The 144,179-nt window shown below is 37.1% G+C and overlaps 2 protein-coding genes across 10 annotated transcripts; both read right to left on the bottom strand.

The window, feature by feature from the left end:
- Positions 1–32,513: 32,513 nt before the first annotated feature.
- Positions 32,514–41,407, bottom strand: sdad1 (SDA1 domain containing 1). 2 transcript variants are annotated; one of them, XM_073871477.1, is made up of 22 exons: positions 41,178–41,407; positions 40,709–40,813; positions 40,515–40,613; positions 40,171–40,281; positions 40,010–40,081; positions 39,379–39,479; positions 39,223–39,280; positions 38,649–38,723; positions 38,457–38,558; positions 38,063–38,132; positions 37,837–37,940; positions 37,631–37,688; positions 36,336–36,394; positions 35,882–35,958; positions 35,675–35,772; positions 34,070–34,145; positions 33,845–33,972; positions 33,576–33,664; positions 33,293–33,480; positions 33,086–33,170; positions 32,785–32,946; positions 32,514–32,670 (listed from the first exon to the last, which is right to left on the bottom strand). In XM_073871477.1, the coding sequence occupies exons 1-22, from the start codon at positions 41,265–41,267 to the stop codon at positions 32,626–32,628; spliced, it is 2,052 nt and encodes a 683-aa protein (XP_073727578.1). In that variant the 5' UTR covers positions 41,268–41,407; the 3' UTR covers positions 32,514–32,625. The 2 variants fall into 2 exon arrangements, with proteins under 2 accessions (XP_073727578.1, XP_073727577.1); XM_073871476.1 differs by having other exon boundaries at positions 33,576–33,667; positions 41,178–41,406.
- A 1,367-nt stretch (positions 41,408–42,774) lies between these two features.
- ptpn13 (protein tyrosine phosphatase non-receptor type 13) lies at positions 42,775–143,880 on the bottom strand. 8 transcript variants are annotated; one of them, XM_055179715.2, is made up of 49 exons: positions 143,523–143,880; positions 128,005–128,124; positions 116,107–116,272; positions 112,740–112,806; positions 112,465–112,650; positions 108,627–108,717; positions 103,717–104,265; positions 89,229–89,321; positions 89,048–89,138; positions 84,496–84,649; positions 84,317–84,391; positions 84,050–84,224; positions 83,698–83,848; positions 82,784–82,922; positions 82,545–82,697; positions 81,978–82,160; positions 81,704–81,866; positions 79,642–80,005; positions 76,164–76,264; positions 74,338–74,397; positions 71,555–71,644; positions 70,634–70,741; positions 68,114–68,245; positions 67,443–67,843; positions 64,265–64,408; positions 62,892–62,985; positions 62,417–62,502; positions 62,151–62,319; positions 61,295–61,509; positions 59,251–59,349; positions 58,752–59,059; positions 55,616–55,766; positions 55,032–55,187; positions 53,693–53,864; positions 53,143–53,353; positions 50,126–50,211; positions 48,550–48,611; positions 48,054–48,209; positions 47,795–47,960; positions 47,614–47,703; positions 47,420–47,520; positions 46,900–46,955; positions 44,994–45,091; positions 44,763–44,911; positions 44,514–44,604; positions 44,017–44,354; positions 43,711–43,926; positions 43,550–43,612; positions 42,775–43,438 (listed from the first exon to the last, which is right to left on the bottom strand). In XM_055179715.2, the coding sequence occupies exons 2-49, from the start codon at positions 128,117–128,119 to the stop codon at positions 43,361–43,363; spliced, it is 7,362 nt and encodes a 2,453-aa protein (XP_055035690.2). In that variant the 5' UTR covers positions 128,120–128,124; positions 143,523–143,880; the 3' UTR covers positions 42,775–43,360. The 8 variants fall into 8 exon arrangements, with proteins under 8 accessions (XP_055035690.2, XP_073727571.1, XP_073727570.1 ...); XM_073871470.1 differs by having other exon boundaries at positions 47,644–47,703; XM_073871469.1 differs by having other exon boundaries at positions 64,280–64,408.
- Between the last annotated feature and the right edge of the window lie 299 nt (positions 143,881–144,179).

The following is a 144,179-nucleotide window of genomic DNA, read 5'->3' as shown; positions in this document are numbered from 1 at the left end:
CATCTTTGACGTTTATAACAAACCAAACCGTTTGAAAATCGGTAAAAAATTAAGCAAGTTATGGTCATTTAAAAGTACCTGCATCATTAAAACTCAATGCTACGAGTGAGCGAGCGCCCTGTCGTAAGATGGCCGCCAAAATGCGGACGTTGCACTCAATTGGCCAGCAGCGCGGACGAGCCATCTAGCCTTTATATACATATCTATGCCGCCGACCGCTATGCCATTTAATTGTGGGCATGTTAAGCTAAAACTAGGTAAAATTGAAGAAGAACGGAAGAAATCGAGAAGTTGAAAGAAAAAGAGAAGGGACCCTATCGGGAGAAACTAAATGCTACTGCCAAAAAACTTTATTTGGATAAATAAACAACATAGATCCATATGATTTAGCAGCCCAAGACTGGAATACGGACCTCCGCTTACATATCTGGTCAATTACCTTGTTTTTGCAGGACTTTATTTACACTTTGCAGGAGTTTAAGAGCTATAAATCCCTTCAAGCTTATAGTAAGGTGACACTTCTTTTGGAGTCTTGTGGTTGGCAAACCAGCTATTTACTGACAATGTGTTAATACCTATACGTATCTTAATGATTCTATAAAATAATTTATCCGTTGTATTCTGTGCGATGAATCAACACATGTTCAAAAGATGGCACTTCTGTTTTGGCCAAGTTATTAAAACAAACAAAATGCTAAATATTTAGCTAACGTTGTTATTTAAAGAGTCACAAGCAGTGGGTTTGAGCAGTTGCATTTAATAAAAAATATGTGTTACAATCGTCAAAATTGTCTAAATATTTATTTTTATAACTCATGTGTTTAGGGTGATCAGAAATGAATGAATGAATCAATCAATCAATAAATAACTTACATTTGCAAGTTAGTTTGACAGTGTTAGTATAAAAACAAGACAATTTAAGTGGTTCTGCTTTTATTAATCACAAATTACTGAATGACTGAAAATGCAGCGAACACACTCTCGCTGATGCAGGGATTTTTTTTTGAAAAATAAACGTTTTTCTCCTGATTGCAGCAGGCAAACCACGCGATCCGGCGTCTTTTCGTCAGCTCCTGCACCGGCTTCTTTTGTTTTTTCCACGAATAAAAGCTGGAAAAACGTATTCCGTTGTTCAGTTTCCTCCCTGAACGATCGCGTGACCTGCTTGATCGAGCAGTACTGACCAAACATATCGAAGTTTATTAAAATCTCGACAGAAAATACAAAAACAACCTCCAACACATGAACTCAAATACAGCGGGATAGGACGCGTGCCTGCAAATATGGCGGATTACACATAATGCAACACCGCGTGACGTCAACTCCACATTCCCTATACAAAAGTAATCTCCGTGACTCCTGGTGACATTTTTTGCTGCTTGTGAAGCAAATCGGTCGGTTTTTGCAGGATATTGAACGTTATTTACAACATTATTAGTGTCCATACAGAAATGTGGCAACATATAAAGTGCGCTTTTTACACTCCCGCTCTTTAGGTGGCGCTAAGAGCCCTGCGGATGGTAAACCATACTCTCTGCGCCACCTACAGAGCTGGAGCGTAAGCGCACTTCCTATTTGGCTGCGTGCGTTAATGGTTTAAATAAAGTTCGATTTCTTGCGAAAACGAATCGATTTGCTTCATAAGTCATTATGATTACTTTTATATTGTATATATCTGCTTTGGTAAAACGTGCAGTTGCTGAAACTGATGTTATGTTCATTCATTTTGGAAATTAAAACTTTAATAAGGAACCACCCTTGTTTATTTTTCTCTGCACAATGGTAAGCGTTACACCAGCCAGCTGTTTTTGTTAATTACATAAATAAAGTTTGCCCATCACATAAATAATACTTTTTTTAATATACTCGTCCGTCACTATGGTTACAGGCGCCGCGTGTAACTAGCATACGGGTTTGAGGTCGGTTGCTCGTTCATACAGGCAGTGTTCTATTTGTGTCCTTCATTTGCTGTGTGAACAGGACACTTCCAGACTCACACCTGTAAGTAAATACGGTTGTCACTCCCGAAATTTTGTCGTGTGAACGCACCCTAAGAGGAATAATTGACTCCGGTCCTTTGAATTATTTGGAAAAAAAATGCACACCTGCGGTGTAAATGCACGACGTGAACCTTGGGTGTGCATTATTTTCGAACAATTCAATGCCCGTCATCAATTATTCCTTACTTGGTTGTTATTTTTATCAACGAATGAACCCCCTGCAATTCCTCCGCAAACCACCAGGGCTTCACAAACCCCATTTTGGAACCCTGTTTTATGAGATCCTGAAGCACTTTTATTTTTAACAGTGTAAGAAATGTTTGTGACTGCGTGAATTTCAAGTAGGACTATATTAGCATTTATACCACTGGTCTGTTGAATGCTGCATTCTCATTGGTTGAGAAATGTTCTATGGGTGTTGATTATTTTTCTGTAAACCACACACCTATCTTTTCAAATGTCTTAAAAATAGGCACCAGAGCAATGTCTGTGGTAACCGTGGTATAAGCGGAATAATTGACTCCGGTCCCCTGAATTATCTGAAAACAATGCACACCTGCTTCGCGTTGTGCCGCATTACCACCTTGGTGTGCATTATTTTCTTATAATTCAATGGCCCGTCGTCAATTATTCCTTACTTAATATTAGAGTAAAGTTTGGAAAATGACCAATGAATATTCAGTCTTTGGAAACTGAGCTTTCACAGGTGCCACACAAAAATTCACAGTTTCAGAGATTGAAGTATACATTTAAAAATTGTGTGAACGCAAATACTTCACATCTGTGTAATGATGAAATGTCAAGTTGATGGAAACAATCTCTGTGGACACAGTGGACAAATAGGTGATGCTGGGTCATTGATGAAGCGCTTTATTGAAAAACAAACAATAGCATAGCATTCCATAATAAAAAATGTCATAATAATAGGATTCAGTAATGGAAGCATGTATGCAAAATATGGTTCAGTAACTTCTTCATTTACTAAAACATCACAATACATGTGTTACAGAGGACAAAATAAGGCGAGTTTACCAGCACGGTGCAGATAAAGAACAGGCTGAACAAAACCAGCAAGAACATAACAAATCAAACCAATAATCCAAAAATCATAAATAATCCCTGTTGTCAATATAATAAATATTCCCACAATAATATAAGGGAAATATGTGATAAATGTGGTTACAGTAATAATGAGAATGAGATGAAACGCTTTTCTCTTCATGTGGTTTTCTTCCTCTCTCTCTCTTCCTCTCTCTCCTGGTCCTGACTGCTTCAGAGCTCTTAGAACAGCCAAACAACAAAACAACTGAATGGAGAGAAAGATAAAAAACTGAAGCGAAATAAAAAGTGTATAAATCTCAATGGGAAATAAAACCATGAGGATTAAACAGCACGAACATGACCCGAGACAAATGATCCAGGCAACAGCAGAGCACATCAGTCTGTATCTGAGAGGTTTGTACTTTAGAAAGGTTACAGGATGAACCACAGCCAGGTAACGTTCGACACAGATCAGACACTGAAACAGAGGACGACCGGTGACGATTAATCCTTGGAAAAACAGTGCTAATTTAAAGAGCCAAGAAAAAGAAATTGACAGCACAAAGAAAAAAACATCCAGACTGATTGCAATCTCACAAACAGAGAGGTTGAAGATGAAGAACTCGGATGCAATTCTGCTTTTTGTTCCTGTCATGATAAGATAGATCACATAGGAGTGTGTAGGAAGACCAAACAGGAAACCAAAGCTATACACACAAATCTCCAAACTGCTTATTTTTCCAAGAGAAAGAGTTGTGGAGTTACTAGATGCTCCAAAGTTCACTAAAGAGTTATCCATCTCCTCCTGATTTATCTTCTCTGCTCAGAAGCTAAGAAACAGAAATAGGCATCTACAGTATACAATATAAAAAAAACATGTTAACATATCAAAGTCAAAGCAAGCAAATAAAAAATGTGACCCCGTATGTGAAATTCAGACTAAAGTCTCATAATGATGAGATTAGGAACATCAAAATTAGATTTCTCTCACTGATTTCAATCTTTTAGATGAACTTACTTAGTCATTATTAAAGGTGTTAAGGTTAAATTTTCACAGAATGATATTTACATTATGTAGGATGATTGTATAAGGACTTTATACACTCCCAACTGATGGGTTTTAATTTATCCTATATTGGGTTGTTTTAAGCCATTGCTGGTCAAATATAAACATGTTCTGGGTTATTTAACCCAACGCTTATGAAAATGACCCAATATTTTTTAGAGTGTATGCAACATGTAACATGAATGTGTAAATATTGAAGGTAAAAAATACTTAAAGGTTCAAAAGGTCTGAAAGTACCAAGCCCCTAAGGTGCCATTGGAGTAAAAAGAATCTAAAGTTTAGTTTTATGTGCTCCTGCGAAACCTTCATGTGCAGACATTTTTTTAAAGTTTAGTTTCGCATGCTCACGTGAAACTTTCGAGTGCGCACGTGAAACTATCGATAGTTTCACGTGCGCACACGAAACTAAACTTTATTTAATTTTTGCTCCATGTCCCCTTAGGTGCTCTGTATAAAGGAACATGTAGTTGAAATATAATTTACCTAAATATGGATTTTTTTATTTGAAACCCAGCAGACAGTTTACATTTAAAAGAAGTCTGGTAGTCGTCCAATCACACCCCTAAAAAGGGGGGAAATATGGGCTATCATTGAAATTTAAGTGACCTGTGTCCATAAATGAAAAATAAATTAAACCAAATACTGTGTAATCACTGTTGACTTTGCTTACATGATGGATTATTAAAATTAAAATAAAATAATTTTGCCAAAATTAAAGTTTATTTAGGAACAAAGTGGGTTACTCGTTGCCAGACTATATCAAATCAACATGTCAAATACTTAGCAAATTAAATTAAATAATTTCAGGTTGAGTATTGAATTCATGCTGCTATTCTACAGATAAGACAGTGAAAGGATGCCTTTTGCTTGCTGGGAATTTGGTTCATGTTTAATAGTATCGAAACAGATTAATAGTAACCATTCACAGATTAAATCACATTTAATAAGAAGTGTTCTTAAAGCAACAATTCTATTTAAACTGGCTGATTTCTTTTACAGATTTAAATTTGACACAATTATTGAATGACACTTACCTTTAAATATAGAAACTAAAATGGCAGGATAAATCTTAAATTGTAATTGTTAATTTTAAATGAAGTTCTTTGAAGGTTTAAGAGTAAAATGCTCATCTTCTATATCTTGGCATAATCTTCTCCTTCTTCAATCCTATGCTGGGTAAAAAAAGTGCTCGAGTTGAATCTCTCCCTCGAGTCTCTGTTTAGATAAATTAATTTACAATTTACCCACTTAGATTATATAGGGCGGGCAAACTAATAAAAGTGGTTATAAATGATCTTTCAAATCTCTTACATATGGATTTGTCACCTAAACAACATCCAGCACCTGGGATGTACATTAAACAGCTAAAATGCAAATGTTTAGACCTGGCATTAAAAATAATCAAAAATATGATAGATATATAGCAAGATGGCAAGTTTGTTATTTTAAAATCACATATTATCCTATAACCTTTTCATGACACCATTAAATACTTTATTGACATGCAAAGTTAAAGTAGTAGACCATATAGATCAACAAAATGTAAAACAGAAATAGCATACAAAGAAGTTCTGTGCCGAATTAAAATATCACAATGCTGTTTTATGGAGAACAAAAGCACTTGAGTTTTCCAGCTCGGTTCAGATAAAGCACAGGTTGAACAAAACCACACAGAACAAAACAAATCAAACCAATAAGCCAAATTGCCTCAGCAAGATCAACATTTGACAAAACAACAAAAAATCCAAAGCTAACTAACGGGAGGTATGTGATAAGTATGCTGACATTAGTTATGAGAATGAGACGAAATGCTCTTCTCTTCATGTTGTTTTCATCCTCTCTCTCTCTCCCTCTCTCTCCTGGTCCTGACTGCTTCAGAGCTCTGAGAACAGCCACACAACAAAACAACTGGATGGAGAGAAAGATAAAAAACTGTGTGGAGAAAACCCCTCTATATGCTATCCAGTCATATGAGTTTAACAGCAAACAGCACAAACAGGATCCAAGACAAATCATCCAGGCAGCCGTGCAGCAGATTACTTTATATCTGAGAGGTTTGTACTTCAGAAAGGTTACAGGATGAACCACAGCCAGGTAACGCTCGACACAGATCAAACAATGAAACACAGGGCGACCGGTAAAGAACAGTCCAAATAAAGCCATTGATAATGTATCGAGACTTGAAAACCAAATTGTCAGTATAGAAAACATACAATTGACACATTGACCGATCTCACAGATGGTGAGATTAAGAATAAAGAACTCTGATGCAAGCGCATTTGTTGTGATGATGAGCCATATAACATAAGCGTGTGCTGGAAGACCAAACAGGACATTGATGATGTAGCAACAAATTTCCGAACCGAGCAGGAACCCAGTGGAAGTTGTGGTTTCTTCAGGTGTGGTGATGTTCACTGTTGAGATATTCATGTTCTCCTGGTTTATCAGTTCAGAAATATAATGATATTGTTACGATCTAGAAGATTTCAAGTAATGTCAGATTATTTATATCGTATGAAACCAGGTCAACATTGGCCATTATACATTTTTTAATCATTAAACAACAGCTAAATTTACAATAAATTCCTGGTCGTGGTCGTTTCAGATTTCAATTTTAAATCAAGGCAATGCATGTACAAGTAAAAATACAGGTCAATTTGATACAAAACATTTTATGGCATTATTAAATAAAAAAAGGTGTCTTTTGAATATCTTAAGACTTTTAAAAGGGTTTAGGTTAAAGCCGATCAATCTGCATCATATTTCCTTTAAATAGGTTTCAAGTAAACACTTTATTCTGCTCCATAGATCAACAAATAACTCTTATTTTACAGATTTACTAACACATGTGAAATAAATGTGATATTAATATTTATAATTTAGCAGAAACAAACGTAAATGAAAGTTAAAATAATAGTTGTCACCTGAAAAGAAGCTCAGCCTTTCTGGATTGATAAAAACCTCTGGTGTGTTTTGGACACTTCAAAATATAAGTGTCAGTATGTGAAATGCTACAAGTCATATGAACCATCAAATATGTAAATATGTTTTTAAATAAAACTGATAGCCTGAATGAACTTTTGAACAGCATGTTTAATCACTTTTTTATAGCTTTATTTTCTTTTAGATCGCATGAAAAGAACATATACACATAACATCATAATCTTCATTTTTTTTTTCTTATACAAAAAATAAATAAATAAATAAAAATAATAATATTACATTTTATTTGCAGTAAGTGAAGGTAAATGTTCCAAAAAAGAGTTCCAGATTTTTTTATGATGAGATGACCCTATTAAATCAACATTTCCTAATATCCAAATTCTAGGATCTTTACTAATTTGGATATTGAAGTATTACCAATTATATATTCCCAAAAGTCATTCAGTATGTTTAACTGCTTAACTTACATTTAAATGGTACATTTATAACCATTGTACAATATTTATGTTGATAAGTGTCTTATGTGACATGATCAATTTATTATACAAAGATTAATTGAAGCAAATTGTTTGCACACAATGAAAAAATTAGACATAATAACAGAATACACTGTTCTTCTTAAAGGCCAAGCAGTTGAAACTGTGGTAAGTTTTAAGTATTTATGTACAGTTCTTGGTAACCAGTTGAGTTTTAAAGACAACACAGGCTATATTTTTAAGAAATGTTCAGAGCGACTTAGTCTTCTTAGAAGACTGAACTGTCTGGGAGTTAGTGCACAGATTATTGAATTAGTGTATATTACACACATTGAAAGTATTTTAACTCGCCATCTCTCTGCCTGGTTTGGTCATTTAACCTGCGAACTGAAGTATAAGCTTAATAGGATAGTGTAATGGTTAGTAAAAAAGTAGGAAAACGAACGACACAAATATACATTGAAAGAATGAGGAGGAAGGCCAGGGCCGGGTTTCCCAAAAGCATTGTAAGGCTAAGTTGATCGTTAAAACTATCGTACAAATCATCTTAAAATTACGGTCCGTTTCCCAAAAGCTTCGTAACTTAAGTAGCACTTGAAAATCATCGTAGATCTACGAGTGCTCTGGAGTAATCGTTCATACATAAGTGCATCGTAACACAACAGAGTTACAAGGTCACCTGCAGGACACCCAGCAAATTGCATTCCTGCAATGACGATAGTGTAATGTTTTAAATGTAATGCATATTTATTTATTTATTGGGTTCTCCCTTGTTTATTTGTTTAAATTACTAATATAATATATTTAAAATTAAAATGAGAAATCAAATTTAAATTACAATTAAATTATAATTTTGGTAATAGTTGGTACTATTAATTTGATAAATGGTTCCTACCAATTGCTTCTATAATTAATCTACAGTAAAAAAAATAATTGTTTTGTAGTGAAATGGCATCTGATTAAGGAAATCAAATAAATATGTACGGTACAATGCAATAATCCCTAATCATAAATAAACATAGATAATAAAAAAACTAATAATAATAATCTAAACTATTACATAAAATGCAGAAGGCATTCCGCAGTGGGACGAGTCCTAACTAAATATGGAAAATAATATTTCATTATGCACAAATTATTAAAAACATTAAAATAATTTTAAACAAATAATTGTTTAATGACTACATTTTATAATATTTAGTCATTAAACAATAATGACAAATATTATTTAAAAAAATTAGTGCACATCAGCTGAAGATCATTAGCCTAAAGCTTCTGCTACAAATTCGAGTCATTCTATTGGTGACATTTCAGCACTTGACAAAGGGATAGCGACTCGTAAGTAGCACTTAAAACCCAGCTGCGAGCGATCGTTTAACGTGCATCTTTGGGAAACGCACATAAATGAACAACGAATGTTCGTTAAGTAGCTCATAGAAAGTGCTCTTACAGTAAGAGCTAAGTTCAATCGTTATCGGAAAACCCAGCCCAGGAAAATTACTGCAGATAGTACTCATCCTTTTTCTGGCCAATTCGAGCCTCTAAAGTCTGGGAGATGCTTCAGAGTACTTATGGCTAAAAGTACTTTAAAAAAATCTTTTATCTCAAATGCCATAAGCATTCTTAATCAAATTAAGTAATAATAACAAATGAGTTGTAAGGTATTTGAGTATATTTTTCATCATGATATGTTGCATTGTATTTGTATTATTACTCATGTTTTACTTTAAATTTCTTATTTTTTTTACATTGGAAATGTTGTCTTTATTGTCTTGTATGTTTGGTGAGCCAAAGAAAAATGTCCACCCTGTTCTACCTTTATATATATATATATATATATATGAAAAACAACATTTAAAATGTATGATAAACAACTTTAAAGTTAAGTTAATTAAAGTAAATTAAATTGCGTAGTTAGTTTAAATTCGTTGATTTTAATTATCGATATAAATAAGTTTTAATTGTTTATTGGCAAGACAAACAAAGACACTATAAATAGTGATATTATCTTCATCACTTCAACAACAGTGCATTACAACCTATCTGTACTCGTGTTCCCTGGGTTCAATCCCACTAAGGAAACCCTGTTTTATGGGATAGTGGAACCCCTCTATATATTGTTAAAATAAAATGTATCTTTCTTGTTAGTTTTTATTTAGATTTTTTTATTATTCATTTACATTTCATCATTTAGTTTTAATTGATTGTTTTTTTCTTCAACTCACGAATCCCCTGCAACTCCTCTGCGAACCCCATTTTGGCAAATCCTGTTCTATGGAATCTTGGAGCACCTTTATATATCATTAAAATAATTTTTTTTTGTTGTTGTTAGTTTTTAGTTTGGATTTGGATTTATTTATTTACCTACTTGGCATGATTTATTTGTAATTGATTGTTATTTTTATCAACTCAGGAACCCCTGCAATTCTGCAATTCCTCCGCAAACCACACGGTTCACAAACCCCATTTTGGAATCCTGTTTTATGAGATTGTGAAGCACTTTTATTTTTAACAGTGTAAGAAATGTTTGTGACTGTGTGAATTTCAAGTAGGCCTATATTAGCATTTAATATTAGAGTAAAGTTTGGAAAATGACTAATGAATATTCAGTCTTTCATAAATCTGAAACTGATCTTTCACAGGTGCCACAGAGAAATTCACATTTTCAGAGATTAAAGTATACATTTAAAAATTGTGTGAACGCAAATACTTCACATCTGTGTAATGATCGGATGTCAAGTTTAAGGAAACTAATTTTGTGGACACGAACAGTGGACAAACAGGTGATGCTGGGTCATTGATGAAGCGCTTTATTGAAAAACAAACAATAGCATAGCATTCCATAATAAAAAATGTCATAGGATTCAATAATGGAAGCAATCAATACACAAAATAAGGTTCAGTAACTTCATTTACTAAAACATCACAATGCATATGTTATAGAGGACAAAGTAAGGTCAGTTTACCAGCACGGTGCAGATAAAGAACAGGCTGAACAAAACCAGCAAGAACATAACAAATCAGACCAATAAACCAAAATCCATAAGTAAACCCTGTTTTCAATATCATTAATAGTCCTGATATAATATAAGGCATATATGTGATAAATGTGGTAACAGTAATAATGAGAATGATATGAAACGCTTTTCTCTTCATGTGGTTTTCCTCGTCTCTCTCTCTTCCTCTCTCTCCTGGTCCTGACTGCTTCAGAGCTCTGAGAACAGCCAAACAACAAAACATCTGAATGGAGAGAAGGACCAAAAACTGAAGAGAAAGAAAAAGTGTATTTATTTTAGTGGGAAAAAAGAGCACAAGGATTAAACAGCACAAGCATGAGCCGAGACAAATGAACCAGGCAACAGCAGAACACATCAGTCTGTATCTGAGAGGTTTGTACTTCAGAAAGGTTACAGGATGAACAACAGCCAGGTAACGCTCGACACAGATCAGACACTGAAACAGAGGACGACCTGTGACGATTAATCCTTGGAAAAACATTGATAATTTATAGAGCCAAGAAAAAGAAATTGACAATATGATTAAAAATCCATCCAGACTGATTCCAATCTCACAAACCGAGAGGTTGAAGATGAAGAACTCGGATGCAATTGCCTTTTTTGTTCCTGTCATGATGAGATAGATCACATACGAGTGTGTAGAAAGAACAAACAGGACACAAAAACTGTACACACAAATCTCCAAACTGCTTATTTTTTCAAAAGAAAGAGTTGTGGAGTTACTAGATGCTCCAAAGTTCACTGAAGAGTTATCCATCTCCTCCTGATTTATCTTCTCCGCTCAGAAGCTAAGAAAGAGAAATAGTTATCTACAGTATACAATATAAAAAACATATGACAAAGTCAAAGATAAAAAATGTGACCCCGTATGTGAAATTCAGGTTAAAGTCTCATAATGATGAGATTAGGAACATCAAAATTTGATTTCAATCTTTGACATGATCATTGACTCAATATTAAAGGTGTTAAGATTATATTTTTTCACAGAATGATCTTTACATTATGTAGGATGAATTTATTTAGAGTAGTCAAAGTAGTCACAATAAATTATCCAAAGGACTTTATACGATGGGTTTTAATTTATCCTATACTGGCTTGTTTTAAGCTATTGCTGAGTCAAATATAAACATTTTCTGTGTTTTTTACAGTGTTTTCAACTCGTAACATAAAACTTTGGATGAGTAAATATTGAAGACAAAAAATTTAAAAAGGTTCAAGGTCTGAAAGAACATGTATATAAATGTACCTAAATATGATTTTTTTTATGAAACCAAGCAGACAGTTTGCATTTAAAAGACGTCTGGTAGGTGTCCAATCACACCCAAGGCTAAAAAAGGGGGAAATTTGGGCTGTCAGTGAAAATTTAAGAGATGTCTGTCCATAACTTAAAAATAATAAAACCAAACACTGTGTAATCACTGTTAACTTTGCTTACATGATGGATAATTAAACATAAACATTAAACAAGTTATTTTGGAAAAAGATTACGAATTCAAATTCATTTGAGTTACTCAAAGTAATTCATAAAGTGAGTTACTCATAGCCGGACTATATCGCGTCTATCCTGTAAAAAATTATATCAAATCAACATATATTTTTATGTTCCTTTAACTTAACAAATTAAGTTAAACAATTTCAAGTTGACTAGGTTAAATTGACTTGCAAAATCAAGTTGTTTTAAATTCATGCTGTTTTTCTACATTTAAGACGGTGAAATTATGTATTTTGCTTGCAGTAAAGCTTTTGGTTCTTGTTTAATAGTATCAAAACAATTTCTGAATTTAAAAAAAACATTTTGGTGATTCACAAGTCAAAATGAAGACGTTTTGTCTTAAGTAAAATTTCTATTTAAACTGGCTGATTTTTTTACAGATTTAAATTTGACACATTAAATTTTGACACATGACCCTTACCTTTAAATACAATGACTGAAACAGCAAAATCTTAAATTTAAATTTTATATTAAGTTTTTTAAAGGTTTAAGAGGAATAAGCTCATCTTCTTTTGATTCTCCTTCATCAATCCTATGCTGGGCAAAAAGGTCTTGATTTGAATCTCTGCCTCGAGTCTCTGTTTAGATAAATGAATTTACAATTTGCCCATTTAGATTATATAGGGCAGGCAAACGTATAAAAGTGTTTATAAATGGTCTGTCAATGCTCTTACAGAAGGATTTGTCACCTAAACAAAATCCAACACCTGCGAACCACCTAAAATGCAAATGTTTAGACCTGACATTTAAAAATAATCAAAAATATGATAGATTTGTTATAACAAGATGGCAAGTTTGTTATTTTAAAATCACAAATCAGTCTATAGCCTTTTCATGACTCCATTAAATACTTTATTGAAATGCAAAGTTAAAGAAGTGGACCTCTATAGATCACCCAAATGTAAAACAGAAATAGTCAAAAATAAAAATATCACAATGTACTTTTCATGGAGAACAGAAGTTGAGTTTTCCAGCTCGGTTCAGATAAAGCACAGGCTGAACAAAACCAACCAGAACAAAACAAATCAAACCAATGAGCCAAACTGCCTTAAAAAGAGTTGACAAAACAACAACCAATCCTAAGATAACAAATGGGGGGTATGTGATAAGTATGCTGACAGTAGTTATGAGAATGAGATAAAACGCTTTTCTCTTCATGTTGTTTTCCTCCTCTCTCTCTCTCCCTCTCTCTCCTGGTCCTGACTGCTTCAAAGCTCTGAGAACAGCCACACAACAAAACAACTGGATGGAGAGAAAGATGAAAACCTGTGTGGAGAAAACCCCTCTATATGCTACCTCATCATATGAGTTTAACAGCATGCAGCACAAACAGGATCCAAGATCGATGATCCAGGCAGCCGTGCAGCAGATGACTTTATATCTGAGAGGTTTGAACTTCAGAAAAGTTACAGGATGAACCACAGCGAGGTAACGCTCAACACAGATCAAAGCCTGAAACACAGGACGGCCGGTAAAGAACAGTCCAAATAAAGCCATTGATAAAATCCTGAGACGTGGAAACCAAATCGTCAGTACAGAAAACATACAATTGACACATTGACCGATCTCACAGATGGTGAGATTAAGAATAAAGAACTCTGATGCAAGCGCATTTGTCTTGATGATGAGCCATATAACATAAGCGTGTGCTGGAAGACCAAAAAGGACGTTGATGATGTAACAACAAATTTCCAAACCGAGCAGGAACCCAGTGGAAGTTGTGGTTTCTTCAGGTGTGGTGATGTTCACTGTTGAGATATTCATGTTCTCCTGGTTTATCATGTGATGATATTGTAACTATAACAAGATATCAGGTTATATCAGATCATGTATATTGTATATATTGCCCATTATACATACATCTTCAATCATTAAACAACAGGTACATTTACAAAAAAATCCTGGTTGTGGTCCTTTCAGGTTTCAAATACAGATGCTATCAATTTTATGGTATACTAGTCAACATTTGAAGTGTATCAAAACCTTTCCTAAAAGTTGTGTTAAAACCAATACCCATTACCCGGGTGATTCTCACGAAACCATTGAAACACCACGGCACTAATGATTTTAGCTTTAAAATGTGTAATATAGTAACATTAAAAAGCATCAGAATTAACACAATACTGTGTTCTACCTTGCACAATGTGTGATTTCAACATAAGAATTTATAATTGTAAATTTTATCTCATTTTCTGCTGAAATTCTCATTACCGCAATGTGTCCGGCTGTGTTTGAACATGCGTTATGTTGTAATTTAATCAAATTAACACAAAAATATTAAGAAAAAAAATAAATGGATGTTTTGCTAGACTACTTTAGATGACAGAAAAAATATTTACGGAATATTCATGTATAATAATAATGAAGAAAAATTAGGAAAATGATGTGTCCATGCCTGATGTTCTCATCCTCCGCAACACTTTTTGAGAATTAAATTTGAAATATTGTCTTGTCAGAATGCTTACACGACATTTTGATTATCATTACCGCAACAGATGCTTATTAAATGTTAATTTAATTAATAGAAGCATAATACTTTGATTTTAAATGCATGTGCAGAATCTCCAAATTATGTTCTTTCAGGTTTGTCATGTCATTTTGAAAATATGTCAGTGTTGATGTTTTCTGACTGTTGCGGTAATGAGATTTTTAGAACTAATTTTTTAAATTATGTTACAAAAAGTGTTAAATGATAAGTAAAAGTTTTTAAATTAATGTTCCCATTTACTCCAGACTTTGTTTTTCAATGTCTGGTGGGAAAAAAGTAAATTTAAGCAGTTTTTACATTTTCATGCTTGACATTTTTAAAACCAAGTTTTCGTGAGAATCACCCAACCGTTCTTGTCTTAGGACAACTTTGATGAATATTTTTGATCCACTTCAAATGTTGACTAGTGTAGTATTAAAGTCCAACCTGTATAAAAAAATAATGACCTCAGAATATTATGACTCAATACAATTATTAAAAGTATTTAGATTTTAAAGATTCATTTATAAAAAGCCGATCAATCGGGATCATGTTTCCTTTAAATGGTTAAGTAAAAACTTTATTCTGTTCAGTAGATCAACAAATAACTCTAATTTTACAGATTTACTAACGCATCTAAAATACATTTGAACAAAATGTGATACTGCTATTTATCAGAAACAAAAATAAATAAAAGTTAAAATAATAGTTGTCACCTCCAGAGATGCTCAGTCCTTCTGGATTAATAAAAACCTCTGGTGTGTTTTGGACACTTCAGAATATAAGTGTCAATATACGTGTGAAACATTAAATGCTACATATATGAAATATCAAACATGTAAATATGTTTAAAAAATGATGTTAAATGAAATTGATAACTTGGATGAACTTTTGAATAGTTTGTTCATTTAACCTGAATGTTGATAAGTGTCTTATGGGATATGTCCAATTCATAACACAAAGATAAATTGAACAAATGTACAGTTCACGCTTTTATTTAGTAACAACCAACTTTTAATATTTCTGATATACAACTTTAAAGGTTGGCACTGTCATATGTTTGGATAGTCTATTTTTAAGAAAATGTAACTAAAATTGTGTTAATAAAATCATAAATTTAATTTATGAATATAAATTGGATTTGATTGTTTATTGGCAAGACAATAATCATCACTTAAAAAGTGAATGTCTGCCCTCTCTGGATGCATGTAAATGTCTGACGCATGTAACAACACACCTGAGATGCAAATAGCCTATATGTAAGTGACAAACATGGTATTTTAATAGTTGACCGAGTAAACATCACTGCAATGATCTGTGGAAGTACTTTACAAAAACAACATGACCTTGTGTCAAAGAGATTGTTTTTATTTAAAATAAACCACTGATAGTACAAGAACAAGATTTGCATATTTAAATATTTTTTCAAAACAAAGATGAACTCTATATTCATTTTGCACCCCTCTCTCTCGCAAACTAAATTGGGTGACAAACAAACCTAAGACCTGTTGCTTCTTATAGCCTTTTTATTCTTAATCTGACATATATTACATATTTTATGGTGATTTAGAAACAAAAAGCTAATCAAATCTTATTTCCCTTATTAAGACAAAGTCTAAGACAGCATTGAAAACCTTTTCAACTAAAAGATCTTAAGAGTAAATATTTAAGATATCTCACTATTTATAGGTCATGAATTAAATTTCATAAGATTATTAGGTTACAGCCTCCACTAACATGAATGTTTCAAAATCAAAATCAAAGTAGCAATGGTTAAAAAATAAAGCAACCATATGTAGAAGAACAAATATACGGTTCAGTCCACAAACTACATGAAGATATTTTTTCCTCCTTCGTATGATGCTTTGAGCTTTAAACTCTGCCTGTAATTCAGCACAGGTGTTTGTAATTAAAGATCAATAAGTGTTGCAATATAACTTGGCTTGATTTATAAATTTGATTTTATATGGCCTGTATATTTAAATTATTTTTCAAATAGGGTGTAAGAATGTCAGGTTTTAATGCGATAGAAAATAATTATAATTACTAGTTTATTTAATCAGCAAATAATGCTATATGAATTGCAATGCATGTTTTTTTTAACACAAATATTTTTTTCCAAAATTGCAATGTAGCCTTCACTGATATCGAAAAGAGCAGTGGTCCAAGCACGGAGCCATGAGGCACCCCGGTATCGAGACACATGAAAATCTCCAGTTGCACATGATTGAATTAAGTTTTCTTAAAATGATTTTTCTTAAAAAAAAGTTGAATCTACGTAATTTAATTATGGTACACCAGTTCAGCATGATTGAATCAAGTTTTCTTGAGATTAAATTTATTTTAATTAGAATTTCATTTTAAGAACACATAATTTAATCATGTGCAACCGATGTCACGGAAAGTTTTATTATAGTCACAAAAATGTTGATTAATTTATTAAATAAATTCTGCTTTTTTTCGTGCCTTGAGTATGAATGTTTTTTTCCGTGTCACTCAGCACAAATTTATCTAAATAGTTTTTTGTGTCCATGGTATAACTTTTTTTTCGTGTCATTTTATCTATTGTTTTCTCTTTTTTCTATTTTTAAATCATTGTCGCTTGCGGTTGGGGTTAGATTTGGGGTTTGGGTTAGGATGTCTAAAAATGTAATTCTAACCCCAAGCGACAATGGTACGAAAAAAATTAAAAACAATGAGAAAACAATACAAAAATTGACACGAAAAAGAAAGAAATTTATAGAAATTCGTGCTGACACAAAAAGACATTGGTGTTCAAGGCACGAGAAAAAGCTGAATTTCGTGTCATGGACACAAATAAATTAATAAATTTTTTGTGACTATAACACAACTTGTGACTGGTGACATTTTTCTTTTATTGGGACTACACACTGTCAAAAATAATAGTCCCTCAGCTTTTAAAAACGTATAGCTTTGCACCTAAAGGGTTATAAATATCTCAAAGGTACAAGTTGGTACCAAATATATACATATCTGTGCCTGATGGTACATACCAGGACCATTTTCAAGGGCACCGCCCCAGGCACATATTTGACAATTTTTTCTGACAATGCCGTGTTTAGAAAACTACTTGTTGGTTATAATATTTCTGTTGATACTTTAATACACTACTTTAGCAAATGTAGTTTTGATAAATGTCACTCTTGTATTTTAAAGCTGCAGTTCGTGCAGAAGATGGGCAGTTTTCGATTTCGATAGAGATATACACCAGGCTGCACAAAACCTGCCAGAATTAAACATGAAAAACTAACAGACTTAAAATTTGAAACATCCTGTCCTAATAAAACACTGAGGCATCCTAAAACAATAGAAGGGACGAATAGGATAAGCACGGCTATTGTAACTATTATAATGCTTTTAAATGCCTTCGCCTTCATGGTGTTTTCCTTCTCTCTCTCTTTCCCTCTCTCTCCCGGTCCTGACTGTTTCAGAGCTCTGAGAACAGCCACACAACAGAACATGTTTATGAAAAGATAAAGCAAAAACTGAACCAGTAAACAATATACATAACTCTCCTCGTGTGCAGTTACAGTAAACAGGCTAAACAAACAGGAGGTGAGACAAATGCTCCAGACGGCAGCGCAACAGGCCACTTTATATCTGAGAGGTTTGTACTTCAGAAAGGTTACAGGATGAACCACAGCCATGTAAAGCTCGACACAGATCAGACACTGAAACAGAGGACGGCCGGTGGTCAACAATCCTATTGAGAATTTCCCCCATGCAAAGAGCTGTGAAAACTTCATCTCCAGTAAATTTATGAAAGATGATATAGAAATAATGACCTCACATACAGAGAGATTGAGGTGTGTAAACTCCAATTCAGTTCTTTTTCCTTTTAGAATAAGCCACAGAACACAGCCGTGTATCAAAGGCCCAAACATGAAATTGAAGCTCAGCGTGAAAATCTTGAGAAAGTCCAATTGAGATGTTGAGACTGATGTAACGTTTGCATGAGAAATGCTGGAATTCTCAAATCCGGTCATGTTTCTCTTCTAACCGCTAAAGAAAATAGAAAAACATTTTTTAATAATAAAACATGAAAGTATATGACACGCCAGATGAAAAAATACTGTAAGGAATGATAATGTGAAAGTTCTTCACCTGTTTTAATAATTGCTCGAATCATCCACATGTACGAAGAAATCTCTGGAGGTGTTTTGCAAACTGACATGACTCGCATTACAATATATACATACATCACACTGGACGTGACACATGCAAATATCATACACAGATCAATTACCATAGCTTAAAATACAAGGGAAAGTCTCTACTACTCTGTATAGTCTATATTGTATATCAATAGATATTATACACTGTCCGAAATAATGGTCAAACATGCTCCCTAGCTCTCACTTTCAAAAACCTTTCTACCACAAAAAGAGTGCACACTGGTACCTCAAAGATCCATATTCGTACCAAATGAGTACCTTTTAAGGGGTGGGGTTTTTTTTTTTTTTAATTTACATATTTATACAAGGTCGAGCAATATATGCTTTTGGTCTTTTTCTCTTACTGTTTTAAGATGATCTGTTGTGAATTTGTGAAAGTTTTGATGTGTTTTGGTTAAGATGTTAAACATAGAGTGTTTTAGAGGCATAAATAAATTTTAACTTATGTTTTTTCGATTTCTGAGTTGTGTGTGTAAGTCACCAAATTCAACCTTATATTATTTAAATCATTGTCTTGTAACCTAAAACATAACATCATTGTGATAAATGTCAGCAACTCCTAGTAACGGATAGCTGGGATTGAAATCATTTTACACAGTGGGGTTAGGTGTAACACAACTAAGTCTCAGGTATACAATGATAATGAAATGAAAACAATGTAAATACTATTAATCAAAATGATAATTATTAATAAAATATCAGGTAGGTCATTCAGGGTATCCTGCAGAGGTGATGTCTCCGAACCCCAACGTCTTGATACCGGGGTGCCTCAAGGCTCCGTGCTTGGACCACTGCTCTTTTCGATATACATGAACTCCCTGGGTTCTGTCATTCGAAAACATGGCTTTTCCTACTACTGCTATGTGGATGACACTCAAGTTAACTTGTCATTCATTTGATTTCATTTGATTTCATTTCATTTATTCATTTATAGAGCACATTTCCAACAATGGGCAGTTGAACCAAAGTGCTTTACAGCCATACAACAATAAATAAATAAAAACGTACAGAAGCGCATCATATAAAAACATTGCACCCTGGTGACCCCATGGCTTCTGCCCACATCTCAGCAGGCCTGAGGGACATCTCACTCTGGATGAAGGATCACCACCTCCACCTTGCAAAGACAAAACTGCTTGTCATATCATCTGAACCAAAGATTCATCACAACCTTTGCATTCTGCTAGGTTCCCCGACCATCACGCCATCCAGGAAATCCAGAAACCTGGGAGGGGTCATTGATAATCAGCTTAGTTTCACGGCCCATGTTGCCAGCACCACCCGCCCCAGTGACAGCTATAGGGACTATTTTATCTGATAGTGAACTCACACAAAATAATCACACAGGACATTTTTGCTTCTGAATATAACACATCTGTCTATATCTATATTGGTGCTCTAGAATGCAACATTCTGATAGCTGATATTCCCAGATAAAAATGCCAGAAGTCTTTCATTATGTCTGTCTGTCTATACAAAGAGAGAAGATAAACCACTTATGCTCGATATAAATTTTTCTTTATTTGTTGCAATATTGTTTTTATGCAGAAGATTACATACAGTATATTAAAGACAGTTTAAGGATACATATATGATTTTTTTTAACTACCAATTCTCTTCAAATTCTTAATATTTATTTATTTAAGTGTTTGCAGTCTTCTTTACCCTTCTATTTAAATTATCTGCCAAACAATATTTAAAAATAAATCTCACATTTCAGTCTAATAGAAAGTAATTATATACCTCAGTAAATCATTAAAGAATGTTGGTTTTAAAGTAATGGCAGTGTTACTGCTAATAGCAATGTGACGCACCTAAAAACTACACTGCAAAAAATGCAGCATTTTTGTGAAATCAATATATATATATTTCTGCTGCATTTTTTTTTACAGTTTTATGATTACAAATGTAATGCTAATTTTGTATTTTGAAGCTGCAGTTCTAACAGAAGGGACGTTTCACATGTCGATAGATATGCAAACCAGGTGGCACCAAGCCTGCCACAATTAAACATGAAAAACTAACAGACAAATATTATAAAACATCCTGTTTGGAAAAAAGAAAGAGGCATCGATGATAAGAATAGGGAGAAATAGGAAAAACACAGCTAAGGTAATTGCTAAAATGTGTTTAAATGCCTTTGCCTTCACACTGTAAAAAAAACCTCATTATATACCTTATTATCATATCTGTACATTCTTACATACATTCTAAAAAATACTAACCAACCCTTGGCTATGTATACTGTGTTAGACTTGATGAGACTATTTCTAGTACACTTATATATTGCTGTTCTTGTGTTGCTATAATTACTTCATTTGTAAGTCGCTTTGGAAAAAAGCGTCTGCTAAAGCAGTGGTTCTCAAATGGGGGTACGCGTACCCCTAGGGGTACTGCAGGGGGTACGTGAGAGAAAGTGGAAACTGAAATTTAGGAATAAATCAATAAAATCAGTAAATCATGATGATAGTATTTTTATATGACATTAGGACTACACAAAGATGCATTAAAAAATCCTTAATTTAAAGCACATTGTAAAAAATGCATGTGCGAGTTCACCTGTTGATCTTGTCTGGCGCATGCGCTAAGGTTTCAGTTCAGCAGCTTTAGCAACGGAGATACACGGAGTCGGCAGATATATAATTTCATACTTAAAGTTTACTTTCTTTTGTGGTGTTGCTGTGCGTATATATATATATATAGCAGGATCTGCGCGAAATAATTTAAGTTAGGAGACGTGGCTTCTTAAAAGAGGATGCTAAAAAGGAAAAACAAACCAGAGCCTCAAAAATACCACCAGTTTCGTGATGAATACTAATAACCAATAAACCTGCTCTGGGGCATCAGATATAATAACTGTCTCACTCTCATTTCACTGTATTTTAAAGCTAAATGATGTTGTCTGGTTAAGGGGTACTCGGCTTAAAAAAATAATAAAAAGGGGTACTTCAGCCAAAAAAGTTTGAGAATCACTGTGCTAAATGATTAAATATAAATGTAAACGTCTGTTATTCCCAGATAAGAGCGCCTGAAATTTGTGTCTGTATACAGAAAGAGAAGATAAACCGATGCTCAACAGATTTATTTTTATTTATTTATTGCAATGTTATTTTTTCATACAGTATATTAAGTTATGTGCATTTGAGCACTGTAAAAAGAGTTGGTTCAACTTAAAAAGTAAGTTACCTGATTGCCTTAAAATTTTGAGTTAAGTCGAATTTAAAAATATGAATTGAAACAAAAATTGTAATAAACTTTCTGAATTAACTAATATTTTTTAGTTTAATTAACTTGGAATTACTTGGTTGTAAATTATTGAATTAACTTGCATTCACTTAAGAACCAAGAAATCTTTTTTACAGTGAGTGGACATACAGTGAGGTCAGTACTCAAACCTTTATTACAAAATGCTGAAACTCTTGAGTTCAATCTAACACAACTACCTTAAATAATCAATAGAAATGTTGTCAAAAAAGAGGAGTGAAGAAATAAATTTCACATTTTAGAAAGTAATTATGTACTTCATTAAATTACATAAAGTACATGCAATGCCAGCACTATCACTAATTATGTCTAGAAACTAATGATTACAATTTTAATGTTACTTTTGTATTTTGAAGCTGCAGTTTGAACAGAAGGACAGTTTTCCATGTCGATAGAGATACAAACCAGGTGGCACAAAACCTGCCAGAATTAAACATAAAAAACTAAAAGATGAAAAATATGAAACATCCTGTTTAGAAAAACCATAGAGACATTGTGTGATAATAATAGGGATATATAGGAAAAGCACAAATATGGTAATTATTGAAATGTGTTTAAATGCTTTTTCCTTCCTGTGGTTTTCCTCCTTTCTCTCTTTCCCTCTCTCTCCTGGTCCTGACTTATTCAGAGCTCTGAGGACAGCCACACAACAAAACAGGTTTATAAAAAAATAAAGGATAAACTGAAACAGCAAAAAATATATATAGAGTTTTTCATGCGCAATCATGGTAAACACACAGGATCCGAGACAAATGATCCAGGTGACTGTGGAGCAGATGACTTTATATCTGAGAGGTTTGTACTTCAGAAAGGTTACAGGATGAACCACAGCCAGGTAACGCTCAAAACAGATCAGACTCTGAAACAGAGGACGAGCGGTGGTCAGCAATCCTGCTGAAAATCTCCACTCCGCGTAGAGCTGTGGAAACTTCATCTCCAATAAATACAAAAGATAAGTCATAGAAATAATGACCTCACATACAGAGAGATTGAGGAGTAGAAACTCGGATGCAATTCTTTTTTCTTTTACAATAAGCCACAGAACACAGCCGTGTATCAAAGGCCCAAATATCAAATTAAAGCTCGTCGCGAAAATTTCTAGAAGGCCTCCTTGAAATGTTGACTCTGATGTAACGTTTCTTTGGAGATCCACCGGAGATACGCTGGAGTTCTCAAATCCTGCCATCTTTCTCTTCTGACCGCTAAAGGAAATTAAAACAAACAATATTTCACAATGAAATGAACGGCTGTAAGCAAATAATGCAGCGAAAGTAAAAGAATTAAAGCGTAAAAGCTGCACCAGTATGAGCGATTTCTCAAACTCTGGAGATGTTTTGTCGACTAACACAACTCTCAATAGAATACAGTACAGTATATACATACATCACACTGGACGTGACACATGCAAATATACACAGATCATATACCAAAGTTAAAAATATGAGGGGGGAATATTTACTCCACTTTATTTGTATAGCCCAATCAATATATTACACCTACACAAAATCATTTATTGAAAGACATGTTTGATGCTTCTGAATATCACGTTAAAGAGTTCATTTATTCATTAGGAAAAAAAACATTTAGAAGTTGCACCATGATGTCTCTTAAAAGATAGAAATGCAGTACTGGCAATGATAGACAGACAGACAAGCAAACAGGGGGAGAGATAAATACTGACAGACAGACGGACAGGGTGAAAGGCAAATATACAGACAGACGGACATGGATACAGATAGATAGCCAGACAGGGAGACAGACATGGAGGCAGATAGATAGCCAGACAAGGTGAAAGGCAGATATACAGTGAGACAGAGGGATGGACAGACAGGGGGACAGATGGATAGATGCAGACCGACAGGGAGACAGACAGATAGCCAGACATGGTGAAAGACAGATATACTGACAAACAGAGGGACAGGGGAATGGATAGACAGACAGAAGGACAGATTAAATGATACAGACAGAGTGGGAGACAAATGGACAGACAGACGGATGGACGGATAGATACAGACGGATAGCCAGACATGGTGAGGGACAGATGGACAGGCGGACAGTTAGATAGATCCAGACAGACAGATATACAAAGAGATGGAGGGGCAGACAGATAGCCAAATAGGGTGAAAGACAGATATACAGACAGATAGAGGGACAGGTGGATGGATGGATGGATGGATAGATAGACAGAAATACAGGGGACAGATGGACAGATACAAACAAAGAGCCAGACATGGTGAAAGACAGATATATAGACAGACAAAGGGACAGATTGACAAGTGGACGGATAGACAGACAGATAGCCAAACAGGGGGAAAGATGGATAGATGCAGACAGACCGAGAGACAAATGGATAGATACAGACAGACAGGGAGACAGACAGATAGCCAGACATGGTGAAAGACAGATATACAGACAGATAGAGGGACAGATGGACAGGGAAATTGATAGACAGACAGATAGCCAAACAGGTGGATGGATGGCTGGATGGATAGACAGAAAGACAGGGGACAGATGGATAGATACAGACAAATAGCCAGACATGGTGAAAGACAGATATATAGACAGACAAAGGGACAGATTGACAAGTGGACGGATAGACAGACAGATAGCCAAACAGGGGGAAAGATGGATAGATGCAGACAGACCGGGAGACAAATTGATAGATACAGACAGACAGGGAGACAGACAGATAGCCAGACATGGTGAAAGACAGATATACAGACAGATAGACGTACAGATGGAAAGGCAAATTGATATACAGACAAATAGCCAGATAGGGTGAAAGACAGATATATAGACAGACAGAGGGACAGACAGACAGGGAGACAGATAGCCAGACACTGTGAAAGACAGATATACAGACAGACATAGGGACAGGCAGATGGATAGACAGACAGACAGACGGATAGATACAGATAGCCAGACATGGTGAAAGGCAGACAGATGGACAGGCAGATGGATAGACAGACAGGCAAACAGGGAGAGAGATAGATACTGTTGCCAGACAGGGTAACAGACAGATATACAGACATAAAGACAGATAGAAGGGAAGACACATAGAAAGGGAGACAGACAGACATGGAGAGAGAGAGATATACAGACAGACAGACAGAGGGGCGGATAAACGGGGACAGATGGATAGCTGCAGACAGACAGGGAGACAGACAGATAGCCAGACATGGTGAAAGACAGATATACTGACAGATAGAGGGACAGATGGACAGGGAAATTGATAGACAGACAGAAAGCCAAACAGGTGGATGGATGGCTGGATGGATAGATAGACAAAAAGACCAGGGACAGATGGATAGATACAGACAAATAGCCAGACATGGTGAAAGACAGATATATAGACAGACAAAGGGACAGATTGACAAGTGGACGGATAGACAGACAGATAGCCAAGCAGTGGGAAAGGTGGAAAGATGCAGACAGACCGGGAGTCAAATTGATAGATACAGACAGACAGGGAGACAGACGGATAGCCAGACATGGTGAAAGACAGATATACAGACAGATAGATGTACAGATGGACAGGGAAATGGATAGACAGACAAATAGCCAGATAGGGTGAAAGACAGATATATAGACAGACAGAGGAACAGGCAGGGGGAAAGATGGAAAGATGCAGACAGACGGATAGCCAGACATGGTGAAAGACAGATATACAGACAGATAGAGGGACAGATGGATAGGCAAATGGATATACAGACAAATAGCCAGATAGGGTGAAAGACAGATATACAGACAGACAGAGGGACAGACAGATAGCCAGACATGGTGAAATACAGATATACAGACAGATAGATAGATAGACAGATGGACAGGCAAATGGATAGACAAACAGATAACCAAACAATGTGAAAGACAGATATAAAGACAGAGGGACAGACAGACGGATAGATACAGATAGCCAGACATGGTGAAAGGCAGATATATAGATAGACAGATGGACAGGCAAATGGATAGACAGACAGGCAAACAGGGAGAGAGATAGATACTGTTGCCAGACAGGGTAATAGACAGATATACAGACAGACAGACAGACAGACAGACAGACAGACATGGAGACAGATAGAAGACAAATAGAAAGGGAGACAGACAGACATGGAGAGAGATATACATAGACAGACAGAGGGACGGATAAACAGGGACAGATGGATAGATGCAGACAGACAGGGAGACAGACAGATAGCCAGACATGGTGAAAGACAGATATACAGACAGATAGAGGGACAGATGGATAGGCAAATGGCTAGACAGATAGATAGCCAAACAGGGTGAAAGACAGATATAAAGACAGACAGAGGGACAGATGGACAGGCAGATGGATAGACATCCAGACGGATAGATACAGACACATAGCCAGACATGGTGAAAGACAGATCTGTAGACAGGCAGAGGGACAGATAGACAGAGAGAAAGGAAGACAGACAAAGAGGGAGACAGAAGAATAGATAGATAGAGTGACAGATGGACAGATAGATAGACAGACAAACAAAGGGACAGTCAGAGGGACAGATACAGACAGACAAAAAGGAAGACAGACAGATAGATAACCAGAAAGGGTAAAAGACAGATATACACACAGGCAGAGAGAGAGAGAGAGAGAGAGAGAGAGAGAGAGAGAGAGATAGATAGACAGGGAGACAGAAAGAAAGGAAGACATACAGATAGATAGATAGACAGTAAGACATACAGACAGGAAGACAGACAGACAGAGAGAAAGAGACAAACAGGGAGACAAAGAGACATACAGACAGACAGGTTACAGGATAAACCACCAATGCTCTACAGAGTTTATTTTTTATTGTCATTATTATGCAGAATGTCACATACAGTATATAAAGATGGTTTAAGAATATATGATTTATTAACTAATAGCACTTCAAAGGTTTTTTAAAGCTATCTGAAAACCCTTTTAACAACCTTTTAACAAGTTCCCTTTTCCTCCTCAACCGGAAATAAATAAATAAAAACGAGTTCAATTCAACACAATCAACTCAAGAATTCAATCCACCTACTGCAATAAACAAAATAAATATTGTCAAAAAAGAGGCGTGTCTATATAACTTGTGTCTTTATAAGTTTGCTTTGCCCTTAAATTATCTCAAAAACAAGATATAAAAATAAAACTCACATTTCAGTCTAATATTAATTTTATACATCATTAAATCGGCTTTACTATTCATTTACCAGTTTAACAGTATTTACAGTAATGACAACACTATCAATAATAATAATGTAGTAATGCACTAATATTAATGGTTACCATTTTAATGTTACTTGGCAATGCTATTACTGCAGTTTGAACAAAAAAGCAATTTTCCAGTTCTATGAAGATACAAAACAGGCTGCACAAAACCAGACAGAATTAAACACATAAAGCCAACAAGTGAGGAAACATTAAGTTTAAAAAACATATAGAGACCTCCTGTAATAATTGTTGGGAGAAACAGGATAACCGTGCTGATAGTAGTTATGAGAATGAGATAAAACGCTCTTCTCTTCATGTGGTTTTCCTCCTCTTTCTCTTTCCCTCTCTCTCCTGGTCCTGACTGCTTCAGAGCTTTGAGAACAGCCACACAACAAAACATGTTTATCATCAGGAAAATTAAAAACGGAAGCATTAAACAATACATATAAATATTATCGTGTGACACCACAGTAAACATGGTAAAGACACAGAAACCAAGACTGATGATCCAGGCAGCCGTGCAGCAGATGACTTTATATCTGAGAGGTTTGTACTTCAGAAAGGTTACAGGATGAACCACAGCCAGGTAACGCTCGACACAGATTAGACACTGAAACAAAGCTCGGCCGGTGGTCAGCAATCCTACTGAGAATTTCGACCATGCGGAGAGTTCCTGAAATGTCATCTCCAATAAAGTCAAGAGAGAAGAGAGAGAGATAATGATCTCACAGACAGAGACATTCAGGTTTAGAAACTCTGATTCGATTCTTTTTCCAGTCACGAGAAGCCACAGAACGTAGCCATGTAGCGGAGGTCCAAATATGAAATTGAAGCTCAAAACAAAAGTCCTGCCCAAGGGATAGTTTGCCTGTAATGAAATATTTGGTTGCATATGCGGCTGGAAAACTGTGAAGTTCTCAAATTTCTCCATGTCTCGCTGCCAACAACAATAAATAAGATGAACCCACTGGATGAAAGACGCAGTTTGAAATATCTGGAGATGTTTTGCAGACTGACACAACTCTTATAATAATGTACTGGTCATGACACATGCAAATATCATACACAGATCATTTATCAAAGTTGTTTAAGTGAGGGATGAATCTCTGTTTATCTATCGCAATAACACGAAAAAGACATTTCTGATGTTTCTGAAAGGTTATTTTGTTTTCTAAAAGGTTATTATAAAGATGATCTTACAAGACATTCGTATTTAAACACTGTTTTCAGGAAATGACAAAGTGAGATAAGCACCAGCAGACTGGTGTTTGAATAGCACCTAAGACTCAAACTCTTCCCAAGTTATGGAAATTTTGTTGTTTTTGAAAATTAAAAATAAGAATGTCGCTATTAAAGAGATAATTCACCTAAAAATGAAAATTCTGTCATCATTTACTCACGCTCCTGTTGTTTTAAACCTGAATATTTATTTTTGATGAACACAAAAGAAGATATTTTGATACATGATGTTAAGGACACAACTGATTGTAACCACTAACTTCCATAGTAGGAAAACAGATATTATGGAAATATTGTGATAAATGATGAAGAAGATATTTTGATAAATGATGGTAAGCACACAGTTGACAGTACCCGTTGAATCCCATAACATTTGTTTATCTACTATGGAGTCAATGGTTACAATCAGCTGTGCTTACCATCATTTATTAAAATATCTTCTTATCTTCTTTTTTCTCGTTAGAAAAAAAAAGAAATTTCTACAGGTTTGGAACAACATTAATTTTGGGTGAATTATCCCTTTAAGATTATTAGAAATTGTAAGAAAGACTTATATATATAGATATTTTTTATATTTCTTTTACATATTTATTTATCATATATACGATATTATTTATATTATTGGCCAGATTTAAAAACAACTAGTTTCCCTTTCAGACACAAAACGTATGATTTTTTTTATGTGTAATCTTTTTTGTTGTTGTTGACCTCACCTCCCATCTATACATTAATGCTGTGTTTTGAGAGATATGAAGTACTTTGGTACCCGTTCACCACTCAATTCCTCAAGTACACCATTAGCTTGCCTGTAAAATATATTTTTTGTGTAAATTAGCATAAATTATGATCTAAATTTGATTTAAATTGTTTTTAGATATTGATCTAGATCTTATGTGTTGAATTCGGCCATCAGGTGTTTAGAAAAAAACATAAAAGAATTACAGTTTAGGAAATCAATAATTTCGACCAGCAGATGCCCATAGAGACCCATTCATTTTACTGGATGTGGCAGACTGCTCAAATCACTACTTTATTGATACATTTTGTGAATTTATTTATATATAAACATTAGAAAGGACATTAAAACTAAATATTATTAAAATAGTAAAATTTTTTGTAGTTTTTGATGCACAGAAATTTGACTGGATGTAAGTGTGTGTGTGCACGTTTGTTTGTGTCTTTATGTACGTGAAAGTTTTACTGTGACTTTGTGTGAGCCTGTGTGTGTGTGTGTGTGTGTGTGTGTGTACGCACCTGTGTGAGCATTAGAGCCCACCAATTTACATGTTTGTTTTGCATCTGTGGCTGTTTTTTGCCAATTTCTGTAAAAAATGCTCTCTGTGTCAGTCATACCTTTGTGTGACATAGGGAAAATATGCAAACTCCACACGGAAAGGCCTTCTGACCAACCGGAGCTCGAAACGGGACCTTCTTGCTGTGATGCCCTGTGCCATTATTTCAAGCTTAATGTTGTGTCCTAAATTGCGTGGTTTGTTATGGAAATTTGATTTTCCACCCATGTTTCTTACTGCTCGCCTTGTCAGTAAATCACCAGCGAAAATTTTCACTCCAGTCTGTGTTTTCTATTTACCCATTATTCTCATTTCTATACAGGTTTTCCTCATTTATTGGTTACTGATGCACTTTCAATAGTCCTGCCTTTCTTATTGATCGTTCAATTCAAATTATTTTTTAAAATGCTACATTTTATCGAAAATGCGTATGTGTGATTCATAAACAGAACGTACGGGCTTTCTTTCAGATGTGAAATCTATAAATTGCAATTGATCTTGAACTTGTGCGCAGCTAAGCTGTGTCAGAACTCCGCCTTTAAACAATGTCTTATTAATGTCATTGACCCATAAAAAAGTGTCTGTCAAAGTTGAAATCCATTTTGAGCAGCAAGAATGGCTTATATGTCCAAAAAACTGCAGCAATCGGACAAGCAAAAGTGCCACGTCAAAGAAAGTTCCCATGGATTTTTGCGTACGCACACTTTACAATCAAATCTGTGCGTACGCACGATTTATAAATGAGGCCCCTGGGGCCTCCTGTATTAAACTGCGCGTAGGATTCTTACTAAAAGTCTACATACGCACAAAAGCCAAAAATGGCATACACCAAAAATTATGAAGACTTATAATGCAAAGTAATGTTCCCTTTATAAATCACAGATCACCTGCAAGTGTGCGTACATGAATCATCCTAATATCCCACCTTGCAAGCCCATTCTCCTGTCAAGTTTGTTTTTTTATAAATCACAACCTTTGCGTGGGAACTGGCGTACACACGTTTCCAGCCCTGTTTTGTGCGTAGGCATGCTTTATACACGAGGCCCCTGGTCTTACACCAAACGCGAAGTGTGCAATCGCATCGCTTGCTCTAGATTACTCGCTGGATCACCGCCAGCATTTTTCATGATTTTCACAAAAGTTTAATGCCTTCCAGAAAATGCTCCTTTTTAAATATATAAACATACAATATATGAATTAAAAGAACAGACCCTCTGCTTTCAAACAGAAAAAATCTGTTTCATCCTACCTATATGTGTTCTGTTTTTATCACCTCTCAAATATGGGTAGGTTTCATTAAAAACACCAAATTTTGAGCAAAAAGCTGAGATAATTCAATTTTTGTGAAGGACTTTTAATATAGATCAGATGCAGGGCAATCTTTAAAAACATACACGGACATACAGCTGTTTGCCCTAGGGCAATACTTCCGGGTTTTATAAGTTGCGGAAGTGCGCCACCTAGTGGATAATAGCGGTATTGCGGAAAGACGGAAATACTCGTCATTGGCGGGGAAGCGTTTTCTCTTGATCCACCTGGTGGATAATAGCGGTATTGCAGATTGACGAGATAACTCGTCAATGGCGGGGAAAGAGTTAACTACGTGTCATGCAACTTTTTTGCTCGAGTTGAATATTTTCACCTTTAGCGAAGATGCGCTTGAGGCGAATAGCGCGGGTTTTCACAGCAAATGCTCCACCCATATCGCGTCATTCGCATCGCCCCACGCGAGGACGCGTCTGATCGCGTCTTTGCATTGACTTATGTAATCTACTCGCGCAAATCATTGAATCGCATCTGGTGTAAACCCACAGTTAGTCATGCATTATACTATAGTCATGCCAGATATTATTAAATCAGCATTTCAAGATATTTTTATGTAGGCCTACTCAAACCTTTATGTAGAATGTTAAATCACATAACATTAACTATATTGTTCAAACTATTTATTTAAATATGCAATTTAGTGTACAAATAAAAAAAACAATTTGGTTGTATTTGCAAACAAAAACAATAACTAAACTAGAAGTGCTAATGTTTGATCTTTTTTATACTTAAGCCAATATGTCAAGTGATGGTGCAACATGAAACAAAATGCAAGTCAACGCCAATGAGTTGCATTTATTTGTGCGTTAAATTACAGATTGCACGGTTGCATGGTTGTATGCTTTCACTTATTCTGTGACACTCTGGAGCATCGGGATGACTTGTTTAATTCAATGCCGGTTTTAGAAATTTTTAAAAGGGCCATGGCATGAAAATCTGACCTTTTCCATGTTTAAGTGCTATGATTTGGTCCCCACTGCTTCTATCAAAAAATATCAACCCAGTAACTTAGTTTTGGTAAACCATTCTCTACAAGCACATGAAAAAATAGGTAATTGAAATTTGGCTCTGCTTATAAGGAGCTCTTATTATAATAATATACCACCCCTTAATCTGCACTATCCAACCACAGCACTGCCATTTAGTGCAGAGAAAAGCACAATTAAGTTTTAATTGCAACAAACCACCATCATTGTGATCAGTGTTTGAAATTCATCAGTTCATTTGCATTTTAAAGGACACACCCAAAATGGCACATTTTTGCACACACCTACAAAGTGTCAATTTTAACATGATATATTAAATTATTTATATGGTGTTTTGAGCAAAAACTTCCCATTATGTGCTCTGGGGACACCAAAGATTTATTTGACATCTTAAAAAAAGTATTGTGCCATGGCCCCTGTTATGTGTGGTGAGGTATGGACTTCAACCTGTATATTTTTTATATTTTAAAACATGACTACATTATACAGAAAAAAAAAAATGCAAGAAATATTCAATTATTTAAAATTTATTTACGACAACATGACAGTGAGCACAGCCAAAGACATCTTATATCACAAGCATCTTCTGTACACATAAAGGTCCTCACATGGTCCAGATTGTGTTACTTGTATTTTCTTTTCTTCAGTAGAGCGTCTCTCAATGCGATCTAAAAGGAAAAGTAAAGAAATTTTAAAAACGCTATTGTATCGAAATGTACACACAACAACATCTAGTAGTACTACATCTACAACCTGAAATGCTGAGGAGTTTTGGAGCTCACCTGTTTGTCTCTGAAGGAGCGCTTGCCTTTGGTCCTCACGTCCTGACTGTATCTCATCATCATGAAGTTCTTCTTTCGTTTCTTCTCCTTGTTACTGGTGCTGGCGTATGGGTTCAGTTTACTTCTCTTCTTTATATACTCTTTTCTGTCTGTTCTCCCAGCCTGTAAAAATTGTTTAGTAAAAGGAAAACATACAGTATGTGATTATTGTGCATCATTTGTTTTTTACTTCTTTATAAATATTTTGAGCCTTCATGTTAAAATGTCTGTGGAAATATCTAGTATATCACGATTAACTCACCAATGCTGTTGCCAGTCGAGTTTCTTTATCAGATTTTGGTTTCTTGTGAAGACGTTCAATGTCTCTCAGACTGAGTATCTCCCCTCTGATAAATTTAAAATGTATATTTTCAGTTTAATAATTACAGTTCATATAATAAAAAGTTATTAACCCTTTTCCCGCCATTGACAAATTATCTCGTCAATTAAGAGAAATCTTAAAATCTACCTCTCGTTCTCTTCATCATCGTCCTCGTTCTTCCTCTTCTGACCCTTGCCGGGTGCGGAATTGACCTCTTTGGCCATCTGGGCGATGCGGATCTTTTTGAAATCGTCCTGCGTGAGGAGTCGGCTGGTGCTGACCATGGCGGCCTTGGCCTTGCGCTCGTCCTCCGGGATGCTTTGTAATTTCTCAGCCTGGGACATAAAACAGGCAGCACGGCTCAATCTGCATCATTCAGTTATTTACAATCAAAACAAAGTATCAGATCATAGAATGAGAAGACCGTTACCACTTCTGTTTGATCTTCATCGGATGAGTGATGCACATTCACCCATTCTCCATCTTCATCATCCTCACTCATGCTGGCGCTCTCCCAGCCTTCTGTGACGGTACGAGGAATCGTTAATGGATCAAAGAAGAGAAGGAGCAGGAATTATTATGAATGAAACAAAAAAGTAGTGCAAAACGAAATAATTATAACCTAAAGCTTTTCTTACATAATGTTAAAATGTAAAAAAAAACGACATGGCATGACAAAGCTAGCGCCTACTCTCATACCTTCATCATCCTCTTCCTCAGCCGTCTTCTCCACCTCCAGCACCTCAGCTCCAGGGATGTAGTCCCTAGCCTCCAGTTGGCCATAATTCTGGATCTTGGCATCCTTAGAGGCTTCTGTGGGCCTCCCCTGATAACACAATTGTGCAAACGTTAGCCAGATATGATTGTTATTATTTGATTGGTATTATTTTGTGTGCCTGACAGAGGATTTAACTCAGGCTCCCCCTGTCTCTTTTGTGTAGCATTTGTGGATTCAAATCTCTGAAGAGTTGGATAAGACCTCTGGCAGACATCACAACATCTGGAAGACAAATTCAATTTGATGAATAGTGTTAATTCTGTAAGGTAATTATTTTAAAGGCTGAATGATCCAATGTATTATACAATATATGCTTTAATTTTTTTAACTTCTTCCACCCTGAAGCTATTTTGGGGATTTTCGCCTGGATTTGGCCTACCCAATTTCAAAAGCTTCCCATACCCACATGCAGAGGTTTACATACAAATGTTTGGTATCATTTTACAGGAAACCCTTTGAAATTACATAAAACACTGTTGAAAGTGCTAAACATGGTTGTATGTGATGTCAGTCCTCTAATAAACACAAAAATAAATAGGCGCTTTTTGATGTTTTTTTTCTAAAGTTTTTATTTAAAAGTGTATAACTCTGGCCCTGAGTGCCTCAGCTCCCTGCAGACAGTTTTGTTTGATTCCAGCAATTGCCAGCTTACAGAGGAAAAAAGATTTTTTTCTCTATCATAATCTATGCAAAAGTTATTTTACTCCAACTGATGGGAGGAATAATACGCTTATGGAGTTAAATTTCTGCCAAAAAACATTTGAAGTGCTCCCATAACCACATATAGTGGAATAAATGCAATTGCTTTATATCATTTTAAAGAAAACCCTTTGAAGTTACATAAAAAGCTGCTGTTTGTGACAAATAGTGTTATTTATGTTGTTTTTCATATGAGGAAACACCTAATTTTCTTTTTATATGTTGTAAATACTGCCTCTGATAGTGTATAACTCTGGTTCTGGGTGCTCTAGCAGACTGCAGACAGTTCTGGTTGTTACCAGCAGCAGACAGTAAACACCCAAAAAAAGAATGATCTCTTTAGCATGTCGCATTCAAAAGTTATTTTCATTTTACTGAAGTGTCCGAAAATACATTTTTCATATAAATATTAATTTTTTGTATTGGACATATAATAAATAACAAGGGATTATTCATGCACACAACCTAAGAAAATGCTGTGAATGGACTCATTTTTTAGAGTAGGACCTAAGAGAAAAGATGGTGTATCATTTGTGGCTATATGTGCTATCTGAGGCAGTCCACACTCGATTTTCCCATATGTTTACAAAAGACGATTTTTTACCTTATTATTCATTCAACTATTGTTGCATATGTGTTGATAATAGAACAAAAATAACGCTGTAGCCTTATTCCTGAGAATGAGAGCTTTCAGTTGATATAAGACTTGCTAATGTTTGTCATACTTGAAAAATATGAAATATGTGAATATTAAATCATATAAAAAATTATGGGGGGGGTGATAGTGTAAATTAAGTGTAAATAACTTTCTTACAGTAAAAGATTTCTCAAAGTGATGCATATCTGGAGAAAGTAGAGAGTCTAAGCTTTCAAACAGTATCTCATATGTGTTACTGGGGTCCATGATGGACCATTAAAGATTAAAAGAATATTTTATTTGAGTCAAAATACGAAATTTTGTACCCGGGACTGGGTCCTCAGGGTTTAAGAGGTTAAATAATAATAGTTTGAATTGGATCAATGCACATATAGTTATCAAAGAAGTGACATACTTTTATCTTTGTGAGATTTATACTGTGCGAGATCTTGCAGAAGGTCTTCCGACATGGATAGAGGACAGCGGGCGACCATTTCTTTGATAGCGTTGATTCTGCGAGCGTTTGAGATTGATTTCAGATCAGCATTTTTTAAACATCATAAATTTGTAACATACTGTATTAAAAAATAACATTTCACTAGGATTTAAGATAAGCGCCTACCCAACTGTCATGACCTCTCCAGAATTTCTGTCCGTTACAAAGTTATTGGCAATGGTCATGATTACAGGCTCAATGATCTGTAATTGTAACAAGACGAAATCAGATTTAAACATCATCTTTTTTGTCTTATTTTACTGTCATCACAACAAAGACCTGAGGATTAAAGGAACAGTATGTAAGAAATTTTTATCAATTAATCATAAAATGGCCCTGATATGTCACTAGATATTAAGAAATCATTTTCATTTCAAATACTTATATCATTGACAACAGTGGTCTGGCCAGGATATTGTCATTTAAAAAGTGGAGTTGCAGCCCTCAACTGATGTTTATGTTGTCATTTTGTGTATTGGCCACCAGTTGTGTGATTGCAGTACCAGTTTTAGCCACAAGTTTTGTGATTGCACTACAAGTTTTGGCCACAATCCTACATACTGTTCCTTTAAGTTCATACCTCTGGAGGAACCAACTGATGAGACGACTGGGCAGCACACAACAAAATCTTCGTCACCTCTAAAAGAAAGAGAAGCATAACTTCAGCAGGCTGAAGATCTTAAAGGCCACCTACAGTATTATGCCCGTTTTTACAAGAAGTAATATAAGCCCGAGGTTTGCCCAGAATATGTCTGAGGTTTTAGCTCAAAGTATCCCACAGATAATATATTATAGCATGTCCAAAATGCCCCTATTTGGGTGGGAGCAATAACGCGCTGTACCTTTAAATGCAAATGAGCAACTGTTTCTCACTTCCTTACCAAATGAGATTAATTAAAATAGATCTGATTCCTGTCGAAACGGTCCGAGACAATATTTAGAAATGGTGGACAGCGTACATCTGGCTGAGGGTGGAAACTATGGTAACGCAGGATAGTCATTCAGTGGATGTGGGCGGGGCTTTATCAGTGTGACCTCATATTAACAAGAGAATCAAAAGTCTAATTAGACTGCTTTGGTTTAATGGGAATTAAAAAAGGTTTTTTTTTATTGTAGGGTGGTACAAACACATTTATATCCTAACCTTAAAGGGACACTCCAGTTTTTTGAAAATATGCGAATTTTCCAGCTCCTCTAAGTTAAACATTTGATCTTTACCGTCTTGAAATCCATTCAGCCGATCTTTGCGTCTGGCGGTACCACTTTTAGCATAGCTTAGCACAATCCATTGAATCTGATTAGACCATTAGCATTGTGCTCAAAAATAACCAAAGAGTTTTGATATTTTTCTTATTTAAAACTTGACTCTTCTGTAGTTACATCATGTACTAAGACCAACGGAAAATTAAAAGTTATGATTTCCTATGCCGATATGGCTAGGAACTATACTCTCAAACTGGCGTAATAATCAAAGACTTTGCTGATGTAACATGGCTGCAGGAGGCGCAATGATATTACGCACTGCCCGAAAACAGTCCCCTTAGTATCTTTCAATAGCAGGGGACTATTTTCGGGCACTATGTAATATCATTGCTAATGGTCTAATCAGATTCAATGGATTATGCTTAGCTATGCTAAAAGTGGTAGTGCCAGACCCGGAGATCAGCTGAATGGATTCCAAAACGGTAAGAATCAAATGTTTAACTCTAGGGGAACTTGGAAATGAGCTTTTTTTTTAAAACAGTGGAATGTCCATTAACACCTTTTAAAATTGGGTTTTGCATAATATGGGCCCTTTAAATGACTTTCAATTTCTTGATTAATTTGCTTAAGAGACAGAAGGCCATAATCATCTATCATGACCTATATATTTACCTCTTTGGTGCGGCTGAAGAAACCGCTGGACGAATGGGTAGAAGTTAAATAAGAAAAGCTGTAAATAAAAAAAGGAAAAAAAAAAGAAATTCAATTATAGTTATAGTAATAATTTTAGCTAAACTAAAACTTGCTTTTCAAAAAAATACATACCCAATCTCAATGTATAGGGGCACAATTTGGTACATAGAAAGAGGTGAGATTACCTCATGAATTCCCACAAGTCTAGAGATGAGCTCCATCAACATGATCTTCACCTCAAAACGCTCATTTGAACTCTCCAACTGCTTCAACAACTTCTCTGCAAAATCTAAAAAACACAAACGGATCACTCATCTGATGTTTAGTGTAATGTTACACATCAATAAGAGCTTGTAGATAAGACCTGCAAGGGTGTATTGTGCTTTCATATATGATGAAGATTGGTCTTACCCTGTGGATCATGGATCAAGTGTATAGCAGAGAAATTAAAGACCTCGACTTTTTTCTTCTTTTTATGTTTCTGGGAAAAGAAAAAGACAATTTTCAGCTCTGAAACTGGTTTCGTGCTTGTACTTGTCGATTTTCAGTCACAAGTCGCAGGGGTACATTGGTAGCAATAGCCAACAATACATTGTATGGGTCACAATTATCTTTTTTTTGTGCCAAAAATCATTGGGATGTTAAGTAAAGATTATGTTTCATAAAGATATTTTGTAAATATTCTACTGTAAATATATTAATATCTGATATTTTGATTTTTTTGCACCCTCGGATAGTTCACAAATGACAATTTGGTTTCGTGGTTACATTTATTAGTAAAAAAAAAACACTAGAGCTTGAATACCTTCAGAACTTTCATGGCTTTTTCCATTTTCTTCTTATTTTTGGACGTCTTCTTACCCGTGGAATATCTGACCATAAGATCTCTGACTGTTGGTCCTTCATCCTCAGAGATACAAAAACCAAACCAGACCCGATTCAGAAAACAAAGAATGAAATGAAAAGTAAAATGTCCAAGTGATAAAGTCTGACATACCTCAGATTCTGAATCACTGTTTTTTGCTTCATCTTCATCTTTTCCCAGGAAAAACTTCAATCCAGCTACAAGGAGCTGAGAGGAATCAAGAAAGCCATCACATGTCTGATTAGAGATGCACCAATATAAACATTTTCCAACCAACTCCGATAGCAGATTATTCAGACTGACATTTGCCGATATCGATAGTTTGGTGGTGGTTAAATTAACTTGCAATAACTAAATTCTGAAAATTACATTTTCTCAATGGTATTTATTTATATAATGAGCATTAATATTGTACAAAATAAACTAGCGTTGTTTCTTTGTATTTTCTATACACAGAACAAGAAAAAGCAATGAATTTGAGCTCTCTTTTGATTCACAGGATATATCGGACATGACTATCAGTCGTTTTAAACTATCGTCCAATAGTCGGCAGTGTGAAAATTGCTTTTATCTTCCAATACCATTTACTGGCCGATATATCTCCAGTTTAAATTTAATCACATATGGTCAAAACCAATGTACTACATTTCTATTTGGCTGCCAAACTTATATGTTAGACATAAAAATAAAATGCAAAAAATCTAACCTTTGTGATTTTGGAGAAACATGCTGTTGTGATGACGTTCACAGTTTTAGCGTCATTCCTGATTGGACGATGTGAAAATGGAAGACAGTGATTACTGCAGGTCACGTTACGGGGTATCACATTACATTACGAGTTTGGTTTAAGGCATATACTTACCAGATGTTTCTTCTGTACAACTCGACCATCACGTCAAGAGAGATCTTGGCAGCGATGGGGTTCGAATCCCTCAGCATGGTGTACATGAAATTCTGTAAGGTCTAGAAGAGCACAAGTATTAAATATTGTATATTTAAAAACTTGAGCTTTTTTAGTGGGGGGGTGCATTTTTTTTGTCTAGAACCCTAATGTTGGTCTTGTTTTAAAGATGACCCTTTATTTTTATTTTTACAATAAATGTAAACTGCTATAACATTTTATATATATATATATATATATATTCACCTCCAGACACTACAATTAAAAACTTAAAAGCAATAAAGAATATATTTTATACATAATATTATAACAATAAATGAGGTGCGTTACACTTTTAGTGGTTTTACCAACAATGGCCACTAGGTGTCAATAGTTTGCTGCATACTCTTGTCACAAATTAGTACTTTACTTTCACTGCATTATTATTTCTGCTAAACTACATTCTCAGACCTTTTCACGATATTTAGTTTGTCGCAATGGATTAAATTTTACATGCAAAATATTTACGTAAACTCAGGTGTCCTGCTCACGGGACAGTGCCAGAAATAGGGGGTAAGGAGGTGATATTGACCAAACTTTATAAATCACTTACCGTATTCAATTTGTTGTTTTTGTGCTTGGCATTGATATTTTTGATATCACTCACAATATGCGTGTATAATGTCTAAAGACACAAAGGAAAAATTATTTGGAGGAAATTTTACAATAAATGACACTCTTAAAACATGGAAATCATATGATCATAAAACAAACCTTTCGCAAAAGTTTGTCGTGACAGCGCAGGAGCTCGAAGAAGAGTTCGAGAAGACTGGTGGGACTGATCAGATCTTTGTTTCTTAGGAGAATGAGGGCTTTACAAAACGTCTGAAGAAAGCAAGTTTGCATTTTTTTAAAAGGTTCATCACAACAGTGCCTACCCTAAAACATCATCAATATGATTTCTACCTTGGTCAAGGTGCTGATAAAAGTGTGTGCTACCGTACTGTCATTCAGAAGTTATGTAGAATAGCAAATAAAGCTGTAATTGATGACTAAAAAACACTTTATTTTAGTTTAAAGCTAGTTATGTTAAATAATGATATCAAAGTTATTCATACCATTCTAAGGTCTGACTCCAGGACTGTATGGTGGTTTAGGAGGAGGTTTGTTAGCTCCTGTGGGAACGTTGACAGCTCTTCCAGGTAACAGTGTCCAACCTGGAAAAAACAACTTATGTTATAACATATTTTTCTGTTCGATTTATGCATCTGTGTCTTTGAATAAACTATGACAAGAGACAGTTCCTTCATACCTGAGCAAGGAACATGACCAGATCACCCAGATCTTTGTTGGGTTTATCCGGCTGATGTTTGAAGATCTCGACATTTGACTGGTAGTGACGATACTGCTGCAAAAACTGAAATGACAACGAATTATGAAAATGAACACAATCTATAAACCAGCTGCGAACATTACACTGCCCACATAAAAAATACTGTTTAGTATACCACATAGTCTAACCATAGTAAATAAATACTACAGTAACTTATTTACATACTCACCATAGTTAATATAACGTTACACCAGATGTTACAGTAGGCTATACAGTAATAAAATGTAGCAATTGACATAATGTACGACAGCATACCACAATTTACTATAGTAAATACTAAAGTATAGTAAAGGATTTGTTCGTTCGCTCGTCAAAGTAAATAGTTAAGGACATTTTAATGAATTTTCATTTTTAAAGCTGTAATCATTAGAGTAAACAAAATCTTTACCTCCTCCGTATAAGACTTCGGATCCCTCTTGATGAGATTTTGTAACTGCGGGAGGTTCGTCGGTAACTTGTTATTGTGTCGACCCGACATATTTGACTGATTTCTTAAACTTCTAAGCGTCAGATAAGTGAGGTTATTTTGCTTAACTCGATTAATCCAGCACCAGCGTGGCTCACGAGTAGGTCGCCATGTTGTCTGAGAATCACTACGGAAAGCCGCAGGGACATTCTGCCGTTTTCAACCATAGATATGTATAGCTATGTTTTCAACTGTCGCCCTCTAGTGGACACTGGGGGCACCATAGACGAGGAGCACTGCATGGGCAGACTTCGTGTTGTTTGTTTGTTTGTTTGTTTTTTTGCAACTCAAACGTTTAAACTTTAAACATTTAAAATATATATATTTATAAAAGTTTAGACATACTTAAATATTCATATAAAATAACTTTAATTAAAATAAATACCGTCAGTTATATTTTAGATATTCACATTTTAAATATAAGATCGAACTATAATAATCTTCAAGTTTAATCACAATTATTTTTTAATAAAATCTGTAATATTGGTTGTAAATGTAGAGGCCTAAAGTTGCTAGATCTTCATACTGATCAATTTCTTGCAACTAGATATTGAACCGTTTCCTATGGGAGAGAAGTTGTCTTCCACAAGGTGGCGCTTCAAGTAATCTTGTTTAGGGAACATTTTACATTATCTTTAAAAAAATATATCAAGTGTAATACATACATTTCAAAGGTTGGTTTCTGAGAAACAAATGGAGTAAGGCTTCACAGCAATAGCATTAAAATGTTTTATACAGACTTAAACAGAGTGGACCAATCACAGTCGTTTGTGGTTACTGAACAGCCGTTTCTCAATCCACAGGCTGCAGCCTTCGGAGGTCGCATATCTTATTCAGAATATTTACAATTATAAAATTGACTGTTATTCTTATTTAATCGTAAATTGTTGTAATATGCATATGACTGGCAAATATAATGCTCTGTTAACTCATATAAACCAGGCTTGATGACGTATGCAGCCTGCATATGTGACCTCCAGAGGCTGGAGCCTTCCGATTGAGAAACGGCCTTAAAAAAGTAACAAGTACCACCTGACAACCATCCGTGCGTTGCTTCTGGCTAAAGGGAATACAGCTGCGGTCAAAACTCGCGAGATGTTGGGTTTAGGGTTAGGATGAAAACCAGCGGTCAGGCTAGATAAAATACAGCTACGACCTAAATCCCTTGACATGTTGGGTTTAGGGTTAGGTTTTGGGGTAGGCTCAGGAGGATAAAACTATCCGGCGAGATTTCAAGAGATTTGGCAGTAGCTGTATACCTTCTACCACAAGCCTGCTTCTGCGCACGTTCAGGCAATTATTTATACATTACAACAAGCAGTAAAATATTTTAATAATTGCGTTTAATTATTTTATATACTTATACCAAAAATAAAAACGAAATATATAAAAATATAAACAAACATTAATTATCATTCTCTAAAGACTATTTAAAGTCATTCTTTAAATCAAAATGTGTTTTCATTTTATTTTCCACATATTCAGGTATGGCAAAAAATACATCAATTAAAACAGAAACTTAAAAGGAGTGATTTTCTTTTATTTACAAATTGCAAATTGTCCAGTATGTAACAGCTTAAAAACATCTCAACAGATTTCATAAGATAAATATATCTCACTAAATATAACACTTTTCATTTCTTCGCTTACCACTGGCACTCAGTGATTTCTAAAAGATTTACAAAGCAAATACTGTCATGTATTCTGTCAAGGCAACACCCATTCCAGCATCATTCGTTTAAAATATACACAAGAAAAAATTTGTGCCACAAGAAAAATATGATTTCCTTTCTTTTATATTTGATCCATAATCTTCAAAGAATCTATAAAAACTTTTACCAAAAAAAACGATAAATTATAAAATAAATGGTTTCATAGTAGCAGCCGATGGTCAAGAATGTAAGCGATAAAAATACACAAAATTCTGCAAGAATCATATACGTCACTGACGTCTAAAACATTAAGACAAATTTGTTCGAAAGGTCAAAAAGCCCTGATACAAAGAAGAAACTGCATCCGAAACGTCGGATGATTGAAGCGCGTTGTTATTTTAAGTTCATCTTGTGACCCTGTTTAAAGAGCAGAAAGGCAGTCGGTGTCCACGTTTAACCTGAGAGTTTCTCCTCTTCCTGTAGACATCTGAGCACATATAAGATGACCTGGTAGCAGAAAATATATTGTTCCTAAAAAAAAACAGGAAATGTTAAACAAAAGCATACACATTGCAAAAGAAACCCTATTTAGCACCTTTATTTTAATACTGCAGTTTATTGTAAAGCTCTTATAAAGGTTACCTCTGTTTGCACCATGCCACGCCTCTGGAGTCTCATGGTACGTACCACATCTGATATGTCAAACTAAGGAAGTGAGGAACACATACAATGAATTATTAAAAATGCTTTATAACACTATTATAATAACCAAACGTGAGATCATCAAACCCGGTGACACTTACATCTACATCTTTGCTGATGAGACCAAGAACCACGTCTAGGCAAATAAGGGTTCCTGATCGGCCAATCCCTGCACTGCAGTGTGTGACGATGGGTCCTGATTGGTGGATATGTCTCATGTAAGAAATAAATGTCAGGAGTTGTTCAGGTTGGGTAGGAGTGCCATGATCAGGCCAGCCAGTGTAGTTCAGATGCGTTACTCTCTGGACACCATTGGTCTACAAGACAAGGTCACATATTATGCATATGCATGTGCTTTTTGCGAAGATGAGCATGTAAGTCAGTACAAGTGGTGAAAAATATCTAACCTGGATATCTTTGACCTCTATAAGACGAATGACAAAGTGGTCCAAGTGCTGATCTTTAACCAGAGTGACCTGTAGTCGATCGCTCACCATCTCGGGTGAGTGGGGCGTGTCGGGCCAGTACCTCTGACATTTCACTTTGCCTCCCTCCACTTCCTGTGTCATCATGGCGATCACGTTGGACTTCTGCTCCCAAACCATCTGCCAGAAGTCGCCCAGCGTCGTGGGCAGCGGCCCCTGACATGCGATGTACATGAAGTTGTCATTCTTCACGGGCATCTTGATGAAGTTGGCATTTATGTAGCCGCCATCCTTTCCCAACTTGACCCTTGTTGTGTCGACTGATCCATTATAAAAAAAATTAGTCAATAAAAATAAAAAAAATTCTGATAGACACAGATAAGAATCAACTTGGGTCTATCATGAGCATAAGGCCACAAGTTCCTTTAAAATTAATAGGAATTTAAATGTAATCATGATTCAATTTTCCTCACACTTACATGGGACAATGTTTTTGTATCGGTTTTTCCTCCTGTTTTCTTCGGTCTGCCCAACCAAACAGTCATCTAAGGGCTGCAAATTCTGCAGGTTCTTTAGAAGAAACACATATAAACATAAAAAAAATGTAAACAGTCTTAATAAGTATATGATTCCTAAGTCAACAATATTTCTACAAACTGTTGGACAGGTTTTATTTGCAAATCAGGACTCGGATTTCTATAACCTGTGATATAGTCTGTTTATCCTACCTCAAACTCCTGCAGAGGAACCTTATGCTCCAGCAGACCTTTCATCATGCGCACCACACTGTTGAGTTTACTGGACGTGTATTGACCATCAGGAACAACCCGAACCAGCGGCAGAGAGGTCAACTCATCTTCTGTGACTATTGGTCCATCTAAAAGAGTGTCTAAACTTTAAAATCCACAGTAATACGAAATAAATGTTATTTTTGCCTGAGAAATAAATGAGTGACCAACCTTCAGTAAATTTAGAGTTGATGTTTTCTATCGGCAGCTCATCGCTGCCCCATGTGATGTCATCATCATCATCCAGCTGACCTGACGACTGCATTGAACTACAACAAAAGCAGAAAAAAGAACAAACTCATGAGATCAAGTGCATTTTAAAGAAAATCTTTTCACTAATGAGAGGTCTGTATGTGATTTAACCTCATGTTAGAATTTATGCCAAAACCCAAAGTCAACGTTTTGGTCACCCCTGCTCTTCAACTTTACCGTGAAACAACTAGAGGTAAATGGTCAGCAGACCTAAGTGCTCTTGGCGGGGCATAAACATTAATGTGATTAGAGAGATTCCTTGGTGCTAGGCCATTAACGGATTTAAAAACAAGTACCAAAATTTAAAATTGTATCCTGTAATGGACAGACAACCAGTGAAGAGATGCAAGAACGGGGGTGATGTGTTCCCGCTTTTGTGTACCCTTCAACAGGCGAGCTGCCGCATTCTGGACCATCTGCAGTCTAAAAACGGTGTAGAGGCCATTGGTGTTATCGAGGCGACTTGAAATAAAAATATGAACAACTCTTTGAAAATCTTTAAGAGACAGGAAAGGTTTCACCTTGGTTTCACAATTACCCCGCGGACTAAACAACATAAATTCAGTTTTCTTTTAATCAAAATTAAGGAAATTTTGTGCCATTTACATCCTCAAAACATTGCAATCGAGGCGCTAAAGAGCAATCTTTTAGTTTCAAAGGCAGATAAATTTTTACATCATCTGCATAGCAATAAAAAGAAATACATTTTCTAAAAAATATCTCCACATATCTCAAGGGGACCATATAAAAAACAGAATAGGCCCCAAAACGGAGCCTTGGGGGACCCCACATTTGAGAGCAGCAGTTGACATGTGACTTGAAATCAGGTTCAAATGTTCCATATCATTATATTTAAAATCTCCATATACTTCTTTTTACATGGTTCAAATGCAAATTAATTATTTAAAGTGTCAAAAAGTGCTTGTGACAAACTTTTTTAGATCCTTACACCCCCAAAATGATTTAACTAAACCCCACATCTACAGTATCATGAATGAAGTGGCGGACACATTTTTAAATGTCTCTGTTATAAACGTGGTCTTGTATTCATAAAAATAATGTTTTATGCATTTGTGTAGCACAACGTCTTTTACAACATGATATTTCTACCAAGTGAGTGCCCACAAAGCTACAATAAACTTTATAACCTGTAAATTAATGAAAACGTAATGCGATGAACTTACTGCATAAGATGTGATCGTTTTAATGTCAGACAAGAAAATCGCATTTAAAGGTCAAAGTCCAATGAAGACTGTATACAGCAGCACATATTAATGAAAATGTTTGTTTTAGTGCACTGCTCTCTACTGGCTTACCACTGTAATGACCTTATTGACAAAATGGGGGAAGTTGTAAGCGTTTACATAAACCATGAACGTGAATAGGAAATATCCTAGGAATGTGTAGCAAAGCACCAATTTTGATCGCGGTTTTGCTGAATCCACTCACTAATTTCACAGTTTTAATATTTTTAAAAGTAGGAAATTTACAAAATATCTTTATGGAACATGATCTTGATATTTGGAACAAAAAATCTATAATTTTAAAGTATGTTTCAGGGTCACATATAAAGCTACAATATCATCTACAATATCATCTGTCATCCGACAATGCAGTGTTTAATTTTAAAAAAAAGTTTTTCTAAATAGCAGCAGTTTTGAACATAATACAAGGTTATTCCCGACTGCGATAAAATAATAAAATTTAGCTAAAAAAAGAATACAATTTATTCTTGTTTAACTAATAAAATAATAATATACATATAAAAACATCTTGACTCCTAAACAATATATATGATTTAAATATGGGTTTTGGTCTTTCTCACCTGTCATTCAGCGGAGTATCAACACTTTCCTCTATCCACGCAGCTCTCCGAGACGTCTGGGGAAATTAAAACATTTCAATAAAATGTTTTATGATTTTTAGCCAATATTGAACAATTTGATATCAAAGTTTGTTTGTAGGTAAAAACAAAGTTCATTTAGGGAAAAATTTGTGCCTCTAAACGGCAATGTTTGCAACGCCTCTGGGGCAGTAATTTCAGTCATGCAAGACTAAAGTCTTACTTGAATGGGAAAAGACAGATATCTCTAAAATCACAATAAAACAACATACTTCCGATCAACTGTATTATAAATTTTGTTTCTTAAACTCAAATTACATTAAAAAACACAAGGTAATTTCAGCCAATGCGCATTTATCAACAGATGATTGGTTCTTTTAATTGGAAGGCGGGACTTCCATCGCCAGAGCAAATACATTAAGCGTTGCATTGTCCCCTATTCATAGTAAAAGCAGTGCCACATTGTTATATCCAATATATTTGGTAAAGGGTAACCAGTTACCTCTGGTGAGTCTTCAGGCAGAGAAGAGCCATCACAGTCAGTATCTTCTGATAAATCTGCACTTCTTTCCGTCACCTTCAGTTTCTCCAGAGAGTCATAGTCTATAACACACAAACATTGATCAAACATTTACATACAGAAACTCTTCTGACACATTGTGTTGTTTTTTTATGCTCAGCCACTTGTGATCCCACCTATCGGAGGAAGTGGAGGTGGGTTCTTACTCCTGCTTTGCTCTGATGGTGTCTGAAGCTTCGTCTTCACCCCACTGTCTTCGCTCACATCTAAGGCATTACAGAAACACTTTTCAGTTTCAGATCACCAAATATTCTGTTGTAAAGGTAAATACGAGACTTTTGCAGGTGTTGCATGTACCGTTGTTGCCATGGACACCGTTGGATTTGACAGGCAGGAGGCTCAGGTACGTGTTGGGCATTTGGTCAGGTGGACGAGAGACGATGAGGTGCACCAAACCTTTAGCTTTACGGATAGTGGTGACGGCTTTCGAATGAGAAACGCCGACCATCAGATCCTCATTCACCTGTATATGGCAAACACACAGAGTTAGATGAACAAACGCAGTCAGATTTATGATCCACGTTTTTCTAAAAAAAAAAAAAGCAAGGTGATGTACCTTTAGTAGTCGATCGCCTACTTGAAGCGTGCCCTCAGTGTCTGCTGTACCCCCAGGGGTGACTGATTTCACGAAAATGCCCCTCTCGCCACCAATCACAGAAAAGCCCAGGCCCCCTGCTGGTGGCTTATCTAACTGTAGCTTGACAATCTGCTCCTGAAAACCAGACAGAAAACAAAGTTTTTAATTTTAACAACATAAAATTCACTGATGGAAATGATCAATACTCACCGAATCGTATCAAGATAAACAAGTTGCGTTCCTCTCACCCGTGTCTCTTTCAACTAACAGACTAAAGAAATCGGATCTGTCTGTTCGACCTTGCTCGGTTTAGGTTTCAGGGTACGTTTCCAGTATCACACAAAATAGCAGCCAAACCGTAAAGTCTTCTTGACAAGGCTAACAAGTTTCTGATCTTTGTCTATTTAGAGATTAAATCATGAACGCTGCCCCGATCAATATTAGGTAATCGTTTACCACGAATACAAGTCCTTACCTCAGGCGGACAGATTTCGGATAGGGCCTCTAGGTCAATACGGTTGTTGCTATGGAGATAACCTATGACACAAAAAGTGAACGAAAGAGAAACGAGGTCATGGTGTGGAAGTGACTCATGAAAAGTTAAAACTCCTCAAAATGGCAAGATTACTGTAATTTAAAAATAACAATAAAGAACAATAATTACATATGCAAAAATTGACAGGTGTAGTTACACTGAAAAAAGTATTCATTCAATTTACTAAATTTTTTTAAGGTAAGTAAGTGGTCGCAATCAATCCATTTAAGCTATATTTAAACAAAAGTTTATTTTATTTTATTTTTTCTTTCTCATTTTTTGTCTAAATAAAGCTTAATCACATTGATTGCAACCACCCACCTTAAAAATTTAGTAAATTGAATGAATCATTTTTTAGATGAATAATACATTTAATTCATGCTGAATTAAATGTGAACAAAATTATTAGGAAGTGTCAGATAACAACAATTAAAAAAAAAAGTGAAACCAAACTATAAGATATGAGATTTGGAGCATCAAAGTTTGATTTCAATCTTTGACATTACCTTACTTACTCAAGTCAATATTAAAGACATCAAGGTTATATTTTTACAGAATGCTCTTTAAATGATGCACTGTAGAAATTGTTTTAGGTAAATCACAAAAAATGACTTTAGCTGGATTTTCACATTTATTTGAAAAAGAGATTTACTTAAAGATTCAAAAATTGTAATAGAAATGTGTTATTAAATAAGTTTCAATGCATTAAATTCTTTAAATCAATTGCAAACTATTTAACAATATGCATTAATACTATATTATTGCCATTATATGGGTCAGTGACAAAAAGAGTTTGGCAAGATGAAAAAAAATTTTTACTCGTTTTCTTTATGTTAATTTCATGCAGAAAATTTGAAATTTGAAATTATGAAAGTTAAAATGGACCTGAAAATGTCAAATGGTGTAACCGCCAATTGTGCCAAAGAATGAGAAATATTTAATATTTTATCTACCTTGATGGAATGTAAGCGTAACCATCAAAAAATATATTGTAAAAATATATTTATAATATTAAAAAACATTTTTAACATTTTATAACATAAAAACATACAAAATTGTAATAATATTTGTTCTGACATATGCTGAAAACAGCTCTGTTTTCTAAATAATTTTTGACAAATTATGTAAAAAGGTATGTAAAAATCAAATTACACTAAACTAGATGATTATATTTAATTCCAAATTTTTTATGAATATATTTATATTTTAATAAAAAAATACTAGTTACACCACATTGACATTTTTTTGCAATTATCCCCCAAATATTCTTTCAAAATGAAATAAAACCAGAAATTTTAGACTTGGTTTTTAAAAAAGAGAATGTATGCAAGTAATCAGCAATTTATTTTGAAATTTTAACCCTTTTACATTTAATTTATCCATACAGACACAAAATAATTTACATCACGTCACTGACCCATATGCCAACTAACCTGCAGCTAACTAACCTACTAACTACTCTTACTCAACTAAAAATGAATAATTGGAGCAAAAAACTTTGTGACACTACGCTCACCGTTCACGTTCTGGGACACTTTAGGGCTAAGGTTATTGTTTAGTAATGAGATCTCCTCCTCGCCCGGAAAAACAGGCTTTCCATCCCTGTACAGATACACAGGAGTTAGATGCTGGAGGCCATCCAAAAACACATTTCAATTAATCCAAGAGTATCAGTAAACAAACAAATCCATTAAAAGTGCCTTTTCGAGGACATTTACACCCAGTATTAAGATGCGTTTTGGTAGATCGGATCACAGGTGTACGAGAGAGACGCATGTCAGTTCACACCTGGTGTTTAAGGGGCCAATCACACCAAACGGCTTTTAAACGCTTGGAATTGCAGGCGCGCCACACTGCTCTTTTTTAAAGTGACCAAAAAAGGCAGTGTGGCGTGGCTTTTTATATTGCTAGACAACCACCGAGGCAGCTGTCCTGTCAATCAAATATTGAAGAGTGAGCGCTCTTTTGCTGTTAATAGTCATATTACCCGAAACTTTAAAAAGAGGACACTCAAGAGGTGCACAAACACACGAGACAGTGAGTGACTGCAGTCGGGTTGTTCCAACTAACTGTAAACTTCCATCACAACGTGGTGTCCCCTCATTTGATTGGACAATAGAAAAACGCGAATGACGTAGGACAGGGGTGTAACGGATCACAAAACTCACAATTCGGATCACATTACGGTTTTAAAGGCACTTATCTGATTATTTTTCGGATCAGCAAAAAAAGTGGTAGGACAAATCTAATGACAAATAAAGAAATTACAAACATTTATAAAAAAGAACAAAGTTGCACATTACGTAAAGTCTAAAATTAGCAATAGGTACAGAAATCGAATCAAATGAATTTAATAAATTAATAACACTGTCTTTATTGTATGAATTAAATATTATTATTATTATTTTTTTAGAGTTACAGAAATGATTTTTTCTTTGTCTTGGGTTTTTTGATTAACATGAATTACCCAGACTTAAGTTAATTGAGGTTACTGTCTCTTTAAGACCAAATAAGCACAGACTGGTTTCTGAAATTCTGACTGTAATCTATACATACACTTAAGACATAAACAAATGTTTTTATTAGAAAAAGAATACTGTCGCGATCATTTTGTTTGTATGTGCCCTAGGGGTGGGCGATATGACCAAAATCTTCTATCACGATAGGATTAATTTTATATCATGATAACGATATGTATCACGGTAGAGTTTTTTTTTATGTTTTAATAAGGTTTAAATCTTTAATACCATAGAAATGTTCATAATTCTCACAAAAAAACATATACAAGCATAGAAAGAAGATAAATACAAACAAAGCTCAAGCTCTCTGAAGATAAACAGTCAATGATATGAGAATGATAATAAAAAATTATTCATGTATGTATAGGCCTATATATATTTTTATTTAAGGTAGAAAAGTGATTTAATCAGGAGCAGTGAGAGATTTTCTCTCAATGCTGTTTGATTAACACGAGTGACAGACAGGAGCAAAATTAGGTAACTTCCCCTTTAAGACCAAAGTCCCTCTCCAAAACACTGTTACACATGCGCTTTCTCTTTTAGCTGTTTACTTTCTCTTAAGACCTAACTGGTCATGTTTATGAGGATGCTTGCAAAGACGGGAATTTTGACGCATATGTGTATTTAAGGCCAATAAAGCGGAAAATGCTCACGAGCTTAATGAGCAGCGGTCGCGCGACTTGCGCGCTCCTCACAGACAGAAAAAGCTGCGGTTGCGCGACTTTTCCGCTCCTGAGTCCTGACACACATAAAGAACGCACGCATACAGATCTGCTGTCTGTGTTTCAATAGCTTAAAATAACTTGTTTTAAAACTGCAGTGCTTAAATACGTGTACAAACGTTACGTTTTCGCGAGCACGCGCACAGGAGCGTGACGTGAGCGCGTAACCTCGATAGAAACGATAGTCCAAAATCTCTACTGGTTGACAAATTTCTACCGGTTAATTATGTCTACCGGTTTATCGCCCACCCCTAATGTGCCCTGTCAAGAACAGAATGATTTTATGTTAGCTAGCTTTTTGAAACGCGTCCCTCCGTGTGTGCACTTTTGAGTGCACTTAAACTCGCGTGTACACACAGATGGAGGGCGAATTCAAAACGGCGCAGCATTAACCGTCGCCCCACATAAAAACGTTGTTGTTTTTTATTGCTCTTTTCACCAAATGTATGTTAATGGACTATAGTATAAGACACAGTAGCGCAACTCTCTAAAGTTTACACATCAAGAGTTCTGATCTTTGAAAGGAATAAGGATTATCATGCCTGACTGGAGCTGGACGGACACATTCAACCGCATGTGTGTCTGTGCGTACAGAAAGCTGTGTACTTTAGTGCCTTTTTGCGGTTAAATTGTTTAAAATCACTTGAACGTTTACATTTGCAAGCCTTTAAAACACGTGCAAATGATAAACTTTCCCTATTTAAATTTGCGTGTTAATCCGCGAATCGCATGCAAACCTAACCGAATCAACTGTGATCCGTCACAGCACTAGCGTCGGGCGCTTTTCCACTCAAAGCTCTCCTTCAAACACGCGTGGTGCTGTAGGCGGCAAAAACCGCAAGGCACGTGGAGCGCATAAACAGCGCGCATAATGCTTACTTGATGAAATAAGCTTGCGCAACTTTTACACACTGGCAAAGAAAAACAAAAATTAAAGAGGAGGAAAGCAGCCGCAATCGTTTTACGCTGCAATGACGACCTAAAGACGCTACGAACACTAGAAGTGTCAGGACTGGTGGAAAAACATTGCTCGGTACATCACACATTAAATCAATAGGCGAAGTGTAGGTGGCCCTTCGACCACATGAGTGTCCACACCAAAAAAGCAATCTGGTCAAATGTGTTTTCAACTACCTCTGAATGTGTTCGAAAGTGGACGAGCTCAAAATGTTTCACACCCCATTTACACCTGTATTTAGCGTCGTCCGCTTATTATCCGATCAACCAAAATGCATTTTATTATCAGGTGTAATGCCTTAGTCTCAGCTAATAATGCAGGACACGTAACTTACCTGGTAGCTTTAAGCGTTAGATTTTTCTGTGAAAGTTGCAGGAGTCTGCAGCTTTCGCTCAATGTCAGGTCCTGCGTTGGAGCTCCGTTGATGTAATGTATGATATCCAGGTTTCTTAAACTGCCTTCCGCAGAAGCCACAGACCCGGGTACGATGTCCTTCACGTACAGAAAGCCCAACCCACTGTCACTTCCTCCGTCAAGAACCAGACCTACAACAAACGCCCATAGAATAAACACTCGATGTATCTTGATGAGCAGTACCCGTCTCTAACACCACACTAGAGAACAACAACCCGGCTTATTTTTCCCTCTTTCAGTAAGCTGAAATCCGACACTCCTAAGCTGAGCTCTTTTTCCAGTAAAACCCAGGTGGGCTTTGTTTATACTGATGGATATCTGTGTTTTTGCGTCATCCAGTAAGGTCCCGTTGACCTCTGACGGTGAGATAATACATGTACTCGCCCAACTGGATTCTGGGTCTTCCACAAATGTGGAACATTAGTGCAGGACTGAGTGGAAGCGGTCTGATATTTGGATGTTTTCATTACCTAAAGACTCGTCGTAGCATTGAAACATGATGTCGGGCAGAAGGTGAGCCTCTATTGGTGGTTTAGGCTGTTCTAGAACACGGCCCACCACGAGGTCTACGACTTTGGGGGCTGCACGCACCAAGTTGACCACCTCTGTATGATTCATGCCGGACACGTCAATGTTATTCACCTATAAACAGAGAAAGATTAACAGAAATTAAAAACAATGTTTGCAACATTAAATTAATGCATTAAATCACAATTCCTACATTTAAATTGTGTGACGTTTCTAATTTGGAGCATCAAAATATCAAAATATCAATCTTTCAATCGGTAACATGGCCTTACTTAATCAGTATTAAAGGTTTTATTTTTACAGGATGTTCTTAACATTATGTAGGATGATTTTATGTAGAAAGCATGATGACTTAAGCTGGGTTTTCTCAGGCAGGATCACATAGGGTCACGTTAACCTTTTGTTTTAAAATAGAAATATGTAAACATACATTTCATGGGACATTTAGCTCCTTTGACAAATGTGACCCTGGACCAAAAAACTAGTCATAAGTGTCCTTTTTTAATAGAAAATTTATATTTTATTGGAAAGCTGAAAAAATAAGCTTTCCGTTGATGGATGGTTTGTTAGGATATGGCAAGTTTGGCTGAGATAAAACAATTTGAAAAATTGGAATGTGATGGTTAAAATATTTAGAAAATTGCCTTTAAATTTGTCCAAATGACGTCCTTAGCAACACATATTACTCATGATAAATACATTTTGATATATTTATGGTAGGAAATTTACAAAATATCTTTGTAAAATATCGTAGTGATTTATATTATATTATATTATATTAATAAATAAAAATATATATATAAACAAATAATATTTATTTATTTGTTCATTCATTCTCATATATATATATATATATATATGTGTGTTTGTTTATTTATTCACAGTGGACATCACAATTTTTTTTGTTGTTTGCACCATAATACTTAAACGTGTTGTACACAAACATGGACAATTCCACTGCTTCATGTTCAAAGAAAAATATTTGGTTATTATATTTATTGGTTCTTTCTAACCCCAAAATAGCTGGAAGAAATCTAAAAAACAAACTAAAGCTCGGGTCTTAGGAGGTTAAATAAAGGTTATAAATTTATATATTATTATATTTATATTTTGCCCCATACAATGTTTTGGTGGCTATTGGTACAACTATTCGTACTGTGTGACTTGACTGGTTTTGTGGTCCAGGGTCACAAATGTCTTTAACCAGCTGTACCGAACCAAATTTTCAAAACCCATTAAATGTCAAACAAGACTGTAGTAGATTTATGTGCAGTCCTATACCATTATCATGCGATCTCCAGGCCTCAGTCGTCCGTCTTCTTTAGCGGGGTCCTGGATGATGTCATGGATGTAGCAGTTGCTGTCAGGTCCCTTGGTAAGCGTGAACCCTAAACTACCTTTATCGGACTTAACCAGAGAGACCTTCAGCTCCACCTCCTGAAATGACACATACATAAATGTACAGTTGTTTAGAGTAAAACCCACAATTTTAACCCCCCCAAAAAAGTCAAATAAATCTTTGGTGTCCCCAGAGTACATATGTAAAGTTCTAGCTTAAAATACCTTATAGATAATTTATTAATATTATAGCATGTTAAAATTGCCATTGCGTGTGAGCAAAAATGTGCCGTGGTTGGATAGTGCAGATTAAGGGGCGATATTAACCCCTTCTGACATCACAGGGGGAGCCAAATTCCAATTACTTATTTTTTCACATGCTTGCAGAGACTGGTTTACCATAACTAAGTTACTGGTTGTTCTTTATCACATTTTTTAGGTTGATAGAAGCACTGGGGACCCAATAATAGCACTTAAACATGGAAAAAGGTTTTCATGATATGTCCCTGTTTATCCAAAGGTCTTACAGGAATAAGCTCCTCCTCGTTGGCATGGTCTGGAAGACTGAGGTTGATGGGGTTTGGCAGTGGTGGAGGAAGAGGGTCTGGACTTGGGCTCAGGACTCCTCCCTCAGGCAGGGCTGGAGATGACATGTGGAGTACAGGACTATCCACATCGCTGGAAGATAGAGATATGGCATGCCAATATTAAGTGACATTTTATTTAAATTTTTTATTTGTTTACATTTATATTAATAGAATGAATAAATATCAACAAGACATGTTTTATGTCAACAAGACATAAACCTGTAACTGAATTTGTTTAAATGCCTAGTATGGACTCTCCCTCTTAATCTTTCTTTCATGATCCACTGGTAGTATGTGGTGGCCGATGTCTTATTTTGATTGTTTTCTGGGAAAAAAACTTTGGTCAATGGGTGCGTAGCCCCTATCAAAAAAAATAAAAGGTTGGTAAATGATGTAATGCAGCTATGAAAATGACTAACGCAGCACAAAAAAACAAAAACAATAACAAATATACAGAGGTAAAATGTCAGGTTGATAAATCTAACTGTAAAGGCAGAGTGAATGTAGGTTTGGCTTTCACCCATTGGTTTCACCCTATATGCTGTAGGATACGCATTATACTTTTGCATCATCCACGTCAACATGCAGACCACTAGTGGGCAAAAACATCAGCAGTGATAGCGGCAAATAGACAGCAACTTTTGTTACCGCCCGATTTGTTTAATATCGCTCTTCAGCTTGGTCCAGCTTTCCTTTTACCGTAAGAAGTGTATGAGGAAATGAAACGTTACATATCGCAGATTTTTTGACCTGAGGGAGAGGTACTAACCAATCTCAGCTCCTGCGGTCTGCGTATAATTGACACGTTGTTACATTTTGGAGAGGTGCATGCAAGAGTACGACGTAGGCGCTCGACGCAAAAGTAAAATTGGGCTTAAATGGATTTACGATTGTACATTTCCTTCGGTGTGTAAGTGTGTATTAGTACATGTTAAAGCAACACTATGTAGTTTCTATGTAAAAATGACTTACAGCTCCCCCATGTGGTTGAAAAGCGCAACAGTGCCTGGTATCAGACACTCTTCTGCAGGCAGGGGGAGGGGCGGGGCTGTGTGCTCTACCCTCCACCGCCACTTTCAGAGTGTGCTTGTAGCAGCTAGGAGGCTGCTCAGATTGCAGCAACAGTACAATTTGTCCAGTTAAAAGTTGTTCTATCACTGAAATAATTTTAGAGACATTATTTAAAGGTAAAAAACTACATAGTGTTGCTTTAACAATATGCAAAAGGTACAAACCCCAAAGTAAACTATGCCGCGAGTTATCGTCTTCAACGTAAATCTAATTTTCTTGGACTATAACAAACACACGGATTGTAGGCAACAGTTTACTTCCTGGGGATTGGTGATGTAGACAAAACCAATATTATTATTATTATTCCTCCTGCTTCGGACTCACAGCCTGTAAGTTAAAGAGGGGGTTTAATGGTATTTCAAGCATTCTGACTTATTAACACAGTTATAGAGTTGTTTCCTCATGCTAAACGTAGGCAAAGTGTCAAAACAGCAGTTGGACGTGTTACAGAGTATTTCTGTGCCGAACGCACTTCGCCAGGGTTCGTACAAGTTTCAGCAAGTTTTTTCGATTACAGTTCTAACTGACGTTTCAGGGGTTTTCGATACGCATCACTTCTTTATATGGGCTCCCACCGGAAAACTTCCCCTGGAAAATCCCGCCCACCCGTCAATCAGCGGGAGACGCTAGAGCTGCTAACAGCTTATCACGCCACTCAGCTTTGTTTAATTTCAAAAGTCAACAATGGCACGAAAGAAGAAGTGTGTTTTTGGATGTAAGGAGAAGACATCCAGCCTTATGGAAACAATGGATATAGTTTATTATCCGGGGTAGCAGCGGAGTTTTGCGTGTGTGTTTGATGCTGTTGATGTTGATAACTCCTCCTTCTTCATTTTTTCGTACGTTATCGGAAAGATTCTGTAAAGCTAATCTTTCTTTTATAAATCTGATTAAACTAAAGACTTTTCAGAGATATAAAGGATGTCATACTACTCTATAGGTACTCCAGATTAACATCAGAAATGCAGAAACAGCGTGTGTTACGTGAGCTTTAACTCCTGTTATTCAGGCCAATCAAAACGTACAGATTAGCTGGCCAATCAGGGACACAGAGCTTTCAAATCTGTGCGTTTTAGGAAGAGAGTGACCACTGAAACACATTGTATTATACCAAATACACAAAATAACGTTGTTTTTTAGCAACGAAATAGGTGCTCTTTAAAGTCACAAAAAAACGAAGGTAGTGATTGTCTTTCCCCGTCAATATATCTGAGGGAAGCAGCTTCTGAAATATGAAAAAAAAAGTAGGGTGGTACTTGAATGTCCATCGAGAATTGATTGGATCGTTGGAAGTTGGGTCATGTTGCCATTTGTTAAAAGCTGCAATCTTTTCCCAGACTCCGCCATCATGCCATTCCTCGTGTCCGGAAGTAAACACAGACCGTTGAGGAGATTAGCGATAAAAAGATTATGGTTGTAAAAAATTCCCCCCAAAAATTATTTAATTTCAATTTCATTGTGTTTTAAAGAGTGACACATACGATCTTGTTGGACAGGTTTGTGTCTTTGCCTCAATTTTGGCTTAAAATGTAAATGACATTTCAGCATCTTTGGCTATATTAATGGCAAGTTAATCTATACACAAGTGAATCTCCAGTTAACCTACATGCACGTCTTTGAACAGTGGACGGAAACCGGAGTAACCGGAATAAACATTTATGTTTGTAAATTCAGTGCTGAAAGTTGACATATACACATTTACTAGCTAAACACTTCGTTACTTCGTGCGTTTCTGGGTGGTTCCACCCGAGAGAAGACACGTATTAATGTTGTGCTTACAAACATTAAGCGAAAGTCCTGCAAAGAGATGATGTCAGTGATCTTCAGCTTGTTTTTGACTGCTAACCACGGACGTTAGCAGTGTAAACAACAGTTATATAACAACAGAGTCCAGAGTCACGTGAGCAATCAAGACCCACCGGAGAGAAGAGTCAGTAAAGATAACATAAACCTAAATCTGAAAGAACAAAATTACCCTTCCGTGAAAATCCTAAAAATTACTGACCTTATGATGATCTCAGGTCTAGACATGGACTGGCTGGGTGAATAATACGCCGACCGCACAGTGTCGTCCAGATTGGCGTTGGCATTGAGTCTGCGGTCCTTGGCTTGGCTGAAAGCCTCCTCCAGCTCATCGTCATCCGTGCTGTCGCTATAACTGTCTCTTCGAGTGGGTGACTTCATGAGTGACCTTTCCAGAGCTTCTTCCACCAGGCCCAATGCCTGACTGCGCTCTGTCGGAGGCGTGGAGATCGGCTTGGGATCAGGTTGAGGCTTGGGATGGACTTGCTTTCGTGGAGAGGGTATAGGGGTCTGGAGGAGGCAAGTGTGATTTTTAGGATAGATGATAGAGATTTGGATGCCTTTACAGCAAAAATATAGTTAAGTGGGGTTTTCTACTGTATGTGGATGTGTTTATGCTTATCTGTGACTGTGAGAGGTAATTCCTCAAGGTGGATGAGAAGAATGTCATGTGTATTCAATCTGATATATTAAAGTCTTACTGTAAAGGCAGGGTCCATCTCAGGTAAGACCCCTGGATCAGGTCTACACAAACAAAGGGTCACCTCTTGTCCGGTTCCTCTCAGAGCAGAGATTACATCCTGAGAAACACCAAAAGGAAATAAACATTTATTATAGTTGACCTGGCATTGCGGCACTTTGAGTATTGCTGACTTTTGATAAATAAACATGATGAATTGTTTGTGATGTTCCTCATTAGTACGTTTCTTTAGATAAAAGCATTTGCTAAATGAACTAGCATGTTTATATAGGCCATTTTTTACGTGTAGGCAAGGGTCTGTGTACAGTGCGCTTGATGCAAATTTCTTCATCGGAAGAGTGCGCGTACTGTAAGCGTGTAAAAACACGTACATTGTATGCATAGGTCACGCATGTGCATATACAATAATTAAGTATATAGCCCAGGGGATGCACTGCATTTTGATGCACATGCTTTGAATGTCTGTGTACATGTACGAGTCAAAAAAATATACAGTGAGCTCGACTATGTGCATACATTCATGTACACATAAAAAACAGACCATACTTAATTAACTTACTGTAAGTTCTTCATCAAAAGAAAGATGAAGCCAAGAGTCAATGCTCATTTTTATTTACCTATTCAAATGATGGCATTCTAGATTTAGATTTCTTCATAAAAATTAAAGGGGACATTTCACAACACTTTTTAAAATGTGTAAAATAAATCTTTGGTGTCCCCAGAGTACATATGTAAAGTTTTATCTCAAAATGCCACATACATAATTTAACATAGCATTTTAAAATTGACACTTTGTAGGTGTGAACAAAAATGTGCCGTTTTTGGGTGTGTCCTTTAAAATGCAAATCAGCTTATCTCTACACTTAATTGCAGTGCCGTGGTTGGATAGTGCAGATTAAAGGGCTGTATTATCCCCTTTTGACATCACAAGGGGAGCCACATTTCAATCACATATTTTTTCACATGCTTGCAGAAAATGGTTTACCCAAACTAAGTTACTGGGTTGATCTTTTTTACATTTTCTAGGTTGATAGAAGCACTGGGGACGCAATTATAGCACTTAAAGGAATATTCCATTTTCTTAAGGGGAGAGTCCGGATAGTTTGCTCACCACCGTGTCATCCAGGATGTTGATGTCTTTCTTTGTTCAGTCGAGAGGGAGTTGTGTTTTTTGGGGAAGGCATTGCAGGATTTTTCTCATTTTGATGGACTTTGATGGACACCAACACTTGGCGCTTGACTCAACACGTGACAGTTTTTTTCAACGGAGTTTCAAGGGACTCTGGATGATCCCAAACGGGGCATGGGATTCTTGTCTAGCGGGGCGATTGTCATTTTTGACAAGAAAAATGGAAATGTGCTCTTTTGAACCACAGCTTCTCGTCTAGATCCGGTCCAGCGCGACCTAAAGTAAATGCGTAGTGACGTAGGGAGGTCACGTGTTACATATATAAAACGCACATTTGCGGACCATTGTTACCAATAAACAGACACAAAGACATTAATTAGTATCAGTTGACATACAACAACAATAGGAATGGTCCTCTTTCAACACACTTGTAAACACTGGGGCGGAGTCTCGCGTTCGTCCTCTGTGACCTCCCAACGCCACGACGTACCGCGCGGGGCCACGCCGGCGCATCACGACCGGATCTAGACGACAAGCCGTGGTTTAAAAGTGCATATTTTTTATTTTTCTTGTCAAAAATGACAATCGCTTCGCTAGACAAGACCCTTATCCCTCGTTTGGGATCGTTTATAGTCCTTTGAATCTCCGTTGAAAAAAACTGTTAAGTGTTGAGTTAAGTATTAAATGTTGGGCTCTATTAAAGTCCATTAAAATGAGAAAAATCCTGCAATGTTTTTCTCAAAAAACAATTTCTTCTCGACTGAACAAAGAAAGACATCAACATTTTGGATGACATGGTGGTGAGTAAATTATCTGGATTTTTCTTTTAAGAAAATGGAATATTCCTTTAAACATTTTTCATGATATGTAGCCTTTAAGAAATTGTTTTGTTAATCTATGTATTGATTTAACATACATGCTGCGACAGTCCTTTAAGTGACGTCTGATTGACACGCACGATGACGTCGCCCACTTCGATGCATTCGCTCTCGGCTGCCGGTTGCCCGGGAAACAGCTTTTTGACCCGAACCATGCTGGAGCCTGCAGGCTCTCCGGGGACGTTCTCCTCTCGGCTGAAGCTGAAACCAAGTCCGGATGTGTTCTTCAGCAAACCAACTACAAATGTATTATCTGATCAGGAAGAAAAAACATGAGAGAATTACATTACAACTGTTTTATCCACAATCTTTGGTATAACCATAACAGTACCCTCTTTTCCATTAGCATTTCACAAAATAAAAGCGTCTGCCAAATGCAGATATGTGATGTATATTTACAACAACTTTTTGCACATTTGTGACCCTGGAACACTAAACCAATCATAAGTCGCATTTGTAGAAATAGTTAACAAAACATTGAATGGGTCAAAATTATCTATTTATTTATGCCAAAAATTATTAGGATATCAAGTAAAATTTAAATTTCCTACGGTAAATATTTCAAAAATGTATTTATCATTCGTAATATGTGTTGCTAAGGACTTTATATGAACATCAACTTCAAAGGCGATTTTCTCAATATTTCGTTTTTTTTTTTTGCACCATCAGATTCCAAATAGTTGTATCTCGGCCAAATATTGTCCTATACATGAATAAAAAGCCAATTTTTTCAACTTTCAGATGATGTATCTCAGTTTCAAATGCCCTTGTAACTGGTTTTGTGGTCTAGTTTCACATTTATAGTTTTTATTTTGTCACCATGTGTTTTTTCCTGACAATCAGGAATTTGGGGGATCCTGTCTAGTTGCATACTAGTTAGTTATAACTCCTCACCTGGTGTCATGAAGTTGTATTCTTCTTTGTTCACCGGTGTCGGCTCTTGTACGGCTGTGTCCTGCACAGCAGGTGGTTGGTTTTGAAGCATTAAAGTATTTTTAGGGGTCAGGGGAGCGTGAAGCCTGTCTAATGGTGGCTGACCTTTCTCCAGTAACAGATGCACCACCTGGGTACGACGAGAATCATCGAAATAAACAATGCACTGATGAACCTTGAAGAATACGCGTGTGACATCATTAACAATACACCCAGAGAAATCTCACCTGGCCGGTGTCTCTTAACATCTCGACTGCCTGTTTGTGAGTGGCTCCATCAAGGCTTTTCCCATTTACGGCCACCACGCGGTCTCCTGTAAGACAAGAAGTAATAATTCACAACAAAATATATCTTGTATGCATTAATCTCATTCAGCGACTAACTGTGCATTACAATGTATACATTTTTATATCAGTATGTGTGATCCCTGGGTTCGAACCCATGACCTTTTGCATAATTTCAGTGCAACAAATGATACTTAATTGTTGTTACGGTTATAATTTGTTATATTTCTTTGTTCTGCTGAACACAATGTATTGAAAAGTATTGTAGCATCATTGACTTCCATAGTAGGAAAAGAAGTCAGTGGTGCTCCAGTACTGTTTGGTTACAAATATCTTTCTTTGTGTTCAGCAGAACAAAGAAAATTAATACAGGTTTCGAACAACTCAGGGGTAAATAAATGATGACAATTTTTTTTACCTTTCTTTATCCTCCCATCCAGCTCGGCAGCACCTTTAGGAATGACAGCTTTGACGTATATCCCTCCATGTTTCACCGTTGTGTTCGACCCACCCTGCGACAGACAAACACATTAATACAACTGATAAAAAGGGATGACGTATTTCCTTCACATTCTAGGTCTCTGTCATGGTTTTACTGTAAGTAAATATAGCTTTACTGGACAGTGTCCTTTAAAAAATACTGTTAATTGATAAAATAAGAGAATAAGTTTAAAGTGACACTCCACTTTTCCGGAAAATATTCTCATTTTCCAGCTCCCCCGGAGTCAAACATTTGACCTTTACTGCTCTGGAATCCATTCAGCCCATATACCGGTCTGGCTGAACGACTCCCAGCATAGCCCAGCACAATCCATTGAATCCGACCAGACCACTAGCATCGCACTCAAAAAAAAAAAAAAACATTTTTTCCATAATATTCCTGCGCAATGATATTACATAGTGCACAAAAATAGTCCCCTGCTATTAAAAGTTACTAAGGGGACTATTTTCGGGCACTGCCCAATATCATTGCGCCTCCTGCAGCCATGTTACGGCAGCAAAGTCCTTGATTATTACGCCAGAATGAGAGTATAGTTCCTAGCCATATCTGCCTAGAAAATCACAACTTTTAATTTTCTGTCGGTTTTAGTACACGATGTAACTCCAGAAGAGTCAAGTCTTAAATAGGAAAAATATCTAAACTCTTTGCAATGCTAAATGGTCTAATCAGATTCAATGGACCGTGCCAAGCCATGCCAAAAGTGGCACCGCCAGACTCGGAGACCGGCCGAATGGATTCCAAAACAGCAAAAATCAAACGTTCAACTAAGGGAGCTGGAAAATGAGTACATTCCAAAAAAGTGGAGTGTCCCTTTAAATAATTCAACCCAAGCAACACCCACCCTAACATAAAAGAGGCCGACCCCCTGATTTCTGAGAACCATACGATTTAAAATTTTGTCTACAGAATAAAGCCACATGCTTATGAATTTAAGAAAGCCATCACTGCAAACAAAATCACACCAGAGCAAAACTGAAAAACAGGCAAATGCAAATCCATGCAGGCATAAGTGGACCTCCATTTACACACAACAAAATTGCAAGTGTGATGCGTAGTCTCAGCTGCGTGCTTTTGTACGCTCTGCTGTACCTGCGGTCTTTGCCTTTACCGTTAGGAGTCAATTCAAATGCCTGTAAAAATCTGCATGCACAGAGCCAAAACTACTTTCCCCAAAACTGAAGCCAAACGAAGAGCTTCAAAAAGCATGGAGGGCTAAGGACAAAAACAACAACACACACACGCAAAGTGAGTAAAAGAGAAACAAAGGAGAAAAAAGTGAGAGCGGAAACCTTTCCAAACAGTACCGTGACACTAATGCCCAGACTGCTGTCTATTTTGGACAGCTCAAGGTCAAATAGATCTCCAGGCTGGAGGCTATTGACTTCTGGGCTACTAGCATTTAATGTCTCCGTGACGTTGGTGGGAGAAACCCCCTGTGAACAGAAAAGAGCTGGGTTAATACAAGGCCGTGCATTGCCGTACACATGCAAGGGTCAGAGGTTACAGGCCAAACGCGCCTGGTTACTGGAGGGTTGTCGGCGTAGGCATGCCAAACTGCATTGCATTTACATTCAAGAAATGCAATCGGTAAGGAAAAGAGAGGGAGGCGTTTTCACAAGCAGTTCAAATTTCTCTATCAGTGTTTGATCAACTGATGTGCGAGTCTAAGGTGTAACTACAATTGATCCTAAACTGTTTTTTGAAATCGCTTCAAATGTAGGGTGTCCATATGTGCCATTTTCGCTAAACACGTCCTGGCCAGGACTTCGGGTGCATCCTCTGGAAGTTGCACTGGTCGACCTCATCGAGGTTCTCACATTTCAGTAATTTTATTATGTATTTAAGACATACAATCATTCTTACCTTGAAATGTAATGGTTGCTTTTCTGAAATAGAACATGAACTATTAAACCTCAATGACGTATGCGGTAGACCAATCCAGAAAACCTGGCCAGGACGTGTCCGGCGAAAATGGCCCGTATGGCCACCCTATTCAAATTGGGGCTACTAGACAGATTTGTGTAACTCCAACCCATTCTCATGACTTGCGTATAAATAGCATGACTTTTAAAGGCAATACATCCAATTTTGTGTATATAATACACCCGTCATTCCCATTTTTTCCTTATTTTTTTCTAGGTTAAATTTGGGTTATATGATGTAATTTAATTTATAGTTTTCTCCATTTTTGTGTCTATTTTTAAACCATGGTCACTTGGAGTTGGGGTTAGAATTTGGGTTTAGTTTAGGATGTCATTTTATGTAACAGAAAGTTGTTCTAACCCCAACCCCAAGTGACAATGGTAAAAAAAGAGAGAAAGCAATACATAAAATGCCACAAAAAGATGCACGGTATTAAGTGAATGGGAAGGACTGGCATATCATATGCAATGCATGCAAAATTGGACTTTGGCATATGTATTGCACGACCAAAAGGCGTGCCACTCAAACGCAATTCATGAAAATGGGCTCTGACACTATGACCCAAAAAAGTGCAACACGAAAAAACAAGTAATAGACGTTCATAATCTCGTTCAAGTCTGAGCAATTATAAGAGTGATGTTCGCCTTAGCATGCAACATTTTACATTTCGTTTCTTTAAATGCTAACAGACAAATTGCAGATCGCTGGACACTTGTATCCTTTTGTCATGTCATGACGTAAGGAATAACGGTTCCAGGTCCAAGCCTCCACTGGCTTCATACGATACGACAAACTCTAATGCTGCGTTCAAACCAGCAGCGGTAGAAGAGTCAAGCGCGAGTGATTTCAATGTTAAGTCAATGTAAAGACACGTTCACGCGCGTCTGGAGGTCTCGCGGCGCGAATGAGGCGTTTAGCACTGTAGACGCAATTCCGCCTCATTCCGTCTAATTCAAAAAATGTGAACTTTGGCGGGAAAACGCACCGGATTAACCAATTAGGAGCTTGCTCTAGTAGTGACGTGATTACAGAAAGCAACCGGAGTCGCAAAAGCCCCTCCCATGATGCAAATTTCCGTGTGAAAGTCTCGATAACCAGAATTTCACGTGCGTCTTTCACGCGTGAATGAAGCGAGTAAACACAAAATGTTCAAGCGGTAAACTAGACGCGGTAAACACGAATTTGACGCCTCAAACGCGGCTGGTGTGAACCCACGGTAAGAGTGCTATTTATTTATAGACGGTTATGTCGGACACACACACACACACACACGTGTTGCCATGGTTACGCACCTGAAACGAAGTTAGCTTTTAGTTTGGCTAGTGGCTAAACTGACCTCTGGAACAAATACCTTTTCGAGAATAAAAACATTTCGCTTTCCTAAAGACGATGGAAAATGGCGAGCATAAATCTCAGATGTGTAAAGAGAGGTTCAGCAACCAGGCAAAAATTTAAGGATCTGTAGCTAGCTAACATTGTATACAGTAATTGTACACAGTAACGTTAGCTTAGTGTAATAGTTGATGATTTAAACTGAAAGTTAATTTAATTTATTTTATTTTGCTTGTTATTAGAAATAATCTACATTATAGAGGGACTCTGTTGTTATTGATTCTTTGCGAAAGTCTACTGGACGTTACATTTTATAAACTAATTGTGTACACTACATTCTTTAGGCTCACGGCATTCGAAACACTAATATTTTAATGATTCATTTAAGATGAATCACTGTCTGGTCATCTGGGATTTCATCATTACAAATGTGATTTTTCGGTAGTTTTAAAGCACACCCGCGGTGAGTGTAAAGTAAAATGCCCCTTACACATTACAAGTGACTTTGTCACGGTATGTCACCCATCTCTTCCAATGAGGTCATTAGGAGGTGTTTCTTATTTTTGTTCTCATAAACAAATGAGTACCGTCCACTCCTGTAACTGACGAGAGATTGATGACGTGGAAGTGCTGCTTTGTTCTCATTTGTAGTCGCTCCCGAAAGTCGCTCATCACATGCATAAAGTTAAAATTTTCTTAACTTTGTCTCGGCGCTGGACACGCGCCATCCGGTCGCCAACGGTCACTATTGCTAGTGTCGCCAGCTCTTCATTAAAATGAATGGCATCATGTCGCTTTGTTGCTGTGTGTAAAATGAATGGGGCATAAGAGTGTAGTATCGATTGTGGTTTGCTTTAGGCATCTGATAAAGCGTTTGGACGCAGAAGCGGTGTCGTGTGACATCAGACTTAAGCAGATAGCTTCTAGTTTAGGACACAGTGTAAATAAGCTCGGAAATCGCGTTCTGCATTTGATGAAAAGTTTATTTATTGTACACGTACGAAACTCCAAAAAGGATGCAATGAACAACAAGAACTGTCCTGTTGTTCAAAAGAGTATTTTTTAACACTAAAGTAACATCTTAAAAATCAAACTATCTAAAGTTCACATTAAAACAGTTACTTAACTGACTAGTACTTTTACTTCAAAACTAACTTATAGGCGATGCTAAAAGTTCTATCAAATCACTACATAGACTAATTCTAATTCTACCTTTTTAGTCATTTGTTTCTCGTTGCTACTCGAGTACGTGTCCTCATCTGAATCCCATTTATCAGAGGATTCCAGCTCTTTTGGAACATCGGCGACTTTGGATTTCCAGGTTTTAGGAGGAAGTGCTGGTGGGGTGGCTTTAGCTGTGGATTTATTGTCAGCTGTGATGTCCTCTGTAGGATGAAATCCATTGAGATGTGTCTGTTGAAGGCCAATGCTTTCGGTCCTGGAGTCGTGGGAGCTGACGCTCTCCTGTCGTGCCGACTGGGGCGGAGACGATTTATTAAGGGTAAGAGAGGGGCTGGGGGAGCCTGTATGCCCTTCAGAGGAAGAATCAACACCCATTTCTTGTTTTTGTTCAGCGGAGTCTGATCTATAGCTATGGATTCCTGTAGGAGAGTCTGGGAGAGGTGAAGAAGACTGTTGTTATCTATGCAATTACTATTTTGTCTATGCCATGCAAGGTGTAGTAGATTTTGGACCAGAAAAAGTGTAAAACCCAATATAGCATTATAACACATTAAATTATTAAGTTCACATTCCTAACTGTATGTTATTTGTGATTGTTAGGACACATATACAGAATGCACTCTGACAGGTGCACATTTCAAGCCATTTATGAAAAGTTATAGTCTTGAAAAATCTTGCAGCATTTTTAATGTAAGTTATACCTGGAAACAGCCTCTCTTTAGGCTGAGAGACCACCAGAGTGACATTATCAGGGGTGCTCTGCAGAATATCAACCACTCTCTCGTGTGATAGGCCCTCCAGGCTTACATCATTCACACTCAACAGCCTATCACCTACAAGAAACACATACAGGTATTTATTATTCATTTTTTAACGTCATGTCAGCACGTTAAAAAGAAAATCATGCATTCAAGACATTTAAGCTTGATAAAAATCCAAAAATCCTAAAGGAATATTCCATTTTCTTAAAAGAAAAATCCAGATAATTTACTCACCACCATGTCATCCAAAATGTTGATGTCTTTCTTTGTTCAGTCCAGAAGAAATTATATTTTTTGAGGAAAACATTGCAGGATTTTTCTCATTTTAATGGACTTTAATAGAGCCCAACATTTAATACATAACTCAACACTTAACAGTGTTTTTTCAACAGAGTTTCAAAGGACTATAAACGATCCCAAACGAGGCATTTGGGTCTTATGTAGTGAAACGATTGTCATTTTTGACAAGAAAAATAAAAAATATGCACTTTTAAACCACAAGTTTTCGTCTAGGTCTGGTCCAGCGCGACCTAACGTAAATGCGTAGTGACATAGGGAGGTCACGTGTAACATATATAAAAAGCACATTTGCGGACCATTGTAAACAATAAACTGTCACAAAGACATTAATTAGTATCAGTTGACATACAACAACGTAGGAACGGTCCTCTTTCAACACACTTGTAAACATTGGGGCGGAGTTTCACATTCGTCCTCTGTGACCTCTTGACGTCATGACGTATTGCGTGGGGTCAGCTGGCGCATCACGACCGGATCTACATGACGAGAAGTTGTAGTTTAAGTGTATATTTGTTATTTTTATTGTCAAAAATGACAATCGTTTTGCTAGATAAGACCCTTATGCCTCGTTTGGGATCGTTTATAGTCCTTTGAAACTCCGTTGTAAAAAACTGTTAAGTGTTGAGTTAAGTATTAAATGTTGGGCTCTATTAAAGTCCATTAAAATTAGAAAAATCCTGCAATGTTTTCCTCAAAAAACATAATTTCTTCTGGACTGAACAAAGAAAGACATCAACATTTTGGATGACATGGTGGTGAGTAAATTATCTGGATTTTTCTTTTAAGAAAATTGACTAATCCTTTAATACATTCCAGGGATACTTTATTAAAAATATCAGATAAACAGAAATTTGAATTTTTTTAAGCTCTTTTGATTAACAGCATAATGGAACAAAGTGAAGAACTTTTTTGAAGCCAATATTAGGCGGTGCCTGCCAACTCCATCTTGGCCACGCATCAATCGCGGTTAACCGAAAATGGGTAAAGAAGCGGGACGTGGGTGAAGCAGAGGTTGCTAGTTGTTGAAACCATGCCTTCCCAACTCGACAGTATTGGCACTTCACCCGTCACTCAAGTGGCCATGCCCTAATTATGCAGAACTTTAATTCTGCGTTTACACCAGCCACGTCAAGAGCGAGTGATTTCAATGTTAAGTCAATGTGAAGACGCCTTGATGCGCGTCTGGATGTCTCGCGGCGTTAATGAGGCGTTCAGCGCGGCACGGTAGACGCTCAATTCGCGCCATTCTTTTGTTTTTTGTGCGTTTTGCGTTTGACGCGAATTTGTGGCTGACGCCCGAGTTGAGACATTTAAACTTTGGCTAATTTTTGCGCTGCGTTAACCAATCAGGAGCCTGCTTGCTGGAGTCATTCATTCAACACGGAGGAATGCTTTATATTGTCCGTGAGCAGTCACCCGGAGCTATATGACACAAGTTCTTATTTATATAGAGACAGGAATAAAAAGGACCTCGCTTGGAAGAGTGTCAGTGAGGACATTGGGCAACCTGATAAGTTGTAAATACATATTTCACTGACGTTTACCGACCCGCGGCATTCCCTCCATTTTTTTAAAACTATTTTCTCCCTATAGTAAAGTTACCAAATACAAACCGATCAACATCAGCCATCTTGCAAACAGACAACCGCAAAGCACTTGCCCCTCCCACAAGAAGCGGATTTCGTCTCTGACGCGCTTTAAATGCTTGCTTTTCCGCGTGTCTACTTCGCTCTAGACGCGCGAATGCATTCAAAATGTTTGAGCGGCAATCTAGACGCGGTAGATGCTATTTAGACGCCTCTACCGCGGCTAGTGTAAACGCAGCATTAGGGTTAATACCATTTAAACGGATAAGTTACAAAAATTTTACACCCCTCACAGTTGACATGAAGGGTAAAGTTAGCTATATAGACCAAAAACACTTTTTGTACCAGGCTGTAAACACATTTTTTTTGGCATTCCTATTCTGACATTTAACTACACCACAAGAGATTTTCTAGTGAGTTATCTTGCTTGTTTCACTCGTGTATAATTAATTTCCACTGTTTTTCTGCCACTACATTGCGCGCACAGCATGCAAGTGACGTAACTATGATGTCTACTCGCAAAAGGTCTATTGCCTTCACCAGAGAGATCGTAAGGTTGCCCCTCGGTTCATACCAGGTTTCAGACAGCCGTCGACATCAGCGGGCCCACCAGGTGTAATAGAGCTGACGAGGGGACCCAGGTCCTGTCGTCCAGAGTTCTGTCCATCTACAATTTGAAAACCTAAAGCACAACAAACATAACATAAGTCACATAACATACATGTAGTCAGTATAGACCGTTTCAGCCAAAAAAAAGCAGCTTTTGGGGCCCTAACTTAACGCCCGGTAGACACCCGCAAAGAATCAATAACAACAGTCCCTTTAGAGTATTTTATATCTGAAAAATACATGACAAGTTAATTACCTTAGTTCAATTTTTTTTTTTAAGTGTAAGTTTCTTGAAATTTGTTCAGATGCAAAACCCTCTAAGTGCTCCTCCTGACATGTTTTCTTGTTAGCAAGCACACTAGACAACAGTTGCAAAATCACTTTCGTGCGAATATAACTTATCTTCCATTTACGAGACTGAAAACGGATTTTGACAACAAACCAGGGATTATAAAAAACAGGAATTAAGCGAATTTGAAACATTTTGATGAATGTATAATGCGTGCCAAGAGCATTCTGTTAATATCATCATCTAATTTTTGATGGAGGTGGCGTTTAACGGCTTTTGCATCTGAGCTTTTTATTTTTTTCTTTATAGGCTGTTGTATAAAAGGCCTTTATGCTAATATTGAGAACAACAGCCCTCTTTGCTCATGCATCAATGATAGATAACTATTAACTAGCACATTCTCTCTCCCTCAATGAGATTCATAAATCACTGTGAGTGCTGCCAGTGATCTGCACTATATCACATTATCCTTCACCCCCCGTCACATACAGTTTTCTGTGAGCTGATAATCCTTGCTATCAGCATCAGACGTTCAACAGGATGTTTGTGTCAATGGTCTGTGTAAACCTCTCTCAGCAGCAGGGCTTTATTACTTACCCAGTCCATATTTGACATCTTTCTTCAGATTTACGGTCTGTATCTCTCGTTCTGGAGAGGGTAAAGCGTGGACCTTCTTCTTTAGGGAATCTGTGAATAGGAAATACCAGAAGGATATTAGTCCGGCATGGCACTTGAGAACTTACAGGCATTGGTAGTTATTCAACTAAGCCTTGAAGGGGTAGTTGACGGTACCCATTGAATTGGGACCGTGATAGTATTTTTGTTTTTACATACTATGGCAGTCAATGGGTACCATTAACTGTGTGGTTACAATCATTTATCAAAATATTTTATTTTGCATTTAACAGAAAAAAAGAAAGTCATACTGGTTTTGAACAACATGAGGGTAAGTAAATGATGACAGAATTAAAATTAAGTTTTAAAAAAAAAACATTCCAGGACTTTTCTCCAGAGGTGTATAATACTTAAGTATTTTAGTTCCATTTTTCAAGCATCTATGCTTTATCAGAGTGTTTGTCTTGGGAAAAAAATTACTTTTCTTTACTAAAAAATGTTCACTACATTTTAAAGCATAAAATCATACTGTGTATTCATTATATATTGCATATTAAAATTGATTTAATGCCTAATTACATAAAAATTGTGTACTTTTAATTTCTTGCGTAAAAGTACGAAAAATTACTAGATGTTTAATGTACTTAAATATTACATATAAACCAAAAACTTTAAATTATGAAATGTAGTGGAGTAAAAATTATGATAATATGTTTTGGAATGTTTGTTTTCCAAAGAAAAACACTAATAAAATACGAATAATTGAAAATTTACTTTTATGTAGAAAGTAAAAATACTTAAGTACTATAACTTTGCTTTTCTCCATACATTGGACTTTCAATGCAGCTTCAAAGGGCTCTAAACAATCCCAAACGAGGCATAAGGGTCTTATATCTAGCAAAACGAGCATCTTTTCATCAAAAAAGTACTTTTAAACCAAAAAAAAAAAAATGTTTTGAGAAGTTGTGATTTAAAAGTACTTTTTTTTGCGAAAATGACGAAAATGTCCATTATAATTGAGAAAAATCCTGGAATGTTTCCCTCAAAAAATTAGTAAATTATCGGGATTTTTTATGAAAGTGGAGTATTCCTTTAATGTACATATATGGGTCCCAAAAAGCCCCAAAATACACATCCATCATTCAAGTAATCCAAATTACTCCAGAGAGTTAATATGTGACTTAATCCCAGGGTTCCCACACCTTAGTTAACTTTAATTCAAGAACGTTCCAAGGACTTTCCAGGTCAAATACCCTCAAATTTAAGGACTAAATGTGAATGTAAATATGAATTAACATTCGCATACAGAAGATATAAGCATTTGAAGCGAACAGTAAAAAGTCTAGAATTTTTTGAATATTATCCTACACTATACTGGAAAAAAATCCATATTATTCCTTGAAAACTTCTTGCATAAAATAAATTCAAGCACTTTCAGTGACCTGTCTCTATGTATGTATATTTCAAAAACTTCCCAGGGTCTTAAATTTTTCCCCCACATTCACAAACTTTCAAGGATTTCAAGGACCCGTGGGAACCCTGTATTCAAATATTAAACAAATGAGGACTTTGTGTAAGAAAACAATGAATATTCCACACTTATTTAGCAAAACTGAAACCAAAATAAGCCCATCAGAGCTCTAAATTCAAATATATCAACATGTTGATAACAAATTGCATGTCTTATGACAAAAATCATTTTCAGATATAAAGTGATTGATGTGTCACTATATTTGAATTTAGCGCTCAGATGTATCTGTAATGGATTCACTTTCACAAAATCAGCTCAAAATATGAATCGTTTTGCTTCTGCAAAAATTTTTTAATCCACAGATGTGGAAATTTAGGATTATTTTTATGTGCTTTAGGAGCTTCAACATTCTGGGACCCTTACATGTAAATATATTAAATATAAAAAAAGGTGCTAAACTGATTAAATTAAGTCAAATACATTTGGGATGGCACGGAGGTGTGCAAATGATGAGAGAACTTAAATTTTCGTGTGAACTATGCACAACTATTCCAATGTGGCAAAGATCCAGCAGCAATCGAATCCCTCTGCAGAACCTAAAAAAGGTGCGTGACGCGGCAAGCCAAACGATATCTGACATTTAGCACACTTCACACCCCACCAACATACACACCCTTCCGAAACCAAGACTAATCTTTCATTACTGCTCTTGCTGCTGTGCAAACAGGCCCTGGTCGGCCCTCTGCAGCTTATTTTATAGGATAAGAGGGATTATGTCACAGCACAGCTGTATATCAGAGCTGACAAATACACTGAAAACGCACATCTTAGTGAAGGGATTGTAATGGCCCTCAACAGCATGCATCCAAGCCAAAGAGAGATGGCAATAAAACCAGAGCCAAGATAGAGATAGACAGAAAGAAAGCATTTACTGTAAGACACGACCAAAGAGGACATGTTGGATTTGGAAAGTTCTCAGGCTTTGAGGTTCTGATTAAATGGAAGTCAACTAGCATGCCTACTTTGCTTCGCTGGAAGTTCACTGTAATTCGAGCATATGTTTGTGTTTTAGGGGCAGACCAGGACACGAAATTTCATACCAACTTTCAGGACTTAACCACTAAACAGAAGCAGACGGGTGGGCGGGAAAGTTTCTAGATTTATGCATTTGGCAGATGCTTTTACAGAGCATTCACGCTATACATTTTTATCAGTGTGTGTTCTCCCGGGAGTCGAACCAAAGACGTTTCAAGCAATGATCTACATTAAACAAAACAGAGATTATACAGCGTACCACTGATTCCGATGGAAGACGCAGGGGTAGATGGGGCTCCAGAGCTGTGCATGCTAACACCTGAGGAAACAAAAATGTCACGATAAGACTGCACAGAAAAACATAGGTGGAGTTTGGGGGGGCAAGAATGTCTTTAAAAAGAATATAAGTTAGTTATAAATAGTGACTCCATACTGACTTAGTGTAGATATTTACCTCCATTTTGCACAGTGCTTTGCATAATCAAACCATTATGGTGCATGGCTTCTCATATGGGTGATTCTCACGAAACCATTGAAACACCACGGCACTAATGATTTTAGCTTTAAAATGTGTAATATAGTAACATTAAAAAGCATCAGAATTAACACAATACTGTGTTCTACCTTGCACAATGTGTGATTTCAACATAAGAATTTATAATTGTAAATTTTATCTCATTTTCTGCTGAAATTCTCATTACCGCAATGTGTCCGGCTGTGTTTGAACATGCGTTATGTTGTAATTTAATCAACTTAACACAAAAATATTAAGAAAAAAAATGGATGTTTTGCTAGACTACTTTAGATGACAGAAAAAAATATTTACTGAATATTCATGTATAATAATAATGAAGAAAAATTAGGAAAATGATGTGTCCATGCCTGATGTTCTCATCCTCCGCAACACTTTTTGAGAACAGTTTAAGCACACATACAGAATTTTAATAAAGTTTGATTTTGAGTGACCAAGCACATGGACCAGTTACTTCAAGATGGCTACCAGGTAAGATCATTTTTTTGCAGTTAATTTGAAATATTGTTTTGTCAGAATGCTTACACGACATTTTGATTATCATTACCGCAACAGATGCTTATTAAATGTTAATTTAATTAATAGAAGCATAATACTTTGATTTTAAATGCATGTGCAGAATCTCCAAATTATGTTCTTTCAGGTTTGTCATGTCATTTTGAAAATATGTCAGTGTTGATGTTTTCTGACTGTTGCGGTAATGAGATTTTTTAGGACTAATTTTTTTAAATTATGTTACAAAACGTGTTAAATGGTAAGTAAAAGTTTTTAAATTAATGTTCCCATTTACTCCAGACTTTGTTTTTCAATGTCTGGTGGGAAAAAAAAGTAAATTTAAGCAATTTTTACATTTTCATGCCTGACATTTTTAAAACCAAGTTTTCGAGAGAATCACCCATATACTATATACTATGCTGTATATTTATATTTATGCATTTGGAAGATGCTTTATCCAAAGTGAATTACAATGTATAAATTTTTATCACTATGGGGCATTAAACCCACAACCTTATGCGCCGCTAACACATTGCTCTGCCAACTGAGCTCCAGGAACACTCACGACTCACTGATTTAATATATTAAAATAAGCGTATAAAAGGAATTAAATAACAGTCGCTGATTACCTAAGCAGATATTTTACATTTGTAGGGGGGGATTATCATATAAACATGCACAGATCGAAGCACAAACATATGACTGAACTGAAGTGCATCAATTCAGACTATATGCTATTTCTGGACATGCGGAGAAAGATGCTTAGAGGATTTCCGTGCTGCCGTCCTCTTTGATCTGACAGCAGATGATAGGATGAAATGGAAGTAAAAATCACGAAAATCAGTGAGGCAACAGAGAAACAGAGTTGTTAAAAAGATAAAACGCAGGAAGTGGACAGCCGCTGTCTCTACAGAGAAACATAGAAACAGATTCTGCCCACTATTCTGACAGACTGTGGGATGAATGAAAGGGTATGAGAGAGAAACAAAGAGAGAACTACAAAAGAAAGGAAATATTAACTACTTAAATTTAAACTGCTTGCATCTCATTGTCCTCACCTATGACATACGCCTGTCCAATGTCCTCAGCCGATGAAGAGTCCGACCCTTTCAAGTTACTGACACCCCAGCTGGCTTTGGCCGCAGGGCCGAACGCACTGCTGATGTGGTGAGACAGAGAGAGAACATGATGATGGGAAACAAAACAAGAGAGGCAATTAAATCCAACAGCGAAGCAGAATTAATTAATGCACAGCACCTAAATTGATACATAAATATTGCAGGAAGTCAATTTTAATACTGCTTTACTAAATGGTAAAAAAACAAATCTGTCATTATTCACTTATATAATCCTAATTCTGTGCTACCAGGTATATACAGGTTTGAAGTGACATGAGGGTTAATAAACAATGACAGAACTTTAACAGAATAGTTCAAATAAATAAATAAATATTTTCTCATAATTTACATTTGGAAGAGAAAGCGATTTAAATTTTGAACTCATTTGGTGATTAATGTGTCACATGTCCATTGTAACGAATTAGTGCAGTAAGTTCAAAGGGATGTCACTTCATTAACGTTGTCTCTCATTGGTTCTTGAGTGTCACATGATGAAACGCGCATAAGATAACTAGTTGTGAGATATGCAAGAACCAATGAGATTTGGTATCGCCGACTAGTCGCCATAAATGAATTTACTTTCTTATGTGTGTGTTTCCACGAATATGTACCCAAGGGAAAATTTTGTTCAGATCCGTTTTATTTAAAAATAATAATAATAATAATTTCTCTGTTTGTTCATCTTGCTTTATTTTTCTACAAAAATGTTAAATTCTCATGTAAAATTTATTTACAGCAATCAAAGTTCGATACTTGGCATCCATGTATTGCAACAGTATCGCAAATGATGAATACACAACGTATCGATTGCTAAATCTGCTCAAGAACCAATAAGAGACAACGTTAATGACGTGACACCCCATTTGAACTTACTGCAGTAATTCGTTACAATGGACATGTGACACATAATCACCAAATGAGTTTAAAATATTAATCGCTTTCTCTTCCAAATGTGTAAAAATTGGATTTCCACTAAAGGCACTTAAAATTGAGTTTGGCTAAAGGCGCTCAAAATTGAGTTTCGGCTAAAGGCACTCAAAATTGAGTTTCGGCTAAAGGCGCTCAAAATTGAGTTTCGGCTAAAGGCGCTCAAAATTGAGTTTCGGCTAAAAGGCGCTCCAAATTGAGTTTCGGCTAAAGGCGCTCCAAATTGAGTTACGGCTAAAGGCGCTCAAAATTGAGTTTCCGCTAAAGGCGCTCAAAATTGAGTTTCCGCTAAAGGCGCATCAAATTGAGGTTCGGCTAAAGGCGCTCAAAATTGAGGTTCGGCTAAAGGCGCTCAAAATTGAGTTTCGGCTAAAAGGCGCTCCAAATTGAGTTTCGGCTAAAGGCGCTCCAAATTGAGTTACGGCTAAAGGCGCTCAAAATTGAGTTTCCGCTAAAGGCGCTCAAAATTGAGTTTCCGCTAAAGGCGCATCAAATTGAGGTTCGGCTAAAGGCGCTCAAAATTGAGTTTCCGCTAAAGGCGCTCAAAATTGAGTTTCCGCTAAGGGCGCTCAAAATTGAGTTTCCGCTAAAGGCGCTCAAAATTGAGTTTTCCTAAAGGCGCTCAAAATTGAGTTTCCGCTAAAGGCGCTCAAAATTGAGTTTCGCCTAAAGGCGCTCAAAATTGAGTTTCGCCTAAAGGCGCTTAAAATTGAGTTTCGCCTAAAGGCGCTGAAAATTGAGTTTCGCCTAAAGGCGCTCAAAATTGAATTTCAGTGCTCAAACCTGGTCTCCGGCTGAAGGCACTTAAAACTGGGTTTCGGCTAAAGGCGCTCAAAATTCAGTTTGGGTGGTCAAACCTAGTTTCCGGCTGAAGGCACTCAAAACTGTGTTTCGGCCAAAGGTGCTCAAAATTGAGTTTCGCCCAAAAGTGAGTTTCAGCTAAAGGCGCTCAAAATTGAGTTTCGGCTAAAGGCGCGCAAAATTGAGTTTCGCCTAAAGGCGCTCAAAAGTGAGTTTCGGCTAAAGGCGCTCATACTTGGGTTTGGGCTAAAGGCGCTCACACACATGGGTTTGGGCTAAAGGCGCTCACACACATGGGTTTGGGCTAAAGGCGCTCACACACATGGGTTTGGGCTAAAGGCGCTCACACACATGGGTTTGGGCTAAAGGCGCTCACACACATGGGTTTGGGCTAAAGGCGCTCACACACATGGGTTTGGGCTAAAGGCGCTCACACACATGGGTTTGGGCTAAAGGCGCTCACACACATGGGTTTGGGCTAAAGGCGCTCACACACATGGGTTTGGGCTAAAGGCGCTCACACACATGGGTTTGGGCTAAAGGCGCTCACACACATGGGTTTGGGCTAAAGGCGCTCACACACATGGGTTTGGGCTAAAGGCGCTCACACACATGGGTTTGGGCTAAAGGCGCTCACACACATGGGTTTGGGCTAAAGGCGCTCACACACATGGGTTTGGGCTAAAGGCGCTCACACACATGGGTTTGGGCTAAAGGCGCTCACACACATGGGTTTGGGCTAAAGGCGCTCACACACATGGGTTTGGGCTAAAGGCGCTCACACACATGGGTTTGGGCTAAAGGCGCTCACACACATGGGTTTGGGCTAAAGGCGCTCACACACATGGGTTTGGGCTAAAGGCGCTCACACACATGGGTTTGGGCTAAAGGCGCTCACACTTGGGTTTCGGCTAAAGGCGCTCACACACATGGGTTTCGGCTAAAGGCGCTCACACACATGGGTTTCGGCTAAAGGCGCTCACACTTGGGTTTCGGCTAAAGGCGCTCACACTTGGGTTTCGGCTAAAGGCGCTCACACTTGGGTTTCGGCTAAAGGCGCTCACACTTGGGTTTCGGCTAAAGGCGCTCACACTTGGGTTTCGGCTAAAGGCCCTCATACCTGGGTTTCAGGCTAAAGGAGCTCATACTTGGGTTTCGGCTAATTTATATTAATATAAATTATAAACGTTTACAATTATTTTGAACCGGCTTTAATTACAAGGTTTTGATGAGTGTGTGTTACACCACAGAGTGTAAATCACTAGTGTTATCGTCTCACAGATACAAAACAGTTGCAAGCATGTGTGAATTCAGTATAAAGAATCACACACAAATACGCTTACACATGGATCTGTCTCTCTTGAGAGCTGATTAACGCTGTTTGCCCTTAGGCAGCTTAGTGTCAGGCTGACAGAGCAACTTTGAAATGCAAAGCGTGAGAGAAAGACGAATGTTGAAAAACAGCAAGCGAGACAAGTATAAAGCCAAGACAATCAGTAGGAGGGTGAGACGAGTGTAAAGCTTGCAAAAAACATATAAGCAAAAAACATACAGCAATACCAAGTACACCGGATGCAAAGACAAGCAATGTGAAGATAAAATAAAAAGAATAATAATATTAAAATATTTAAAGTTGAATTAAAGTGTGCAGAGCGAGACAGGAGTTCTTTGTATATTTGTAATCTCTCACCCATCCTGCTGTCTGGTGACGATGATGGAGTCCGTGTCTGAACTTGCACGCTGATGTGATGATACAAGCATTTGTGATCGAGCCATGCCGCTTTGCGATTGGCTACCGAAAGGCACCAACCTGTGCTCTGGCGACTCAGGCAGCTGACCCAGGTTATGATGGGAACGACTTTTCATCTTGGAGTTGGAGCTGCCGATGAACCCCGGATAGGATTGATCGGGTGGAACGGAGATTCGAGTCCCGCCCTTATTCAGGGACATCTCCGAGTAGGACATTCTCTTGAAAAGTTCCGGGTCTGTGCTGGGAGAAAAACTGATCGCGCTCATCCCATCAGAGTACTTCAGACTGGCCAGGGGTGAGTTCTCTGCAGAGACGAAATAACAGAATACAGTACATCGTCACAGAAGTATGATGGCTCACAGACAAAACCACAAACAGATTAAATCTAGTAGAACAGCACTAGTACTTCACATCAAGATTTGCATCGATTCTCAAGGTAGAAACTCAAGTTTTGGCTTGCCATGTAAGTCATAGGGGAACTTCTAGGATGATTGGTTTGGGAATGGTCTCTTAAAGGGATAGTTTACTCAAAAATAAAAATAATGTCATTAATGACTCACCTTCATGTCCTTCCAAACCTGTAAGACCTCCGTTCATCTTTGGAAACACAATTCAAGTTGCTTTAGTTTTAGTCCGAGAGCATTCGGACCCTCCATTAAAAATCTATGTACGGTATACTGTCCATGTCTAGAAAGGTAATAAAAACATCATCAAAGTTCTCCATGTGACATCAATGGGTCAGTTATAATTTGTTGAGGCATCGAAAATACATTTTGGTCCAAAAATAACAAAAATTACAACTTTATTCAGCATTGTCTTCTTTCATGCATCTGTCGCGAATACCCGTGCAGTGGCGCTGCTGACGTGTTATCCTCAGACATGTTTGCGAAGATTTTTTTTCAAACCTTAAACTGTAAATAAAGCTTGGGCGCAAAAATAAAGGGCGCACCAGATAACACGTCAGCAGCGGCGTACGTCAGCAGTGTCACTGCAGTCTTGTGCACGCAGTTCACACCAGAACCAAAGAGAAGACAATGCTGAATAAAGTCGTAATTTTGGACCAAAATGTATTTTCGATGCCTCAACATTTTCTAACTGACCCACTGATGTCACATGGACTACTTTGATGATGTTTTTATTACCTTTCTGGACATGGACAGTTATACTGTACATAGATTTTAAATGGAGGGCCAGCAAGCTCTTGGACTAAATCTAAAACATCTTAAACTGTGTTTCCAAAAATGAACGGAGGTCTTACAGGTTTGGAACGACATGAGGATGAGTCATTAATTATATTATTTTTTGGGGGGTGAGCTATACCTTTAAGGTGGTGTCTGCCCCTATTTTTTGCTAATAAGTATATGAAATGAAATATATATCGCAATTACTGTAACATCGCACATGTGCATTTCGCAATATGCAAATAGCAATGGGTTGCATATCCCCTGATGTGTCGTCAGCAGCGATTTTTATTTTGCTTTTGCCAATAAACTATACGAAGTGAAATATACCGCAATTATTGAAATAGCGCAAAGGTGTATTTAGGAATAATGCATATCGTATGGTTTGCAAAACACACACATGACACAATTGACAGCTAGGTGACACAATGAGGAGGGATGTTACAGTGGTTAAAATGGTAAAGATCTCTAGATTTAATCATTGTTGGGAAAATTTGTGATAATGCAAGTACAAAAGTGAACACAATATATAACACTGTGCTAGTGGTTTTGGGATAATTCCAAATATTGGGACAAAATCTTACATATTGTGCCTTCAAAGCATTATCATATTGCACATCATATATCAGATATGTAATGGCCATGACACAATGTTTGGAATAGCATCCATAGTTTGGAAGTCAGTTGTTGAGATAAGATCAAGGCATGTTTATTCACAAATCAAATCACTATTTTTCATTATAATTCAATGACATATAAATAAATCTACATTAATTAAAATGGTATAAAACATTTTATTAGATTTTTCTTCTATCCCTTACCCAAATCTTGCAATTCCTGGTTGTTCTGTCTGGCTTTCATGTGTAGGTGGAATTTGTACTGGTCCGAGCACAGCTGTAGCAGATACTGGCAAGTCTTCTGACTGTCTGTCTGAAACAAGTGTTTAATCCCATCTGAAGTGTTCTGCAAGCAAATCTTCTTTTTCTGCAATATGAAAACACACATACAGAGATGAGAGACACGAATCTGACATTCTAAAGAACTTCGACTTTCACAACATGTGACTAAATGGCACAGCATCTATCCGTGATTTACCGTGAAGGAGAGTTTCTTGGTGTCCCTCCAGGGGAACCTTAGCACGGGGGTTCGATTTCCATTGAGGACCTCAAAGATAAGTACACCTTTGGAGTAAACACCCAACATGATGCCAGTCTGGGATCTCTTCTCTGGCAGCACGCGATGGAAGTGAACTCCATATTCTGGCAGTCGCTGGCTCACCTTTACACAGCAGAGGAAAGAGAAAACAAATTGAATCACAGACGACAACAAAAACAGCTATTAGGAAACCAAATTTGTGAGATCAAAGAAACAGAAGGTTTATTTACAATAATTGACCACTAACAAATTAGTTCATAAAAGAGAAAGAAACGAAAAAGAAAGAAAAAATGTGAATGTGCACAAACATTTTAGGAGTTGATTTTGTTTTTTTAACTTTAAAACCCACATTTGAAACACTTCAATCAAGATTGTGTTTTTTGGCATTCCAGCAACAACATTTAAGGAGAAAAACTGCAGCAATCAAAATTTTTTAGACTATTATAAATGCCCGAACCAACTAAATAGCTCTACTTTTGCAGTAATGTGTTCTGATTGGTTCCTGACCTTGAGGAACTCAAGCTCCGCCTCCTCTTCTGAGGTGTTGTAGTACGAGCTGTGGAGTTTGGGAAGTTCTTCTTTAATGGTTGTCTGATCAATCTTATCCATCACTGACCCAGGAAGGTAGTGCTCCGTCCTGAAATACGTCTTTCCATGGAGCTGATGGACATAACAAAGAATTTTGTTTTTTTAAGCATATTATCTTATCATAAACAAGACTTAATTTTTTAAGGCGTTTATTGTACCTCAGGCTGATAATCTCCATACTCCGCCTGCAGTGCCAAAGATGCCAAGATCATGGCATTTTCCAGATCACATCGCACCCGTTCCTCCAGAAGATCCTTGCGCAGCTGTAAATAGTACTGATGTTTGGTCATCGTGTGCCTATGGAAAATAACAAATTCATTTGCCGTGTGTATCTGCAACTGATTTCTCTATGCATATACATTAACCTCAGGATTAAACACAACAAAAGCGACTTTCTATTCAGATTGTTTATAAGACTATACTTGAATAAATAAAGACATGAGACATGAATTCTAAAAAACATTGACTTTGAAGTTGCTCGAATGGCCCAGTGAGAGAACTGAAGATCAAAGTTCATAAAAGAGGCCCAAGGAACCTTCAAGATTTAAAGACCATTTGTGTGGAAGAATGGGCCAGAATCACTCCTATGCAATTCAGACAACTGGTCTCTCAATACAAGAGGTGTCTAGAAGCTGTAATCACCAACAAAGGCTTTTCTACAAAGTATTCAATAAAGTGTGTTCAATATTTATTCCCTGTGTCATTTCACCCTATTTATTATGACTCAACTTATACACTCAAATGTTCTGATTTCAATATGAATTCAATATTTGGCTTGATGGCTACATCTGGTGGAAATTTTGTGTCAAAAGCCCACTTAGAAATCTCATTACTGATAAAAAAGTCAAATACTTATTTTCCCCGCTGTATATGATGTAAACAAAAACGTTTATTCTGCAATAGATTATTCGCGATTAATCATTATGCAGCCCTACATGAAATAATAAGGTGTATTGTGTGACAGACAGAAAGCAAGTAAAACATGAAGCTAAACTCGAGCACATGTTTGGGCATGTGCGAGAGGGATCATTACATGTGCTTCAATGCCTTAAGACAAGCCTTGAGCTCTTACTGTATCAAGTTGACATCATCTTGAAAAAACTTGATACGCAGAAACAGATTAAAATTGACGTCAGTTTTCTTCTTCCTAGGGTCGTCCTTCCAGCCGTCAGGGGCCACCTTGACAAGTTTGGCATCGGGTTCGACGAAGAAGAACTCGTTATCTGAGAAAAACACAAATAAATAAATAAAAATGATCAAAAGTTAAACTTGCATGTTCACGATTACAAGCCACACAGGGGAAACTAAATTACTTTGTTATTACTGTAATTTATTGCAATGCTTATTCAACTACTGTACTTTTGTTGTACCCTAGGAAAACCACAACCCCCGCCCCAAATAATACACATAAGAGTTTTATGAACCTTTTAGGTATGCAAGGCTGAAAAGGTGGTGTTCCACAAGCCCGACGTGAGCAATGACCATGTCCAAAACGTCCTTACAGACAGCTTTCACATCACACGACAGCTCCAACTTCTGTCCGTTCAATACGATCACACCCACCTTCCTCTGACTCTCCTCCACCTTTCCACGCTTATTCTTTGGCATGCAAACAGACAAAGATTAATATGCACATTCGCAAAGACAGTTAGACATGAAACTGGGCATGTAATGAAAACGCAGACTCTCACCATTATCGATGAAGGCACGTTCAAAAGCACACATGGCTCGCTGCTCATCTTCACAAACTCGGGGCCGAAGAAATTCTACATCATAAACAAACGCATTTTTATCAAAACGATGTCCCGGTGACTTTTAAACTCTAAGGTTAAGTTGCAAATTCAATCTGAATTTAGACCAACTGGATTACTTTTGATTTTCTTAGGTCCAGTATGGAGGCTCTTAGGTCTTCTCCGGGATAGGCTGATGCCCGGGACAGCCGGGCCTGGAGCCTGTGCATCTCTTCCTGTCGCTGGATCAGAAGTTCTGTACCCGACAGCTCGTCCTGACCAGCGTCAACCAGTCTAGAAACAAAATAAGGAAGGTATTTTTAAGTGCTGTAATGCAAGTTCAATGGCAATTTTACACTAAATCTATGCAATTCTAGCATCTAAGGCATTTCTGCATTTATTTACTTGGTAACACTTTACTTGAAGGTGTGTTCATAAAACACCTTCATGTTCATAGCACGTCATGTCGTGATTCAGATTTTATGCACATTTATGACAACTGTCAATAAGTGTCATTCGTTCAACTATATCGTTTTTTATGGAAATATGACATTGTTTGAGATGTCTTTGTTATGACAAGTTATAATGTTTAATGACAACTTGACATTACTAAGACAACATAACTGATCACTTTTATACAGTGATACAAAGTGAATTAGTCATTAAAATGTCATTTAGTGTTAATACGCTTTCATACAGTTTTATAAAAGCGTAATGAATATTTTTCTTGACCTCAACTACAGTGGTACAAACATTTGTCATTAAAATGTCATTAAGTGTTAATACTCTGTCAAATAGTTTTAAAACAGTATCATAAATATTTTTCATGTTTTTTTAAGTTTCCTCCATGTGTTTAACAAATAAAATCAGTTATTCAATAATATTTATAATAAAATTGATAAAGTTATTTTTTTGCATTTGGAGACAGATTCACCTAAAAATAAACGAAAACAGTACAATAATGGGTTAAGCCATTGGGTCCAAATCGCTGGAAGAACATTTAGTTGCATTAAATAAATTAATTCAATTGATTAAATGTTTTGTTCGTTTTTTTCTACGTCAGAAAATTTTAGAACCCTCCGTGTGAGGAAGAACAAATTCTGTTAGCTGCCAGTTTTTTATGTATTGTGCACATAAATAAAATTAAGTATAATATGAAGAGTTTCGTTGCAAAACGAGATAACCACCGTTTTTTAAATTGTTTAGAAATCTCGTTTTTTGGTTGTGGATTCCAATTATTTTCAATGCAACTGCAGTTGGTTTGTTTTGATTTAAACCTTCATAACTTAAAAAAATACAGCTAAGTAGCACCATAAAACAAAATAATATAATAATATATTAATATATTAAAAATAATATAACCATAATAATAAACATGTTTTGTCAAAAATGTTAAAAAATGGATTTATCTTGTTTCGCAACGAAACTCTTCATATGTTGTTAAGGTATTTAAAATGATTTGACATAGTATTAAAACTTAATGACAGTTTAATGTAATGTTAACCCATAAAGGTAGATAGTTTCTTAAGTTTGATAATTATTCTGCAATGGCATGTTTATGACAGATTTATTACAAGTTATGATGTATTGGTAATTTCAAGATGTCATAACAATTCAAACAATGTCATATTTTCATAAAAAAATTACATAATTGAACAAATACACTTAATGACAGTTGTCATAAATGTGCATCAAATCTCCTTCATGTTTATTATAAGGGTGTCATTTCAGTCTTATGAACACCCCTTCAAGTAGTGTAACCATTTATTTTATGAATATAAGAAAACTTTATTAATAACATCAACATGCAACTAAATCTAACCATATCCAAAATATTATTTAAAAAATCCAAGTATCTCTTTGCATCAAGGTCCTGATCTGCGAAAACAACTGGCTGTACACATTATCCCACTTAATCCACAGCTACTTGCCACATGCGTAAATATATGGAAACAAAATATCAATTTAGTATATTTTTTATGTAATTTGTAAGAAATGCAAAGTGTCATTTAGAAGACGAACATGCAGTTGGTTTTATAATTTGTGAATAAAATGTCGTCATGTTATGAACTATGCATATTTATTAGGGCTGTCAAAATTAACGCGTTAATAACGCGTTAACGCAAATTCATTTTAACGCCACTAATTTTATTAACGGAGATTAACGCAACGCGCAATTTCTGTTTGACCCTTGGTCCAGCCCATAGTTGAATGAACAGAGACGCAGACAAATGTGACTCTCTCTAAATGAGTAAAAGGTTTTCATAGAAATAAGAACATTAAGCAAATCGTCTACCAAATCCAATGCTCTAAATGCTCGTTGGACATCTGATATGATCTTTATTTATACGTCTGAGAGGTGTAACGTTACCGTCCTCCTAATGCTTAATCTAATACAAAAATGCGTCTCAATTCATTTTGGTTTCGCTTTTATGCATGACTTAGAAAATAGACTGCAGGACTTGCTTGATGTTAAAATAGTCATTAAGAGAGATAAAGTTCGGTACCTGATTAATGTTAAAGAGTTATTAAGAGCGACAAGACTCAAAAGCGATCCCCTCACGCTGACTGACTGATATCTGAAGCGCGTGCACACAGACGCGCGAGTGCGCGACCCGGATATATAGACATCACAAAATTACAGTTTTAAATATCTGTTTTGATAAGAATTCACGCAGGTAGGCTCTATAATCTGTTATGTTTTAAGTAAATGTTTGGTTAACTGTTGGGTAAAACTATCTGATGTGTAACATTATACAGTATTAGATCACTTAGATTTTAAGCAGTCTGTCTCAATGTCAATCAAACAAAAGGAAAAAAGTTGAACATACATTGATGATGTTTTTGCTTTGTGTGTGCTAAATCTATTAGTTTTACCAGTGATTTTAAGGTATTGATGTGGTAATATAATGTATGGATGTGGAAATGTTTGTGGTAATTTGACTCTTTCAACTTCAAACACGTGTAGTTCTGTCATATTTTGTTATATTTCAACAAATCATGCATTGTTCTATGTTTTAATAGAGAATGTCAAAATATGAACAACTATTTTTTAAAAATTTGCTAATTCCGACTCAACTTGCCAGCACAGGTCACAAATGATGCAGCAGCAAACAAAAATGGAGAAAGAAAAATCTTCTGAAAGGAAAATTCATATACAAAACAATGGCTGGTGATTCTGTTAAAATGTAAACAGGCTGTTGTTAACATACATTTGCATAAAGCATCTATATATGTATATATGATTAGAATATTAAAAACCTGAAAAGTGTTAAATTAGGGTAAATTTAGAATGGATAAAAATGTGCGATTAATTTGCGATTAATCGCAGTTAACTCATGAAATCATGCGATTAATCTAGATTAATTTTTTTAATCTATTGACAGCCCTAACATTTATATTTAATTTATTTGTAAAATGACTTCAGATAGACGTTTTAACCTCAGTCGCAACTGACCAAAGCATTCCTGAGTCCCATGTCTATTTGTAAGTCAATTGGCAGAGCATTGCATTAGCACTGTGCAAGTCATGGGTTTGATTCCCAGGGAACACACATACTGCTATAATGGATTGCTTGGATGCACCGCAAGTCGCTTTGGATAAATGCATAAATGACTATTTAAACCAGATATAGACATGATACTAGTTTGCAATAATAGCAGCTTGGCTCTGTTACATCAGTATAGTGATGAAATGCCACCATGGCTGCCATGGGTGACGTGTTGCAGCTCTGTGCCCTGGACATCCTCGAGGAGATAATTACTGAACCTAAAGCACCAAAACCTCCTTTACACAGCGGCATTATCTGGCAACCGTCACCACAACAGCAACTATTGATGGAAAATTCTCAGTGGATAGTGCAGCTATTTAACCAGCAGGGGGAGCCGCAGAGACACTGACTGGTGAACAACACGAGATGGGATATTTAGTCTGGAATACCTTTTAAGAGACCTATGGCAGTTTGTAAAGGTTACAAAAAGGACAAATTGTAACAAAGGCTGCCTGGGACCGAACTTACAGCTGTGATAGTGGTGTTGATCTATTTAAATGTTCGCAGATTTACTGCAAGTAAATAAGAAGTTGTTTGACATTTTTTTTATACACTGAGAAGGACACGCAGATATATAAGTTGTGGCATTGTGCTATCAACATTAAAACAACAGCATGCAGAGGAAAATGTTACTATTTCAAGCCAGGAGATCTCAGTTGTGTTTCATTTAAGTATTAACTTTCTCCTAAAATTGCTTGGGTGTGATCAAATTGAATAAGTAAAATAATCTAGATTTGGGTAAATCTGACGACCCAAGTTTGATTTCATTTTGCCCCAGGAGAAATATCTAAAATGCAGAAGATTTGCTCTTCATTTAAATTTATTGATGTCTATAAGAAGTAATTGAGATATTAAAGAGGTCTCATCTGAGATTTGATCTTATGGGACTATTGTTTTGTTAAGATACAGTATATTAAATAATCCAAACCCAACTTTGACCCTAAAAGAATGCCATTCAAACACACACACTTGCAGCTCAAGTTCTTGTAACCAGAACTAAACTGGTACAGGTTAAGAGATCAACTCAGGATGAATGTGGGTTATCATTAACCTAGGCTGATGACCACAGAATTGGTCAGTTCTTAAAAACGTGCCCATGCATGATTGATCAGAGCAGTAAACATCACAGGAAAAGCTCATACCTGTGTCTCTGAGCACCACCGAGCGAGACGGAGTCGTGCTCGGACAGCACCACCTGAGAACTGAATCGTCTCAAATCCTCAGGCCGTTTAGCTGTTAGTGAGCAGAAAAAACATGTTGTTTGAGTATCACACGTGATGCATCCATCACATATGGATGAGGTTGTGAGCAGACGCACTGTACCTTGTCTGTAATCGGGGTCTGATGATGTCACAGAGGGGCTTTCACTGGATGAACTGTAATCACTGTTGTATCTTCTGTGGGTGTGTGGGGGATCTGAAAATACAGGGAAATATTCATGTCAATAAATAGTGAATGAAAATAAATTGGTTGGTAAATAATAAATAAGATAGTTATAAAAGTTATAAAAATATGTGAGCACATAAAATAAGCAGATAGGTAAAATAAGTAATACATTTGTGACACAAGCCATTTAGTTTTTTTTGTCAAATGTGAACCTGGAACACAAAACCATTCATGAGTAGCAAAGATATATTTTGCCAATGGCAATGGCAATTTTATTTATTTAGCACAATTAAAACAACAAAAGTTGATCAATGTGCTTCACAATAAAATAATTAAAAAACAAAGAGAGAAAAAAATTATACTAAAAAATATAACACATGTTAAAAACATATCATACTAAAAGAACATACAGCACACATACTGTACTTATCTGCAAAAATTGCAACTAATAATAAAAATAAAAAGGTTTGTGTCACATATTGAAAGCTAAAGAAAATAAATTTTGATGCTGCAACAGCAAAAGCATGATCCATTTTTTGATTTAGATGTGTCCTTGGTATTTTTAGCAAGGATATTTTTAGCAATAGCAAAAAAAAAAAACATTGTATGGGTTCAAATTATCAATTTTTTTCTGCCAAAAACCATTTGGATATTAAGTAAAGACCATGATCAATCAAGATATTTTGCACATTTCCTACCATAAATATATGTATTTATCATAAGTAATATTTGTTGCTAAGAACTTCATTTGGCGATTTTCACAATATTTATATTTTTGCACACTCAGATTTCATATTTTTAAAATTTATTTTATCTCGAACAGATGTTGTCCTATCCTAACAAACCATACATCAGTGGAAACCGTTTTTATTCAGTATAAACCTCAATTTAAAAAGTGAACCTTATGACTACTTTTCCACAAAATCAGACACTGACCTTAATTTTCTAAAACAATGGCTTTCTTAGTTATATTATTTAAATGTCACTTTAATTGTCAGAATTTCTGACAAATTGAGTTTAAATGGACATACGTGCATATTTTACAGTAATGGTGGTCGATACGCGTTCTTCCGATTATTAATTAGAATGGCCAAGCGCGTTTCATATTGACAGATGAATACGCTCAGTTTATTAAATAGCCTACGTCTTAGTTCATTAAATATGCTTAGTTTATTTAAAATTAATTCTAAATTTATTAAATGTCTCTTGCAAACTATGAAGGGACAATGAATCAATACACTGACATGGTAATGCTAGACAGATACTTTGTTTGCAAGGTATAGAAAGATAGTCAGGGGGGAAACGTTTACCTCGAAGAAGGAAAGTCATTGTCTCACTAAGTTTATTCGACTATCCAGTGCTGAGCTTTGATAAAAGTTCACGAGACCGGTGAGATGCTTCCACAGGGCGGGAGATACGCGGCGTGATGACACCAAATGGATATATGTGAAAATCAGATGACGTGATTTCACAACTTTTTATTGGCCATTTAGATGTGAAGCATACTGTATACGGAAATGAACCTGGACATTCAATCCGTCGAAAAATCTCAAAATCGGCAAAATGGACATATGTGGTTTTCATCAGACAGCGAACCGAAAATTGACTTGCATCCCCCAATGTACACTTTCACATTATTGTTTTGTCTCTGGCAGGTCCAAGATTTAAACGATTTGTAGGCATCCACATATAACCCGTGACCAGTAAAACATACTTAAAGAATAACTAAACCCTAAACCAACTTTTTTTAGTTAATGATCTGTAAGAATGGGGCTTTATTAGTGCTGTTTATTGATATGAGTTACTTTGAGTGCTGCCCTCTTCAGGTTGAACGGTGGCTATTGCAGTTTAATTTTCCTATTAGATGTTGCGGTGCGACGTGACATAAGCAGGTTCAAGCTCACCACGCTCTTGTTCCAATCTCACCACACCCTTGGTACGAGCTCAGTTCGTCCCCTCTATCTCTGTTGGGGTCTGCCCACTTTTTGCATTTTTCAAATATTGCCAGTGGGTGGAGTCAGGGGTTTAGTTACTCTTTAAAAAGTGCTATGAGCACCCGTGGGAGTTAAATTTGCTTTCAAACAATGTGCCATATTTAGAATGAACATACATGCAAATCATGTTCCTAAACAAGACATGCTTTACGATCCCGAAAGGAGATACATGTGTGAAGATTTTAAGTAAAATCACACTGTCAAACATTGCACTGGCTGAAGATCACATGGGGTATATGAGGCATAAAACAAGCATAAAACTTTTAAAGGATTGCACTTTGAATTAATTAATTTATTTTTTTAAGATAAACTGCATTACTATCAACAACTATTGTTTATTTCTATCAATCTATCATCTTATTTTGTGGGCTTGCGTGTTGACCTTCATGCAGCACTCACTGCCTCTGTGTTCTTATTCAAATAATCACCCAGTTTGCATTTGCAGACAAAGCTAAGGTAGGAAAGTCTGATTCACTGCTTTAAACTTCTGTGTGATGTGTGAGCATTACATCACACTAAACCAATACTGAAACTTGACAATATCATCCGTGTGTGGCATTCTACCTCATTTACACAAATTTGTTAGAACCAGAAAATCGAGTTGATGCACTTCACTCAGTAAATCCTGCATACTTAGCATAAGCAAAATTCCTGAAGGTTTCTCAAGCCGCGAGTTTCGAAAGGCAGAGTTCAACATTCACCAGAACAATAAGCTTTCAGTCTCATGCTGGCGGATCACCTCAGTAAACGTCGAACTCTGCATCTACTTCTAAACACATGCCGAGCAATGTTTAGACATCATTACAATGTAACCGATCGGCTTTCTCTGAGGCTAAGTAAACTAAGCGAGACAAAACCATCAACTGTGAAGGAGGAAATACAGATCAATAAACTGCATTCCTGACCCGGACATTCACCTTTGGTGTGTTACATGAGATGCATACCTTGTCTTAGCTCAGGGTTAAATGAATAGTTTACCTAAATCTTAAAATTCTCACCCTTGTGCCATCCTAGATGTAAAATACTTTTTTATTTAAATATATATATTAAGGCTGTCATGTTGTTTTCTTATATGGGGCTCAATATACACCAAAGCACATCAATCCATCAATACAGTAATCCAAATGACAGCGAGTTAATATATTGTCTTATGAAACAAAAATATGCTTTTGTGTGAGAAAACATTCCCGCCATTGACGAGTTATCTCAACAATTAAGAGAAAACATTTGCATGAAAACGTGTTTCTGATGAGTTTTTTTTTTTGGTTATCTGTAATACAGCGATCATCCACGAGATGCCCAAAAGACTGAAGCAAAAAATTATAATTATTATTAATTTTACACTTTTAACAATTGTTCTGAATCTAATCTCTAACAAAATTCCTTCACAAAAATGCAATTATTTCAGGTTTTTGAATAATTATTTTTGAAGAATAATACCCATTAAGAGTTTATAGCCGGAGAAAAAAATACAGATAGGATCAAATGTTTTTTGCCTACAAATTGTTTGTTTTGTTTGAAAGCACAGGGTCTGTTCTTTCATTTGCTATATTTGTATGTTTATATATCTTTAAAAGAAAATTTCCTGAAAGGCATTTTGTAAAATTTTCATAAAAATCACAAAAAATGCTTACAGGCAACTTTAAAAAAAAAAAAAGGCTGGCAGGGGAATATATTAATATTTTGAAATTTTCAGCATATTAATGAATCACCAGACACACAAGAACCAATTATTTTCAAATTATCAATGTATGTGCTTTCATGAGTTTGCCATCTTGACCCCCATCAATGGGCCTTTCCCAAATGGCGCACTTCATGTGGACTTTCGGTCTCGAGACCTTAAATTGTGCGTGCTCGCTTAGTCTACGAGTCCGTAGGGTGTCCCATCTGTCATTTTTACGCTCTAAAGTGTGCCCATAAGCGCCCCCTTTGCACCCTTGATGCGGTCTTAGTCGAAGCCTGCACTGCTGCGGCTTCATGCACTTTACCAACTCAGATGACAGATGGGAGGAGTTTACACTGATGGGCAACTTCTCTTCCTATTTCCGACGTGACGCTCGAGTCTGTCCCGAAATACGACTCCGCCCTCGTGGACTCGCATCAAGGGCCCCTAGTGTCTGCGCAACATGATGTCATCAAATTGTGGAAGTCCACAAGTCCGAAGTGTGCCATTTGGGACACGGCATATATCCCTTTAGGTAAGTCATGACACTAGGTGGCCATGTCCAGGCAGTTATTTCAGTCATGTAATACTAAAATCCCATCTATTTGAATGGGGAAATTTCTCTAAAATCATGTGCTAAAATCACAATAATACAACAATTAAACCTGACATCAAATGTACCATAACTTTAGTTTCTTAAGCTCAACGCACATGCTCACAGGTTGGTAAGTGCCTCTCGCAAATACACGCAACCCTATTAAAGACTATTCCTTTAACATCTATATGTCCCACATTGCATCTCTTCAAAACCTCAGGAAGCATTGTGGCCTGATGCTGCAGAAAGGATGAGTTGACAACCAGTACACACACACAAACAATACAAAACAAACGCACACATACTACAATTACAATGGAAATGGCTGCCTACACAGTGCATTTATCAAAGTCTAGTGGGAGGCTGATGGATATAACAGTGAGTCACACACATACTGTATCATTAAACTGGTCCAGGATAACTTCAAAGCGCACATGCTGAAAGCCATTGAATGCGAGTTTACTGTTACTATCATCATTTATTTTACAGCCTGTTCTGCTGAAAAAACATTTGTGAAATGGATGAAGGAAAGAGCGAGAGAGTTGGTCATCAGTACAGCCCGTTCTGCTACAGGCGAACGCACCGCGTCCTGTCATGCAAATCCTGAGAAATTTCACAGAGAAAATGCCTTTGGACATATTTCAAGCTAAACGACAATGACAGAAAAGACGTCCTGTGATCTGTCAAATTAATCTGATGCTTTGACACCGTAAAAGTTTCTCCTTGAATGTTCATCAGTCAGGGTAGAAAAAAAACGATTAATGTGAATTAAAACAAGTATTTAAAGAACATTTATGCATTATCAATGGGCCAAACATGAACCGAACAGATTTGTCTCCGAGTTTTTTTTTTATTAAAACTTTGCTAATCGATGAAGCTTTCAGAGACCAGGAAATTAAAGTTCTGTCATCATTTAAGTGGTTGTGCAAACTTGTATGAATGTCATCTTCTGCTGAATACAAAAGGAACATATTTTGGAAACCAAACAGATCTGGGACACCATTCACTTCAATAGTATTATATTTTCCTACTGTGAAAGTCAATGGTGCCCCAGATTAGCTTGGTTACAAGCGTTCTTTAACATATCTTTGCATTCAGCAGAACAAAGAAATTAGTTAATGATGACTGAAATTTCATTTATTTTCAAGTAAACAATCTCGTTAATAGAAAGTGTCCTGGACATCGAAACACCTGCAAATGAAGATAAAACAGATGGGGTCCTGACAGCTGTCGGATATGAAAAGTCTATTGTTTCAGTTTACTGGGTCTGCCTAAAGAGCACAAGCTGTGATGATCTCAGATTTTTTAAGATGGCCATAAAAAAGCTTAAAAGGGACACTGGTGTAGGTGGACAAGTCATAAAACAAACACTCATTGCCGCCACATTTGACCTCATTCAATTATATTCCTTTTCCCGAACATTTCATTCCCCGATTCTATTTTCTCATCATAACTTCTTCAATGGAGCTAGTGCTGAAAAATAATCTGACATCATTTTTTTGCAGATGCAACTTGGGATAGTTCACCGAAAAATTAAAATTCTGTCATTATTTACTCACTCTCATGTTGTTACAAACCCGCAAAAATCTCTTTGTTCTGATAAACATGAAGGAAGATATTGTAAGAAATGTTTGTAACCAAACTGTTTGTGGACCCCATTCACTTCCATAATAGAAAAAAGAATACTATAGAAGTAAATGGGGTCCACCAACATTTCTCAAAATATCTTCCTTTGTGTTCATCAGAACAAAGAAATGTATTTAGGTTTGTAACAACATGAGAGTGAGAAAATGATGACAGAATTTTCCTTTTTGGGTGAACTACCCTTTTTATTTTAATGTGACGTGCAATTACATTTAGATACTGAAAGTGTGGCTGTCTTTAGGGCTCCTCCGTAAAGCAATGAGATGCTGTGGACTGCACTTCAATGTACAGCTAAAGCTAAACTTTTACAAGAACAGCATTTTGGAAAACTGGCTTGTGTTTCCATTTGTATTTTTTGGATCAAAAGTATAAAGATAAAAACAGCCTCTTCTAAATGCTTTTTAGCAAACACCCACTCTGAGTTTCCTTTGAAGTACGCCAACACTTTTCCTATGTTGTTACAAACCCTACAACACTGTGCGCCATAAACACTTTTTAAACAAATTATTATTCAGCATCATCCCTTAAAAAGATAAGCAGCAGTGCCAAAAAAAAAAAAAAAATTTAAGACACTTAAATATCTGCGAGCAAAGTAATACTAGACTGTCTTTAAAGAGATAGTTCACCCAAAAATTAAAAAGGTGTCATCATTTAGAAAATGCAATTACACGTTGAGGTCATAGCACAGGGCCAATTTTTGCCAATACTGATGCATATTATCTTTTTTAACAAACAAAAATTTTCAATCAAGCCAACTGTTCCCGCTTCTTCCCACACTGGATATACTCAACATTTAATACACTGAAAAAAATGATTCATTCAATTTACTCAATTTTTTAAGGTAAGTGGTTGCAATCAATTTATTTAAGCTACATTTAAAGAAAAAAGATTAGTAAAGTAAAGTAAAAAAAATTTGTTTAAATTTAGCTTAAATAAATTGATTGCAACCACTTACCTTAAAAAATTTTTGTAAATTAAATGAATCATTTTTTTCAGTGAAGTGGTTCATTCAATGGGTCACAATACTCACAGTTTGGATAATACAATGTTTTTTCAGTTACAGATTGGATAATTTTTCTGATCAAAAAAATAGGGACAACACTGAAAAAAATTATTCATTTAATATACTTTTTTTTTAAGGTAAGTGGTCACAATCAATTTATTTAAGTTACATTTAAACAAAAAATATAGAAAAACAAAACAAAAAACTTTTGTTTAAATGTAGCTTAAATAAATTGAATAAATATATTTTTTTCAGTGTACTGTCGCTTTAAGAGCGAGATCTGCATGGAGTCACTACTGTAGACTTGTTCGTAATTCTCTTCAATGCACATGCAATCTATATCATGTTAAAGATTGCTGCAGGAAACTTCATTTCTTGCGTGAGAATAGTAATGACTGTCAGGACGACGTTTGAGGAAATTTTGCGCAACAAATCCAGATCGTCATTGACAAATCAGTACTGCTTGTTTCCTGTACAGTTCGTGGCTTCGTGTGAAAGTAAACTCGAGCGCGCGTTGAAGCGCGATTTAAATATATGATTCCTAAAAAAACATACACCTTAAATACCAGTCCAAATCTGTAAGAAAATGCATAAGCATTTAAATATATTTCCTCCCTAAAAGTCAACATGGCACTGCAAGGCATAATAGCCCCGGGACGATCTTTGTTTTACTGAACACAAAGGAAAATGTGTGTAATGAAGTACCATTGACTTCCATAGCAAAAACAAAAACTATGGTGCTCAAAAACGGTTTGGTTACAAGCATTTCTCAAAACATCTTCCTTTGTGTTCAGCAGAGCAAAGAAATGAATACAGGTTGACGGTGAACGTTTTCAATTTTGTGTGAACTATTCCTTTAAGAACTAATTTTCCCCCCAATAAACCTTCAAGCAGAGCTGAAAAGTAAAACATTTCTAAATATTTATTAGATTTACAAAAGTGTCACACAGATAAGATATTCTCAAGTATGTTTGCGAAAGAGATTAAATCTAATCCGGCCCTTTCATAGCGAAACCAACTCACAAATCATGCGTTTTAAACTTAAATCTACCAAAAAAGCGTTTGGAATGCTGAAGTGTTAGAATTGATGAAATGTGTGATCTAGGTGAAAAAGATCTGGAAAGCATCTCAGCAGCTGCGCCTGTAGTTCCTGAAGCTCAAGATGAACGTGGGAGACGTCTTTGAAAAGCTTTTAGATCGAAACGACCTACTGACCCTTAAAGAGTGAGAGAACGTCAATAAAACTAAATCCACGCGGAGACTTAAAACTCTTATTATCAGGATATGCTGTGTTGACATGACCCAAACGTCTGCTCTTGATTATAAAATCATTTGCAACTGTTCATAAACATCTAAAGATGTTTAAAAATACACTTTGCATCTGTATCCTATTCCAAAACCCAGTGATGTGCCCATGTAGCATTTTAAGGCAACACATGGTCTGGTGGCATAAATGCACGAAAAACAACTACAGAACAGACGCCAAACGACATATTTTCATGCCACTACAAATGGTCTGCATTCAATTGCATTAATTCCTAGCAAATACAGCGAGCAAAACAAAAATAAGTGCCTTTGCCATCATGCTTGATGGAGTCTAATAGGGCTGGAAATTCCTTCTCTTCAGAATTGTGGCTAATGCGGGCGGTTATTAATCAGGGAAATGAACATGGCTCTTGTTTACACAAGCGGACAGAAAGACGGCTTCTCCGTGCACGCAGTACATTGGTTTTTGTTAGCCCTGATTTCACAGAAGCAATAAGATGTCACATAAATTCATCTTCTGTTCCATTTAAAAAGAACACATAATTGAAAACAGATCGCATTGAAATAAGAGTTCACAACCGGGGTAAATGCTGATATTTATAACACATAATATACAATATTATACAGTCAATACGGTTACAGGAAACACACATACTGGTGAAAAAACTGCAAGTTGCTTTGGATAAAACAGTGTGCTAAATGCATAAATGTAAATTAATGACCACACATATTTTTGCATATTAATATAACATGCAGTTTATTTCAATTGTCTAATTTCTGCCTATAAAAATGTACATATATATATATATATATATATATATATATATATATATATATATATATATATATATCTTAAAGGTACAGTACCATGTTTAATTCAAGTAAAATATGGTCAAACTACATTACTGTTTTTATTGCAAGTTGAGTAAACTTCAAAAGGGAAAAACAAAGAAAATGTTACCAAAGGCCTTACGGAGAAGTGCTTAATGAATCCATTAGCTGTACGGACTGGGAAGAGAATGTCTTTGGCGGCTATTTTTGCCACAGCTGAGCACAGAACAGCTTGTGGGCTCGATTCGAGCCAGGCCCGGGTAGGACAGGCTAAGGTTTATTAATACGAAGCAAAGCCTCTCTATGTTGAGAAAATGTCCATATGGAGACCAGGCCAAGGTTGCGCACAAGTGTGCCGCACGTGCCCGACCACGGGACGCGTTTAGTTTAGTTCAGATCATCCTTATGAAGACTTTGAGGAAGAAATGAGACACAGTGACAGATGTTTTTCAAAATAATGTCGAAGCTTTAACCCTTAGCAACGTAAGCTATGCATCAATCACGCCACCTACAACCTCCTCTCTTTCATATGAAGCACTGGGAAATCTGATTCATGAACTCAAATTAGTTTAAAGGGACAGTCCACTTTTTTTGAAAATAAGCTTATTTTCCAGCTCCCCTAGAGTTAAACGTTTGATTTTTGCCGTTGTGTAATCCATTCAGCTGATCTCAGGGTCTGGCGGTAGCACTTTTAGCATTGCTTAGCATAATCCATTGAATCTGATTAGACCATTAGCATTGCGCTAAAAAATAGTTGAATAGCCGAAAATAGTCCCCTTGTTAACTTTCAATAGCAGGGGACTATTTTCGGGCAATGCGTAATATCATTGCACCTCCTGAAGCCATGTTATTGCAGCAAAGTCCTTGATTATTACGCCAGAATGAGAGTTTAGTTCCTACCCATATCTGCCTAGAAAATCACAACTTTTAATTTTCTGTCGGCCTTAGTACACAATGTAACTACAGAAGAGTCAAGTTTTAAATAGGAAACATATCGAAACTCTTTGGTTATTTGTTAACGTGATGCTAATGGTCTAATCAGATTCAATGGATTATGCTAAGCTATGCTAAAAGTGGTACCACCAGACCCTGAGATCACCTGAATAGATTCCAAAACGGTAAAAAAATCTAATGTTTGACTCTAGGAGAGCTGGAAAATTAGCATAGTTTCAAAAAAAGTGGAGTGTCCCTTTAAAGGCACCAGTAAAAAAAAAACTTGTTTTGTGCCATGTTCAGGGAGCTCGTCACAAAAATAACTAAATATAAACAAAATAACATATTTGCATAGTTAAAGGTGCATTGTGTAACTTTTAGAAGAATCTCTTGACAGAAATGCAAAATAATATACATAACTATCAGTGTTGTGTAAAAACCTTACAAATGAACTGTATTGTTTTTTTCACCTTAGGCCCTGTTTATATTACAGCATTTCCGTTTTAAAACGGAATTTTAAAATGAAAACGATCCTCGTTTATACTGGCATTTTAAAAAGGATCTTCATCCACACTATACACCACCATAAACGCATGAAACATGACCAATTACGTAACTGGGCATGCGCATAAAAGTGTAAAATAACTTATTACTCTAATAATAGCTTACCTTTGCGCATTTATGCAGCCTATGGGTGTGGGATATTGACAAAAAATCATACCTGGGTCCTTTGCTGGCAACTATAACAGACACGATTTTTGAACCTATAAAAATGTGTTTGGGAAAGTCTTATACTGTTCTAGCTCCCCCTACAACATATTAATATGATTAATAGGTTAATTTTTATTTTATAACTAAACAGAAAGGTCTTTATAATTTAAAAAGTGAACAGTACTAAACGAACTTGAAGCAAAAATTAATTTAAGCAAATGCAAACTTCAATCAAACATAGCAAAGGTGGATTATTGCTGAAGTATAGCTATAGCCTACAGAAATGCTTATTGCATTAATTTAAGTGTTCGAGGTCCGTGCACGTCCTCCGCTAGCAACACAGAAATAGCTAAAGCGCAAGTGGCTAAACGAGCATTAAATATTAATGACGTTGAGTTTATTGTTTTTATTAATTTATAATCACAAAACTTATCAACAAAACATCGATTAAAATTAAGAGACAAATTATATGAAACGAAATTCATTTTAAAGTAGAAAACAAAACTTAAATTAAACTCAAAAATAATGTCTGACCCATTACAATTCTCCCTTCATGTTGGCCTTTACAACGCCCTATATGGCGTTTAAAATTCTTATTCTCTTTCGTAATAAGCTTACTAAATTTAAACAAAACATAAACACATTACAACAATATTCAAACCCAACAATACTCAAAACATAAATATAAAATAGACATTATCTATAAGGATACATGTTAAAACAATCCAATATAGCGTGTATATAGCTGGTTGGTAGATGTTTACTATTTTTGGCAAAACCTCCGTTGCAAATAAAATAAATTAATTTTTACTTTGAAAATGATGCGCTGTCACGTTAACATCAGCTGTTCGTTTACATAAGACTCCGTCTACGTTCATTTACACTCGGAGCAACGTCTGAGTTCTCAAACTAAAACAGGGTCTGCAGCGTTTGCGAACGAATCCATTTTATGAGGGTCGAAAACGGTGATGTAGTGTAGATGAAAGGCGTAAACGTAGCAAAAGTAACGCGTTTTAAAGGATAAACGCATTAATGTAAACATAGCCTTAGAGTGAGCAGTTTTTAATCTACATACACCGTGGGTCCCCTTACCTGGAAGTCACCATTTCATGCCACCATGTTTCTACAGTAGCCCTAAACGCACAAACTGCTCTATAGAGCGCATTTTGCCACTACGTTGTCTCAGACAATGACATGTTTGTCCTGTTGCAGCTACCGTAGCTTCTCTTTGCGTTTTAAAAGAAAGGGTGAGCTGTGGTTAGTCTCACCGCTAGATGCTGCTAAAAAACTACACAGTGGACTTTTAAAGCTGCAATCTGTAATTTTTCCTTCCTGTCGCCATTGCCATTTATACAAATAACAAAATTGCAAGTTAAAGATTTTTTTTTTTACATAAAATTGAAATCAAACTAACATTACCCGCAAAATCAGACCTGACAGCACAGATCATTATAACCACACTGTTGCGAATTGGCATAACACAAGGACATCATTTTTAATATGTATTATTACTAACATGCTTACCTGATTTTTGTTTATTTTTCACCATAAATATTATGGAACACAACTTTAAATGTTTAAAAAAGGTTAAATAGCCTTATAGTAGTCTTATATAGTTTTTATTTGTGGCTGGTACGGATGTTTTTTTCCTAACTACTTTGGAAAAAAGAATTGTGACTATAATTGAATTAATTTGGAAACTATAGCCTGTCAAAACACAAACTATCTACAAAAGAGTGGAACGTTCTGAATGAAACGCCAGCGGAAAACGGCACGAGAGACAGAGGAAGGCTGAACAAATGAAAGACAGAGCGAGGAAAATGCTTGCATAAGTATGTGAGCTTTGAAGGCCTAGAATTATCCATCTCTAATTAGTTCCAGGAATCTGAAGCCCTCAGCCAGACTGACTCATAAAGAAACTGGCAGCAGGTCGTACGTACCAAAAAACACGCAGAACCCATTCATAACTCGCTCCCACCAGCCCACCACACAACAGGTCACCTCGGCTCCACGCCGCAAGATGTGTGACTTCGCAGGAACTATTTATATAAATCTGTCCACTTACAAAAGTTCGCTTTCATAGAGTACAGAGTACATTCTGATAATCCGTGCATTGTGGATTTAAGTAAAAATCATTATCTTGTTTAAATAAACAGTGGTTTTAGATGTCAAATCAACGTTGAATACGCATTTGGCTCGAACCCTGCAAAAACAAAACATTTCTTGCAACTTGACCAGGGTTGGTTGAAGTACTTTTCTATAACTTTTAGGTTAGAACAACACATTAGCCTCTTTCACACAGTAATTCTGGTAAATTACCATGAATTTACCAGAATGAATTTACCAGTAAATACAAAAATGTGCTGTTCACACACGCAGTGGCGTTCCGTTATTTTACCAGTAAGACATCATTCACACATCAGTATCAAAATACCGGTAAATTCGTTGAGAAAGCGGAAGTAGCACGTGGCGAGCTCAGTGTTGTATTTGTAAACAATCCACGTTGTTCATATTCACAGTCCGTATTTTGCTGTTTTCACGTCTGTGGTAAACAGTCACAAAGTTGCTCATGACCAAACAACATTGAATGAGACGACGTCAAACCGAAAATGCGTTTTTAACAACAGTACTGTTTGCACTTTAGGCTTCACAGAGGGCGTGCTAAGAACGTCGGCAATTCGGCGGTAAGCTGTTTTAAACAACTTTGGTGAAGAAATGTGGACGTAAACTTTAGGTGTGCTCAACTTTCAAGCAGCATGTGTGTGGAAACGTCCGTAAACAGTGCGGGGGTAAACGCGTCATCTGTATTAAAACGCTATGATTGGCCCAAAGCTGTCAGCACGGTCTGACGTCGTCCGTTCTAAATGCCGGTTATCCTATAATTTTCGTTCACACATAGCGCTTACCGGTAAATTACTGGTCATCTTACAACCTGTCTTACTGGTAAATTGGGAGCACTGATTTACCGGAAAGGTTGTGTTCACACATGATCTGTTAACTGCAATTTACCAGTAAATTACCAGTAAAGACTGTATGTGTGAAAGGGACTAATGTTAGATAAAACTCTGGCACAGTTCCCTATGAACTGTGAATAGTTATGGATAGTCTCTATGAATAGTTGGGGACATTTCTCAATATTCACCTCCTATGGGGCACAATCATTCAACCTTTCGATTACAAGCCCACATCTTAGTTAACTTCAAATTCAAGGACCTTTCAAGGACTTTCCAGTTCCAATAGCCTCAAATTCAAGGACCAAATGTGGGGACACATTTCAAGTGAGACATTGTGTTACCTTTAAAGATACATTGTTACAGTTCCCTTTCGAGGGAATTCGCCCTGCATCACACCTCCAAGGGTAAGTGTGTCTGAATGTGTAAATCAAATTTAACCAATGGTGAGGCTTTACGACAAAGACAGTGTGACGCGGGAGCCAGGAAGTATATCACTATCTGAAATATTGCCAAAGACGGCGTTACAGGGACGCATGAAGTATGGCAAGGAAGACGCAGCGCCTTGTTCCCTTCTCAGGTAACGTTTTCATGTGTCAAACACAACTATGCAGGTGATGAAAGAGATTTGGCGCTACCATCCATACTTCTTGTCTTCATTAGATCTACACTTGAGACTGACTGGTGACACCTTTTGTATATTCTTCTTAATTTGTTACTATTTTAAATATTTAAATATTCTGTAATTTTACAACTTAAGCACAATCATCTTAATGATCTTTAATATCCAATATATCGCCCAGCTCAAATCTTCAAACTGAATGCAATACTCACTATCAATGGCCTGATTGAGCGCCTGCAGTTTCTTCTGCTTCTCCCTGATCCGGTCGTAAGCACTGTTGAACGGCGCGCCGACGGACTGACTCGAATGGTGATGTGCCTTGCGTCCATCCAGCCTCCCAAAGTCTGTGTACTGAAAGTCTCTGGATTTGACCGATGACTTGTGTCTCCCACCTGAGCGGGAACTCAAGGCACTGTTGCCCCTACGAGCGTCCTCCAGCGCCCCGAAGCGGAGCGCGTCCGGATCGAGGTAGGCCAGGTCTGCAGAAGACGCCCAGCTCTTGTTTCTTTGATGTGGGTGGGAATTGTGGACCGCCTCCATGGGTCGGCTGTGCTGCTTTTGCAGATGCCGTTGAGGGTAGAGATCTGCAGAGGACTCAGAACTGGGATGATACTCCGAGTACTGAGGAACGCCCTCGTCTGCTCGGACGAGGTCCTGGGTGGGAAGAGAGCCCATCGAGCGGCTGAGGCCTCGGTTCAGGTTGGCCTGCTCTTGAGTCCGGGCTCGAAAGCGCTCCAGCACGCGATGGGCAGCACTTCGTCCTAGAATAAAAGCACACACATTCATTTAGATGTGTATAGATGCATAATTTTTATATTGCAGATAGTTTTGCAAGGTTGTGTTGTTTCTCAATAAATCTGAGCAATACAAATGCATGTGCTGCAAAGTCCATCAACAAATCTTATTGTTCCTTTCTGTAGCTTGTTTGGTAAAGCATTGTGCTTGCAACGCAAAGGTCATGTGTTCGATCCCATGAAACATGCATACAAAAATGTATCTTGAATGGATTGCAAGCCGCTTGGGATAAATCTGTCCGCTAAATGCATAAATTGGATGAAATGTAACTAAATATGGGACACATTTTCACGGGAACCTTGTTTTCTTTATGGAGCAGTTTTACTGGTTAACGTTTGTCAAACTGACATTAAAATGGGCCCTAATTGGCTACAAGAACAGAGGGACAATTGGGGCCTTCTGGTGGATACGTGGTTCTCTAAAGCCCTTCTCATTTCACCCTAAGCTTCTAGTGACACGCTTGTTATCCACGGCAATTCCAGCTCCGTCAATCGGGAAGACAGGGACGATAAACGGCTCTCTCTTCTGGGAACGCTTGAGCCTTAAATGGCTCAACAAGAGGCCTTTTACTCTGCTTCTAGAGCAAGCCCAGAATATCAAAGGGCAACGAGAATTTGAAGCAATTTCAAACACTTAAAGAAGAGAGACATTCCATTTTAAAAATTAAAGGAAAAGTTCACATCTTAATATGAAAAGTCTCCCATAATTTGCTATCCCAGATTTATTTGACTTTCTTTTTTAGTTGAACACAAACAATATGAAAATAACTACATGTCTATCCACAGTTATGACTTTACATATGTACAAACATATAAAAACAAGCCACACGGCAACCTTGATATAAGTTCATGATCAAATCAAGTCAAAAAATCTCTGGGAAACTATAAGAGATCGATGCCACGCCACAGTTACATAACGGCTCTGGTTGTTTTGTGTTCTCCGTGGAGAATTTCTGCAGCTCAGCTGTAACCACTGGGAAGATTCGCTCATATTTTCCTAAACGAAATGTGATGGTTTTGGTTTGCGGTGATGTGCTTGTCTAGTTTCAATTCAGAATGTCTATGCACACATTGCTTAAGAGACAGACCCGGGATGAAAGGGAAAGAAAGACAGACGGATAGACTGATGGAGAGAGTGGAAATCTGGGAAAGAAAAAAGTCCTGGGAGTGGGAGACATAAAAGACGTTTTCATTCATTGTCAGACATTATTAGTCTACAAAGCATAAAAATCAATGAGAAGAAACATTTAGGGTGTGAGCCAGCCAAGTAATGTGCATGAGGCTTTGCAAATTTTGTAACTGGTGCAAAAGTCGCTTGTTTTATGGTGCATCAAGGAAAAATTGCTATTTTGATCACTTGAAATATTAATACCACACCTCTCTTTAACAAAACAGATTACATGAGGTTTCATTCACATGATGCACAACGAAAAGTTTAATAGTTATGTTCGGGAATTGAACAAACCACCATAGTATTAGCACCAATAATAATGATGCGATTGTGACGATGCGATCATGCTCACATTATAAAATATGCCAAGTAATGAGATCATGTAACAGGGTCACGTGACAGGCTGAATAATGTGCTCATTGCATTGTAGCATCATTTACATTTGAGTAATTCCAGTGTTATGGATGTGGCATTTTCAACAAAATTAAAATATAATTTATCAGATTTTTTATTACCAATATATTCAGTCCTTCCAAAAAAACTTGGAGGTTTTTTTGTGATTGTTGCGGGCAAAAATCCTTGATCTTGCGGCAAATTTTCTTAAAAATGCTATGGAATATACAGGATATTTATGCAATTTTACGCGATGAAATTGCGAGAACTAACTCGCGCAAAAATTGCGGGAACTAACTCGCGCAAAAATTGCGGGAACTAACTCGCGCAAAAATTGCGGGAACTAACTCGCGCAAAAATTGCGGGAACTAACTCGCGCAAAAATTGCGGGAACTAACTCGCGCAAAAATTGCGGGAACGAACTCGCGCAAAAATTGCGGGAACTAACTCGCGCAAAAATTGCGGGAACGAACTCGCGCAAAAATTGCGGGAACGAACTCGCGCAAAAATTGCGGGAACGAACTCGCGCAAAAATTGCGGGAACGAACTCGCGCAAAAATTGCGGGAACGAACTCGCGCAAAAATTGCGGGAACGAACTCGCGCAAAAATTGCGGGAACGAACTCGCGCAAAAATTGCGGGAACGAACTCGCGCAAAAATTGCGGGAACGAACTCGCGCAAAAATTGCGGGAACGAACTCGCGCAAAAATTGCGGGAACGAACTCGCGCAAAAATTGCGGGAACGAACTCGCGCAAAAATTGCGGGAACGAACTCGCGCAAAAATTGCGGGAACGAACTCGCGCAAAAATTGCGGGAACGAACTCGCGCAAAAATTGCGGGAACGAACTCGCGCAAAAATTGCGGGAACGAACTCGCGCAAAAATTGCGGGAACGAACTCGCGCAAAAATTGCGGGAACGAACTCGCGCAAAAATTGCGGGAACGAACTCGCGCAAAAATTGCGGGGAACGAACTCGCGCAAAAATTGCGGGAACGAACTCGCGCAAAAATTGCGGGAACGAACTCGCGCAAAAATTGCGGGAACGAACTCGCGCAAAAATTGCGGGAACGAACTCGCGCAAAAATTGCGGGAACGAACTCGCGCAAAAATTGCGGGAACGAACTCGCGCAAAAATTGCGGGAACGAACTCGCGCAAAAATTGCGGGGAACTCGCGCAAAAATTGCGGGGAACTCGCGCAAAAATTGCTGGGAACTGGCGCAAAAATTGCGGGGAACTGGCGCAAAAATTGCGGGGAACTGGGAACTCGCGCAAAAATTGCGGGGAACTGGCGCAAAAATTGCGGGGAACTCGCGCTGAAATTGGTTGCAGTTTTTGCAGGTTTTCAATGATGTTCACGTCACATAAACACATCACTTCATAACGTTCCCATGGCAACAGGGGACATGGCTGCACTTTTGTGAAGTAAATGCAACATTTTTCAACTTTCTGCTAAGATATATGTGATTTTTTGCTACGAAAATGCGAGGATTATGAAATCATGCAAGCCCCGCATTTTTTGCACACGGAAATCTGCAATTTATGCTGCAAAAGTGTGGCGTATTTGAATCAATGCGGCCCATTTGAAACAATGCGGCCCCCGCATAATATGCGGACTTTGGCTGATTATGCGTTGAATCATGCGATCGCATAATCGCGTTTTTCTGGACTGTATATTGAATCATATGTTTATGTCACAAGCACAGACATGAGTACAATATCAGTCTTTGCACATGTTTTCTGTTTTAGATGAGGGAAATAAATGTGTTATGGATGTTAATTTTGTTTATTGTGTTTTTGGGATACAACATACTTTACTAAATTTTTTTAAGGTAAGTGGTCACAATCAATTTATTTAAGCTACCTTAAAAAAAAATTGAAATACAAAACAAAAAACTTTTGTTTAGATGTAGCTTAAATAAATTGATTGCAACCACTTACCTTAAAAAAATTTAGTAAATTGAATGAATCATTTTTTTCAGTGTATGGTTAAAACTTAATTTTTTCATGGTAAGGTTTACATTTGCATGGAATTGCTCATTTATGCAAAGTGACTTACAGTGCATTCAAGTTTTTTTATCACAATGTGTGTTTCTCGGGACTGAACCCATGACTTTTGTACTGTAAGCATAATGCATTAGTAATGAGAAATTTCTCAAAAATAAAAATTCCCCTTAACTTTATATGTGCAATCTTTAGATTATCTAAAAACTCCTTCAACAATCTTCAGTATTATTTAAGCACTCCCCAGCACTGGGGCTGTTCTGGCTTGTCTCTTGTGTCAGGGAGGGATCCTTTATCCTTGTTTTTATAAGCACCGGCCCCTGAAGGGCCAAACCTGAGTCATGTCAGTACCAAGACCTGCTCTTTGTTTATACTGCGAGTCATTTCCTACAAAACTGGACAAGTACTTTACACTGACTAAGCACGAATCGTATCTCTTCACGGTACTGAAATGATCGATCGCTAGAAATGACATCAGAATGAATTGAAGCATTACTACACTCAAAACACTGCATTTATTAAATGAGACTCCAAATGTGCGTTAGACACAAAGATGTCTACGATGTGGGCTGGTAGAAGTACAGACGTGCACCAGCATGTCTATGTGTTTGGGTGTGCATGTGTTTTTGGCATGGAAAGAGAGACTATAAAGGAGTGTGAGGACATGTCTGAACCATTTTTATAGGGGTGAAATTTCTTCCATGAACTGATAGCAAAATTCTGATATATGTGGGAACATTGCCACTATGTGTGCATATTACCAGGAAGGCCTTTTCCTCGAAGACGTTCCCGAACCTCTTTACTCCTCTCTGGCAGAGTTTCTCGCTCGCTCTGAGACAACAAACCATCCAGCTAAAATAAAAACACACACAGAATGAGAAAGACAAAACATCATAAACTCTTATCAGTCAAAGATAAAACTCTTAACAGAAAGAAAGAAAGTTTCATGTTTTAATACTTTTTAATTGTCAAAATTAAAGTGTCTACAAAGTTAGGAGCTTTTTACGACCTTGATTTTAAGAGTCTAGGCCCACTAATAAAAATGTCTATAATGAATGCAAACAGCTTTGGATAAAAGTTTCTGCCGAACACATAAATATACATTTTAATTTAAAATGAGAAACATCTTTATTCGTTTGTCCACCGCCGTGCCAAACCGTTCTCGTTAAGTACCGTTACAGTTATGGTTTTATTATAAATATAAAAATTAAAGATTATATTAGCAACTCAATGTGTGGCTTTTACACTTTTTAAAGGACACATAAATACTGTCATTTGGGATTTTATTTAGCTATAATAAGTGAAAAATCTAATTGAATAGATGTTTGTCCGATTGACGCACTGCTCATACAGAAGATTTTTTCCCCTTCTAGGCATTTTTTTTTTTTTTTTTAAGAGAGACCTGTCATGTCCATGGTGCATGTTTAAATACTTCTTCAACAACTAGATGTTAAATTCAGTTTTTTACACAGAGTTTCTGTAAATTGTACATTCTGTAAATGTTCTGTACATTTTGCAGGATTTAATTCTGTAGTAGAATGAGGTTGCCACTCCCATAAATTACTCAACTGTGTGTGTACAGGATTATGCATTAAAAGGTAAAGTGACAACCAAATTTATCTCCAGTGTGTACGAGGCCAGAGAAACTTGTAACTGGGCAACTGACGAGTGACCAATCATGAGCGGCGATGTTAACCACTAGAGTTGCAAAGGGGCTGAAAGTTTCCAGTAACTTTCCATGGGAACTTAATCTTGGGATTTTTGAAAATAATCCAAATTGGAAACTTAATGGGAATTATTATATGTTTGTATATGATAGTGTTTGTATAAATGTCCCTAAATTGCATGGAAATGACGTTTAAAAAAAAAGTAAAGAAAACAATTACTGCAAAATTTGAACGGTAGTGTGTATCTTTACAAAAGATTTTAATGTTAATTAAATTGTTCTTTGTTTTAATAAAACTGTTCTTTTATAACTTTTTATTCAAAGAATCCTGATACTTGAAGCCTGCATTTATTTGATCGAAAATCCTTTAGAAATTATTCTAGTAAGCAGTGTGCATGGTAGAAATGCCATTGAAATTGCATTAAATCTTGTTTTAAACAAATTTTGCTGCAAGATTTTTCTAAATTAGCTACCAGGGTTTCCCGCAGCATATTTCAGTTAAGGCGGCCCCCCTAAGCTTGGAAACCCTACCGCCTTAACTAGGTCGTCAAAAAAAAAAAGATCGCTGCACAAAAGGCCGTCAAGTGCATCTCGGAGAATAGCGCGTATGTGCATCACACCGCGAGCGGGGACGTGCGCCGCACGGCCGAAATCAGAAAGACGTGGTCCGGACGGTCACTGTCTGGAGGTAACTAGCCAGTTGATAAAACATCTCCGAGTATAGCGCAGACGCACTTCACACCGTGAGCGTGCACGCGCACCACATGACCGAAATAAGATAAGACGTGGTCTGTAATGTCTGGAGGATAGCCAGTTAATAAAACACATGTCCGTGAGTGGACTTATGTTTTGGGGTTATTTAAGCCTGTTATTGGTCTAGTTCTTGCAAATTGAAAGTAAGTTAGCTGGTGATTTTGTTGTTTGAGCAACCTGCTAGGGTTTCACGTGCCTGTTGATTAGATATAACTGTTGAGCGCTCTTGCTCACTTTATTTATGTGCATTATTTACATGCTACAGTAGTTACACTCCTTTAAGATAATGTAATTAATAGTGGGAAATAATCAGTTTTTACCATTTTTACGCCATCAATCATCGTTCGCCTGACATTTTACAACATCTGCTTTAGATTGTGTTTATTAACCCTTTAGTTTCACTTCATCACGCACCTATTCCCATAAGAGATAAAAAAATTAATTCATTAATAATCGAGTATGTGTTCATTTTTGTCATAGTTTCTTCAAAATTGAGTTTGAGTGTTTTAAAATAAATATTTTATTTATTTATTTTATTAAAATATTTTAATTTTCATCATGACGCCTACGCCCCGCCCCTTTGACTGCCATGCCCTCAACACCGCCCACCCACCCAACCCTACCACCTTAACTAACAAATTTTCTGCGGGAAACCCTGCCTACATTTAAATTTCTTGTTATAGGCAACTCTGCAAATTACCAGTTTATTTCCATATATTCCCGTTAATTCCCATGGAAAGTTTCCAGCCATGAAAATTCCTGTGGTCACCACACGCACTCTATTGGCACAATGAGAAATCCGGGCCAAGAACGGTTTGGAATAGTGCCGTGCCAAACTGGGCTCAAGTGTAAACATAACTGTAACCGTCTAAAAGGGGACATTTCACAAGACTTTTTTAAGATGTAAAATAAATCTTTGGTGTCCCCAGAGTACGTATGTGAAGTTCTAGCTAAAAAAAACATAGATAATTTATTATAGCATGTTAAAATTGCCACTTTGTAGGTGTGAGCAAAAATGTGTGGGTGTGTCTTTTTAAATGTAAATGAGCTGATCTCTGCACTAAATGGTAGTGTTTTGGTTGGATAGTGCAGATTAAAGTGCGGTATTATCCCCTTCTGACATCACAGGGGGAGCCAAATTTCAATGACCTATTTTTTCACATGCTTGCAGAGATGGTTTAACAAAACTAAATTGCTTGGTTAATATTTTTCACATTTTCTATGTTGATACAAGCACTGGGGACACAATTATAGCACTTAAACATGGAAAAAGTAAGATTTTTATGATATGTCCCCTTTAAACCATCCTCTTAAAATGGTTTGGCGCAACGGTAGAAAAGTGTTGTATTGTGGATCTCAAAGGATGCAGCAAAAAATAAAAAGAAGAAAAGATGACAGAGAAAAACAACATCTCCGATCACCAAGAGGTTTGCTCTCCGAGGATAAACACCCTTGACAAGTAACTCTCAGGATCTTTCATTCCCAATTATACAAGATACTAAAACACTTCACATCCACCTCCACAGTGGGAGCAAAAAGTAAATAGTTTAGAAAATAAGAGCAGAAAAATGCCTGACTCTGACCATGTGCTTTTTCCGTATCACTGTGCAATAAAACCGCTGGGGAGCGTGCAACAGACAAACAAGATGTGACATCAAACACAAGACACAAGCACAGGAAAGACTGTACACTACCTTTTTAATTGAAAGCCGTTTTATGGGTCTGTACTGTGCAGAATTCACTTAACAGGAACAATATGTTCACACACATCGCCAGTGCTTTGTTATGATAAACTAATGAAATCCCAATAAGGGTTGGGAAATAAGAACCACATTCATTTACATCAAGACATTTTGCTCTTAAAATGATTCCTGACAGTTTGCATTATTTTTTCCCGTTGTTGACATAACAGTAATAATATGCATGACAGCGTTTCCTGAAGAACTTATAAATCAACTTTTCATGGCAATAACATACTGTATTGGGTTCATTTAGAGTACATGACAATAAAAGTAAGGCAAGTAACCATGTAAAATAGCTGTGTCATGCGTATTTAATATTTGTGAGACTTTTTGTATATTGTGTAAGCAAACATACATATGCAGAACAGAGCTTTGTTGTAATGGTTCGATGATCACAAGGAAACTAAAGAAGTGGTTTGAACAAATATAAACACTCACCTGAGACAGAGAGCCTAAGACGAGCCTCACCAGTCGCCTGACGTAGGAGAACGATGGGTCACAGTTCGAGTTTCGGATGTGTGTGCTGCAGGTGTCCAGGACCGTACGTATGGAGAGCCGAGAGAGGGTGGAGGCATTACACATGTTCAGCAGGACGCTGTTCAGATGCTCTCCGAGTTTCATTGGCTAAAACAAACATAAAATCACCTCAGTATTCAATATACCTATAAAAAAGATCATGAAGTCCATCACATTACATTTCTCAAAGGCCTCACCTGACTCTGGGGAATCTCGTAGTCGGCTCCCCAAAACAGCGTCATGCCGAGGGAAAACATGTGTATCTAAGAAAACACAATGGCACGACAAACAGCGATGCAATCACATATTAAATTACAGCATTTTACATGATTACACTTGATTTTTAATACCTGTAAGGCAAAGAAAAGATTAATAGGAAGATTATATCAAAGATTAAAAAAACACATAATAACTGGAGTTTAATCTAAGTCTATTGTCTATTATTATTGTCTATTAATAACTATCTCTCTCTCTTAAGGTCTCTCTCTCTCTCAGTCTCAGTAAAGCTTTAAACACAAACACTATAATAACCCTTTCCTAATGATGGCTGATTGTAGCTAATCTCACAATGTACGTCACTGCAGAAATACTAAGAAAAACACTCATCTCTGTTCGGCAAACAAAAAAAGGGCATGTGAGTGTTTAGAAACTCAATTTAATCAATTCAGACATTTTAGTGATGTTTGGCTTAGAGAAAGACTGTAGTAACAGAATACCCAAGAGTCGGCCAAAGAATGCAAAATATCCAGTCTTTTTTTGCTGTGGTGTCTCTCTTCGAGAACGTTGTGTACTGTACACAGATAACTATTTTGATGCATAATGGGGCGTTCGAACTATCATAAAAACTTTATTGAAGAGCTCAGATTCAAAACCCTCTAAGTGCTTCAGACATGTTTTCTTGTGAGCATTTTTTATGATTCTGCCAACAAATTTTATTTGATTTAATTTTCTTATTTTATTTAAAACAAAAAACTTTTAGAAACAATACACACTATTGTTCAAATTGTGCAGTAATTTTTTTCTTAATTTTTAAAAAACTTTTAAACAGTATTTCTGAATGACCCGAGTACGGGATTCCGGATGTTTAAAGTGAAGGTATTTGATGAACATATACTGTAACAGATGTGCTAATGCTGCGTTCACACCAAACGCAAAGAGAGCGTCTGGCACGAATGATTTCAATGTTACATCAATAGAGCTGCACGATTCTGTATAAAATGAGAATCGCAATTCTTTTGCTTAAAATAAAGATCACGATTTGATCACGATTCTTAAGAACAACCCCTGAACATTAGTTAAACATTCGTTTTACAGGTGCAAAAAATTAAGCTTCTGAAAGTTTCAGATAAGTGTAGATAATCTTTAAATTCAGTTAATGTTAATTGTAGGTTGATTATGTATTCATTTTATTTAAAGAAAAAAAATAAAATATGCATTTTAAGTAGCCTAAATAAAAAAGCGAATACGTTTTGGTGCAAACTGCTGCCACATGCAACATGCCGCGGTTCGGCGGCAACCAATCCAGTGTGATTGTGTGTTGTTGAGAGAACTGCCAAAACTGCGTCTATCCTCCTTGAAAATATAATTACCTGAATCTTTGAAATGCTGGATTAAGATCATTTGGAGGGGTCGAATCGAGATCACGATCTTTTAAAGATTAATCGTGCAGCTCTACAACGTAAAGAAGCGTTTACGCGTGTCTGGAGGTCTCATGGCGTGAATGAGACATGACGAATGACGCGAATTGAGCATTGTCGTGGGAAACGCGCAATTTTAAAAATCTGAACTTTGGCAGAAAATCACAATGCGTTAACCAATCAGGAGATTGTAGTGACATGATTACAGGAAGCGAGCAGAGTCGCAGGAGCCCCTCCCATGACACAAATTTTCGCGTGAATGGAGCGAGTAAACTCAAAATGTTCAAGTGTCCAACTAAGGGCAAATAGCACGTTTTTGCCGCCTCTACCGCATTTTATATATTTTTTCTGATTCTGCCAACAAATTTTATTTGATTTAATTTTCTTATTTTATTTAAAGCAACACTAAAGAGTTTTTGCTCTTTGCTTCCTCTACAGGTTGGAAGCGGAATTGTCCATTACCACTGTCGTAAATAATTTAGCCTACTGCAGCAAAGCTGGCTCTGATTGGATTGTAGGTCTGCCGTAAAGCAAGTTTTTGTAGTTTTCATTCAAACTACAGGTCCGCGACCCGATGGTTGGAAACTTCTTTAGTGGGGTTTTGGCCGATAGAGGGCTGCAAAGCCAATGTGAAAGTGACGTTCACCCTGTTTCGAGTGGATGAACGACTGAAACTTTTTTGGAAACGTTATTTTAAGGTAAAAAAAACTCTTTAGTGTTGCTTTAAAACAAAAAACTTTTAGAAACAATACACACTATCGTTCAAATTTTGCAGTAATTATTTTCTTAATTTGTAAAAAAATTTTAAGATTGTAGTGACATGATTACAGGAAGCGAGCAGAGTTGCAGGAGCCCCTCCCATGACACAAATTTTCGCGTGAATGGAGCGAGTAAACTCAAAATGTTCAAGTGTCCAACTAAGGGCAAATAGCACGTTTTTGCCGCCTCTACCGCATTTGGTGTGAATCCGGCATTAGAGCATTCGGTTACAATCGTGGTGTTTTATGACTTTTGCATCTGAGTTATCTAAATATCTAAATAAAGGATAATGATAATTGTTACGTTAATACCTCACATGCTGCAGTGTTACAGTAAACTAAACAAAAAAAACAAATGTACAGAAGATGACCTGCCGTGTCCTCCAAAATCTGACTACAGAAGCTGGACATTACCTCTGAAGGTGCACTCATCGGTGACATGCAAACCATATATCTTACCAGCTTGCTCATACATGCTACCGCTCTTAACATTAAAACACACGTCGCAACTAACATTAACCAAACAACATAGAGGAATCTGTCAGAAATTTTATTTGGCAGTATTTTTAGTTTATCAGCTGAAAAAAAATCGCTATGAAACTGATATTTTTCCTCGTATCTTTGTGTAAACTCTGCTTTTATCTTCAATTTACAACAATTGCAAATACTATATAGCTATTATCGCCCATAATGTGAATATTCCTTAATAATGAAAAAGGTTGTATTAAACATTCTCTTCTATCAAATCAACAACCAAACAGTGATTATTGATAAAATAATAAAAAAACAGTTGGAAATAGCCTCAATAATGATTTTTTCTGTATACAGTAAACAGGTCAATTGTAACGGTAATCGTAATTGAAATTCAGGAAACAAATTCTATCCAATATTTTAGAAAATGTTTGTTTTGTTTATTCCTAATGCCATTCCAGCATCTACGACTGTATTCATCACGAGAACTGGTTAATCCATACACAAGCTAATCCACACAAGTTTATCCATACACACGTTGTGGGAAGGGCAATTTGGCATCCAAGTCACCTAACCTGCATGTTTTTGGTCTGTAGGAGTAAACCAGAGTACCTGGAGTAACCCCACTCTGACATGCAAACTCCAAGTAACATTTAAAAAAATGAAACAACAAACACATAAAAATCGAAAAATGTATCCTCTCCATATCAGACGCTGAGGTGAGTTCGAGGCCCTCCAGCATCTCTGGTGGAGTAAACGCTCGCAGGTCCATCTGTGTAACATTCTCGTCTGTGAAAGAGATGTTTCCAGAAGGCATAAGGAGCAGGGACCATGGAGAGATGATGAAACCCAACGTAGAATGATCTACAATCATAAACAAATATGAGAAAACAGATCAACTTGTTAAGTTCTGATAACACAGAATTTGAATATTTGTTGTACTTTGCCAACATTTTCACACAATTAAACAACAATCCTGTGATCCTGTGTCTGAAACCCAGAGTAGGAGCATCATAGTTTGATTTCACAGTTATTCACAGTAAAGATATCGAAGCTATTTTACACACACTCGAAAAAAAAGATTCCTGAAGGTACCTTGTGGCAGTACATTTTCAAAAAGGTGCTTATGGGTACCTCAAATGTACACATTGGTACTTTAAAGTAGAGCCCGACCGATTTATCGTTTTGCCGATTTTATCGGCCGATATGAGCATGTCGCAGATATATCTGTATCGACGTATAAGCCGCAGATATGAAGCCGATATGAACGTTCCTTAGAGAACACATTAAATGCTTTTGAAAGATGTAAGTACTTGTTTGTCCAGCAGAGTGCGCCCTATTGGTTGCTAATGGCGACTCAGGTCACTCACTGTAGTGACATCAGCCAATCCCCCACCCCCTTCACTTCAGTCAGTCTCTCAGTTCAGGTGGCGGGCGCGGCAGTCACACGGTTTCTTCAAAACATTTTACACCTGGTATTAAGACGCGCTTTGGTCGATTGGATTATAAGTGGACGAGAGAGACACATTCCTGTTTACATTTGGTGGTTTTAATCAGTCTTTTTTGTCCACTTGCGAGTTGTTTCAAACGCAAGCGGAAGAAATGACGCGAGGCGGAGAAAGGACGCGCTTTAACTGATGCGCAGTCTGTGGGAGTACAGCTGCTTGTGCTGTTACATGCTCATTTCAAAGCAATTGATTAAATAAGCTCGCGCAACTTTACACCCTTTCTTAAATAAAAGAGGCGGAGAGCAGACGCTTTAGTTTTATAAAAGTTTAAAGTCCCGGCAGAACACTGTGGGTTCGTGTTATAAAAAAGTTGTGCAGTACATTAAACATTAGCCTACATCAGTATGTTGTCAGTAATTCAAGCATTGTCGTCTTAACGGTAAGTTTTTAATTAATTTGTGAAGTCTATAACTTACTCTAAAGCTAAGCCCAATATAACAATGACTTTATAAGTTTCCATTTTTTAAAATAAGCCCAATATAACATTATTCTCGTTAAAACTGACAATGGTTTAAGTTATATGTATTTTGTTTTGTTTGTGTTTTAAAGTTATTTATAATAAGTCAAATTTACTGTTTTGTGCACTTATATCAGAATCATTTTGGATAATAAAGTTTATTGTTAACTTGTAAAACACACCTGCCTATATTACATATCTTTGTCACGTCATTTTAAGTGTTTGATCACCACATTTGTGGTGTGATCATAGAGTGATCATTGCAAAAAGTATTTATATATAGTATATTCTGTTAATGTGTATAGTGTATTCTATGTACAGTACTGTAGTAGTATAATATCCTGTAGTATATGTGTACTGTACTATAATATGCACATAATGAATATCGGCCGATATATCGTTATCGGTCTTTTTTTACTCTCTAATATCTGTATCGGCATCGGCCCCAAAAAATGCATATCGGTCGGGCTCTACTTTAAAGGGTGCATACTGGTACCTAAAAAGTACATATCTGTACCAAAATTATACATATTAGGACCGTTTTTAAAGGTACCGTCCCGGTGACAGCATTTGTACCTTTATTTCTGAGAGTACAGAAAGGAGAGAGGGGCAAGGGATCGGCAAATGACCGTGAGTCGGGAATCGAACTCGGGTCGCCGAAAGTGCGAAAGCACCACATGTCGGAGCGCTGCCCACTTCACCATCGGCTCCGACATGTAGGACGATTTTATGTAAATCACAAAAATTACTTGAGCTGGGTTTTCAGGAGGGTCAAATTTGGTTTCATGACCGTTTTAAGCACAAAGGGAAAGGAAAGTGCAGTGTTTTTGAAAGCAACGACTGACACTGTGTGCGTGATAAGAAAATACATGAAATTACAAGTTGTGATGCTTTGGCGAGGCAAAGTAACTTGACTAGTTTAGGGAGCTTGTGGTATTGGACGAAGATCATTTCCTCAACACGAGCACAGCACGCATTTCAGAAACATAAGTCGTCCTGTGAGGTCCGAACAATGACACAATAAAGAGCTACATTTCCTTGAAATGCAAAAGGGATCTTCTTAAAAAAAGACGATTCTATACGACAGTATGTTTATCTTTTGATGCTGTATTTCTCTTTTTCTGAGCTATGAAGCAATGAAGCTTTCGCAGTTCAGTTAAAATACTTGGAGTAAAACTGGCCCTGTGGTTACAGATGAAGCAGCTGTACATACATATTTTATTTACTTCCTACATGAAATGAAACCGTGGCGCCACTTTCAAACAACCTCTTATCACTTCAAGTTAGTGTTGTTGTATTTTAAGGACAGCAGCATAAGCCGATCTCTATTTCTTTAGACAAAAGCTGAATAATATGTATTAGCCTATCTTCTCCTTGCATATAGCAAACAGAAAAGCTTAAGAAATGAAATTCAAGCAGCGATGCTATAAAGCAGTGGAATTCCCAAAATAAACACCAGCTTCCTGTGGAAACCGTCTGGTCATGGTTTGGACCTCATTGTGAAGGCACAGTAGCTCAAGTACAGCAGTTATTCACACGTTTTTTATTTAATAACATCTATCTCTAGATCTCACTGACTTAAACTAGTCATCTTGGCTTGCATCGATTGCTAGAATAGAGCTTACAGATGTCAAGTGGATAAAGAAAGCAAAATGATGCATGATTGGTCAAAGCAAAATCTGATAAACCATTATCTGTCCGGTTCACAAGCCCAAAGCATGCAGCTAAAAATAGCCTCATGAAATGCAAAAAGCACATTTGGTCAAACCTTTCTTCTGAGTTTACTGTGACTGGCAAAACAAAAAAATTGCAGTACACGTGCCACGAAAACCAGCAAACTTCTTCAGTACTGCGAAAGCAAAACGAAAGTAAAGGAAAGCCAAAGCCTCAGATACGTGTATCTTGGGCGTATGTTTATTTAGTCACTATCTGTTTATTTTCGATGCTTAAGATTAGTTCATAAGAACTCTAAATCATCTAAATTACTATTTTTATCCACAATAAAGCTGCACTTTTGCCTCTTCATCTTATCTCCGTTTGAAACAAAATTGCTAGAGTTGGAGTCTTTCCTTTACACGGGTCAAATGAAGTCAAACTAACATGACCTGCAAAATCACACCCAACAAATCAAATTATAAATCTTTATTATACACTTACATTGCAAATCAAGGTAAGGTAAAGAGACAGTTTGAAGCCCTGATTGTTGTGCATTTTTAAAGGTCACCTAATATTGTCATTTTTTTTTTTAATGCAATATTAGTCAAGGTGTCCCCAGAACGTCTTTAAGAAGTTTCAGGTCCAAATACCCTATAGATAATTTATTATACCATGTTTTGGGTGAACATAAAAAGTGCTGTTTTGTGTGTGTGTCTCTTTAAATGCAAATTAGCTGCTGCTTCCTGTTTACTGTTATCCATAGCAAAAACACACTTTTTATAAGACAATCAACTTATTTTATTGTTCAGTATAAACATTGAATCAACGTCAGTACTGATCAAAACTACCAAATGTTTACAAAAAGTTCATGATTTTAACTCTTTAATTGCCAAGTTTACAAGTGATGTCACTGATTTGAGGGGAAAAAACACAAAATGATTGATTATTAATAGAAAAAGTGATTGTGGACTGTTTTTTTTATCTTTTTCACAGTCTTGGGCATGCCAAAGATTAGTTAAAACATTGGCTTTGAAGCATTTTTAGTTTTTGTGCAGCATCCGATTTTATTTTTTTCTCCCTCATTTATGGTTTGTGGACATTTTTGCCCCATTGACTTCCATTATAATAATGTTTTTTGATTGCAAAACCATGACACCATATAATCATGCATTCTTGATTGTTGGTGGTTTTCCTTTTGCAAAGAGGTAAATTTTTTTATTTTTACTCTTGAGCACCATTAACCCTTTAGCAGGCCTGCAAAAAACAGCTTAATTTTTGGTTTGTACATTGAGTTATATGGACTATAACAGCATAGTGTGTGTGGGGGATTTTTAGTTAGTTTTGTTAGTATTTAGGAGAGAGCTCCTACATTTCGCACCAGTTGGTGCTGCAATGGCGAGAGGTGTCATGGCTCTGCAAATAAAACATTTTGTTATAAATGGAAGTCAATGGGGCAAAAATGGCCACAAACAATAAACGAGGAAGAAAAAATAAAATCTGATGCTGCATAAAAACTAAAAATACAAAGCCAATGTTTTTACTAATCTTTCACATGCCCAAGACTGTGAAAAAGGTAAAAGAAAATCCAGTCAACAATCATTTTTTATATTGAAAATCTGTAATTTTGTGTGTTGTTCTTCCAAATCAGTGACACCACTTATAAACTTGGCAATTAAAGAGTTAAAATCATGGAATTTGTAAACATTTGGTATTTGATCAGTTCTGAGGTTGATTAACAGATTCATGCAACAAAAAAAGTGGAAAAAAATTATCTGATGCATTTTTACAGCAGTTTAATTTAGTGGCCATTTTTGGCCACCAACAACACAAAAGGGTAGTAAATTTGCCAACAGTATATTGTTGAGTTTTTGAAAAATGTCAAAGAATTTTCTTAAATTTTGTTTAAATATAACATTTGACACCAAAAATCATTCCATTTGCTGAACCGCAGATAAAGTAGTGGCAAAATTAAGAATACAAAAAGGCAAAAAACGGCCCTAACAACAAATAAGGATTAAATAAAATGTATGACCTAATTGTGGTCTTTGGACGGTTGTGGGCGGAGACAGCATAAAGTGATGTCAGTTTGCATAGAAAATGGCAACAGCTTGTCCCATGAGACTGTTGAGGTTTTACGGGGAATAAAAAAAGGAGTGAGACGATTTTTATCATTACAGGGTGGTTGTGTACACACATAGGCGACACACAATTATGTTCAAACAACATATAAAAGTGAATTTCTCATATAGGTGACCTTTAACAACAAAATACAAATTGCAGCTTTAAGAAGCTAAACCGCAAAGCAAAAAGCCAACACGATAAGAAAACATTAAATAATTTTGATGAGCTATGCAATATACTTGATTATGTTGTAAGTTGCAGTCAAGATGTGGTATAACTCGAAATGGTTAACATGGCATGTGAAATGCAAACTCAGATTTTCTTAAATGAAGAGCGCTCAGGGTTTTAAACTAAATAAATCCGAACTTGCTGACTTGCCTGAGTGACATCCCTCGACTGTACTGCTGCGGGATGGAGAATTTCAGCAAACTTTGTCAAGAGGGACCTTTGCCAGCAAGTTTTCACCCCAGCGACTCGAGGCCAGATAACAAGCTACTGTGAAATGAGGGGAGCCCTGCGTCCTCGTGCAAACACATACCAAAGCTGCTACATCATCTTTATCATCATCGTCTTCGTCGTCCCTGAAAACAACAGCTTAATCATGCTTCAAACCCGCCTGGCACATGGCCACATCTGCTGAATAAGAGCCCAACAGAATGAGAATTGTCCCCTAACTGTGAGAAAGTCCCAAGATCTTTGCATCTTTAGAGGAACGTCAGCAGATATTGGTTGAGGACAGTTGGCATGATGTCAACTCATCTAACAGCCCACCAATCTGCTCTTTAGGAAACGGGGCTGCGGAGACAATAAAGAAGTTTTTGTTCTCGGTGGTGACACAACAGTCCATTTTCAAGGCTGAGTAAGCCTTCTCAAAAACCATTAGCAAGTGTTACCCACCCCTCAAGAGATAAAGAAAGTGCATTTTTGGACTTTGTGGACAGACTGATACAGTAGCTGTTACTTTTGGTCTAACCTAGGCTAATAGCTTTTGAGGAGGCATTTGAATAAACCTAAACGGGTATGAACTGGTTAAAGGGAATTAACACTTTAAGGACAATGCCAAACACTTATATTAACCAAGTGGCATTTCCAGCCAAATGATGACATCACATCTGAGGTTTGTGGTGCAGTTGGCAGTGCTGTAATGGTTTTGAATCATTTAATTGAGAGACAATACAGCAAATGTGGTGTAGTAAAATATTTTCCACATTTAAGTTTTTTTTTGCATTGGGTTTTTGGCATGCTTGTGGGAAAATGGTTTCTATGTATTACTTCATATTATAGACAGTCTATGACCTAAACACCTGCAAATAAGAATTAATGTTTCATTTACGTATTATGATCACATGTAATGATTACTTTAATGTGCTCATTGTTTCTGATCTAATAAATATATAAAGTTAGCAAACTGTGGGATTTGTATTATCTTAAAACTGTACATTAGTGATTGAGTTAGTGTACATCGAATGTATCCTCAGAGTGCATTGTGGGTAAAAAGTAGTGAACGAATGTAGGAAATTAAAAGGTAAAATATTTTACCATGTTCTTACCTCAACTTAGATGAATTAATACATACCTATCTTTTTTTCAATGTGTGCACTTTTAATCTTTGTAAAGCTCTTCATGTGTTAGCATTTAGCCTAGCCCCATTCATTCTTATGGCTCTAAACAAAAGTTTTGTTTTGTGCCACCATACTTACTCGTGTAACTACTCATGTAACAGTCTTTAAATAGGGAAAACATGCAAGTGTTTGGTGGCTTCTAAATTCATCCCTGTCTGGAGCCATAGGAATGAACGGGGCTAAGCTAAATGCTAACACATTCACGAGGCGCTGTACAAAGATTAAAAGTGCATGCATAGACAAATTAATACAAGCCTATCTTTTTTCAAAGATGAGGTAAAAACATAGTAAAATTTTATAGTTTTCCTATAAGTTTTTTTCTCGGGTTTCGAACATGCTACAAAATGGCAGACGCCAAATATAGTGCGAGATACAGTTTTGGACACAGCAATGGTGTGTTTTAGTGGATACTATTATAAACTTTATTTAAAAGTTTCAAAAAGACTGGAACTTGAAATCTGTTTCTATTCACCAGGTTCATGCCACTGACATTAAGTGTTGACAGATACACCTTGAGAACGAGAAGCAATTAAAGAAAAAACTGAAAATGTTACAATCTGACCAAACCAGAGAAACCAGATGAACAAGGAAAATGATTTGATAGAAACAAGGGTGAAAACTGAAAATAATTTGACAGAAACTGAGAAGCTACTCATGAAGATACTTTTCGTTTCAACACTGTACAGAAAGGAACATAAACCCCCAAATTCCCAAGCAAATCAACCCAAAGGTGTGTCGTTAGTGTTTTGTGATACACAATGGCAGACAATCTTTCAGCGTACTCTTCATGTTACTGGCAACAGAAACTACTGTGAGCTGAAGTGTTTATTGATAATACCATCACTACAAACACATCATCTCGAAAATCTCAGTCCTGCAAAAATAATGTGAGCACTTCTATGCAAGTATAAATCTTCAGCTTCAAAGGAGCAACCTAAAAGTTACGAAACCTCAAAAGTGACCGAAATAGTCAACAACACTTTGCATTATAAACACTTAAAGGTCACGTTCTTTGTGGTCACATTTTTTAAACCCTAGTTAGTGTGTAATGTTGCTGTAAACCATAAATAATATCTGTAAAATGATAACGCTCAAAGTTCACGGGCAATATATTTTCTTTAACAGAATTCACCTTCCAAAGCCTACAGTGAACGGCCGGTTTGGACTACAGCCCCCTACTTCCTGCTTTAATGACGTCAATAGAACCGTTTTTGACTAAACTCCGCCCACAGGAATACATCAGTCACCAGCTAAGCTAACGGCAAGCTAAGCTGCTATCGAATCACAACACACTAAACAAACTACACAATCAAAACTCGATACGTATTTCTGAAGGAGGGACTTCATAGAACAAGAAGGACATCAGCCCGTTTTGAGGACAGTGAAAACAGCGCTATACAGATAAGTCAATTGTGTGAAAAATGCCACGTTGTTATATTGCGCACTGTAAAGCAATCAAAACTTCAAAAACACAAAACTCACTGGATGCATTTGAACTAGGGCTGCAACAACGAATCGATTAAATCGATAAAAATCGATTACTAAAAGTGTTGGCAACGAATTTCATCATCGATTCGTCGTGTCGCATGACGCAGAGACGTTTAATTTAAAAAAAGAAAAAAGAAACCTTTCAGTTAAGCGCGGAGCGGAGTGAACACACTCGTGCTGCGTCCCAAACAGCCTAGCTCCATACTATATAGTAGGCAAAGAGTATGAGAAGTAGTGCTTTTCGCCTACTATATAGTATGGAAGTATGCTGTTTGGGACGCAGCGTCGGTCTCTCTCGCGCACTGTTGCTTGCAGAGTTCGGCGGCTCATAGACAGGGCGGAGAAAAGACAGGGCGGCGGGGAAAAGATGAAAAAACCAGCAAAGGTAGAGGAAAACCACATGTCAGTGTTTTACTCATCCCAAACGTAAGCGCGTCACCTGGAAGTTAGCCGGCAAAGAGGTAAACAAACAAAGACGACACGCTTATGCTTTATGGAGCGACGACAGCGGGTAAAAAAAGTTTCTAGAACGAATAAAAAACTCCAATGACAAACTCCACTGATATTAAACAATGACAGGGTTTATACAGAAATCCTTGAGTTAAATTTACTACTTTTTACTACCTTTTTTACTACCTTCAGAATATTTTTTAAAACCATCACGACACTGAATTGCAAGTGTTAATCAGCGACCTATCTATTATTTACACAGATTTTGACATATATAACATACAAAAAAGAATTAAAGTGAAAAAAATTCTTTTGACTGAAATATTTTTCAGGCCAAGTCATATTCCTTTACCTAACACTTTATGTAGGCGAGACCAATAGCATTTTAAGAGGAGATTTTTTTGCCATAAATTCCATATTGAAGTCTCATGTGGCATATAGCTAGCTGTAGTTTGCAGGGCATTTCAGATTAAGGCGAAACAGCTAAATAACTCACTATACTGTATAAAAAGAAAACATGAATATCACCACCTTTAATGAATCTTTTATTAATTATTTATTAATTGTAAATGTATTTATTTTAGCATTTACTAATAATTTTTTAATTAAAGTTGAAACTGTTAACATTAGTGAATGCACCATGAACCACCGTCAATTACTGTAATGACATAAACAAGAATTAATTAATGATTATATACTCTATATTTTTCATTGTTTGTTTATGTTATATAATGCATTTACTAATGTGAACAAATACAACTTTTTCATATCATATTATTCAGTACACATAAACGAATAATCCAGGGTCAGTTCTGTTCACACAACAGTTTACAGTCACAGCTCTAATACAGTAAGGTTATGTATGAATATAAACCCTGAACGAGTAACTTGAGTCAAACTCGTGTAGAATTCGCACAGGATGCCTGTAACCATAGTGACAGTTGTAAATTGAATGACTGTACATTTATCAACAAAATATTATGTTACAATAGAGGCAGCGCTGATGTGCTAGTTTGTGCGCAATGTTTCTGCTGTTTACTTTCTCTTAAGACCTAAATGGTCGTGTTTATATGAGGATATTTGCAAAGACGGGATTTTTGAGGCATATGTGTTATTTAAGGCCAATAAAGCGGCAAAAATACGTACAACACAAGCTCAATGAGAAACGAATGTGCGGCTAGCGTGCTCCTCTGACACAGAAACAGCGGACGCACTGTTGTTTGTGTTTGAATGGCTTGTCACTTGTTTTTAAACTGCTGTGCTTAAATATATGTACAAATGTTACGTTTTTGTGACCACAGGCAAATGCAACTGCAAGAACCGACAGGTGGATGACATCAAAGTCGCGCGAGAGCATTTCGGAAGCAGTCTCCTCTTATGATTCCTCGTCAATCGCTCTCAAGGGATTTGGATGTCATCTGCCTTTTGGTTGTTGTGGCGCCACATGAAGTTTACCCACGAGTTAAACACAAACCCGTTGTACCAGCCACTGGCTATATCAGCATAGCATTAAAAAGCGTGCCGCGGATGATCAGTAACGTGAGAAATCATTTACCCCCAAAATACAGGACCCCTTACGTTAGTCATACTGTGCAAAGACACGCAATTACCTGTTTGGTTTTCTTAGCCCACGAATTGAAAGCCTTGCCAATCTTCATCATTTCGCTAAACCTTTTACACCTTTATCGATCTTCAAAACATCGGAGCCTTCCTGCATTTTAAGTTTGACCATGCTAGCTGAAATAAACTTTTACCTCAGATTAACGTGATACAGTCAGAAAACCCGGAGTGGATCCGGTCCGTAGTGATTACAGAACGCTTACTGCGGAGAGAGGAACGTGATTTGGCTCCACTCCAGGCTTTGATCACATCCCAGAGACGAAAGATCTTTGATTATTTGCCCAGATATGCGGGTGAATTGAACTAATTTCCAGGCATCATAACATTACAAAAGGCAATCGAAAATTTACTACCTCGTCAGATGACGCTTACTACTTTTTACTACTTTTTACTGGCCTTAATTTGGCATAATTTAATTTACTACCTTTTACTACCTTTTACAACCCCGCGGAAACCCTGAATGAAATAAAACTTTGAGAGGGAGTTGTATGAACGCTTTTCCCCGTCATGGACCTTTACGTAAAATCATCGCGCCATCACTCTCCTGCTGCTCTTTCCTGCGCGCTCCAGCTCATGCCGACTGCCAAGCAAGGAGACGCGCGTGCCCGGCCCAACATACAGTAAGTGCCGCCTTTTGTTGCATAAACATCGTCTTACATTTTTTAAGGCGAAGTAATGAATGGTGTATTTGCATTTTGCGCGGAAGTAGAAGAAGCATTTTCCGTTTTCACAAGACGCATGTATGTGGCCAAATGTAAATAGAACAGTTTTAACAAATGAGATAGCTATCTGATCAGAGAAAACACATGAAGTCAAATATAAAGGTACAAAGCTGTCACTGGGGCAGTACCCTTTATAAAAAGTCCTAATATGTACCATTTAGGTACAAATATGTATCTTTGAACTGCCAATATGTACTTTTGAAGTACTAATATGCACTTTTTGGGTACAAAGGTGTACCTTTTTGAAAGAGTACTGTCCAGTGACAACTTTTGTACCTTTATTTCTAAGAGTGTACTCATTACTATCTTTTTGATCCCATCAAGAGAGGCTTCTTGATGGGAAATGCATCATAAAAAAGTCTATATATTTGGCAGATGTAAAGCATACATGTGTATTTTTTGTGTGTTAGTCCATTTTTATTTTATTTTATTATTATTGTAACAGCTCAGGTATGTTCAAGGAGCAACATGTTTGTGTAATTTCTAAAGATTTTTGTTCTGTTTTGAATAAGGGGTTGGAAATGAATGCTTTTCTTGTATTTTGTTTTTTATCCGATTCATCGATTAATCGAAAAAATAATCGACAGATTAATCGATTATTAAAATAATCGTTAGTTGCAGCCCTAATTTGAACGTTGCCCGTGTACATAGGCGGTTTGTCACATAGCCTTAGTTATATTTTCTAAGTCATGGATGACTGGTGTTTACACTGCATTTATGTAACTTTACACCACATAGAAACTGAACAGGGTGTTTTACTATCAAAAACCATGAGCAGACAGCTGAAATCTTCAGTTGGGTTTTATCAACCCTCTTCTTCAACACTATCATGCTGTAATTCAAGGTTTCTGATTGTTTCGCTCACTCCAAGGCCTCAAACTTGGCTAAGCAGTGAGCACCCTTGAGAAATGTGGGAGTTCTTAGTGTCGTGTGAGCCAGGATGGTGGTTTACCTCTGCGGAGGAGTTCATGGAGACTTTCTGCGCTCTGGTTCAGGACGGCCCAGACTTCCTCTTCCTGCAGGGGTCCGCCTCTCACCTGCAAGGCCTCGGCCAGAGACACGTGCATGGTGCCTGAGGATAGACAAACATTGCCATGTTACTCTTTCAAAGTCAGTTCTTAACAGGTACATTAAGCTGATCTGAATACACATATTCTCTATACAACTAAAGATAAAGCTACATAACAATTAATCGCAACAGATTGTTTGCAGAATAAAAGTTTTTGTTAACATCATATATATGTGTGTGTATTTTGTATAATAATTATGTATTAGGGCAGTGGTTCTCAAACTGGGGGCCGGGGCCGCGAGATGGTGCCAAGGGGGCCCCAGTTTTATGACATTTTATAAAATACATTAATTTATCAAGAATTCTGTGAAATTAAACCTAAAAAAAAATAAGGCTACTAACCAACAGCACTACTTTGTATAATTTAATGTTTTGTTTAATTAAAATGTGAAGTTTTAGAACTTTTTTTTGTCATAAATTTTCTTTGGGGGGGGGGCGCGAAGGAATGCAACGTACACAAAGGGGGCCGCACGCTGAAAAAGTTTGAGAACCACTGTATTAGGGTATATATAAATACACACACATGCATGTATATATTTAAGAAATATGAACATGCATTTATGCAATTTTATATTTATATACAATTTATATTATACATAAATGAATACTTACAACATAGATTTTTTTAATTAAAATCAGTGGCAGCTGGTGACTTCTCTCCAAGGGGCACAAATTCTAAATATGTGTTCGGAGTGTCATGTGTGTTGCTCTTCATGTCAAAATATGTGTTTGTTGTGTCATGTAAACCATGTGCATCATGCGTCTTGTCAAGGGCCTGCTGCACACGTGTCAAAACGGTTTATAATAAAAGAGAAGCTCACGTTCACAAAATACATGCAAGTAAACTTTGATTACACATGAGATTAAGCGAGTATCTGGCAAACGCGAGCGTCACTTTTATTATAAACCCTTTAGACGCATCTGCAACAGGCAGTAGGGGTGTAACGGTACGCAAAAATCACGGTTCGGTGCGAACCTCGGTTTTGAAGCCACGGTTCGGTTCATTTTCGGTACAGTAAGGGAAAAATGCAAACATTAAACTGCAGGTTGTTTATTACTATAAACTTTTTTTTACAATTTGTTTACACTTTTTTAAAACACTTTTTATTAAAATATAACACATAAAATATATATAAAATGAAAAAATAATAAATAAAATACTACAGCAAAGTTCTTTTTTACATTATTTTATAACAGAAGGTAACTCTTTTCTTAACCTTCTCTTAAACTTTTTTCTACTAAAACCTTGAACTAACAAATTCAATTCCTGAATACATTTATGAACTATTAGCCTACATTTTTGCCACCAAAAATGTTCTGTTTTGATTTATTTTGGATTGTTTAACTCACAGTATTGAATTGGCTATGTACCATCTCTGTATAAAAATAATATTACTGCTCTATGTGTAACTGCATAGCAAGCAACATGATGATATACTTATTATACAATCATTTTGAGATTAGTGAGGTGCATACATAGCCATCTTGGATCTTTTGCACGTTTCTCCTAATCTTTGCTTGTGTCGTCAATGTAAGCTGCCTGTGACTTTACTAACGAACCCCTCCGCAGCTGAGTAACAGCTGAGTAAGCCCGGGTTACAGCTCTTCTCTGTCCCGACCAGCTGATCGCATTGTGACAATGATATGATTGACGTGATGTGCAGATGAAAAATCTGATCACGCATTCCTTATTCTCGCTGTCACAGAAAGCGCGTCTCATGATTGCGTAGCAACGAAAGACGCGCATCCTCTCACGGACTTTTGAAAGAACAAAGCAGCGCGTTGACACGCGTTTAACATGCGCTTTTAGATACGACACGTAAACGTTTACATCAATAATCAAACGAATATACAACTAAGTAAATAAAAATCTTTCTGCGGGCCGAATTATGTTATATGTTTGACAGAAGACTTGCGCTGAACGCGGAGACTTCCGCCACTTAATATGTTCGTGCGGAAACGCACGTATTATGTTCCGCACAGGCACACACAAAATGCATTCGGCTTTTCGGTGCACGTGTGCACCGTGCCGAAAGCCCTGAACCGAAACGGTCCGGTTCGAATACACGTACCGTTACACCCCTAACAGGCACTTATTTTGACAAGACGTGTGAGGCACATGGTTGACATGACACACCGAACACATATTTTAATATGACAAACCACACACATGTTGTGACGAGCTTCGCATCGTGCGCCCTCGGAAAATAAGTCACCGGCCGCCACTGCTTAAAATTATACATGCATGTGTGTGTATTCATATATACATAATTATTAAACACAGTACACACACATTTATGATGTAAACAAAAACATTTATTCTGCAAACGATTAGTTGTGAGTAATCGTTATGCAGCACTACATTAAATAATGATGGATGTTGACGTAAATATTTTTTATTTTCCATCTTATTGTATATTTTCATAACAACTTCACAAATGTTTTCAATTTCCAACTTTGTATCCACCTACTTTTATGTGCATTTTGAATCGGACAAATAAAGCTAAATGGAAACACCAAGATGCAAAACCTTCTTAAAATATGCATAAACACTTTTTTTATGTAAAAAAGACCTGCAAAGTTATGATTTTGTTCTCTTCAACTATTATATAGGCTACGTTAAATTCGCAGCTTTGGATGAAAACATAGCTACTGATAAGTTATATATTTGTGTAAACTATCCTTTAAATCGTAATCTAAATAAGCAAATTAGTAAAGTTAAGTTTTTTTATTCTTTACGCCATTCCGGCATCTATGGCTATTTTTATTGCGAAAACGGATTAATCCATACACAGGTAGATCTTAAAGTCAATTTTAACAACAAAAACAGGCGAATGCAATCGTTTTGCATCAGGTTTAATTGTTGGGGTCAGTTACAAGCCTTGTGTTGAAATTGTTTGTCATTATGTCCCAACTTATGAAATGCTGCCACAGCTGTAAGGACAAAGAATCGTAAACCCCTGGAAATCCCAAGATAAAGAGAGACAGGGGAAGCACAGGGTTTAAGGGATTACTTTTGAGCGGGCATTACACGGGGCTACCCAAATACTATGTGTCACATTTCAATTGAACTGTAGAGTCAGACTTTTCCAACAGTGTGTACGCAGGAAACACCATAGGGGTGTGATGCCAGATCGCATTCATAAGTTTGTATATACACACACATTGCAGACTGAGCTCAAACTTGTGTCAATCACAGCGCTACATGCTTATTTTCATTAATGCATTTAAAGGCGGAGTCCACGATGTTTGAAAAACGCGTTGGAAAAGGAGACAGGCCGACTACCAAAACACACTTATAGCAAATCAAATCAAATGCCGGGTTGCGTATGTGTGGGGTGCGTCTATCAACAGAAGGTCCAGATTCTATTGGGGTAGGGGCGTGTTTGTTTGGGTGATTTCAAATATCAACATTGGCTTTCAAACATCGTGGACTCCGCCTTTAAACCAAAGAAATGTATACAGTGCATTCAATGTATACACAGTACGTTGTGTCAGTATGTGTCTTGACTGGAAATCAAACTCATGAACTTTTGCACTGCTAATACCAACATAGCACATACAGTACAATCATAAACCATGACACATAAAAAAGCAAAATGTGAACACATGAAACAATATTAGGGCTGCACGAATTGCGGTTATTCATGCTAATATTGCGATGTGCGATTTGCGATTATAATAAATGGTATCATGAGTCAACTTGATGGGTTTTAAGGAAAATCCACACACAGTTTAGTGATAATGCTAAAATGTGTATTTGTAAAACTAGAAATGTTTTCGTATTGCCACGTGATGTAGCAACTGCTTAGTGTCAGTAATCCTAAATCCAAAATACTGCCATACAACAGACGTAGAGTTTTTTTTAGCTACCAGATCACTGTCAACCTCCTCTGCATCCATCTTCGCTCTGGTATTTCCGCGCTGCGCACACACAAGTGACGACGCACACCACATACGTGCATGCCACACATGCACTGCCTTTTTTGTTCGTTTTTCTTTCTTTTTTTAAACAGCAAGGAAAATCATCAAACTGTTATCAGAAAGTTGGTGTTAACAAGTCCACACATGGATTTATTTAATATAATTGCAACATTTTGCTGTCATATAATTGCACAGGCTGACATTGCGATGCGATTAATTGTGCAGCACTAAACAATATGTATATAAACCACAGAAAATTCTCTCGCTGTGATTGTGGTCTGATTTTAAAATCGCAGATTACTTGAATAAAACATCCACAAAACTGAATGCACAAAACTCTCAATCTTGTTTTCATAGAGAATAAGGCTCCATCAAATTACCTATTCGAAATATACTTACAGGCTTAGACAGAGAGCTGGTCATTCTGCATTTCAGACAAAAACAGCCACAGATAAGCGGATATTTATGCAGGAATGCACGCTAGGGACGAGAAACTCCCTAAAAGAGGGAAACGAGGGGAGCAAAGTGCGTTTCAAGCCCCTCTAGTATGCTTCATTAGCACTTAGTGCGGGCAGCTATCGTATGCAGATTGTCTTCCTCTGCTTTTGTTATTCTAACACAGCCTCCCCCATCTCTCAGGGTGCACTGCCTCATTCCCATTAGTGATCTCTAGCGTGAGATTATGGGAATGTTGGGAATGGCGAACCATCTACCACTTTCCAATGCTTTGCACAGCATATTCTTCATGCAATGCAAAATTTGAATGACCCACCACTTTTGACACAACGCGTAGTATACAACAAGAGCACACTGCAAGAAACACTGGTACCCATAATGCAATGCGTTTGAACTAAATGATAACCACAATGTTGCCTCATTAACTCGCAATTAGATTAACTTATCTCATGGCGCTTTTCCATTGCATAATACCCCACGGTTTGGTTTGGGTCAGGTCAGCTCACGTCACTTTGGCTTGGTTAGCTTTTCCATTGAGTTTAGTAACACTTCAAAGTGAGAGCATTTTTGTACAATCCCATACATTTATTTATTTCTCAGTTCGCCACAAAATTCAAATTGACCACCACAAATAGATGTTTGCACATCACGTTAATCATCACCTCTGTCTTATGCAGAGTTTACACCAACCGCATTTCAGGCGTCAAAATCGCGTCTACCGCGCGTGGTTTGACGCTTGAACAATTTGAATGCATTCGCGCGTGCAGAGCGGAGTAGACGCGCGGAAAAGCAAGCATTTGACGCCCGTCAGAGCCAAACTCCGCTTCTTGTGAGAGGGGCGAGTGCTATGCGGTTGTCTGTTTGCAAGATGACTGATGTTGATTGTGCAATGTGCATTTATCAAGAGTTACCAGTTTGTATTTGGTAACCTTACTATAGGGGGAAAATAAACGACCCGGGTCGATAAACGTCACGTGACTCAAAAGTGAAGTGTACCATGTTGCCCAATGTCCTCACTGACACTCTTCCAAGCGAGGTCCTTTTTATTCCTGTCTCCTCTATAGAAATAAGAACTTGTGTCGTATAGCTCCGGGTGACTGCTTGCGGACAATATCAAGCGTTGGTTGAATGAGCGACTCCGGGCGGGGCTGCCACCACAGCAGCAAGCATGCTCCTGATAGGTTAACGCGTCACGAAATTCCAGCAAAGTTCAAATTTTTCAACTCGGGCGTCAGCCGCAAATTCACGTGAACCGCAAAATGCACAAAAAGCACCATTCGCATGTACCGCGCACAACGCTCAATTCTGCGCCGCGCTGCGCCGAACCTCCTGACGCGCGTCAACACGCCTTCACATCGACTTAACATTGGAATCACTCGCGCTTAACGCCTCTACCGCGGTTGGTGTAAATGCAGCATTACATCACAGTTTCTGTACAAACACCTGTGGCGTCAGTCAACCCGCTCCTCTGAGCCTCATTTAAGTTGCATTTAATCATATATGCGGACGTGAGTTTCACGAATGTGCCGCCACAAACTGCAAGTCTGGAAAAAACTGTTATGGTGTTCCTGGTTCCCAACCTGTGGATGTTTTTCATCGCTAAAATGGAGTTTGGAAACATACAGCAAAGCACAGAAGACAACAGGTTTATTCAAAACAGCGCAAGTTGGCATTAAGGTAAACCAACTGTTTTACATTATAGCGATGGCGCTGGTAGTGACGATTCTCTCAGACCAATCAGTGATCTACAGTGTTTTCGCGTCACATTTTGGTATCAGCTCAGGTCGGTTGGACCCCCAACCAAGGTGGTACTAAAAAAAGTACCGGGTACTACGTACTGCAATCAGTGGAAAAGCCACTGACCAAAATTGAATTTCCAAGATCATAACTGGGTGATACTTGGTCAAGTGTTTGTGTAGCTCAACTGGTAGAACATTGCATAAACACTGTAAAAGGTTGTGGGTTCGATTCCCAGTGAACACACATACTGAAAAATTTGCTTATGATAGTCTTCCGCCAAATGCAAAAATGTAAATTGTAAATGCAATGTAAATTGCACATCCATTTTAGAAAGGGAATGTGACACAAATGTAGCATAATATAGTATTTAGTTTCCTAAAATCCCAAGCATATCTGCGTTTACTTCTGAAAAACAGCTGCTAAAGGTTTCTTGCTCCAAAAACTGTTTAGTCATTTAGATTCGACCATTTTCTATCCTCTAAATATTTAACATGTTTTGCTACTGTGCTTTAAAGTTTTCTATGTAATGCATGCAAATGAGCCCCCTGAAATCACTCGACTGCTTTTAAATGCCGTGTCTCCGTGCACAGTCTGGAAGGACACAACATCTATAATAGAAAACAAGAAATGTCAAGCTTTCAAATATGGAGATCCAAGACCATCTCAGGTCAGAAAAAATAAACTGTGAGGTGAAACTTAAAACCATTAGACAGCACTGTAAAAACCGTGGCAATGAATCAGAGGTCTGGGCCAAGTTATTCCCCCAACACCAAGCAAAGTGGGGAAAGAAAAACAGTAAGCATGGTCAGAGTTTTCCTGGTCACAGTTCAGAGGATTTTGGAAAGATTAATCCTTGAAACGTGATCACACTCCCTACGCCCAGGTGACCAGCCCAAATTTTCCCACCTTAAGAGCAAAGCTGAGATTTCGGAATTGCACTTTCCAAATGGGTAAAGGGGGTTAAAAAGACGGTTGGATGGTGCATGTTTTGATTCATCTACCAGGCGCTCTGTTTTTCCCATGAATGCCTAAGATGAGAATCATCATTTTAGATTCAATTTCCATTCTGTTGCAGAACTTGGCAGAACGCAGATTTAGGAATAAAACTCTAGAAGCAATCAAACAAAAAACAGGGGTGATGGTTTCCAATGAAACACCAAAGCCCGATAGAGAGGATGTTTTATTTTGCTCATAACATTAATCTGTGGTTGGACCCGGTTAAATCGTTTCCAATTCTAAAAACACTCCGATGCCAGTAAGTTGAGCTCAAAATCTTTTTTGGAGATGCTTTTGCCAGGAGCAGGGAAAGCAACATTCCAATTTCCCAGAATCCTTTGCAGTTTCTTCACCCCACTCTCCTCCCCCCCTCAATCTGTTAAAATAAGAAAACCTGAGAGCCTGGATTACCTCAGCCGCACATTTTCCAGAAACACATCGTAGTTTGAGACCTAAAATACTTGAATGACATAAAACACGATCATTTTATTAGGCTAAAGTGCTTCCTCTTATTTTAACAACTGGTTCTTAACTGGTGTGTCACAACCTAAAAATGGATTGCATGTCTGGAGTATCAGACAGCAGGGAGAAAAAACAATGCTGAGTAAACACAATACTAAACACAACCAATCAAAAAGTATCGACCAAAAAAAAGCACAAAATATTTTTGGCACTAAATTGTCACTCTGTATGTGATATAATTAATGGTATTTTTATATTTAACATGTCTATCAAAGACAGTAATAATGCACCGATCATGATTTTTTTATGGCTTTTTTACAAGCAAATGGGCCAATTGAGTACAATTTCCAATTTACGCAACATGCAAGAATAAACGAGTACATAAACAGGATGTTTATTTGCTTGTTAACAGGTCATGAAGTATACTTTGAAAGGCTGTGCGTTCGACTGTATGGGTTTGTTTGTATATGGATAAAAAACAAAGTTGTTATTGATTTAAATTAAATTGTTCTATATTGTGTAGATTAATAATAAATTTTCCATAATTTTAAGATTTAAAGGAAAACTTTTCTTGAGACAGTTCCCTTCAGAGACATTTATATAACAGCTCGGTGTCCATAACACGGATCGGCCAAAATGAAAAAGAAAACATCTGATTGCCGGTCGTGTGTCAGGGAGCCAAAACCGACATAAAAAATGCCTTCTTATAAATGCAACAGCAAAAAACTTTTATTTCAAATCAACAATAATCACGCAAACAGTGCAGAAAGCATGCTGAGAAAAAAAATACAAAACTGAAAACTTATCTGTCAGTAGGGTGGTAGTCCCAAAGGTACATTTTTGTGCTTTTATGTGTATATGACACATTGAAATGTTGTACATTTTGGGGTACCCTAAAGACCTATTGTGTACCTTTAAAGGGGACATATCATGAAAATGACTTTTTCCATGTTTAGGTGCTATAATTGGGTCCCTAGTGCTTCTATCAAAGAATGTGAAAAATATCAACTCAGTAACTTAGTAAACCATTCTCTGCAAGCATGTGAAAAAAATAAGGTGACTGAAATTTGTCTCCCCTTGTGATGTCAGAAGGGGATAATACTGCCCATTAATCTGCATGTGCAGAGATCAGCTCAGGGTTTCCTGCAGCACTTTGCAGTTCGGGCGGCCCGCCTAAGCTGGGAAACCCTACCCCCTTTAATAAGTCGCCTAAAAAAAAAGGCCGTACAGTGCATCCCGGAGAATAGCGCGAACGCACTTCACACCATAAGCAGGCGCGCGCGCCACACGGCCGAAATAACTAAGACGTTGTCCAGACCGTCACTGTCTGGAGGATAAGGAGCCAGTTGATAAAACATCTCGGAGAATAGCGCGGACGCGCTTCAAACCACGAGCGTGCACGCGCACCACACGGCCGAAATGAGATAAAGATGTGGTCCATCATGTCTGGAATAGCCAGTTGATAAAACACATGTCCGTGAGAACTGTAAGTGGACTTATGTTTTGAGTTTATTTAAGCCTGCTATTGTATCTGTCTATAGTTCTTGCAAATTTAAAGTTAGCAAGGAGGTGATTTTGTTGTTTGAGCAACCTGCTAGCTAGGTTTCACGTGCCTGTTGATTAGATATAATTGTTGAGCGCTCTTGCTCACGTTATTTATGTGCATTATTTACATGCTACAGTAGTTATACTCCTTTAAGATAATGTCATTATCAGTGGGAAATAATCAGTTTTTACAATCTTCACGCTATCTATCTATTCCCGTTAGAGGTAAAAACATTTAATTTATAAATAATCTAGTATGTTTTCATTTTCTGTCATAGTTTTTTTCAAAATTAAGTTTTATTTTAGTGTTTTAAATAAAAATATTTTCATTTTCATCATGAGGTGTAAGCCCCCCCTTGACCCAACCCTACCACCTGAACTTACACATTTTCTGCTGAAAACCCTGCAGCTCATTTGCATTTTAAAGGACACAGACACACCCAAAAACAGCACATTTTTGCTCACACCTACAAAGTTACAATTTTAACATGCTATAATAAATTATCTATATGGTATTTTAAGCTAGAACTTCACATACGTATTCTGGGGATACCAAAGATTTATTTGACGTCTTTAAAAAGTCTTGTGGAATGTCCAATTTTGTAACTGTACCTTTAAAGGACAGTGTAGCATCTGGGTTGTGAAGCAGAATCATGTGACCACCTCACTGTGAACTTTTGCAGCGGCAACTCCACCCAACACATTCAACACATGTTCATAAAGCAAAGCCGAACAGTAGCTTACTGTCTGCAGGATATGGTGCAGTAAACGCAGCCGACTGGAAGGACCAGATTACTGCGCAATGATGAATCGGTACATATTTTCTGCAGTGAAAACAAAACACGCACACATTTATAAGGCAGAACCCCATATGAGTCATAAGCTGGCTAAAAGAAAGGCCCACCCTCTGTTCTTAGTGTCTTTCTTCTTGTACCATTCTTGCGCTAGCTCATCTTGATCGTTCCCTGAGTGAGTCTATCATTTCTGCACTCATCTTTTGCCCTTAAGACTCAACTTCCTCTCAATTCCTGGTAATAACCAGGTTGCCATAGGGACCACAACTACGTCAATCCGTTCCTTCTTTTTCGGTTGTCTTCTGTCATTCAACATTTCCACTATGGCTGGATAAAATAAAACAAGAATTGTATTTCCTAACGTGATGTTTAATATTTATAATTTTGCTCTAACATGGCTCATATTTATTTCTGGTTTACGGTTCAATGGTTAAAAAACAAAATGTAGGCCTAGGCCATAAAAGGGTTATCAAATTCAACATCTTTAGCAGGAGACCTATTGATACAGAATGGCCATATAGCAATGCGTGCAGTTTAAAGTGCAGCTCTGATTCCAGATCAGTGTGTGAGGCCAACATCTACAAAGGTTTTTCTTTCTTTTCCCAATGGTGTGATCAGTAATTAAGCCTCTGAGGTATCTGGAGAAAACCAGAGGCCTTTGGTATAAAGCAGCCACTCGTTGCTGTTTCTCAGGGTCTTCTGTGCTAGTAACGCCCGCCGGCACGTGTTGAGTCTGGGATGAAGGTATACATCTGAACAAAAGTCTGGTTTGACCTGAACAAACTCTGGTAAAACTCACAGCATACCAATTTTAATCAGTTTCCATCCTGGGAAAACCCAAAATATGTCAAGCATCCACTGAAAAGGCTACATACCCAAAAACAAAACCGCAAGGGATATTTAAATACATGTCAATGGTATTTTGAAGACTGCTTTGCATGCTGTTTATTGTACTATTGAAAGAAAAGAAATAAATTTATGATGTGTACAACTGAGTCATTTAAAGGTGGACAGTATGTGCTAAATGTGATTGAGCCATGTAAAAGACCAGCTAGTATCTATGGGTAAGTTTAGAGACATAAATCAAGCGATGTAGGATTTTAATCTGATAAATGATATAATATGAAAATACAATTCAACAGACTTACATTAAAGGGACACTCCACTTTTTTTGCAGCACTACAATTTTCCAGCTCCCCTAGAGTGAAACATTTGATTTTTACCTTTTTGGAATCCATTCAGACAATCTCCGGTTCTGGCGGTACCACTTTTAGCTTAGCATAATCCATTGAATCTGATTAGACCATTAGCATTGGGCTAAAAATAACCAAAGAGTTTCGATATTTTTTCTATTTAAAACTTGATTCTTCTGCAGAGTTTTCAGATGCAGCCAATGGATGGTGCTAAGCTATTCTAAAAGTGGTAGCACCAGACCTGGAGATCGGCTGAATGGATTCCAAAACGGTAAAAATCAAATGTTTAATTCTAGGGGAGCTGGAAAATTAGTATATTTTCAAAAAAAAGTGGAGTGTCCCTTTAAAGGAGTCATATTTAGGCTACGTGTACACAAAAGTGATGTAGTAAAAAAACGAATCCACTGAAAAAAAATAAAAGCACCATATTATGCGTGCCAGACCAGTAGATGGCAATGTTACTTTGTAAAGCAGCACTACATGCCTGCGCACATACGCATTCTTGTACAGAGCAATAAATACAAACAATCAAGTCGGAAAAACCATCAAGCAGTTTTGTTACGATGTGACCTTGGAGTATAAAGTCAAGTGTAAAAAATTGAAAGCTTTGTCTGAGAAGTATTGTTTTGGTTATACTCGCGCATGCCTATAGACTGATTTAAAGAGCCCCTATTATCCGATTCACATTTTTACATTTCCTTTGGTGTGTAAGTGTGTATTAGTACGTTAACGATATGCGAAAAGTACAAACCCCAAAGTAAATGATGGCATGAGTTATCGTCTCCAACGTAAATATCTTTTCTTGGACTACAACAAACACACAGATTGTAGGCTACAATTTACATCCTTGGATTGGTGATGTGGACAAGACCGACAGTATCATAATTCCTCCTGCTTCGGACTCACAGCCGGTAAGTTAACTCCTGTTAGCATTGCTTTGCGAGCAAATCTTTTATACATGGTAAGAAGCATCACACTTCGTGCTGACGTCAAAGGTATTCAGGCCAATCACAACGTACAGATTAGCTGGCCAATCAGGGACACAGATCTTTTTTAATCTGTGCGTTTCAGGAAGAGAGTGAAATCTGGAGCCACGTAAAATACATTGTAGTATACCAAATACACAAAATAACGTTGTTTTTAGCAATGAAATAGGTGCACTTTAACACAAGCATGACGTCACCAGTAACACAGATCTACATTTTCGTAGTTTAAACTGAGACAACAAGGCATTTTCAAAAGCGTGCACTTTGAAACCCATCTTTAAAAGTTTGCGTTTACAGTAGCCCAAAACGTTGTGTAAACACGAATGAAAAAACAGTGTTATGTAAATGGCCCCTAAAGAATATTACCCAGAACACCCCACCAAACACCAAGACAACCGTAGCAGTGACCAACGCAGTGCAGTGTTTCCCACAGGATTTTGAGGAGACTGTGGTGGTGATGACGTCACCCGCTAATTAGCATATATGGGACGTCATCATGTTGTGTTTGCGTTTGATCTAGTGTCGGCACCTGAAATATGTTTCACTTCTACTCTTTGATTTGTATCTGTATTATATATCAAATTATATTTTAAACCGAATTAAGCTGTTTTAAATGGTAAAATAAAAATTTAAATGGGAATCATGAAAATTCTATTTGTGGGGGCCAGTGTTGATTCTGTGGTGGGCCACCACAAATAAATCAATGTATGGGAAACACTGCAGTGACAAGCATCAACTTATCTTTTTATCACACAAACATTTACTAGTATTTGCATTAACATGTAATCAAATATGAAATAAGTTAAAGCATACTTGGCGGGCTGTCCAAGGGGAGGGCTCCGAGCTCGTAATATCAGCCCGAACCCAGAGTACTTCCTCCTTTCTTAAAGATGGAGTGCATGATTTCTGAAAAACACTTTGGAAAAGGGAGTAAGGCCGACTACCAAAACAGACTTGTGGCCAATCTGTGGGACGGGTCTATCAAAAAAGGTCCGTAGGGGCGTGTTTGTTTAGGTGATTTTCAATGTAAACATTGGCTTTCAAACATTGTGCACTCTGCCTTTAATAGAGGTAGATACACCAGGCGATAAGGGGGAGGAGGAATGCGGCAAAAAAAACGTCACGGGACGGAGGTAAGGGACGGCTATATATGGAGGAGACCTCTTTGCAACCAAACTTAGTTTAAAAGACAAATTTTCTAGTTTTTCTAATTTGTCTAAGCAAACACTGAGACAGGAAAGAATTAAAGCTAAAACTGCTTTTACAAAGATTTGACCAAGACCAAGAGCAGAGACTTCAGCAGAACATAACTTATGCATTTTTAAGCAAAGTTTAGCAAAACACTTCTAATGAGTGACGTAAAAGAAGCCGAACTAAAAACGTGTCCGTCTGGTGTATAAAAGCGATCTGTACTGTGGTAAAGTTGAGCTGGAATTTCCTCAGTGGAAGCAGGCCAAAAGAAAATAACATGGTAAAAGAGCAAATTTAGCATCAGAGGTGGTTTAAAGGTGTGAGGGCGGGGTTTCATCAAAACCGAAGCGTTCGTTTAACGTTTCTTAATCCAGCAAAGAAAATAATAACCATGTGGAGAGGATGAGCAGAACACTTTATTAAATTAGAGAGTGGAACAACAATGCTGTCTCCATCCATCCATCCATCCATAAGAACCAAATGTGAACAAAACATACCAGCGTTTATTTAGCTGCTCCCTGTTTACAATTATTTCAAACATATATTATTCCTATTGTAAGATCCTGTGGTAAACCACCAACAGTTATCTAACAGTGTCCTGCTCATCCCTGTATTAGGAATACAGAATAAATATTTACACAAACCTAATACAAGCAAGCCAAGCAATGCCTGCAGCCTTCCTTACCCAAAACCACCCATCAAATGCACCGTCCAAATGGCTGTTACATCACATGATAAGCATCATAATCCAGAAATGTTTATAAGTATTCATTGGATCAAACTGAAAGCCTCATAAACACACAAAAAGGCAGCACCGGAAGCCACCGTCCACGCCATCTGCGTTCATATCAAACCAGGATCAGGTTCCTAAAGCCCTCTAAGCTTAAAACAGACTTTTTCATTAAAAGTTTAAATGGACCGCTCATTTGCATACAATGTCTGAGTTACATAACAAAGTCTGGACAGATTTAGTAAAAACTAAACCACAAGACTAAATGAAAACATTGCAGTCTCACTCTGAGAACTTATGCACGATTACCAAACCAGACTTCAAGAAACAAAGCTTCTTTGAGCGCAGCGCAGAAGATAAAACAAACCTTTGGACCACAGCACAAAAGAAAACAAGACCCCTATAACTACTGCTCGATGAATCACGCATCACCATGTCTGGGAGGAACTTCTCTAATTCTGTCAACTGATAACCACAGTATAATTTCATGAGAACTATGCATGTTTATGTTGGAATGAATAAGTTACGACTGTCATTAGATCAGGAGTGGCACTGCCGGATATAAACAAACTTAAAATGAGTCAGCTTTTAAATTGGAGCTCTGGAGAATTAAGAAGGTCATCTGGGGATGAGATGTGGTCTTTAAGATCTAAACCAGTTTGCTTTATTTTAATGCCAGATGATATTCACTTTCATATTATATTATATTACTATTTTAAAAATCTAAATTCAGTAATTAGGAATGATATGGTTTTAAAAAAATAATGTGAATTTATTTATCCACATTTCAAAATACTGACATTCCAGCTTTTCTATGGCTGCGTTTGAACCTTGTGAATCATGCATGTTTTTTTTTTTTTTAGAAAAGTGACACTATCTGTGGCATGAGTAGTACTACCCACCTGCATGCCACTTATTCACTTTTATTCACTTGTACCATCTAACAGTGATGCACGAGACAATAAAAAACTAAACATGTCCGTGTTTAACATTGCCAGTCCCTATTGCAAAACTACATGCAATATTTACGTTGTAAATATGACGTCCATATCTAATATACCTCAAAATCCAAAGAAAGAGGCCTTTAAACGTAGGTGGTCGAAACCCTGATACATCCAACACCTGCGGTTACTTTAGACCCTTCCCACCATCAAACGCTGTTTTGGCTTTTAAAGCTCCGTATTTTACGCACGTGATGCTTCTTTCTATAAAAGTCGAATGAAGTTTGAATAAAAGTCGTATTTCTTCGCATCTTTGAGTAAACGTTTCCCAAACCGAGTTTACAGCCTCATGGCTAAAGCACATCTACGCGCGCTGTTTAAATACCACACAAACTTCAAAGCATCAAACATTAAACTTCGCAAAACTATCGATGCGAACTTACCTCACAATTTAGTCCACTACCGATCACAAACTTCTCTCCAACTACCAGCCAGTGCGCAAACAAGAGCCCAGCATCACATCCACAGGCAAACCTGAAATGCAAAACCAGGCGCGTCGATCTGGCAACAGGTTTGAGTTCTTAAGATCTGTCCATACGGTCCATGCTCTCCGTAAAATCGATCCTTATCAGTGCTTGAAAACGTAAATGTAAAGATTACAGCCAGTGCGCAAATATAGAAATATTTTAAGCAACTAAAAACAAGCGGTGTGTCTGTAGTTCAGAGTCTTTCTGCCCGAAAGGTTCATCAGTGCTCGCTCGCTCTCGCTCTCTCATTGCCCTCTCATTGCTCAATGAGAGAGAGAGAGAGAGAGAGAGAGAGGGAGTAACCAGACACCCCCACTCCCGCCTCTCATTGGTTATTATCCACCGCCCGGGCAGCAACACGAGGCGTCTCTATAGAAACTGTCCGAGAGGAAAATACCACGAAAACTTGTTACAATGAAACACAGTCCTCCGTGGACGCGCATCCTGATGTGTAACGCATCAAGATGTCTGCAAAAAGTACTCAGGGTTTATTTTGACATTACTATTATATCATATTAGACATGTTAATGTACATTATATGGTTGCAAATGTATTTAAGGTGGCAAAAATGTA

This window comes from Misgurnus anguillicaudatus, chromosome 9 (assembly GCF_027580225.2).
Source record: "Misgurnus anguillicaudatus chromosome 9, ASM2758022v2, whole genome shotgun sequence".
Classification (NCBI taxonomy): Eukaryota; Metazoa; Chordata; class Actinopteri; order Cypriniformes; family Cobitidae; genus Misgurnus; species Misgurnus anguillicaudatus.
This window is presented reverse-complemented; position numbering and strand designations above follow the sequence as displayed.

Coding starts and splice junctions, on each gene's coding strand:
- sdad1 (XM_073871476.1), bottom strand. CDS start 41,267: ATGTCGGGTCGACACAATAACAAGTTACCGACGAACCTCCCGCAGTTA. Junction 38,133..38,456: donor AAGCCATGAAAGTTCTGAAG/GTATTCAAGCTC, acceptor TTCTTTTCCCAG/AAACATAAAAAGAAGAAAAA. Junction 33,973..34,069: donor ATGCTACACAAAAGAGACAG/GGGGAGCCTGAG, acceptor ATTGTGTTATCA/GGGGAGGCCCACAGAAGCCT.
- ptpn13 (XM_055179715.2), bottom strand. CDS start 128,119: ATGCACGTGTCTCTGGCCGAGGCCTTGCAGGTGAGAGGCGGACCCCTG. Junction 82,923..83,697: donor GATGATGTCAACTTGATACA/GTAAGAGCTCAA, acceptor TATTTTCCATAG/GCACACGATGACCAAACATC. Junction 59,060..59,250: donor AGATGGACCCTGCCTTTACA/GTAAGACTTTAA, acceptor TGCCTCCTCCAG/ACCCCTATACCCTCTCCACG.